The 144179-nt window shown below is 39.9% G+C and overlaps 2 protein-coding genes across 4 annotated transcripts in view; both read left to right on the forward strand.

The window, feature by feature from the left end:
* The first annotated feature begins 3307 nt into the window (after positions 1-3307).
* LOC135213534 (peroxisomal targeting signal 2 receptor-like) lies at positions 3308-72378 on the forward strand. Of its 2 annotated transcripts, none has more exons than XM_064247460.1 (8): positions 3308-3439; positions 11305-11449; positions 20631-20803; positions 21738-21851; positions 44741-44849; positions 49181-49371; positions 50157-50242; positions 68975-72378. In XM_064247460.1, the coding sequence occupies exons 2-8, from the start codon at positions 11329-11331 to the stop codon at positions 69147-69149; spliced, it is 969 nt and encodes a 322-aa protein (XP_064103530.1). In that variant the 5' UTR covers positions 3308-3439; positions 11305-11328; the 3' UTR covers positions 69150-72378. The 2 variants fall into 2 exon arrangements, with proteins under 2 accessions (XP_064103530.1, XP_064103531.1); XM_064247461.1 differs by having other exon boundaries at positions 3379-3444.
* Positions 72379-99416: 27038 nt separating this feature from the next.
* The window catches only part of LOC135213535 (kinesin-like protein KIF2A), a 132344-nt gene continuing 87581 nt past the window's right edge, over positions 99417-144179 (forward strand). The window contains exon 1 of one of the 2 annotated variants that reach the window (XM_064247462.1): positions 99417-100542. In XM_064247462.1, the coding sequence (XP_064103532.1) occupies positions 100128-100542 (415 nt within the window). In that variant the 5' untranslated portion in view covers positions 99417-100127. The remainder of the gene's footprint in view (positions 100543-144179) is intronic. The other variant, XM_064247463.1, reaches the window with a different exon arrangement.

Below are 144179 nucleotides of genomic sequence, written 5' to 3' on the forward strand. Positions count from 1 at the left end.
TGGAGTCCTTAATGGTTATTTGGTTACGACTCGGGACCTGCAGGGTTAAGGACGAGCATCAAGATGTTCAGCAGAGCCAGTTTTGTCTGGGTTAGCAGCTTTGTCTGCGTTATGTTGAGGACCACGGCTTCAGAGTTGCAGCTTCGTCTGTGTTCTCCTGAAGGGCAGTTTCGTCTGCGTTGTGTGTGCAGCTTCGTCTGTGTTCTCCTGAAGGGCAGCTTCGTCTGTTGGGTGTATAGCTTCGGCTGGATAAATTTCTTCAGGAGGTATTCTTAGTGGGTCCTCGGGTGTTACCTCTGCAAGTTGCCACGGTTTCCTGGGTGTGCAGTGTCCTGCAGCGTTTACTGTAGAAGGCTTTTGTGCCTTAAGGTTTCTCCAGGGTTTCAGTGTTAATGTTTTAAGTAATCAGGAAATTTATACTGTTTTTGTGGCATTATTTGTTAACCCTGCTTGTTGTATTTTTGTGGTCCATTATTAATTTGTTTCTATAGTTGTAACCTTATATTGCCTTGTTAACTATTTGCTAACTGCTCGTACTAAGGTTACTGTAATGATTGTAATGGCATATTACAGATCCTTTATGTAAAGTAATTATTTTTTCCCCTGCTTACATGGAATGTTTATTTTAGGTTGATTGATGTACTGTCTCATTCATTGTTTGTTAAAGATTGTTATAATGACTATTTATTTGCCTTATCTGATAACTTTCAGATTGAATTTTTTTTTGGCGTAAACCTTTTTGCTTTGCACTGATGCCTTTATGTAAATATTGTATTCAAACAATTGTACATTTTATATATAATAAAATAGTCTTAAGGTCTGTTTTGTATTACTTGGTTTTATCTTCCCTTGACAGTCTCAATTGCTGCCAGATCTTCAGTCCTGATTTTAACTTTTAGTTCTATATTTTAAAGAAGCTGATGAACCCAACAGTGGTTCATAACCATATATAATATATATATATATATATATATATATATATATATATATATATATATATATATATATATATATCGTGTAAAACTGTACTCCATGCACGAAGATATATATATATTTTCATCTGCGAAGAAACAATTGCAGCAGGGGGTCTAGTCCTTTTTGTGTGCGCGCGCGTGACGGACACTACATTTCCGTCCGCACTGCTGCCTCATATACAGCCATCTCTGTTCACTTCCCGTATACGGGCTGCTCTACGAGCAAGAGCCCGTGCTGGCACAAGGCCAGCTTAATCTTAAACAACAATTCACTTCCCCATACGGGCTGCTCTACGAGCAAGAGCCCGTGCTAACACAAGGTCAGCTTAATCAAAAACAACATTCACTTCCCAATTACGGGCTGCTCTGTGAGCAAGAGCCCGTGCTGACACAAGGTCAGCTTAATCAAAAACAACAACAATTCACTTCCTATACGGGCTGCTCTACGAGCAAGAGCCCGTGCTGGCACAAGGCCAGCTTAATCTCAAACAACATCACTTCCTAGAAGGGCTGTTCTACGAGCAAGAGCCCGTGCTGGCACAAGGCCAGCTTAATCTCAAACGACAACATCACTCCCTCCTACGGGCTGTTCTACGAGCAAGATCCCGTCCTGGCACAAGGCCAGCCTAATCTCAAACAACGACTATGTTCAATAAAGTTCCTACGGGCTGCTCTTGAGCAAGAGCCCGTGCTGGCATAAAGCCAGCATAATCTCAAACAACGACTATGTTCAATAAAGTTCCTACGGGCTGCTCTTGAGCAAGAGCCCGTGCTGGCATAAAGCCAGCATAATCTCAAACAACGACTATGTTCAATAAAGTTCCTACGGGCTGCTCTAGGAACAAGAGCCCGTGCTGGCATAAGGCCAGCTTAATCTCAAACAACTTAAATAAAGTTAGAGCTTTCTCCTTGTCTGATTCCAGTCCTCACATGTATATACTGAACGTGGCTGGTCTGTTTTAACTGCTTCTCTAATGTTTTCTAAGATAATCCCTGGAGTTCGCATGTGCTGAACACCACAGTCCTTTGAATTCCCGTGTGCTGGCCGACTGGATGTAGGAAAAGTACCTAAATATTCAACAACAATATAGGGCTGAATTGTCGTGTACGGATTCACACTGCATTTATTTATAAAAACAGTCAATAAGGTGGGCAATAAATTAACTAAAGATTTGGGCCAGACAACAATGGTTTTATTTGTTAATACACAATAATTAAACAAGTTTACAATTATAAAACAAACATATCTCACAGGGCCGTTTTGGTTGTCTCGTGGGCCGTTTCAGTTGTTTCGTGGCCATTTCGGTCTTTTCGGTCGTTCTGGTAAATAGTGAGACCCGACTAGAGAGAATGATAAATGAGTCTAAGCATAAACTGTGATCACTGTTTTCTGCATGATCCCGTGTGGCACGATGGTTTTGCTAAAAGCCTGTTTGTTCTACCAGATCTCCTATGTGTTCAAACCATCGTACACATGCTTGGCGCTTTGTTTACGAGTGTAATTACACCAATTACACTCATATTTCTAAACAACGTAAGATTGATGTTCTGGGGTACGATGTCTTTGTACTTAATTAGCTACCAGTGGTGTTCTTAGGTTTAAATACTACCCGGACATTAACTTGGGGATAAAATTCCTTTATAAGTTTTAACAGTATCTTTACATTAATAGGAGCATTCTTATTACCACAGGAAAAAACACAGTAAAATAACAAGGCTGTATTGGCTTTTGAAATATAAACAATAACTTTTCTAACTGATTGTCAACACATGTAGCCCATCTATGAAGGCAATAATAAAACCGTTTTTATGAAATATTTCTTATATAAACTGAAATTCTGAATGAAGACTTCAGTAACGTGAACAATGATAAATTTAGGGGTTACGAGTTTAGAGACTAAATTACGTTTACCTATAAACTATAAGGATGAATGAGGAAAATTAAGTTGAGCATAGAATTGTTATCCTTCTCTCGTATACGTTAGTGTAATTATATGACTGACACTGGTTTATATTGGTTATAAAGAGTCCTGAGCTTCACACCAGGCCCTATATTCTCTTTCAAAATTTTATCTTATCCAACCAATTAAGCTGAGACGTATTATGGACCCACACAGATTTCAACACATTTCCCTCATTTTTCAATGTTATGAAATGAATATAAACCTCTTGGACTGCATATATTATTATATCCTACGCATGTGGTTAATCTCAGTAGTGTTTATTATTATTATTATTATTATTATTATTATTATTATTATTATTATTATTATTATTATTATTATTATTATTATTATTATTATTATTATTATTATCATTTAATATTTGTGTGAGCCAGTCAGAAAACTTGTCGAATCCCATCTTCTGAGTTTTAGGTGTTTTAAAGAAATCAGTGGAGCAAAGGTTTGTTTACAAATATCGTACCCAGGCCAAGAGATTGACGACCTATGTTACGCACTACCTAGGTAAGGTGCAGGATGGCTTTCTTTAATAGGCTAGCAATGGCTGTTCAGGTTTAGTTCACAATTTTCGTAAATTCTCTGGAAATTTCATTTTCATAGAAATAATAGGTTAACTTTAATTCTTCGCTGCTACCTAGCCCTAGGCTAGTACCTACATAGGTAGGCTACACGAACCTTTCCCTACTTAATTTTTCGGACCTCTTAAATAATAGGTAGGGTAAAAAACCGCATGGTACAGGGGTGGACCATGTACGATCAATGTGTACAACCCCAAGAAAAGTACATTATAACGCGTCCTGACACCGGAGTAGAGGTCTTTAGCTCCGTTTCTCACCAACAAGTCGCGTCTGATGCCCATTTCCGATGTCAGGACGCGTTATAATGTACCTTTTTGGGGTTGTACACATTGATCGTACATGGTCCACCCCTGTACCATGCGGTTTTTTACCCTATTAAGCATTGTGATTATTATTGTTGGTGCAAACCACTTGTTTTTGTTACCTTACCCTCATATAATAAGAAATTTTGGTAGACCAGCAGGAAACTGGTTTTAAAAGGAGTGAAGCTGTCGAAAATAAGTAGTAGCCTTATACCTACCACCTAGTACCTGGGTAGGTAGGCTATAGGCTAGGCTACAGTCTTCATGACATTAATAAGTAGCCTATGAATAAAAAAAACTCATCAGTGATCTTGCTATAAGATCACTGCCTAAAGACAGTGATCTTATAGCAAGCTCTGTTACATCTAACCTGACCTGGAGCAGTTAGTCTTTGAGGAAAAATACAAGGATAGCTTACATCCTAACCATTCTCTCATTACTATCTGGCCCAGCCTAGAGTAGGATGCTAGGTCTGTACCTGGATGGAGATGTCAAGACCTCATCCTCCATCTTAACTTGACATGGGTACAGTGGCATATCTAGAAATCTTTCATGGCTGGGCACTTAGGATTATCATTTATTATAATATATAGTATATAATATAATATATAACTTAGGTATATGGTATAGTGGTAGTAATTGTTGTTGTAGAGTTGTTATTGTTGTTGAAATAATCATTAACTAAGCAAATGTTAGCTACTAATTATGGTTTATTGAAAGAAAACAATGCTCTATTATTCATATCCAAAGGTGCCCCATCCTTAAATCCACCACTGCATGGGTGCCATGTAAATAAACAGTTCAGTAAAGAAATTCATACCATCCTGACCTAGCATGCTAGCTACTTGTCCCAAACTGTCATTTGGCTAGCCATGATCTCCCCTCCCCTCAAGCATTGCACACAGCAAATTTCCTACTTCAAGACTGAGAGGTACCTCTTGCCTCAGTTATGGTAATTCTTTGTGCTTAGGAAAGGCATTTATGGGAGTTCCAGATGGGTAAAGATTGGTTTAAATTAATTTTGCAATGATGTTTAAGGATTGCTCTTGCCATTGGAAATACTTATACCCAAGGGAGCATTTAATATAGAATATATATGGTGTTGAAAACTGGGAAGTTAAGAAAATATCTTTGAATAACTTCAAGAGAAATCTTGAAATTTTAACTGGGCAAAAAGTTATTTAATAATATGTAAGAGGAAACAAGAGATTGCCTAAATGGCTTGGTTTGGCATAGGGTGTTACAGGTGTCAATCTCCTTCCAATGTCTAAGAACTTGGACCAGAAAATCTCCTAAACAGTGATGGTGGTCTCAGAGAGTGATGTAAGCCTTCATATTTACATTGATAAATATATAACTAGTTATTCACATGCCCTATATATTTCATATGGAAAAAAATTCCAAAATGACCATTTTGATTATTTCTATTATTAAATTTGGTGATGGTGAAGAATCAAGTTTTAGCATTCATATATATATATTTATATATACATATATATATATATATATACATATATATATATACTATATATATATATATATATATATCTATATATATATATTAATGAGCAGGATATAGAAATGATGGAATCGGCGTTGTGGTTGGAAATGAATCACTGTAGATGATTAGGCTGAAATGTGTGTTGTGATTGAAAAAGTTATCCGAGTTAGAAGAAAATGAGAGGTGGTTTAGTGGTATATAGTGAGTATGTAATATAATGTAATATATATTATTAGTGATAGTATTTAGTGATAGGTGATGATATAAGGGGTATATAGGTATATGTTATATAAGTATATCAAAGTGGAATTTTAGGACTTTTTTAGAGGAGGTAGGAAATACCGATTACTATAGTAGTAGTATAGTAGTTAGTATAGGTATAGTAGGGAATTATATATATATATTAGATATATTATAGTATATATAGTAGTATAAGTGGGAATTATAATAATGGAAAGGCTTAAACTTGTTAAAAATTTACCCCTTGGCAAATGGAATATTCCTGTTTTGATTATCCACAAAGGGTTAAGTGCGGTGTAATTAAGCTTGGAAGTCGCTTCACGGCGGGATGGCAAAGTGAGGACGAAGAGGTTTAATCAATTTTGAGGAATTTTTTTCCATTGAAAGGGCAAAATGGTCCGCAATGTTTGGAATGTTTTTTCCTATAAGGGGCATGGAAATAACTACTAGTTGATGATTGAAGCATAAGTATCGTTAATGTGATATATATACGTATGATATACTATAGACAGTGGGTCCCCCCCCCCCGTATGTTCGCGGGGGATGGGTACCAGACCCCCCCGTGAATAGTTAGAACCCGCGAATGTTTAGAACCCCTATAAAAACGCTAATAACAGCCTATTTTGTTTGTTAAAACAAGAAAAACCCACTAAAAATTATCATACTTGGTTTTTTTAATAGTTTTATCACAAAAAGTGCATTTTATGATGAAATGCATCTAAAAAAACAAGTTACTATAGAAAAATACCGCAAATGCGCGAATTTTTCCACAAATGATGCGGGGAAACGTTCCCGAGAGAAATCCTTGAATGTGTGATCCGCGAATCTGGAGAACACGAATAAGGGTGGTCCATGTATATATATACATCATATATATATATATAGATATATATATGATATATATATATACTATATATATATATATTATATATATATATATATATGTATATAAATATATATATATATAATAATATGAGGGCCTCAGAACCACAGAGTTGTAAACGCCACCCCCACCAATATTGAGTTAGGCATACCAGTAGATTTGGCAATGTTTCCTCTGTCTATTTTGTTGCATTTCTATGCTATTCAGGAGTTTCAAAAAGGTCGAAATCCCTACTTGAGCATTAGGAATTATCGATTTTGTCTACATGAAAGAACGTTGTGTCGCGCGGAGGTTACAGCCTCATAAGGGCTCAGTTAGAACCACAAGGAAGTTCGTGCGCAGCTCAAGAGTGAGCCAATGAGAGCGCGCGTCACTAAGCGGGTAGTCAGCTCTAAGCAAATCAGCACTTTTCCCCATAAGGCGGCCGTAAGTGTCGGCCAATCACCGCACATTTTACATTCCCCACCTCCCCTTGTTTTCAAGTTCTTTAGCTGATGTACAGTATTTTCATGGCGAGTACAGATTAAAATATTTGCTTTTTTTAGAGAAGTAGTAGTGAATGTAGTAGTATTATTTTCTATAATTTTTTTTTTATTATTATTATGATATTGGTGATGATTATTTTAATGGCTAAAACATTATGATGATGAAATGTTATCATGGTCAACATCATCAATACTAATATTACCGTATTATCATTATTATTTGCTATTATCATTAATAATATTATTATAAATTTCTCCTATTATTATTATTATTATTATTATTATTATTATTATTATTATCTTATTATTATCAGTATAACATCCATGATTGCTATACCACGAAAGTATTTTCATGGTGAGTACACATTTTATTATTAATTATTATTATTGTCAATATTATTAACCAATATTACTGTATTACCATTATTATTGATATTATTATATATATTATTATTATTATTATTATTATTATTATTATTATTATTATTATTATTATTATTACATCTATTGCTGTTATAACACGAATATAATAACACTTTATTATCCTTTTACACATTTAATTATGGTTTTAAGTGCTGGTTATGAATAAAATATACACAAATGTGGGGGCTTAGGCGTACATTTTGAATGCTAGCGCACAAGCGCACCCCACAATTTTTTTAAATTTTCACCAAAAATTTATAAAGGGTAGGGCTATCATATGAAACTTAGTTTAAATCAATATCTTTCTTAGAAGCAGAGTAATGAATGCTAGACTTTGAGGGCAATTTACTCATTTTTTAAAAGTGGCATTTACCACCTTGTGGTTCTGAGGCCCTCTCATATATAGTATATATATATATATTATATATATATATATATATATATATATATATATATATATATATATATATATATATATATATATATGCACTCACCAATACTAGAAGAAGTAAGTTAATGGTATTGGTTAAGGTACAGGTAATAAAGTTCATTTAAAGCAGTGAATCAAATAAATTAGTGCTAATGCATGATTAATGATTGTAGTGTTTTTTTATAACTATGGGATCCATCAACCTTGTGCCCCTATGCCAGTTTGTATAGGAGTTACTAATCCCTTGCGCATTGTCATAACCAGAAACATAACATTTGCTAGTCAGATGTGAGTGTTCTTCCACCTCAGGAGTTAGCCTCATATATAAAAGGTGATAATTCTATTTCTGTAGAAACAAGTCCAAAATGTTCCATGCACAGTAATTTGTATTTTTCATAGTTATACAGACCAGGGCCTTTTATCATAATCTTATTTCAACCCTTGGAGGAATAATGGTTTGGAGGCGCCTTGCTGCGGGATAAGTGAAGCCACTCAGGTCACTGGCCACCATATTGGGACTGGCAACTTAATCCCTGGGTCAACCGTAGGTGCGCGATCTCGCGATGACTAAGGTGTCACTCAATTGTTTTTAGTTTAATTGAAGACTGCATTGTATCATATGGTTGGCCTTTACATCTTTTTATGACCTACAAATTCAGTCAGGATCATATTGAACTATTCTTTGGTCAAGTAAGAAGTATGGGAGGCCATAATGACAATCCAACTGCGAGACAATTCTCTGCTGCTTACAAAAGGCTACTTGTATGTACATAATGACTTTATGGTTACCATTCGTGGTAACTACTTGCCATTAGAGTCGGTGCCCATATTAACTGCTTCAAGCAGCATAAAGAGTAGTTTGCAGTAAGGCATGTAAATGCTTCTGCTTGAAGACGTCAAATTTTAGATGTTCAAGAAGCATATTCAGATGACAAGGAAGATGATTATGATTATATATTCCAAACCATTACCACTTGTCAAAATGTTCAAATAAAATAGTAGCTTATATTGCAGGCTTTGTTGTTTTTAAGTTAAAAAAGACTACAGTATGAGATCGTCATTGATGCATTAACATTAATTTTTGTCACACCCTCATCAAATTAAAACCAAAGGAAAATTGGTCTATCCATCAAATGATGTTACTGATATATGCAATACATGTGAAAAAAATATGAGGGAAATGTTGTCCTGCAACAAAACACTGGGGAGAGTTAACTTCCATAAATTAGTTAGTTCCGTATTGGCAGCTTACAGAGGTAAAACAATATTTTCATAGTTAGATTATCACATGTATGATACACAACCATTAGACAGTCACTTGCACTTATTGATTAAAGCAATAACTGAAAAATATAATTATATGTACTGGTAAGCAGATTACTGCTAAACTTCATTCGCAGGTCTCAGGAAAGTCACCAGATATATACTAAACGAATTCATTTTAGCGGTCAGTAACTCCTAATAGTAGGCGATAACAAACAGTAAGGACTAAGGAATTAGCAGACATAAAGTGAATAGCTTTAATTGGGCCAGTAATAGGCTATATATAATATATATAAGGTGATGAAAAAGTTTGTATTGCATTTCTGAGTAATAAAGTAAGGTATTATGTATGATGAAATAATTAACTATGTTCTTTAAAAGAATGATAAAATGTATTATCACTTCCGCCTCCATTTATGCCATGAAAAGACACATTATGAAAATAAAAGATGGGAAAAATAACTGAAGCATTTCTATTAATCCTTATGGTTTGGCTCTCTTTTGTCATTCCTGGGTGTGGCTGCCACGTGGTAGACTGGCTTCACTTTACTGAACGGTCTGACCCATGCAGGGCGTCTCCTAACCATTATTCCTCCAAGTTTCAACCACACCACGTAGTACCTGAAGTGAAGGGAAGAAATGTTAGTTCCTGATGCTAAAGGTGAATTCACCACCTACCATCGTTTAACTGTAGTATATCTTATTACTGAGCTTCAACAACCATTTTGAGATAAAACATATACTGTAACTAAAAAACTAAAATTGTTTAGCTTAACTAACACTGAGACTTCTGAAAGTAAATTAATAACACCTACTCCTACATTATTCCTTAGGATTAGCTAATACTGTACGTTTTTTACCTGTATTGTAGTTTTGGCAGAATACCTGATATTAGATAAAGAGAAATCATATGATGTGGCAAAGAAATTGGAAATTATGAAATGACCTTTTTGACTGTGCAATATTTTTTATTGCTTCACTGTTAATTATTGCTGGAGAAGCCAGCCATCCTTTATTTCATAGTATTGTAGGGTGTTACTTTGAAATTAATTAGGACATTCTCATTATGGCCAGTACTAGTTAAGTGTAAGCAGGTAAACTAATTATCGAGATACCAATATCATCATTGCCTTTTATTTCCATGGTCTCGAAAGGCATAATACGTCCTATAGAATTTTTTGACAAGTGTTCACGTTGCATACTGTAGTGACTAGACTTGGTGTAACATCATTATCTTTAATATATTCCATGCTAGAATTTACTATATTGTTTATAACTTTAAATAAAGTACAGGTACTATCCTACTTACAACCAAGTTGGGTTCCGACCCACTGGTTGTAAGTCGGAATGGATGTAAGTCGAACCTTAGAAAGTGGCCAACATACTGGGTAGGGTATACTATCAAACCTTTGCTATATAAGTGCCTACTTAGTACTGTAATGTAATTTACAATCATTATTTCAATCTTTTTACCATAATGTACTTCTACTAATACATTTTAATCATTTATGTAATAGTATATATTATGTACAATCAGGCATTGAGTTACAATGGGGTTAGGTTCTTGCATGCATGTCAGAAGTCGATTCTTACGTAAATTGGTTTGCAATTCAGTCTACAGTACAGTTAATACCAAATGATGCTGCAGATAGGGCAGGGTAACTCAAACTGATGCTGCCTGAGTGATGAGAGTTCTCATGCCTGAGTGATGAAAGTTCTCATGAGATGGCGCAGTGCCAAGTAACTCAATGGTCAACTGTCTGAAGTAAGGTTGTAAGTACGAGTGGTCGTATGTCGAGCAGGTTGTAAGTCGGATAGTAGTTGTAGTATTGTATAGAGCATACTCTAGATCAAGGTTAACCAAACAATTAAAGACATACACCTTAGTATTAGATTTTACCAGAACTGCAGTGTTGTGAATAGAGTTCATTAAATCTAGATTGAATCACTGATGCTGATTATCAGTGTGATTATCTAAAATCAGGTGAAATAAAAGCTGAAGGATTTAGGTTTGATTCATCTCTATCCAAAGCATGTCTCCAGCTTATGGAAGTGATAGGTCATCTGTGGTCTGCAGCTCAGTTCATGCAGCAATTCAAAGTAGTTCTTCTGGGTTGCCTTTCATACGCAAGGGTTACTTTCCTTGCCCTGGAACCTCCAATAGTTTCATCATTTGAAATTTCTTGGCTCCCCAACCAGTTTCAGATTAATTATATTGATATAAGCAGTATGATTGTCAACCTCAACATTTTCTCTGGTTTCAGGTACATGTGATAAGTACAACTGGAATGTCTGAATCACTGGTTCGCTTGGTACCGACCCCAAATTATCATGGATACAGTGTGAAATTCTGTCCTTTTAATCAAAATGTTGTGGCTGTTGCAACTGGACAGAACTTTGGACTTTCAGGTTTGATTTTTTTTTTTTTTAAGTATGTATGCAGAAATGTATTTGATTGGCTTGTACTTATGAAACATAGTCTTGGAAGACTTGAGTAAATAAGTGAAGCAGAGGATACATTAAATTTGTTTAAATTACGTATTGTAGTATTTTTCAAACAGTTATTAAATACGTAAGCCATGCTAATCATGGCATATGGGATGGTCCTAAGTCGACGTGCAATCATAAACTGTATAAAAAGCCATAACAATATTTATTTATACATAAAATCATAATTCACAGGATAACACTCTTTAAGCATTTTGTAAATAAACATTAACAGACATGAAAATTGTTCCGACACGGCATACAAACCTTCGGTCCTTTTACAATAGGAAGGTACTAGCGGCAGCTGGATAGGTCGTAAGCTTTCGAACAAGGGGTTCGGTAGTTAACTGCTTGTCCGACAGGCGCGCACGAGCGACTGGGAGGTAAACAAATCACTTTTGCTTTCGGCCTCACAGCGAGTGGACGTGTGTGTTCGACGCTCTCTGCCCGCTTCTCGTCGTTTGCTTTCCTTGAGTATTTGGTTGTGTTTGTGTATGAATCATCATTGTAAGTACAATCATTTCCTCTTTTTTCATCCATTGTGAATTATTGATCAATCATGGAATCTCCACGCCTCGCTACCCCCCGGAGATTGTGCCCGGGTACCGAAGGGCGTAAATGCGGTAAGTTCCGCTCGTTCCCTGAAATTGATCCACATATTTTGTGCGCTCGGTGTCGGGGACGCGAATGCACCCGAGCCGAGCCCTGTGAAGTGTGTTGTAATTGGTCGGAGGCGCAGTGGGGCTTGTACGAAGGTAGGAAGAAGCGAAGGCCTGCAAAGGAGTCGTCGGAAAGCTCTCCCGCGACTCCTTTGGTTACGGACACTTCGTCTTCTTTCCTGCCGCCCGCTCAGCTCCCACGTTTGGCGCCTTCCCCTTCGGGGGGGGTTTCTAGGTCCTTCTCCTCACCCGACCTGTCGAGTGTGGAGGAGGGCGCTAGATACCCCGATGTCGAGTTGTACTCTGGGTCCTCTATCCGTTCGTCTTCATCGCACGAGCGGGGTTTAGAGGATCCTGCTAATCGACCCACCTTTGCTTCCTCAGGTGCGGTTGCCGCGAAGGACGACCTCGGACATGTGTGGGCATCGTTGGGTCTGCAGGGCGTGCCGAGTGTCCAGGGGCTGCTCTACCATCTCGCTGGCTCTGTGGCGGTCACGCATGCTACGGTAACGACCACCACCACGACCCTTTCAAACGCCTGGCTATGCTTCACCTCCTCACCTGGTGTACCACCCCGCACGCGGTCTCTGTCACACCAACTACATCGGTGCAGGGGCCAGTCGCCGTACCACGGGGGAGTGTGATGCCGCCGCCTGGGTTTGCCGTGCTGCCGCGACCGGACTTCGTGTGCCCGAAGAGCTCGCCCCTAGACCTCCCACCAGTACCTAGGATGTCTGTGCCGCTGGTCCTTCCACCTGGACCGCCTGTACAGCCTGCCGTACCTGCCGTGCCTGCCCAGCCGCTGTTCACGGACGTGATGTTGCCGACCACTGCTGCCGTTCCTGTACCTGCTCCTGCCGTCTCCACTGCTGTTCCTGTGATGCCTGCACCTGCTGACGTTGTTCCTGTTCGTGGCGCCGCTGCTCCCGATGCCGATCTGTCGGACAGGTGCGTCGGGCCCTGTTGCTTCGGCAACAGCAGCCCCGGCTCCGCCCTGGATGACAGATCTGACATCGGTCCTGAGGAGGTTGACGAAGAAGAAGAAGAAAGAGGAGGAAGTGTCGTCGTCGTCTTCATCGTCTTCTTCGTCGTCGTCGTCGTCTGCCGCCTCTTCCCCTTCTTCTTCTAAGGCTCCCCCCGCCTAAGAAGAAGAAGGTCGCCTCCCCCCCCCCCCCTAAGAAGTCTCCTTCGGAGCTTCTAAGGGCCCGTCTCGCTCCGGTGAGACGGGGGGTTCTTCCGCTGGTCACCCTGCTCCTCCCGGGGCAGGACCCGTCTCTTCTTCCGCAAGGAAGAAGACTACGGGGACCAGAGGAGTGCCGGCTAACACCGGCACTTCCTCGCCTGCTGTTAGTGGTTCGACCACGGCAGCAGGGTCCGTCTCGGCCTCTCGTTCGCGAGAGGTACCGAGTGTACGGTCGCCTACCAGCGACCGTGCACTAGGAACCAGACCTCTGAGCCAGCTCAGCGTCAGGTTCACGGCACGGAGCTGAAGACTGGTGACAGCCGCTCACAAGCGACTCTCACCAGACCAGCTCTCGCTCTCAGCGGCGAGCAGCTGGCTAAACTCCGGGCGGACGTGGGGGACGGTTCCACGACCGGGCCACGGGCTGAGGCTGGGAAGAGGTCCCCTACCGGTTCGCCGGCACCGAGCCACGGCTTGGTACCAGCGACGTGACGCGCCGTGAGGATACGCACGTCTCACCGTGACAGTGGAGCTCGCTTCCGGTCGCCTGACCGTCACTACTTCACCAGAGAGCGATCGGGTACGGCGACCAGCACCAGCTCTTCTGACACACGAGACCGGGGCTGCTGTTCTCAGTCCAGCCGTTCTCCACAGCGAGACGGCTCGACTAGGCCTGCAGCTCGATCGCCACCGCGGGTTGACGACGCCTGCTGCAGTCTTCCAAGCCCACTGGTTCTGCCAGCGAGCAGGAGGGAGCGTTAGGTCTGCTCTCCCATACCTTCAACCTCCTCGGGTTACACCGGGAGGGGCGAGGTATTGAGGAGTGATCGTGAGGGGTGCGCCCCTCAGGATCCCCCACGACGTCCTACGTACCAGGCACGGTTCTCGGACCGGCCAGGTCATATGCACAAGTGGCTGGAGGAGACCGAGAGGGGTCTGTCGCTGTTCCCCCCTCGAGGGGGGAGGGTCTCGGGAGATGCTCCTGTTCGAGGGACTGATGTCCTACTCCGCAGGATGCAGTCACTCCTGAGATTCAGAGGAACTTTGCCGAGGTAATTGCGCTGATTCGTCAGCACAACGACCTCGCGGAAGGATCGCCGCTCCCACCATCCGAGCCCACGTCCCGGCTCGAGTCGTTCTGGGGCCCGAAGAGGGAACCCAGACCAACGGTGGGTTTGCCGCGTTCCAAGCTTGCCGACTCAGTGCTGGACCAGGTAGAATCTCTTGTCTCCGGGCAAGACGGTTCTCTCAAGTCTGGCAGGTCGAGCAAGCTGCTTCCATCCTCTGCTGCGACAGCGGCGTTTTACGTGCCATCTGAGGACCCGATGCCGCCCAAACAGGTGAACCCGGAGTTAGCCAGGCTGACTCCGGGTGTGTCTGCAGCAGCTCCTGTCCGAGAACCTATGGTTCTCGCAGCAAGAGGCACTCGGCCTGGAATCTACTGCCATGGCAGCTTTCCAGGCCGTCTCCTGGTTAGATCTGTGGTCCCTCACAGTATCTAAGGTCGCAGCCAACTCCGGGGGAATTTCTCCCGAAGATGACTCGGCCTTTAGGAGACTTTGCCAGTCTGGGGGAAGAGCCATCTCCTTCCTTGCCCACCAGACGGTGAACCTGTGGGCCAACCTGGTTCTCCGACGTAGGGACGCTGTCCTTACTCGAGTTTCCAGGGCGGCTGGGCGTGAAGCGGCATTGGGACTCCGCAACGGACCTTTACGGAGTTCCACGTCTCTCTTCCCAGGAGAGATGGTGGACGCTGCGATGGACAGACGGCGCACTGACGACAGTGACCGTCTGGTTCACCAGGCAGTCTCGAAGGCTTCTGGGCAGCCTCGGACTGCGGCCAAGCCAAAGAGCTCGGCTAGCGCTTCCTCGGTGGCTAAGACGGTAGTCGCGTCGAAGCCCCGGGGAAAGACTCTGTCTTCTTCGACTTCTACAAAGGGGAGCCGTAACCAGCCCTCCTCCCAGCCCTCCTTCTCCCGAGGAGGCTCTGGGAAGAAGTCGAAGAAAGGGGGGAAACGCTAGGGACGGCGTTCCCCCTCACCTGCTGCCGGAAGTGGGGGGGTGCCTGGCCAGCCATTGGGCAACTTGGCAGCGCTACGGCGCCGAGACCTGGATTGTAGATGTCCTTCGGGAGGGATATCTATTACCCTTCGAATCTCGGCCACCCCTCACCTCCAACCCGGTCCAAAACAAAAGCAGTCGTACGTTCCAGGGTTTATCGAAGGACGTAGCATTGAGACAGGAGATCAAGACCATGCTGAGCAAGAGAGCTGTAGAAATCGTCACGGATCAGTCACCGGGCTTTTACAGTCGACTCTTCCTGGTGGAAAAGTCTACGGGAGGCTGGCGCCCGGTGATAGATCTCTCTCCTCTGAACCGGTTTGTTCGCCAGACCCGGTTCACGATGGAGACGGCACGTTCCGTGCTCGACTCCATCAGGGAGAACGATTTCATGCTTTCAGTGGACTTGAAGGATGCGTATTTCCAAATACCCATTCATCAGTCCTCCAGAAAGTACCTCCGCTTCATCCTCGACGGGACGGTGTACCAGTTCAGGGCACTTTGCTTCGGTCTCTCAACCGCCCCACAGGTGTTCACGCGAGTGTTCACTCTGGTGTCTGCTTGGGCCCATTCGCACGGGATACGTCTGATGAGGTATCTCGACGTTGTTAGTCCTGGCGAGCTCCCGCTCGCAGTTGCTACAGGACAGGGATCGACTGCTCGAGTTCTGTCGCGATCTGGGGATCGTTGTGAACTTCGAAAAGTCCGATCTCGAGCCCAAGCAGAGGATGAAGTACCTGGGTATGCTGATCGACACGGTAGCAGGGCGAGTCTTCCCCGCAGACTCGCGGATCAGCAGATTCAGGGAGGCAGCCAACCAGTTCCTGTCTCGGCAGGAACAGGTAGCTCAGCGATGGCAAGTCGTGATCGGACACCTGTCGTCACTCGAGAAGTTAGTCCCTCACGGGCGTCTTCACCTGCGGTCTCTTCAGTGGAGACTAAAAGAGAGTTGGTCACAAGGTCGACGGGGATCCCCCAAGCTTCCAGTGTCACCTGACACCGGAGGCCGGAGGTGGGCAGGACCTAGCCTGGTGGCTGGACGACAGGAACCTCTAAGAGGAGTGCCTCTGCGCACTCCCCCCCCGACATGCAGCTGTCTCAGACGCATCGGACCGAGGGGATCGGGGCGCAACCACCTGGAGGAGTTGCTGACTTCAGGAGTGTGGGACGAGAACGACAAGCACCTTCACATCAATGTACTGGAACTCAAGGCAGCGTTTCTCGCTCTCCAAGAGTTCCAGGACCGCTTGATGGGACCAACTCCCAGTTGGTGTTGATGTTGCGGACAACACCACGGGTTAGTGGCCTACGTCAACAAACAGGGGGGCCTAGTGTCTCTCCCGTTGTACCAGTTGACCTCGGCAGGTGCACGAGTGGGCCGAGGCACACTCAATAGAGCTATCGGCACGCTACATTCCAGGGAAGAGGAATGTAGTAGCAGACACGCTCAGCCGTCGGGATCAGGTGATAGGGACCGAGTGGTCTCTACACCAGGACGTGGCGGAAAGGCTCTTCGACCTGTGGGGGCGGGGGGCGACCAGTCGTGGATCTGTTCGCCACCCGGCACAACAGAAAGCTTCAGGTTTTCTTCTCAGCCGTGCCGGACCCATGGGCAGCTGCAGAGGACGCTCTTCAACACCCGTGGGACAACCTCTTCGTCTATGCCTTTCCCCCGTTCAGCCTGATTCGCAAGGTGATCAGTCGAGCACTGGTCACCCCGAATCCTCAGGATGATCCTGGTGGCTCCCAAATGGCCACAGGCCATTTGGTATCCGGACCTGCTGGCTCTTCTCGCAGGAGAACCGAGAGAGATTCCCCCTTGGCACAACCTTCTCGCCCAGCCACACGTCGAGCGGTACCACGAGCAGTCCAGTCCCTACGACTTCACGGCTGGCTGTTATCCACCATCTCTTGCGAACGAGAGGCTTTTCTCGTAGCGCAGCAACAGAGATGGCTGGAAACGTCCGTCAGTCCTCTGCAGCTGTGTACCAGGGGAAGTGGGCCGTCTTCTGTGGTTGGTGTCGTAGACGGGGTCTATCTCCTCTCAGAGCCACTCTTCAGCAGGTAGCGGATTTCCTCGTGTTTCTTCGCCGAGAGAAGCTCCTCTCAGTCCCCCACAGTCAAAGGATACAGAGCCGCCCTGGCTCTCGTCCTGAAACTGAGGGGATTGGACATCTCGAACTCGTTCCAGATCTCCTTGCTTATGAGGAGCTTTCGAAAGGTCTTGCCCACCCAGGGAACTCAGGCCCCCTGCGTGGGAGTGACTCTCGTCCTTAGGAGTTTGACTCGAACGCCGTTCGAGCCACTCCGAGAGTCGTCAGACAGGGATCTGACCCTCAAGACCCTCTTCTTGCTGGCCCTGGCATCGGCGAAGAGAGTAGGGGAACTTCATGGTCTTTCCTATGATGTACGACACTCCAGGGGATGGGGATCTGTGACGCTCGATTTCGTCCCGAACTTTGTTGCGAAGACTCAGAAACCGTCGGTCCCTGACGACAGGTTCGAGTCCTTCACGATTCCCTCCCTAATGGACTTCACCGATAATGATGCGGATGAGATGCTGCTTTGTCCTGTGAGGGCGCTACGGCGCTATCTGAAGAAAACTCGACACCTCCCTGAGTGTCGACGCCTCTTCGTTAGCACCGGGTAACCAAGAAAGAAGTATCCAAGAACACTCTTTCATTCTGGCTGCGTGAGGTCATCAGGAGGGCGTATGAGGCTGATGGTAGTGACGACATCCGTACGTCCCGTCCAGAGAGCACGAAGTCAGAAGTATTGGCCCCTCGTTGGCGTTTCGTAAGAACTTCTCCGTGGCGCAGGTCCTGAAGGCAGGGGTTCTGGTCTAACCAGACTACCTTTACATCTTTACCTTCGGGATATTGCCCACAGGTCCTTGGATACCTTTTCCTTGGGACCCCGTGGTGGCTGCTCAACAAGTTGTGTAGCTAACCCAGACCCTCGCAGGCTGAAACAGCATCGAGTCCTGGTGTGACTGTGTGGATGGATGTGTGAGTGAGTGAGTGACTGGCTCCCTCCCCCCTCTTTTCCTCCTTCTCTACCTGTGGGCAGAGGGCCACGGTCGTCACTACGCTGGATGAGGACGAGATGCAGGTGAGCTGTATGACAGAGCCCCATCCTATCCCTTTCACTAGGGATAGGAGCAGAATATCCACCACTTCCTCCTACAAGGGGGGGGAAGTGGATGCCTACAAGAGTCAAACCCATGACTTTATATTTGCTCCTGTACAGGAACAAGTTCTTACATTGCTGGTACGAAGAGATACGCTTGCCTCTCTCTTCGTACTCGGTCCAGAGGTCTGACCATTGATCCTGCGGTGCACACCCCGATCAATCGAACAGAGGCTTGGATCCCTCCCTCGCTCTTACGACCAGGGAGACTTCCAAGGTTGAGCGAACACCAGTCTGTTCACAAAAGACTCAGATTCCTCCCACCAAGAAGTGAGTCTTCCTATTGTAAAAGGACCGAAGGTTTGTATGCCGTGTCGGAACAAATGACAATTTGTCCAAAATTGCATTTTTCCTAACTATACAAAACCTGATCCTTTTACACATAGCCCCACCTCATGCCACCCCTCACTCTGCGTTTTTGCTTGGGCCAAAAGCAAAAGTGATTTGTTTACCTCCAGTCGCGCAGCGCGCGCCCCTTGGTCGGAAACAAGCAGATTAACTACCGAACCCCTTGTTCGAAAGCTTACGACCTATCCAGCTGCCGCTAGTACCTTCCTATTGTAAAAGGACCTCAGGTTTGTATAGTTAGGAAAAATGCAATTTTGGACAAATTGTCATTTTAACTTTTAAACCACAACTTCAAAATAAATCCTTTGGAGAGGACCTCTACTCCAGACGCTGAAAACAAAAACAAAAGCCATATATAAACAAAATGTACATACATTTAACACAACACTAATTTTCAATGAGTGGCTATAACAAATTAACAATGTACAATAATATAAATGGCTTCAAAACACTATATTTTTGAAACAACATAAAATAAACAAATACAAAGACCACCCTCACCTCCATCCTGTGCAAGTCTCAGCCGTGAACTAAGGCAGCGGCTACGAAAAGAAAGATGGTGAATGAGGAGACGACGACAAATGAACATTGGAACTAAACCATTATTGGAACATCTTAAAACTAAAAAAGAAAATGTAAATTTTTACACCTATGTTATACAATGGCTCAGAATGTAAAATACTCTTCTACGTATTTCTTTTACGCATTCTTTCCCTGCTCTGGTCTGATATTGTTGTGGTGCTATATGTTTTTGTATGCATGATTGAAAAATTTGAATAATGGTTATGGTAGTTGAAATAGTGTGGTTAAAACTGCATATGTTACTCCCACTGATAGTTTGGTTATATGTACATATATATAGTATAAGTTAGAAGTACTGAAATGAGCTTCCTTACAACTTGTTCTTCATTTTATAAGTTTTAAATGTAAATGTAGTTATATTTTGCGTGTTTTTCTGTTCAGTGATTTTTAAGAGGAAGATAACTAATTTTTCCTCTCTTTTAGAATTTATGGTTAGTAAGTGAATATAGTATGCACAGGCTTGAGTAATTTGTAGTGTGTGCCGAAAATAAAGTGCACTTACAGATTTATAGGGTTACATGATAAGCCTGGCATTTTTTTTAGTTTCATTGCAGAGAACAGTTTGAGCAGTAAATTTAGTGATGACTGTGAATAAGTATCAAAGCAGTTAAAGAAATCTTTTAAATAAGAACTTCCAGATGGTATGAAAGGTTTCACATGAGCTAGGAATTACATGTATAATTACATAATGCTGAAGTGAATATAGGAAGACTAGCTATTGATTAAGAAGCAGTAGTTGGAGGTTATGGAAACTGAGGGAGTGAGGATACTTGATACTGGGTTATTGATTTACTGATTGCCAGTACCAAATATACGTAGAAGAGAGGAACAGATATAACTGTGGTGAGATGTGTAGTCAGATAGCCTTCATCTTAACAAGGATAAGGAAAAGCAAGGCTTAAGGAATTGAAGCTTATTTTGTGGTGAATTATGTACGTATTGTAGATTATAAATTACAAATTAAATAATACTGATAGAGGAGAAAAGCATGGAAGATGAAGAGAGACCTATTTTTAATTAATTTATTTCTCAACTATGCATACTGTACAGTTTGTTAATTGCTTAAGGGGTGTATTTTCAGGTAACGGTAAATTGATAATAACTGACCTTACTGGACCTGGAAATGGAATTGCTTGTGACTGTACATGGAAAGATGGGTTGTTTGATGTTACATGGAGTGAGGACTTGCCTTCACATGCTGTCACAGCATCAGGTGATGGTTCATTGCAGCTGTGGAATACTACCAGGTCAGAGGTAATATTAACAGACATATTTACTAAAATTCCTTTTTCTTGTAGATTCTAGGTTCTAGTACAACCTTTTTAGTGTAAGAGTTTTGAAAAGTTTATAAAATTACTCAGCACCTCTGTATACTGTATATAATTTATTAAAAATGGAGTTTATTTGACACAGAATGAAAGACTACTCAGTAGATTAAATGGAATAATTAAAATTACACTATTCTCTACCAAGATGGTCAGTTATAACACAACAGTCCTCGTCCACAAAGATCATTTGTGCTTTTCATTGTCACAGAAGCATTTACCAATGTTTATAGTGTCATTAGTATATCTGACAGTATCTGTGATGAAAGCCACTGCAGTTGAAATGTGCCTTGATTGCTGTCCCCTGATAGAACAACATGGCACACTAACTTTACTGTTAATTCACAATCCTATAACTCACTGTTAAGAAACCCAAGCTTATTGATTTCTGCTAACAAAATCATATAAAATTAACTCATGTTATGATAATTATAAACATATTCAGTACAGTATCTCTAGATAATCACAGATATGAAATGATAAAACAGACCTCAGACTAGATGGCTCCCAATTTGAAGTGTAATGTTTAGGGTGCAGCATTCTCATTGTCTCTATTGAACAAACCTGAAATAAACAGACAGGTTATGAATGGTGAAAAATCATTCATAACATTTCTCACAACCTGTTTGAGGGGCAGACACTGACAATGAATAGATTGGTACCTTTCGTAGACAACTTATACTATTCACAAGGCCAGTAAGAAATGATTGTATGCTAAGAAATACCAGTCATGATTTTCATATCATATTAGCTGAACATTTATGCCTCATTAAGTAATTAGATTCTCTCAATTAATTGAGGTATCCAGGACTTGGAAATGAGATGCTTCACATGATTTTGATGTGATTCACTTTTTTTTATAGGCTCCAGTGACAGTGTACTCAGAACATAAAAGGGAAGCATATAGTGTTGACTGGTGTCAAACCCGTGAACAACAAATATTTGTGTCAGCATCGTGGGATGCAACTTTGAAAGTTGTAAGTATACCATCTCATTGTTATAAAAATTAGATTTCCTAAAATACAGTGATATAGTATTAGAAAATACCTCAAAACTAATTAGGCCTCTTCCACTATTAATTTGAAATATTTTCATGGTTCTCATTTTATTGATTTTTCTTTGCTGTCATTCTCCAAGTTCCTTCTTTCAAATTGCTGGGTTAGTATCCTTTGAGCTGTTATAATCCATACTTGGGTGCAAATTCCAAACATTTTTTTTATGCCTAGACACCAGGGGTAGAGTAACAAACCTAGAGGTTAAATGCTAGCTAAACTTTTGAAGTTATGGTTTATAGTGGATGAAAGCTCTCTCCTGTAAGGAGAGCCAGCCATACATATTGCACAAATGTGGCTATTTCTTGATTTGCTTTCATGGAAAGTGAATTGGTGGATAAATACTCTTATGACTATTTTTCCAGTAGTAGTCTATTAAACACATCTATTTCTCTTAATTGTATTTCAGGGTTGTAACTTCAGGTATTTGGTTAGTGATTACCTTGATGATAGCTCCTGTTGTTGTCTATAGACATGTAGACCATTAATCTTGTGTCTTCTGTTGTCATCTTTTATTTTGCCATCCATTTGATGTCATTCAGACAGTTCACATTCTCAGTTGATGTTAATAAATAATGAGTGCATATTATTTTATGCTATATCTTTCAAAGACCTGTAGAGTAAGAAGACCATTAGGATCTTGAAATGCCAATTGACGGTAGTAAAATAATGGCCCAGGCACTAACCACCAATTGAGGTACTATCAGGACAGTTTCCAAATCTTCTGTTTTATACATTCAACTTACCTGTCAGATATATACTTAGCTATTTGACTCCGTCGTCCGACAGAAATTCGAATTTCGCACACACGCTACCGGTAGGTCAGGTGATCTACTTACCTGTTGCTGGGTGGCAGGACTAGGAACCATTCCCATGTTCCATCATATTTTTTCTGTCGGCCATACTGGCAACATCGTTGTGGGTATCTCCGGCTGGATTCGTATTTTGCATCGCAATTGATCTTCGTTTGGACTTCTCGGTGACGTATTTGCATTGATTGTACTGACATACGCGACTGTGGACCGTTTTTGGAATTTGATTTGGATTGTTCAACATGATGTCTGATTCTGGAAGTGTGGTGAGAATGTGTGTGAATGTGGGGTGTAAAGTTAGGATGCCGAAGGCATCGCTTGATCCTCATACTATTTGCAAGAAATGTAGATGTATGAATGTTCTTTTGGATAATACTTGTAATGAATGCAAGGATTTGAGTGCGGAAGAATGGAAATCTCTAACTTCATACTTGAAGAAAGTTGGAAAGAGACAGGGTGGGGAGGAGGTTCTTCCAAACCAAACTTTGCCTAGTTCTGTATCTAGCGGGGTTATAAAAAGTCAGTATATTATACCCTCTTCTCCTTTTACTGCCCCATCTAATGTACCTGCTCCTTTATTAGATCCCACAGATTCGGCATCTGAGATTGCGAATCTTAAAGCCGCCTTCGGAAAATGGAAACCAAAATGGCGGCCATTGAAGGTAAGCAGTGTGATTATAGTGCTGTGGATAGTGATATAAGTGTCCCCAGTGCTGTGGAGGGGGTGTTTGATTGTCTCCACAACGCTCCCAGGCCTAGACCTCTTTCAAGCTCCCAAGCCCAGAGGAGAAGGAATGTCGAAAGCCATAAGGAGGTTGTGGAGGATCCCCAACAGTCAGACGTCCCTTCGGCATTTTCTGTATCGCCACAGAATGCCAGAGAACGCTACAGAAAAAGCGTTCTCCGCGAGTGTCTCCTCTTCGGAGAATTCTTCAACCTAAAAGAGGTTGGACGACATCCGGCGGATCTTTCTCGCCCCCTGAAAAGACGTTTGGATGAACCCAGGATTACTTCGAGTCCTGAGCGTTTTCAAGAGGAGGACCATTCAGTAATTAAACAAGCAAAGAAGGTTATTCCTTCCCACACGGACTTGTGGGAATTGGTTAAAGACCGATCTTCTACTCCTAGGGTAGACGATAATGAAGAAACTAACAGAATCCTTCGCACTATGCAGGATTCCATCACTTCTCTGGTGGGAGTTCTGTCAAGAGACCCTCCCAGAAGGAAAGACGCTTTCCTGCCTATTAAGAAGTCAAGGCTGTCGAGGGTTCAGACTCGCCATCAAGATTTGTCATCCTCGGATTTGGAATCGGATTCATCAGCCTTGCATAGGCCGAGCAAGATCCGTTCTCCTGTCAAGCGCAAGGCGCCAGACAGGAAAGTATTTCCTGTTTATCATGAAGCGCCAACCAAACGCGTAGAGCCTTCCAGGCGCGAGACGCCAGACAAGAGCGTCGAGTTTTCTAGACACGAAGCGTCAGCCAAGCGTGAAGCACCAGCCAGATGCGAAGCGCTTTCCAGACGCGAGTCGCCAGTCAGGCGCGTCGAGCATTCCAAGCGCGAGACGTCAACCAGACGCGTGACGCCAGTTTGGATCGAGGCGCCAAGAAGACGTGAGATTCCAGATAGGCGCGTGACGCCAGCCAGAAGCATGACGCCTCCCAGGAGCGAGGCGCCAGGCATGCGCCAGGACGCTGCGAGGCGCGAGACGTCAACCAGAAGCGTGACGCCTCTCAAGCGCGAGGACGCTCCGAGGCGCGTGACGTCAACCAGAAGCGTGACGCCTCCCAGGAGAGAGGCGCCAGGCAAGCGCGAGGACGCTGCAAGGCGCGAGACGCCAGCCAGAAGCACGACGCCTCCCAGACGCGAGGCGTCATCAAGATGCGAGGATCCTGACAGGCGCGAGACGCCAACCAGACGCGTGGCGCCGCCAAGGTTTAAAGCGCCAGCCAGGCGCGAGCAGCCTACCAAGCGCGAGGCGCCGACTAGGCATGACCCAGTCAGACGCGAGGCTTCTACTAGTTGTGGGGACGTTATTGTTCATAGTCCTTCCCCTACTAGAAGCATTTCTCCTAGAGCGACTTCTCTTGATAGAGAATCGATCAGGAAAGAGCGATCCCCTTCTAACCTTGACCTTGAAGAGGTTTCTGAAGAAGAAGTTTCGACCAACGAGGGACTTTCCAATTATAAAGTTTTAGCCTCGTTACTTCTTAAGGAGTTTGGGGACTTTCTTAGTCCTGCGGCTCCTCCTTCTCCGAGATCGCTGTTCTCGAGCACAAAAACCCCGAAATCCTCGGCTTTCTTAAAGATGAAGCCTGCGATCTCAATGAGAAAAGCCCTCCAGTCTTTGGATTCTTGGCTTTTTTCTAAGAAGGAAACACTTAGAACTGTTTATTGCTCTCCTCCCTCCAAGCTGACAGGGAATGAGAGGCATATGGTATAAGACGGAAGAGGCTATGGGCTTGATGCTCCCCTCGTCTGCAGATTCAGATTTCTCGAGCCTTGTAGAGTCAGTGAGTATGTCGGAATTAGATCAGCACCTTAAGGGAATTTTTCACGTCTTAGAGGTGTTTAACTTCTTGGATTGGTCACTTGGGGTGCTGGCTAAGAAGACGAGTGAGCCAGATTTTCTTGATCCAGAAACTTTGCACAGTGTCCTATCTTGCATGGATAAGGTTGTGCAAGATGGTTCTGGTGAGTTAGCGGCACTGTTTGGATCTGGAGTTTGTTCCGACACGGCATACAAACCTTCGGTCCTTTTACAATAGGAAGGTACTAGCGGCAGCTGGATAGGTCGTAAGCTTTCGAACAAGGGGTTCGGTAGTTAACTGCTTGTCCGACAGGCGCGCGCGCGACTGGGAGGTAAACAAATCACTTTTGCTTTCGGCCTGCTGGCGTGTAGACGTGTATCGTCGCTCTCTGCCCGCTTCATCGTCGTTGCTTTCGCATGGTTGTGTTTTTCTTTTTCTATTTATCTAGTGAAACTGAATTGTAAGTACAATCATTTCATATTTATTTCCATTGAATTCAATTGCGAATTAAAGGATCTTGGTTTCTACCACGCCCTCCGTTACCCGAGTGCCGGGTCTGAAGGGCGTAAGTGCGGGAATTCATTTTCCCCTGACAAATGATGCCTCGTATTGTGGTATTGCTCGGTGCCGAGGGCGGGAGAGCGCTCGCTCCGAGCTTATATTTTGGTTGGAAATGTGTAGATGAAAATCGTAAGTAAGTGCCCTTTTCATTTATATTTTTTTGACCTGTATGCTCGTTGCCGAGCGAATGCGCTCGGCACGAAAACTTATTCTGTATGGAAGTGGAATCGCAAGTACAGTATTCTTTTTCATTTTCATATATTATTTTGATTGTAGCAATACTCATTTTGGATCAATTTCCGATCTTACCCGGAAATTGATCCTTTCCCCTTTTTATTTGAATGAAGTGAAATCGCAAGTGCAGTTCTTTTTCATTTTCATATTTTATTGAGATTGCATTATTTACTTGGATCAATGTTTCCGCTATTTCCCGGGAATTGATCCTTCCCCTTTTTATTTGTATGAAGTGAAATCGCAAGCGCAGTATTCTTTTTCATTTTCATATATATTTTGATTGCATCAATTCATTATGGATCAAGGTTTCCGTTCATAATCGGGAATGGATCCTTTTACCCTTGCGCTCGGTCCGAGGGCGCAAATGCGCTCGATCCGAGCCCTTATTCATTGTGAAGTGAATCGTAATGCAAGATTCTTTTTCATTTTATTCCTTTTAAATTATTGATTGCATCAATATTTATTTGGTTCAAGTTCCGCTCAGTCAGGGAATTGATCCTTATGCCCTTGCATTCGGGCCGAGGGCACGATTGCTCTCGGGCTCTTTTTAATTATTGTTGGGTACATGGGTGCTGTTGCGGGGGTGGGGAACGAGAACCCCCCCCCCCCCCCCAAAACGTCAGCTCCCACAGATGGCCCTTCCCCTTCGGGGGGGGGAGGTTATCTGCGTTCTTCTCCTCGCCCGATCCGTCGAGCGCGGGGGAGGGCGCTCGGTGCCCGATGTACAATTGTATTCGGGGTCTTCCACTCGTTCGGTGTGGGGCTCACCCCCCCCGCGCGAGGGGACTTCCCCCCACTAATCACTACTACTGTTATTTCCGCAGGTGCTACTGCCACGAGGGTGGACCTTGGTGAGGTATGGGCGTCCTTCCATTTGCAGGGCGTGCTAGTGTCCAGGGGCTGCGGTTCTATGTCTGGGCCTACTGCGGTCACCCATGGAGTGGTGACCACGCTCCAGGTGACGACGTCCCTCCTCACCTGGTGTACTCGCCTCACGTGGTAACAGTCTTGCCTACAGCCGCTGTGAAGTGCCGTTCGCCGTACCGAGAGGGGGGCGTGCTGCCGCCGCTCGTGTTTGCCGCGCTGCCGCGACCACACTTCCGCTGCCCTAGAGCTCGCCCCTGGACCTGCCGCCGGTACCAGGATGTTGCTGGCTGCTGCTCCACTTCCTGTGTTTCCGGTGCTGCCTGCCGTACCTGCCGATTCTGGGCTGACTGTCCATGCAGTTGCTGCGCTGGCTGTCCTGCCGTTGCTGCGCTGGCTGTCCCTGCCGTGCTGCGCTGGCTGTCCCTACCGATGCTGTGCTGGCTGTGCCTGCTGTTCCTGAGATGCCCATACCTGCTGACGTCGTCCCTGTTCGTGGTGGTACTACCCCAGACTATGGTCTGTCTGTACAGGTGCGTATCCGGGCCTGTGGCTTCGGCTACAGCAGCCACGGCTCCGCCTGGATGGCAGATCTTACGTCTGTCCTGAGGAAGCTGACGAAAAAGAGGAGAAGGTGTCGTCGTCGTCGTCTTCATCTTCTTCATCGTCGTCGGCTGCCGCCTCTTCCCCTTCGACTTCTAAGGCTTCACAGCCGAGGAAGAGAAGTTGCCTCCCTCCTCCTAAGAAGTCTCCCTCGGGAGTTCTCGGGGACCCGTCTCACCTCGGTGGGACGGGAGGGTTCCTTCCGCTGGTCCTCCTGCTCCTTCGGGAGCGGGGGCCGTCTCTTCTTCCGCAAGGAAGAAGACTACAGGGACCAGAGGGGTACCAGCTAACACCGGTACTTCCTCGCCTGGGGTCAGTGGTTCTGCCACTGCATCAGGTCCGTCTCGGCCTCTCGTTCGCGGGAGGTACCGAGTGTACGGCGCCTAGCCAGCGACCGTGCAGCCAGGAACCAGACCTCTGAGCTCGCTCAGCGTCAGGTTCACGGCACGGGGGCGGAAGACTGGTGACAGCCGCTCACGCGACTCTCACCAGACCAGCTCTCGCTCCTCGCGGCGACCAGCTGGCTCACCCGGGGACGTGAACGGTCCACGACCGGCCACGGGCTGAGTCTGGGGAAGAGGGTCCTCCGTTCGCGCCGGTGCCAGCCACGGCTGGAACCAGCGACGTGACGTGCCGTGAGGACAAGCACCGGTCTCACTGTGACAGTGGAGTCTGCAGGTCGCCTGACCGTCGCTCTCACAGAGAGCGATCGGGTACGGCAACCAGCACCAGCTCTTCTGACACTCGAGATCGGGGCCGCTGTGCTCAGTCCAGCCGTTCTCCACAGCGAGACGGTTCGACCAGGCCTGCAGCTCGATCGCCACCGCGGGTTGACGATCGCCTGCAGACCTCCAAGCCTGCTGGTTCTGCCAGCGAGCGAGGAGGGAGCGTCAGGTCTGCCTCTCCCGTACCTTTAACCTCCTCGGGTTACACCGGGAGGAGCTAGGTATTGAGGAGTGATCGTGAGGGGTGCGCCCCTCATGATCCCACCACGACGCCCTACGTGCCAGGCACGGTTCTTGGACCGGCCAGGACGATGCGCAAGTGGATGGAGAAGACGAGAGGGCTGTCGCTGTTCCCCCTTCTTAGGAGGAAGGTTCTCGGAATATGCTCTTGTTCGAAGGGCTTAACGGTCCACTCTGCAAGATGCTGTGACTTCCGAGATCCAGAGGAACTTTGCCGAGGTTATGGCGCTGATTCGTCAGCACAACGACCTCGGGGAAGGATCGCCGCTCCCACCAGCAGAGCCACGTCTCGGCTCGAGTCGTTTTGGGGCCCGAGAGGGAACCCAAATCGACGGTGGGTCTGCCGCGATCGGAGCTTGCCGACTGTGTTGAACCAGGTAGTCTCTCGTCTCCGGACAAGAAGGCTCTCTCGGTTCTGGCCGGTCGAACAAGCTACTTCACCTCCTCTACTGCGACAGAGGCGTTTCTACGTGTCTTCGGACACCGTATTTGAATACCCCTTCGGTCCTCCTGAGAGGTTTCGACCTCGACGAGGACTGGAATGAGTCGGAGGACGGTATCGGCTCTCTCCTGTCAGGTGTCGATCAGCCCCACCCAGACGACGTTCACAGTGGCGGCAGACCCTTACCTACAGTATGAGTTCGTAACCCTCCTCGGGGAAAACGTTTTCTCCTGACGATACGTTTTCCCAGGCTCTGAGAGGCCATCGCCGTAAGGCGATGGCTGCTCCTTTTCTTCTCCAACGGCTAGTTCCGCTGGGAAGGCGAGCCAGTATCCAATTCCTCCCCCATTCCCTCTCTCCTTACGGCTACGAGGGAAAGGGGAGGGATCCTACCAGAGATGTCTCTGTAAGATCCCACGTTAGGGGCTGCGCTACCGGGGGACCTTCGGGTCCTACCTGACGTAAGCCCCGGTCGTTGAGGAGGGATCCTGCCCCTTTCTCGATTTCTACGGGAATCGAGAGGACCACCAGCCGATATCGTTTGACGAATTCGGTGGGGGGTTTCGCAGTGCTTAGAATTCTACGGAATTTCTAGCGCACTCAGAGTGTTCGAGTTTTTTAAGATCTCCAAACACTTAGGCGAGACCACGGTCCAAAGTGAGCGAGAATCCCCGATAATTGTTACACGATAATCGGGAACCTCGCTTATGCTCGAATTCCTGTAATTTCTAGCATTTGGAAGAAGACTGCTGCTGAAAGAAGAGTATCTCACATTAGGCGATTACCTGGAATAGAGAAGAACGGACGGGAACTTCCAGTTTGGCTTGAACTATCGTCTTCGGTATTCTGTTCACCATTGAAGCTTTCCTTTGGAAAGACTTCTCCGTCACTCTCTTGACTAGAGAACGAAGGCGGTCGATCTCCAATCCTTATTCTCATTCCTCGAGAGGAAAAGAATTTAGGATGGAGGTTGTGGTACAGAACCTACAAATATACTACGTATATTACCCTCGCGACATGATTCTTTTAACAGTTGAATTGTCCGGGGGGTAGGCGCATACCGTAGTTAACTCTACGGTTTGTGACCGAGACGAATTGTTATCTTATTGAACTGCAACTCGGGGTTGCCTGCAACCTCCCAGCAATTATCAGTTTCGATTTTAGATACTTGGTATTGTCACGACAACACCAAATCAGCTTTTGTATTTACCGAATCCGTTTCGGTTAAATATAATTGCTCGAGCGTATTCTTTATGCTCGATGGTTCTAGCCGAACGCATTCCTTCATGGAATAATGGATTACCTGGCAACTCAGGATGACGAGTCACCGAGAGCTACTGCGTATTGAACTGCCTGATAGCAGCTCAGTATCAGCTAGGTCTCGGAGATGCACGGTCGTTACGGTCTCTCTTGCTCCCATTGTTTGGATTGACTACCGAACCCGTATCTCTGCCCGAACAACTCCATGGACTTAGCGGTCCTCTGATTAAACGGGGATTCTCGCAATAACTGAAGGACCAATCTTACTGCTGTGACGCTCGATTTCATCGCCTTCGACATTGCGAGAATTTTCAACAGAGATATCTCTTGGACTCTCTCATCTTTCTGTTTACCGCACGGTAACGGAAGTCTTACTAGTCTTCCGCTGCATCGCACAGCGATAATGCGAATGATTTTTGCAGACATCCGAGTTTGTCTTCAAAATATCTCGTATTCGTAGGTGTGCAATTATTCATTGCTCGCCCCGAATTAACAGATATGTCAGAAGACATCGCCTACTCTCCGACCTGACAGCTCTACTTCCAAATGTTCAGCCCATGAGAAGCAGTTCTTCAGGCAGTATTTCCCTGTCTTCATTACTGAAAAGCGCTCCGCTTTTATTGCAACTACAATCTCACCGGACAGCAATGAATAGCGTTAGCGTTCTCAGTCTTTGTAGCACAGGTTCAGAATCTTGAGAAACCTTCTCTCGGTTCAGCCGTGAAGACGTAGGTTGCTTTTTTCTGTACACCTTCGTCTTCAACGACACATAGTGTTGTTTCTCCTTAGCTGAGAATCAACTATACTATGAGTATCTTGCCATCAGGGACCTCGTCTCTAGAAGGCAATTGACTTTCGCCTGTTGGGCACATGCCTTAAGAGAATCATCACCTCGCCTTCTGGCATCGGTGACGAACAAATTATTTGTTTAGTCTCTTGGCATAACCCTTTTAAGGCGAAGGTCACGTGACTTGCTCGGGTGCTTGGACAACTTGCCTCCGTACTCGAACCAGTCAGTCGGCAGCTGTCAGAGCGCCCAAGTCTGTTACGAACTTCGCTGTGGACTTAGTTCGGTTGTTCCATAACAGTCTGTTCTTCGTCCTAACGGCTTGTCACAGTACCCATACCATCGACACCCACCATTGAGTGTCGGTGTCCTATCCACTACCGAGAAGAACAACTTCGCTGCAGACGGATAGACCAGTATGGGTACAGGACTCACAGAAGCGAGAAGAGGGATAGGTCATACGACCATTCCCTTCTTTTCCTCTGAGGTAATTGCATGACTTTTCCTGCGAAGTCAAGCATCCAGGGGATGGGGATTCGTGACGCTCGATTTCGTACCGAATTCGTAGCGAAGACTCTGAACCCTTCGGTTCCTGACGATCGGTTAGAGTCCTTCACAATCCCCTCCCTAATGGACTTCACCGCCTTCGATGCGAAGGAGATGCTGCTTTGTCCTGTGAAAGCGCGACCGTGCTTTCTGAAGAAACTCGACATCCCAGCTGAGTGTTGAAGACTCTTCGTCAGCACCAAGATGACCTAGAAGTACACTCCCTCGAGTTACACAAGAACTTTTCCGTGGCGCAGTACTGAAGGCAGGGGTCTGTACAACCAGACCACTGGCACCACCTTCTACCTTTTGGATATTTCCCACAGGTCCTTGGATCGTTTTCCTTGGGACCCGTGGTGGCTGCTCAACACGTTGTGTAGTAACCCAGACCCTAGCAGGCTGAACAGCATCGAGTCCTGGTGTGACTGTAAGAATAGATAAGTGAATGAGAGAGTGACTGGCTTCTCTTCCTATCTTTTTCTCCCCCTCTACCTGTGGGTAGAGGGATACGGTCATCACCTTGCTGGATAAGACGAGATGCCGGTGAGCTACTCGACAGAGCCCCATCCTATCCCTTTCACTAGGGATGGGAGCGAATATCCACCACTTCCTCCTACAAGGGGGGGGAAGTGGATGCCAACAAGAGACAAACCATAACTTTATGTTGCCTCTTGCAAATAGGAACTTGTTCTTGTTTGCTGGTACGAAGAGATACGCTTGCCTCTCTCTTAGTACTTGGTCCAGAGGTCTGACCATTGATCCTGCGGTGCACACCCCGATCAATCGGACAGAGGCTTGGATCCCTCCCTCGCTCTTACGACCAGGGAGGCATTCCAAGGTTGGGCGAACACCAGTCTGTTCACAAAAGACTCAGATTCCTCCCACCAAGAAGTGAGTCTTCCTATTGTAAAAGGACCGAAGGTTTGTATGCCGTGCCGGAACAAATGACAATTTGTCCAAAATTGCATTTTTCCTAACTATACAAACTGAGGTCCTTTTACACATAGGTCCCACCTCATGCCACCCCTCACTCTGCAGTTTTTGCTTGGGCCAAAAGCAAAAGTGATTTGTTTACCTCCCAGTCGCGCGCGCGCGCCTGTCGGACAAGCAGTTAACTACCGAACCCCTTGTTCGAAAGCTTACGACCTATCCAGCTGCCGCTAGTACCTTCCTATTGTAAAAGGACCTCAGGTTTGTATAGTTAGGAAAAATGCAATTTTGGACAAATTGTCATTTTAAAGAAAAGATCTCTTTACAGTTCCTTTCTGACGAAAGGAGTTTCTCCTTCTCAGAGGTCCGCTCTACTTTTCGCACCTCTGTCAGAACATCTGTTTCCTTCATCGTTAGTGAAGGATTATTTCGAGATCTGTCAGAAAAGGCTACGCAGGACCTTCTAGTGCAATCTACAAAGAAGATTAGACCTGCAGTTCCGGCTCAGAAGAAGGTGGCTCGTACTCCAGTGGTGCCCTTTCGTGGAGCCCCCTCGACTCGATCAAATTCGAAGAGAAAGCCCTTCGACAAGCGAGGGAGGTCTTCCTTCCGCTCTTTTAAAAAGAGCAAGTAGCAGTCATGTCCTCCAAGCACAGGTAGGGGCCAGACTTCAAAACTTTGTGGAGGCCTGGTCCTTAAGAGAAGCAGATCCCTGGACTCTGTCTGTCCTACAGAAGGGTTACATCATTCCCTTCGTAGACAGACCTCCTTTAGCAACATCTCCGAAGGATTTGTCGACGAGTTACAAGGACCCTGGACTGAGAGAGACTCTCCTTCAGACGGTGGTGTCGATGAGGGACAAGAATGCAATAGAGCTAGTGCAGGATCCATTCTCCCCGAGGTTTTACAACCGCCTTTTCTTGGTTCCAAAGGCTTCGGGGGGATGGAGACCCGTTCTGGATGTAAGCATCCTGAACCGGTACGTGGAGAAAAAGAAGTTCTCCATGGAGACTTCAGCTTCGGTTCTGTCATCCCTACGCCAGGGAGATTGGATGGTCTCCCTGGACCTTCAGGATGCTTACTTTCATGTTCCGATTCACCCATCGTCAAGAAAATACCTAAGATTTGTTGTACAAGGACAAATCTTCCAGTTCAGGGCCTTGTGCTTCGGCCTATCAACCGCTCCTCAGGTATTTACGTATCTGATGAGGAACGTGGCCAAATGGCTTCATTTAGAAGGGATCAACATCTCAATGTATCTCGACAATTGGCTAATCCTGGCCAAGTCGGAGAAACTATGTTTGGAGGACCTACAGACTACTTTGAACCTAACAAGGACTTTAGGATTACTCGTGAACCTCGAGAAATCTCAGATGATCCCCAGTCAGAACTTAGTCTATTTGGGGATTCGGATGGATTCTCGGGGTTTTCGGGCTTTTCCATCCCAGGAAAGGATTGCTCGGGGATTACAGAAAATCTCGAGCTTCCTAGAGAAAGAACGGAGTTCGGTGAGGGAATGGTTAAGTCTTCTGGGAACCCTCTCCTCACTAGAACAGTTCATTTCTCTAGGAAGACTCCACCTACGCCCTCTTCAGTTCTTCCTTAGAAGAATTTGGAGTTGGAAGAACGGGCAACTTTCAGACACTTTCAGAATCCCTCTGGAAGTAAAGAATCATCTGAAGTGGTGGATTTTTCCCTTGGAAAAGAACGAGGGCTCGTCTCTAGAGGTTCGGAACCAAACCTAATCTTGTTCTCAGATGCTTCAGAGAAGGGATGGGGAGCGACTCTAGGGACAAAAGAAGTATCAGGCCAATGGAGGAAGGATCAGCAAGACTGGCATATAAACTCCAAAGAACTTTATGCTGTTCTTCTAGCCCTAAAAGCCTTCGAGACAGAAGTTTTAGGTCAAGTGGTACAGGTCAACTCGGACAACACCACAGCGTTGGCCTATATCAAGAAACAAGGGGGAACTCACTCTTTTTCTCTGTTCTAGATAACAAAAGAGCTGTTGTATTGGACAAAAGAAAAGAATGTGACTCCTCACAAGATTCGTGAAAGGAGAGAAGAACATCAGAGCAGACAGGCTAAACAGGTTAAACCAAGTTCTCCCCACAGAGCGGACCCTTCACATTCAGGTGTGTCAAGCTCTGTGGTCCCTGTGGGGCAGTCTGCATATAGACCTATTTGCGACCTACCTATCCAGAAGGATAGAGAACTTTTGCTCCTTAGTGGAAGACCTGAGAGCGATAGCGGTGGACTGCCATGCTGCTGGACTGGTCAGGCCTAGATGCCTACGCCTTTCCCCTTCAAAATGTTAGGAGTGGTTTTTTTTTTAAGAAAATTTGTGGCGTCAAGAGGGACGAGACTAACACTCATCGCTCCCCCTTTTGGCCGTCTCAAGATTGGTTCACAGAGGTACAGGAATGGACGGTGGACTTCCCAAGATCTCTTCCACACGGAGAGATCTCAAACAACCCCATTTCGAGAGTACCATCAAAACCTCCCCGCTCTCGCTCTGACTGCCTTTCGACTATCGAAAGACTTGTCAGAGCGAGAGGCTTTTCAAGCAAAGCTTCAAAAGCAATTGCTAGGGCCCGGAGATCTTCAACTATTCGGGTCTACCAATCAAAATGGGATGTTTTTAGAATATGGTGTAAGAAGAATAAACTGTCCTCCTCCGATACCTCTGTGACCAACATTGCTGATTTCTTTATTTTCCTTAGGGAAGAATCAAAATTATCAGTTTCTACCATTAAAGGTTATCGGAGTAGCTTTCTGCTGTGTTTCGAAACAGAGGTTTGAAAGATAGCAGAAGATAAAGATCTCCATGACCTTATAGATCTTTTGAAACCTCTAAAACCTTTTCTCTCTGTACTCCGTACTGGAACTTAGATGTGGTTTTGAAATTTCTATCATCAAATAGATTTGAACCTCCTCACAACGCGTCGTTTAGAGATCTAACGAGAAAATGTATTTTCTTGTTGTCGTTAGCGACTGCGAAGAGAATTAGTGAAATACATGCTCTAGATTCTCGAGTAGGATTTAAGAGTGATGCGGCAATTTGTTCTTTCCAGACTCCGTTTCTGGCCAAGAACGAGAACCCTTCAAAACCCTGGCCAAAGAGTTTGGAAGTTAAAGGACTTTCAAATCTAGTAGGAGAGGAATTAGAAAGATCATTATGTCCGGTTAGAGCTCTGAAGTTCTATTTAAAGAAGAAGAATGAACTAAACGGATGTAAACAAAGCCTGTGGTGCGCAGTTCGGGATCCTAGTAGACCCATGTCACAAAAAAATGCATTAGTATTTTTGTTAGGAGCATTATTACGGATGCTCATAGTAACTGCACTGAAGACTCTTTTCAGGACTCTCCGAGTGGAAGGCTCATGAGGTTAGAGCGGTGGCCACTTTATTAGCTTTTCAGAAGAACATGTCTTTAAAAGACATTGTGGATGCGACTTACTGGAGGTGTAATTCAGTGTTCGCATCGCACTACCTTAAGGACGTTAAAGTGACATATGAAAAGTGTTTCTCTCTGGGTCCTTTTGTATCAGCCGATACAGTGCTGGGGCTGGGAACACATAACGATCCTTAGAAAAATTTGTATTTGTTCTAATTTTTGATAGTACATAGAACTACCTTGTGAGACGAGTTGTTGTTTTTTCTGCTGATTAGTATGCTTGGTGGCGCACGGGCGTCCTGGCTTGGATCAGTGGGGAATCAAGAGACGTCTTACTGGCTAGATTGTACAAAATTTTTTTTTAAATTTATTTTAATTTTTTGTACTTTAAGTGTACGAATGTTTGTGATTTGAGTTTGTGGTTGTTTGCAAGGAGTTAGGGGATAACTTCTTGCAATCTTAGAACTAACATGGATAGGTTGAGGTGATCGGGATCGATGTTGTGCTCCTTGTATAGGTCTTGTCAAGTAAGTGGATAAGCACCCATTGACATAGTCCTTCCAGGATCTGCCAAGGAAGCGATAAGACCCTTTGGCAGAACCACAAGAACTCCTTAGCCATAGATCAATTATCTCGCTTGAGGCTCTTGAGACTGACTAGACTCCTGGATTGTTTTCATGAAGTCTTCAGTCTAAACAGGTAGGAACCAAGGTTTTATTTATTTATTACCTACAACGATAGTTGTGATTCCTGTTTGATTCTATATTTAGCAGTCTCTGTCCCACCTCCAATGGTGTGAATCAGCTAAGTATATATCTGACAGGTAAGTTGAATGTATAAAAATGATATTGTTATGATACAATAAAGTTTTATACATACTTACCTGGCAGATATATACTTAGCTATTTGACTCCGTCGACCGACAGAAATTCGAATTTCGCGCACACGCTACCGGTAGGTCAGGTGATCTACTTACCTGCCGCTGGGTGGCAGGACTAGGAACCATTCCCATGTTCTATCATATTTTTTCTATACCGCCTGTCTCCTGAGGGGAGGTAGGGTGGGTATAAATTGTATATATCTGCCAGGTAAGTATGTATAAAACTTTATTGTATCATAACAATATCATTTTCCATGAAATCACCGTATCTTCCTTCGGCCCCCTTGTCGGCTGCCAGAGCATCAGTCTCTTTGCCACCGCCTCAGCTGTCATCATCTGTGCCGCCAGCCAGTAGTTGCCTTCAGCTTTCACATCTGTTCCTTCTGACTCTCATCCAGAACATTGTCGATAAAGTCTGCTGAAAGTAATCATGTTCCCCGGTCTGCAGTCTGGCTTTCACAAGTGCTTGGGTGCTTGTGTTGCTCTTCTCTGTTTCCAGCTTTGTTCTGAAATCCATAGATTCTGGTTGTGACTGAGTTAATCATGGAATCTCAGACTTAGATGGGAGTTAGTGGACCATTTCACAATAAAGTCGATTGCAAAGAAGAGTTGCTGATGGGCATTATAGTGACTGCAGGGATTTAACCCAGTATTCCTTTCAGTGTTGTTCTTTTCTCTTACTCATTACATTATAACCATGCATTAAGTTATTTAGGCTTGAAAACAAGCTTATTGCTTATTCAGATGATGCTACTGTCTTTGCTTAGATTCCATTTCCTCCTTTCAGACCTGTGGTTATTGAATCACTTGACTAAAATCAGCATATGACATATTGAGGGGAATGAAGTTAAACCCTGAAGTAACTCAGAGATGATTGTTAGGAGATCTAGGACACTGGATTTCCTCTACACAGACCTTGTCATTGATATTGTCTTTATCTGCATCAACTGATTTGAAAGTTTAGATGCCAGTCTTAATTGCAAATTCACTTTTGAGAAACTTCTTCAATTGCACAAACAGTTGGTATATTAAGAAACTCTCAAGATTTGTGAAGAAACTTCTGAGGAATGTTTTGATTCTTTCATTCTTCCATGTTTTGAATATCAATCCTCTTTGTGCTTTTCAGTGGCTGACCAGTATCATAAATTGTTGGATGAGAACTTGAGTTCCGTTAAATTTTTAACCCCAATCTTGATATTCATTTCTTGAACTATTATTTATTTAGGTCATCATGAATGCTATATTCAGATCTTCCCTGACTACATATGGAGTTAATTCTACCTGTCTTGTACTTTATTCTGTGATTTAATACCACACAGTTTTCTAGAAGTTTTATTTCTTTTGCGACAAAATTCCCTAACCTGTAGATGAATCACTAGATCTTAAGGGGGCCGGCCGGCTAATGCCCTTTGTTAAGGACAGGACTTTGATATTCATACCACTTAATAAGGTGACTTGGGACATCTCCAAACCGCATATGATTTTCGCCTCTGACCTTTGGTTTTGTGACGCCAGGGCGATTTATCACGAAAATAACCATTTTTCAAATTCTATCTCCTCCCTTGATATTTAATATTAAGACCTGGGATTACTACCATATATAGACCTGATGTAGACCTCCAATCGAATTAAGAGTTTTTTTCTAAAAGTCATTTTTTTTGCTTAATATGAATTTTTCAATATGGTAAAAAATAAACCCTATAAATCAGGAGAAAAAAATTATAAAAAAAATACGAAACAAAAATTGGAAAAAAGGCTCTATTTGATTGTTTCTATAATGTCTTTCTGAGTTATATACCAATTCCAATGTTATAGCTTTAAAACTAAGTGAGAAGATAGATTTTGAAGGTCAATAAGTATAGTTTTGAGATACGGGCGTTCAAAGTTTTCCTTCGTATTTCTATAAAGACAGTGTTAATAAATAATGATTTTTATGAATGTATATTTCTTTTTTGTGTATTAATAAACCAAAACTATTTTATTTATCATAATTTAATCATAAATGATGATCCCTTTGCTCATATATCGGCAGCCTGGGCACTGCTTGAGGCAAGATGGGGGCACTCCTTTTCTACGCAATTCTCTCCTTCTCTCTCTCCCCTTCACTAACTCGGCTTATTACAGCGAATTTTCTTCTTCTGTATGTTAGCGAGATGTTTTCCTTGTATTTTCCTTTTTGGCATGATGAAAAATTCTTGCCCGAAACAAAGATAAAACAAACAGTAAAATGGAAGAGAATGTTTCAAGAAGAGGTGAAACTCGAAGGCGTACTCTTTTTTTTACAAAGACAATTTAATTTAATAAATCATGATTATTATGGAATTTCATATTCCATTTCGGGTATTGAAAAACCAAAACTTTGTTATTTATCATAAATGAAGATCTCTTTGCTCAAAGATCGTAGCCTTGGGCATAGTGTGACGTGTGCTGTCAAGCAAGACGGGGGCGTTACTAAGCAACCCTCCCCTCTCTCTTCACTAACTACGCATATGTTATGATATTCTGTAATAATACTTGAGCGATTTTTCTTCGTCTGTATGTTAGCGAGATGTTTTCCTTGTCTTTTCTTCATTGGCATGATGAAATTCTTGCCGAAACATACATAAACTTACGTAAAAGCGGGCGAATGGCAGAGGTGAAATGGAACGTGTAGACTACTTGAAGTCTGTGATCGCACTAAATCAGGACTGGACTTGGTAGTTGAGCCTGAAGTCTCCTTCTCGACTCGGGGAATGTCTACAGATGCCATTTCTCCCAATTTCTTTGACAATAATTATCAAAATTTACGATAATAGAAGAAATATTGCATTTTCTTGTACGGATCAATGTTTTAGGCTTACACTACGATAACTAATTACCCTGTAACTACGAAAGTAAGAGGAATTTTGACGAAATATTTCGTATACGTATTCTCAATTGCCATATGAAGCTCCATGAATTTTTACACGACTTTGCATTTTTCGCCCTATACCACCATATATAGGGGTTCCGGCCGGCCCCCTTAAGAAGTTCAGACTTAGTGCAAATAACTTTTTGTGAGTGGGCTGAATCAGTCTTACTTCATAGCTACTTTGTTATTCTTTCTATTCATTTTGCTTAGACTCCTCTTATTTGTTGTTATTTATACAATTGTTTCATATTTTTCTTTCATTATTTATTCTTTACACCCTAATTTTGTTTCTTGAATAATAATAATAAAAATAATAATGTGGCGCCGTGGCAGAGTGGGTTAGGTCGTCATTGGACTGGTTAAGCAACATTGGGGCTGGTCGGTCAGTTGTTGGATGGGTGACCGCTTTCCTCGGCGTTGATTCCTTGGGAAAGGATCTTTACCATAATTTCTTCAGTCTGCTCAGCTGTAAATGAGTACCTATTTCTGATGAGGTAGGGTCCAGCTATGGGTTAAATAGCAAAACTCAGCAATGATGGAAAGAAATGAAGGATTAAACGACAACAAAGTAAATGGAACCTCTTTGCAACAGAGGAGCTTCGTCTGGCAGCCAGGTATTCAGCCCAATTGAAGGGGAAGACGGTCAGGTACTTGGAGGTCGTCATCCAGCAACTGACCACCACAACAACACTAACCAACAACCAGAGACTGGAGCTGCAGAAGCAAACCAGAGAAAGAAATGGACAAGAGAAGAAAATAAGGAAATAATGGAGATGCTACATCAGAAGCAACCTGACGGAGAGAGAGGATGTAGAAGAAAGTTGGTCAATATCTGGAATGAGAGGAATAACACCCCCCAAACAGAGCAGAGGCTGGCAGACCAAGTAAGGAACATAAAGAAAAAGAACTACTATGAGATTCAGGGCCTCTGTAACACGGTTTTTTCGCAATAACATTTTATCTATGCATTTCATAAATATAACGCTTATTCAGAATACATATTATATCAACACATAAATTTTGAGTGTATTCTGCACTACGTAGGTTGAATAAATTTGGTACTTACAATGTAAAAGTGACCTTTTTTTAAGACGGGCCAACTTACTCAGAGAAAAGGTTCGAACAACGCACTCGTTACGTAACTTATGACATCATTTCTTCCCTCTTTCTCGATGGATGATTGGCTATACGTAACGAAGGCTAAACCTCTGGCAACAATGACATACAAATTTAAATACAAGCAAAGCAGTACACCTTTATGAACTCTGGAACCTCTACACTGATAATTGTCATAATGAACAAACCAACAAAATATGTTAATAAATACAAAAACACTTCGATTATTAATCTAACTCCCAAAATAAGTTTCCAAAGAAATTACAGTCTACTTTATAGGTCACAATCAGATTGACAAGATGTACGGAATAGTTGGTAATTACCAAAAACATAGTTGACAAGCTTGATTTGATAACTGCTATATCCAATGTCAAGCAATTTTTATTTATTGGCTATCTACCTATTTACTGAAAAAAAATAGCCGGTACCGTATATTGGCTTTAAACCTTCACCAATAATTATCGTCAGAATGATGACTTCATGAGGCTCCACCCACTTTCGCCTCGTTATAATTCAGGATAACACTGAAGGCTACCATGGGCATTGTTGGATTAGAAAATTTAACTTCTGGCTATAAAAACTAATTTCTCGAGTAGTTGTAGGAAGTGCTAAATGATCCTCAAGGATCCCAGCAGTTGGTCTAAACGTTTAATTCATATATATTACTGCTATACTGTTGCGGCACTACTGCTACAGTATACTATTACTACGCTAGCACTGATACCCCACCCACATCTATGTATCGCTCCGCCATTCATAAAGTCTTTGGGTTTCAGAGCCGATGGAATTTCTGTCTGGTGGATGGGCGGGGCAACATTTAGTCAAAAGGTGTTTGTTTACCTTGCTTACTTAATGAATGTTTTTCGACTCTTGGCTCGTAATCATTGGTCATGGCGTCGGCTAGAGCATTTTTACTCTATAAAAATTAAAACTATCGGGTTTAGGTTATTGATAATGCTGACCAAATTTGTGTGTGGTTGTAAAATATACATATGTAAACTTTCAGCTACATCCGATGCTTTGACAAGGAGCAAAGTCCAAAAAACCGTGTTACAGAGACCCTGAATCTCATAGTAGCTCTCCCCAACAGAAAGAGAAGAACTGGAAAGGGAAATAACACACGGCAATTAATTACAAGAAGACGAATTGAGAGATGATGCCACAGAACAAGACATGGATGATGAGGTTTCAAACGACACATGAAGAAACACCGACGAAGTAACAGAGATGACAAAATGGGTTGAAAAGATCAGACAATGGATGGAGCCAGATACAAAGAGAACAAAGATCCCCTCCGTGAAAGCATACAACACCAAGAAATTAAGGGAGAAAACAAATGAGGTCAATGAAATAATGAGAATAATACACACCACCAGTATCACAGATACAAATAACTTGGCATATGCAGGAGCAAGATTAGTAGCAGAACTGATGGAGATACGAATACCAACGCCACCAGCACAACCAACCCAACAGAAACCAAAACAGCAACCACCTTGGGAAAGGCTCCTGGAAAAGCAAATCATGGTGATGAGATCTGTCTTGAGTAAACTGAAAGAGATGGCAGAAAAAAGGCTAAGAAGCAAGTAAACAAGGGAGGAACTGAACTAGAAATACAAAGTACACGATAGGGGACTAAACAACATAATAGAAAATGTAAAACAGAGGCTTAAGGCCAAAGCACATAAGATCCAACAGTCCATGAACAGGAGTAAGGGATACCAACAGAACAAACTATTCGGAAGCAACCAAAAAAGACTATACAGCCAACTAAGAGGCGAAGACAACCGCCAAGAAATTCCTGAAGCCGAACCAAGTAAGAGACTCTGGGAAAACATATGGAGCAATCCGGTATCACACAACAAACATGCAACATGACTCCAGGAAGTCAAGGCAGAAGAAACAGGGAGAGCAAAACAAAGATTCACTGAGATCACAACAGACACAGTCAGACACCAACTAAAGAAAATGCCCAACTGGAAAGCCCCAGGTCCCGATGAAGTCAACATCGAGAACAGAGCACTGGGGCAATATCTGAAAACCAGTGAAGACGAGTGGCTCAAGAGTGCATGGGAAGAAGGACTGATAAAAGTAGACGAAGACCCAGAAATATACAGAGACAGGAGAATGACAAATAGAACAGAGGAATGGCACAACAAACCAATGCACGGACAATACATGAGACAGACTAAAGAACTAGCCAGCGATGACACATGGCAATGGCTACAGAGGGGAGAGGTAAAGAAGGGAACTGAAGGAATGATAACAGCAGCACAAGATCAGGCCCTAAGAACCAGACATGTTCAAAGAACGATAGATGGAAATAACATCTCTCCCATATGTAGGAAGTGCAATACGAAAAATGAAACCATAAACCACATAGCAAGTGAATGTCTGGCACTTGCACAGAACCAGTACAAAAAGAGGCATGATTCAGTGGCAAAAGCCCTCCACTGGAGCCTGTGCAAGAAACACCAGCTACCTTGCAGTAATAAGTGGTACGAGCACCAACCTGAAGGAGTAATAGAAAACGATCAGGCAAAGATCCTCTGGGACTATGGTATCAGAACAGATAGGGTGATACGTGCAAATAGACCAGACATGACGTTGATTGACAAAATCAAGAATAAAGTATCACTCATTGATGTCGCAATACCATGGGATACCAGAGTTGAAGAGAAAGAGAGGGAAAAAATGGATAAGTATCAAGACCTGAAAATAGAAATAAGGATATGGGATATGCCAGTGGAAATTGTACCCATAATTATAGGAACACTAGGCACGATCCCAAGATCCCTGAAAAGGAATCTGGAAAAACTAGATGCTGAAGTAGCTCCAGGACTCATGCAGAAGAGTGTGATCCTAGAAACGGCGCACATAGTAAGAAAAGTGATGGACTCCTAAGGAGGCAGGATGCAACCCGGAACCCCACACTATAAATACATACCACCAAGTCGAATTGGAGGACTGTGATAGACCAAAACCAAAAAAAAAATAATAATAATAATAATCATGATAATAATTATAATATAATAATAATAATAGTTGGTTTAATAGTTGGTAAGTAGACCTTCTTTTAAACAACAACTGTTGAAAATAATGGCTGATTCACCTGCATAAAATTAACCCAGCTGAATCAGCCATGATTTTCAACAGAAATAATAATAATAATAACAACAATGAAAATAATAATAAAAATAAAACCAGTATGTTATGCATCATTTTACCAAATAGTACGATATGGACGGTGAATGCTAGACAGGAAGGTCTAATGCTAAAGAAGCCTTAAAGAGTCCTATCATCCTGTTTTTTCCCTTGTTTATTCCAATCTGGCATATGTTGAAGAGAAATAATTTTAGTTTCCTTATGATGATAAAAAGTAGCAAAGAATTTTTATATTTTCTAGCTACAAACTGATGATTTAACAGAAGACTGTCCCCCAACCCCTATTATTGGATCAATTTTTGTTGGTTCCAGAGGTAGAGCAGAGAATTGACAATGCAGAAGTTCAGAATGTCACTTCCACCATTTAACTGTTGCTGCTATCACTATCATATTGGTTTGTTGGGTTTTCCATGGATGGTATCAGGTGTACTATAAGAGTTCTTTGCATTCTCTATCTTCTTATACACTTTCAGCCTGCACACCCATGTGTACTTCAACAACCTAACCATCTATACTTTTGACATTATAGTAACTATACACTGCATATTTGCCAGTAGTACAGGTATTGGCATTTTTTTTTCTACTGCTTTGTTCCCATCTCTTCCATTATCATGATTTCATTTATTTGGGTCAGCTCATAAAAAAATATAGTGAATGGCTTCATGCAATTTCCATGGAATTATCACTTCAATAGCATTTCAGTACATCTCTCTGTGTTTTGGTCATCAACATAATCATCTGGCAAATAACATATTTTTGTATCTATGAAGCTTGATGTATACAGTATTTGAAACATATTTGAGAAGAATTAAACTTAGGTCAAAATTTTCAGTGGGATCCAAAACGTGAGAGGTCTCTAATAACATTATCAGGGCACGAAGCATTAGTATATCAAGCCATGTGGTCTCCTCATATCCCAGGGTGTATTGCATCTGTTTCAGGTTAGTTTGTTACTGAGCAAATTTTTAGTGTGTTCTTTTAAGTTGACAAATCCTGTATTAATGTAACACTATATTTATGGAAGGAGATTGATGCTTAAGAAAATCTACATCTTTGCATGACTGAGCAAGATATGAGGGGTTTTAAAGATGGATATTGATGAAGTTAGATTTAAAATTAGTTTATGTAGACCACCAAGGTAAAGTCTTAGTCCTTTAGGGCTGTGCCACACAGATAAAAATGTAAAATGTTTTGGAAAGAACAGATTCCTAAGGGACAGTTTCACAACCAATTAGTAAAGCTAGAAAAAATTAGTTGTTCCATTACCGTACCTGCAAGACAAATTCGCTGTCTTGTCCAATATTTTTATCTCCCAAAAAACAATTGGGTTCATCAGTTTCTTTAAATAAAAAAAAATAAAAAAGAACGGGACTGAGAAACTCTGGCAGCAATTGAAGCAGACAAAGTAGGAAGGAGATAAACAATACCTAAACTGAGACCTTAAACTAATTCATTATTTACAAAAAATTACAATTGCCTTTATACATTTTTTATAAAATCAGGATCAGTTAAAACCAAAGCAAACATCAATATAATTGTTTGAGGAAAAGTAGCATTACAGAGTCAGTACACTAATAAAATCAAACATTTTAAATAAACAAGTGAACAAGAATTACATAAAACTGAGTCAGTAAATCAGAGGCAATCACAAAATCACAAAAATTGACAGTTGACAAAAATTATTGCTATATTACAGAGATCTCAAAACCAAGTAAAAATTATACAAAACGACTATAAGTAGTACCAATACGTAATAATAACAGTCAACACAACAAACAGTTTACAATTACAAAAACCTGTCAAAGAACAATACACGGACACAATAGGACTGTAAATTTTAATAAACATAATCAAAACAAGGTTATGATGAGCTAAAGCCACAAAAACACAAAACGTTATCCTCCTGAGTGCAAGAAACATTAATAGAAAAATAACTGCAGAAACCCTAAGTTTGAAAACCCACTGTTCAGGACACTCCAACACTCGGGAAAACATGACACAGCAAATGCAAATGCGATCACCTCCTGTAATTATGCACACAGCTGGAGCTACACATGCATCTGCAGACAAAGCTGGCTCTGCTGGACACCATACTCAAGCTTCACCCCACATGTTCTGAATTCCAAAAATATATTGCCATTACACCCTGACTCAACAGAAGTCCCCCATGCTCTATAGCAGTGTTGTCCAAACTGGGGTCTGTGTACCCTTGGGGGTACGCAACATCGATCATGAGGATACGTGAACAAACAAGAAACACACACACACACACAACAGAAACATCCCGTCAGTGAACATCAGCCTCACATCTCGCATTAAGTTGTGTAAGTAATTTTCAAGCATTATTTAGTTATTAAATCATCATTTTTATTTGTGTAATAAATTTGAATTTATTGACCAACACTCCTATAATGCAGTCTTTTCATAATTACTATACTATTTGCATGATATTATCCTAAATAAAACTGAGTTTGGTCAGCCATGGTGGGCGAAGGGGGGTTACGCAACAGTAGGAGAAGGTAATACGTAAAGGGTACAATAGAGTAGGAGAAGGTAATACGTAAAGGGTACAATAGGCGAAAATGTTTGGACAACACTGCTCTATAGGACTACTCAGGTCTCCAAACCAATACTGTAGGCTGTCCCGGGTTACGACGGGGTTTCCGTTCTTGAGACGCGTCGTAAGCTGAAAATCGTCGTAAGCCGGAACATTGTAAAAAATCCTAAGAAAACCTTACTTTTAATACTTTAGGTGCATTCAAAACTATGTAAACTGCATTCTTATTGCATTTTTCATCAAACAAACCTTTAAATATTGATTATTTTGCATTTTTAGTGTCATATTTCATCTGCCAGACCAGCGTTTGTAGGCGTCGTAACTCTGGAACATGCGTCGTAACCCTGGAAATAATTTCTGATGAATATAATTGAAAAGCAATGTAACCTCGTAACGTCGTAAGCCGAGACCGTCGTAACCCGGGGACTGCCTGTACTGACTTGACAAATCCATTCTGCTTAATGCTGATCAGGTTTCTATACCTTACTGACTGAAGCAGTTAGACACAGGCTGTCAGCCATCACCTCACCTGCACAACTTTAAACAGAAAACAAAAACAAGAGATGAAACGACCTTCACTGGGAACAATCAGTTGTTAAATCAACCATTCCAATCAGCCCAGCAAAGAACTAAATGAGGTGGTAAAATTCCTTACAGTACATACACTGTGGACATTGCACAATTAGAACTTCAATAGTTCAAGCAAAGATCCAGTGCATTGTCATCTCTATGCATTTTAATAACGTACTTAAATATTTATCTGTTTATTAATTCATTTACAGTTGACCCCCATATTTGTGGACTCACGATTCACGGATTTTTCTATAGCCATTATTCGTGGAAAATTTGCCTATTAGCTGTATTTTTTACTGAAAAATATTCACAAATTACTCTATTTTCATATCATTTTTGTGACAAAATGCACTTTTTGTGATAAAACTATTAAAACACTTAGGTATATAAGCATTTTTAGAGGAGTTTTGAGTATTCCCAGATTTTAGCTATTGGGTGGGGGGTAACCATCCCCTGCGAATACGGGGGGTCTACTGTATTAAATTTTTTCTAATAACTAATCTCTTCTTTCTGGATTTCCAATTGCCTTCTGTTACTTTTTTCAAATGAACACCATATTATTCGTTTGAAGCTTGGAATTCAAGTCGGTGGCCCTTGTGGGCTTGTTGCATATGAATAGGGTTCATTCTTCTGAATAATAATGTTAATGGACCAATTAATGTTTATATAAATCCATTTAATTTTACTATGCAGTCAAAGTAATACAGGCAGTCCCTGGGTTACGACGGGGTTCCGTTCTTGAGACGCGTCATAAGCCAAAAATCTTCGTAAGCCAGAACATTGTCAAAAATCCTAAGAAAACCTTACTTTTAATGCTTTAGGTGCATTCAAAACTATGTAAACTGCATTCTTATTGCATTTTTCATCAAGAAAACCTTTAAATATTGATTATTTTGCATTTTTGGTGTCATTTTTCATCTGCCAGATCAGCGTTTGTAGGCGTCGTAACCCTGGAACATACGTCGTAACCCTGGAAAAAATTTCTGATGAATATAATTGAAAAGCGTTGTAACCTCAGAACGTCGTAAGCCGAGACCGTCATAACCCAGGGACTGCCTGTAAAGTCAAAATTATTTATTCCATTAAAAATTGGTATTACCACATATATTTCATTGCAAGAGATCTCCTCTGGCCAATGAGCTTTTCTGCACATGAATACAAGTCTCTTGGACCCTCCATTTCTTTTTGTTCACAGAAGCTCATTTACATGGATCCTAAAGCTACCACTCATCAGTCTAAAGCAAATAGCAGCTCAGCAACCACCTAGATTGGGATTTGGGTTAAACATAAATAATAAATTAGGGATGAAACATTGATTTTTTTTTTCTTGGGGGGTGGTTGTAGAAACCCATCATTCCTACAATAGTTTCCCTCCTAAACTCGCACTGTATTTCAAGACTGCACAGGAATTAAGGCATGTGGTTGATAGGTACCAGGGCTTCTTGTTTTCTTGATATACTACATGCACAGTGGGTTTACTAGTATTCTTATCTCTTTCCAACTAAAGTCCAATTTCTATGATATTCAGACAATGAATGCTAGCCTGAATGAGTGATGGGTATGTACTGAAAAATGTGCTTTTGCCTCGAAATAAAAAAAAAAATTTCTATCCTAGTTTGTTCCATGATATTTTCGTGAAGGCCTACACTGCAGTAACTTTTAAATCAAACTTTTACTGTACTGTAGTACTGAATTAGCATGCAAGCCTAGGGTTTTAAATATTATTAGAATAATTTGAATACTGTATTAATATTTGCTGTTTATAGGCAAGTGCTTTTAGCTAGCAATTTTTACCTATTATGTAAGTGTTTTACCTCATTTTTAAAATACTTTAACCTTAATACTAAGTTAGCCTAGGTTTTGTATATTAGTGAAATTTTTACCATTAAGAATTTACAATTTGTTTACTTAAATTTTACTTAAAAGCATAGCAATCAGATTTTACACATAATTGTTTAATCAAATTTGTCCTCATATGCAGTATTTGTTTTTATGTTTATCCATCTATTTTTTATTTTAGTTATTGGTTTATAAATAAGGAAACACAAAGTCTTTTGACCTTCTAAGTTTATTGTGGTGTTGTGGTTAATAGAGTGATACTATTTAGAACCAAAGGAAATCTTAGGTCATTTTTGTTAACAGGTGACAGAACTCTCAAAATATGGAATGTCCGAAATGGGAAATCCTCAATTACTATCAGTGCCTGTGGAGGAGAGGTTTTAACTTGTGACTGGTGTAAATATAACAAAAACATCATTGCCACTGCTGGTACAGATAATGCCATAAGTGTCTGGGATCTTCGAAATACTGTTCAGCCTGTTTGCAGACTTGCGGTAAGACATAAATTTAAATGTCATTTGTATGTGTATAAATGTTTTGATTATTAGAGTATTTGCAAGTTACATCATTTTGAACCCTTTTCCCTCTTGTTTCACATTTACTGTATGAGCAAACAGGATTGTTTATGGCTTGTACCTCCATAAAGAATAATTTCACACACATATATATATATATATATATATATATATATATATATATATATATATATATATATATATATATATATATATATATTATATATATGTATATATATGATATCTATATCTATATATATATATATATCATATATATATATATATAATATATATATATATATATATATATATATATGTGTGTGAAATTATATATATATATATATATCTATATATAGATATAGATATAGATATATATATATATATATATATATATATATATATATATATATATATATATATATAGATATATATATATATAATATATATATATATGTTGAATCACAATAGTTTGGAATATGATAAATGCATAAATAAGGTATATGCCATGAAGGAAAGATACACAATGCAATAGCTGCAAGATCTTTCAACTAAATGTCCTTTACTTAGCAGACAGTTTGTCTGCTAAGTAAAGGATGTTAAATCGAAAGATCTTGCAGCTACTCCGTTGTTTATCTTTCCTTCGTGGCTTAAACTTTATTTATATATATATATATATATATATATATATATATATATATATATATATATATATATATATATACACAAACACACTTTACCTTTGTAATTTTTTCATATATTTGCAGGGCCATGAGTATCCATTGAGAAGAATAAAGTATTCACCATTTGTGGAATCACAGCTTGCTAGTGTTTCTTATGATTTCACCACAAGGTATAGTACAACAATATTTCAAAATTTCAAATAGATGAAGTTAGCCCTTATATGATCAAATCATACAGGCTATTTCCTTAGGTAACCTATAATTCAGATTTCCAGTAAACTAATTCTCCAAATTTACCCTGTAGATCTTATTGTTACTCTTGGTCATGATGTTATATAATTTTTCTATCAGTAGCTAAAAAATTATAAGATTTGTGTAATATATTCTGTGAATTTTAAAAAGTACTTGCATCATTCATTTACAGTTTCAGCATTTCTTAGAAAAATCAAGGCTCACGAGGGTGTTGCTTTTTTTATCTTTACTAACCTTACGGTCAGTCCAGTTCTATGCCATTCTAAGAGGATGTACTTGGTGTTGTTATAACACATTTTTGAGATTTTATGTGTGTCATGTGACCCCTAAGTCTTTGATGCATACCCAGAGGGACTGCTTATATTAGTTGAGAAGGATGAGGGCCATTCTTCCTCATCATCTTTATGATGCTTATTTCTCATGTCTCCGGTACTTATGGAAGGGCTGCTTCCCTACACTAGTATGTATTCACATGCCTCAGGCAATAGGCGATTGTCTTGCCTGGAGCTGTGGACCACTGTTTACAACCCATTGCTTTATGGAAGCTTCCAATCTGTCATGGATGATATTGGTTTTAGTTCTTATCTTTTGCCATAGTATTGCAGCTATAATTGTAATTTTGCAAACTATAGTACAACGAAATATTACTAGAAGATACTGCAGTTCTAGAGAGAGAGGCTTCAGCCTTTCAGACCCACTGGTTTTGCTATGACACACCCCTGGCTCCTCCCCCAGACAGTCGTAAGAGAGCACAAACCACGCCCATCGGGGCGGAGCAACCAGAGAAGTGCGAGTTGACAGGAATCAAACCGACATATTTGAAGTTGACAGGACACAGGCAACCCCTGTTACACCTCACCATTACTACAACCCTCCCCTAATTATTGTTACGAGGAACAACGACTTAATCAACCAATTAAAATGTCCAAAAAAGTCGTAGTATCAGCAGATGTGCATAATCTCAGCGAAACTAGCGATGATGACAATATTCCACCGGCACAACCCAAAAAGAGTAGAGGCTATATAAATTTAAGTATGGGATATTAGTGAGAGGATGCCGATTGACCTGAATTAACCGATGAAGGCCATTTGAGCCTAGAACCCGATTGCCTGGCTTCAGCCTTCTAGGTCTGCTGCTGTCCAACCTGATTTGTAAATTCATGAGCCATATTATAGACATCAGTTAAACTTTTATTATCAAATTTAAGTCTAGGTTTTCACTCCTATTGCAGAAGTGGTTCGACTGCAAAAAGGAATGACAATACTCCTCCTAAGCGCCCTCGCCGTAAAGTAGATTTACCTGAGAATGCAAATGAAGAATTATTTACAACTTATAAGGAAGATAGTAGTGACTATGAAGAATTTAACCCGCTTACCTTTAACAAACCTATTCCTACTTATATATCTAACAATTTTAATGCTGTGCCCTCCATTCATAGAGATGGGAAAATACAATTAAATGACTCCCTAATTGCATTAACATTAAGTGAAGGAGACAAAAACTCTCATGATCAATTCTTTGTTTGTAATCATAATAAAGAACTTGCAGACCTTTTCAAATTGATAAATTTGCCAAAGTTGAACTTTTGGCCAAGTGGCAGGTTGTTTAATGAAGATTTCAAGAAGAAATTTCACTTTGATATTGAAAACATTAAAATGGCTATATCTTCTTTTCAAGGGCATGCAGCTCTGGCACAATTAGCTTACCCCTCTAAGATTAACGATATTGATTTCATTACTAAAGTGATAATTGGGCCTTTCAGGAAACACATTGATCTAATTAAAAGTTTGTTCATGAAACTTACTTGGCAGATATATATATAGCTGTATTCTCCGAAGTCCGACAGAATTTCAAAACTCGCGGCACACGCAGTGGGCGGCCAGGGTGGTAGTACCCATTCCCCGCCGCTGGAGGCGGATATCAGGAACCATTCCCATTTTCTATTCATATTTTTTCTGTCGCCGGTCGGTAAACACCTGTTTACAGACCTCCGCCCAGGATTTTTGGATTTGACCGTCGTTATCAAGTCATCTGGATTGACTTTTGGTTTTGACTCTGGATTGTTGGATTGGCATACGCGATAGTGGACTGTTTTTGGATTTTGGATTGGCTTTTCTATGAACGTGATGTCGGGATCAAGTTCAGTGAGCTTCAGAGTGTGTGTGAGGAGTGATTGCAAGGTGAGGCTACCGAAATCATCGGTAGACCCCCACACAGTATGTATGGGGTGTAGGGGGCATGTTTGTTTGCTGGTTGATCGTTGCATTGAATGCAAAAGTTTGACTGAGGATGAATGGAAGGTGTATGAATCCTATCGGCGTAAGTTGGAGCGCGATAGGATCAGGAGGTCTTCCTCTAAGAGCGGTTCTACGAAAGGTAAGGGAAGTAACATTTCGCCTATATTAACACCAGTAGAATTTGCTTCACCTAATCCTGTGTTGTTGCCTGAGGGCCCTAGTTCTGTGTCTGGAGAAGGTAATGCCCTTTCTCTGATTCTAGAGTCATTGCGCACTCTAGAGTCCAAAGTGTTGGCCCTTGAAAACGGCCCGAGTAAAGTGTGGTGATCGTGCCCCTAGTGGTTGTGGAGGGGGCGTCAGATCGGCCCCATAATGCCTCTAGGTCTAGACCTCTGTCGGACTCCCAGACCTCAGGGAGTGGGCATGTCGAAAGCCGCAAGAGGGTTACGGGGGCTCCCCACCGATCTGGCGTCCCTTCGGCAGGACCTGTTGCTGCTTCCCAGGCTGCCAAGGAGCGTGCTCAGGCTCGCATCCTTAAGGACTGTTTTTCGTCCTCCGAGGCGCCCTCCCCGCGCAAGGGGTGGAGCTCTCGGAGTGACTCGCGTCCGTTGAAAAGGACTTTTCCTAGAGAGGACTCTTTACGTCCCCTCTCTCCGCTCTCGTTGCGGTCTTCGCCTGCGTCGTATGACGCGTTTCCTCCTCAGAAGAGAGGTAGGACGTCGTCCGAGGACGACGCTGAGAAGCGCTTCTCTCGCGCCTCGGAGAGGCAGGTTGCTGTTCCTGTGAGAAGGAAGGAGGCGTCCCCCCGCCCCTCGTCTTCTCGCAGGCGCAGCCCTTCACCTCCTCTCGGTTCTTCACCTACGAATAAGAGTATTCTTGCGTCGCTTCAAGACCAATTGTCGACCTTAATGGCTCGGAAGACTCGCCCAGCAGCAGTTGAGCCTAAGCGAAGGAAGGACGCTAGACTGCCTGTCAAGAGGACGAGGCAGTCTCCTTCTCTGTCTCCGCGTTCGTCGCTGTCTCCGCCCGCACGTCAGGACGCCTTTGAGGACGCTCGACAGGACGCCTTGGAGGACGCTTTTGAAGACGCTCGGCAGGACGCTTTTGAAGACGCTCGTCGAGATGCTTTGTTTGACGCTTTGCCTGTGGAGAAGGCTTTTGAGAGCGCTCAGAAGGACGCTTTGAAAGCGAAAGCTGGACGCTTGAGCGTCAAACGTAAGGACGCTCCTCGAGAAAGACTAAGAGTTTCCTCTCTTGACGCGCAGCGCGGTCAGGACGCTCTTCGTGGTTCGAGCTCTAAAGATCGACAGAAGGTCGGTCGCTTTGAAGAGGCTGATGTTAGTCTTCCTCGAAAGCCTTTGTTGAAGGCTAGACTCGTTGGGCGCACGCCCCTCTCCAGAGGTTTCTATCTCCTTTGCCTCTTCGGGAGGAAGGAGAACATAGTAGTCCGGCTGACTCAGTGGAGGAGAACAGCCGTTCAGTTTCGTCGGTTTCCGACTACAAGGTGCTGGTACGACTTTTACGTTCTTTGTTTGGGGAGAAAGTTCCAGCCTGCAGCTCCTAAGTCTCCGCCCTCTCAGTTTTCGTCTTCGAAGTCGGGCAAGGTTTCGGAAGTGGTGGAGATGAAGACTTCCTTGTCCACTAAGAGAGCATTCAAGAAATTGCAGGACTGGATGGAACGTCGGAAGGATCAGGGCAAGTCGACTTTCGCCCTTCCTCCTCAAGACTTAGTGGGAAAGGCGGCATTTGGTATGAGACCAAATCTGAAGTAGGAGTTAAGATCCCGTCTTCTTCCCAAGGGGACTTTGCTAGTCTGGTAGACGCCCAGAAGAGATCCCTTTTAGCGTCCGCGAAGATTTCTTGGACACCAACGGAGATCGACCATCACATGAAAGGTCTGTTAAAGACTCTGGAAGTCTTTAACTTTCCTAGACTGGTGCCTAGGAGTCCTGGCAATCTTCAATCTAGGTCTGATTCTTTGAGTCTGGGGGGAGCTGTCCAATGTGTTTTGTCATGCATGGACAAGGCCGTCAGGGATGGTTCGGAAGAGTTAGTGTCTCATTTCGGCACTGCTTTTCCTCAAGAAGAGAGCGCTCTTATGCAATTTTACAGCGAGGTCTGTTTCTCTGCATCGCAGAAAGCAGAGCTTCTCTTTGCACCTCTTTCGAGCCATCTCTTACCAGGCTATGGTAAGGGACCTGGCAGTGAGGCCTACAAGAGAAGGCTACCCAGGATCTCTTGGCCCAGTCTTCTAGACGTCCCGCAGTCCCTATACGTCGTCGTCCTGGACGACCTCCTAGGAAGGTTAAACCCTTTCGTAGCGCTCCTCCCTCGAGAGCTGCTCCTCGAGGGAGAGGATTGCAAGAGGAAGAGGTTCCTTCAAACCTAAATCCTCTAAATGAGAAGAAAGTTCCTTCAGATGCCTGTCGGAGCCAGCTAAAGTTCTTTGCGGGGTGCGTGGAGAGAGAGAGATACAGATGCGTGGTCCCTCAAGATAGTGGAACAGGGGTACAAGATCCCCTTTGTAGACCCTCCTCCTCTTTCAACGACCCCCAGAGATCTTTCTTTCCCCCGTCGTATCAAGGGGAGAAACAGCAGGTTCTTTTAGATCTTATTTTGGAACAATGATCATGAAAGAGCGGTGGAGCAGGTCTTAGACCTGGGGTCACCAGGAGGATACTACAACAGACTTTTCCTGGTACCAAAGCAGTCGTCGGGGCGGTGGCGTCCAGTCTTGGACGTAAGCAGCCTGAATCTTTTCGTAGAAAGAAAAAATTCAAGATGGAAACACCTCAGTCGTTCTAGGAGCCTTAAGACCGGGCGACTGGATGGTGTCCCTTGACCTACAGGACGCATACTTTCACGTGCCTATCCACCCTCTTTCAAGAAAGTTTCTGAAAGGTTTATGCTAAGGACAAAGTTTGGCAATTCCGAGCCCGTTTGTTTCGGTTTAAGCACGGCTCCGATGGTATTTACCATGCTTCATGAAGAACGTAGCGAGATGGTTACATTCTGCAGGAATAAGAGTGTCCCTGTATCTCGACGATTGGCTTATCAGAGCATCGTCAGAAGAAAGGTGTCTGAAGGACCTTCACTTCACGTTGGGGCCTTGGCGAAGTCCCTGGGGACTTCTAGTCAACCTCGAAAACGTCGCATCTGACCCCAACACAGTCCATCGTGTATCTGGGGATTCAGATGGATTCAGTGGCTTTTCGAGCGATTTCCGTCCCATGGAACGACAGCTGCAAGGCTTAGAGGAGAGTTTCGGCCTTCCTGGGGAAGGAAGCTTGCTCGGCGAGGGAATGGATGAGTCTGCTGGGAACCATTTCATCGCTGGAAAAGTTTGTTTCCCTGGGGAAGACTTTCACCTCAGACCTCTCCAGTTTTCTTAGCAGACGAATGGAGATCAGAGAGGATCTGAATGCGACCCTTTTCATCACCAAATCGGTGAAGAACCATCTAAGATGGTGGTTAGATCCTCGAAGTTTCGAGAGCGTCCCTAAAGCTTCTGAGCCCAGACCTAGTGTTGTTTCCCGACGCCTCGGTGTCGGGATGGGGAGCAACACTGGGAGGGGAGGAAGTGTCAGGCACCTGGAGGGGGGAACAGGTGTCCTGGCACATCAATGTAAAGAACTAGCAGGCGGTTTTTTCTGGCGCTAAAGTTCTTCCAACGGAAAGTTGCAGAGAAAGTAGTCCAAGTCAACTCGGACAACACCACAGCCCTGGCGTACCTAAAGAAGCAGGGAGGTACACACTCACGTCCTCTGTTTTTATTTAGCGAGGGAGATTCTGCTGTGGGCAGATGCGAGACGGATAAGGATCCTGACGTAGATTTATCGCGGGAGTCCAGAACGTTCAGAGCAGACCTTCTCAGCCGACCAAGATCGAATCCTGACCGACGGAATGGACGTTGCACCAGGACGTCTGTCGAGAGCTCTGGAGGCTGTGGGGGTTGTCCGCTAGTCGACCTTTTTTTTTGCGACGTCGAGAACAAAGAGGTTGCCTCTTTATTGCTCCCCTGTGCTGGATCCGGGAGCAGTCGCGATAGACGCTCTGCTCTGGGACTGGACGAACCTAGACTGTATGCCTTCCCGCCATTCAAGATCATGGGGGAAGTAGTAAGGAAGTTCGCGGCATCGGAGGGGACGAGGTTGACCCTGATCGCCCCGATGTGGCCCGCGAAGGAATGGTTCACGGAGGTAATGTCTTTCATCATAGACTTTCCGAGGACCTTGCCCTGGAGGAAAGATCTACTCAGACAGCCCCACTTCGCAAGATATCACCGAAACCTCTCCGCTCTGGGTCTGACTGCGTTCAGACTATCGAAAAGCTGGCCAGAAGCGAGAGGTTTTTCTAGAGCAGCTGCAAAGGCGATCGGGGCAAGCCAATGCTAGGAGAACGTCCTCGAGAGCTGTTTACCAGTCGAAGTGGGCTTCCTTCAGGGCATGGTGTAGAAAGGAGGGAATTTCCTCTTCCACTACCTCTGTGAGCCAGATAGCCGATTTCCTGCTATTTTAAGAAATGTACAGAAGCTGCTGTCCCGACCATCAAGGGATGGGGATAGGAGTATGCTGTCGGCAAGTTCCGACACAGAGGACTTGACCTGTCTGATAATAGGGATCTTCACGATCTCCTGAGATCATTTGAGACATCCAAGATACCTCAGACGAGGCCTCCTTCTTGGAACTTGGATTTAGTCCTTAGACTTTTAATGTCGAGTCCTTTCAAACCTCTACATGAAGCGTCTCTTAGGAACTTGACTAAGAAGGCTCTTTTCCTAACTGCTCTGGCGACGGCGAAGAGAGTTAGCGAAATTCAGGCCATTTGTAAGAGAGTGGGCTTCAAAGGGGACAACGCTGTCTGCTCTTTGAGTCCCCCTTTCTTAGCAAAGAATGAAAACCCGTCGAACCCCTTGCCAAAGGAGCTTCGAAATCAAGGGTATGACAAGCCTTGTGGGCCAAGAACCTGAGAGAGTCCTGTGCCCTGTCAGGACTCTAAAGTTTTATGTCCACAAGACTAAAGAGGTACGAGGTCCCTCAGATAATCTCTGGTGTTCGGTTAAACGACCCGATATACCATTGTCCAAGAACGCTTTGGCGTTCTTTCTGAGGGACGTCATTAAAGAGGCTCATTCGTCTTCCACACAGATCGATTTGAGCCTCTGCGAGTGAAGCTCACGAGGTCAGAGCTGTCGCAACCTCGCTTGCCTTCCAAAGGAACATGTCGATCAAGGACATCCTTGACGCCACCTTTTGGAGGAGCAATTCAGTATTCGCCTCACACTACTTGAAAGATGTGAGAACGATATACGAGGGACTGTTGTTCTCTTGGGCCATACGTTTCTGCAGACACAGTCTTGGGGGCTGAAGGTAGCTCTCTCCCTATCCTTTAGTTAGGTTTTAGGTTAGGTTTTAGTTGTTGTGTTTTTTGGTTGTGGTGAGGCTTTGGTGAAGACCTCCATCTCTTAGCTTAGTGTTCAGGGGTCTTGATAGTTGGTCAGGTGTGGTCAGTTGCTTCGTTGCCCTCATTTGTATGGCTCTATGCTCTTGTCACATTGAGGTCACGTCCCCGTTGACAGAGCATCCAGAGCGCACCAGCACTTACAGGTCTCCACCTGGCTGGCAACTCTGGTTAAGCACAAGCAGGCTGAAGTGACAGTAATCACAGAGTCTACTTTGCTAACAGGTGAGGAACCAAGTGTATATCATCTACTTAATTTAAGTTTCCTACAAATCCTATTCTGTCTCTTCCCACCATCCGAAGGTGGGATTCAGCTATATATATCTGCCAAGTAAGTTTTTCATGAACAAAATGTTATTGTTATAATACAATTAAGTTTGTTCATACTTACCTGGGCAGTATATATTATAATTAAGTGCCCACCCACCTCCCCTCAGGAGACAGTGGCACTGAGTAAAAATATGAATAGAAAATGGGAATGGTTCCTGATATCCGCCTCCCAGCGGGCGGGAATGGGTACTACACCTGGCCGCCCACTGCGTGTGCCGCGAGGTTTTGAATTCTGTCGGACTTCGGAGAATACAGCTATATATATATCTGCCAGGTAAGTATGAACAAACTTAATTGTATTATAACAATAACATTTTAATCCGCTCATTCAGAAGTAGATCTTTACCCAGGAACCTCAATTTAGATACCAGAGATGCTATTATTAAGCTGAAACTATGATATATGGGTCTTATCAGATGATCAAAGGAAAGCTATTGCTTCGTGCTTTCGAGGCGTCCCCTTCCTAGAGGAGGGGACATTATCTCTAGAGGTGGGAAGTTCAACTTTGGCAAGCATCAGGGCTACCCCAGAGGGAAATTTAATTTAAATTTTACAGAGGATTCAGGGGAAGCTTTGGGTTCAGGAATAGGTTCAATCCCTACAGGCGAGGTATCAAGAGAGGTGGCCGAGAGAGGGGAAGGAGTACAGGGGGACAGACAGCAATTAATTCAGACGTCAAAGATAAGAAACAAAACTAATTATGCTTTGATTCTTAATACCATCGAGCCCTGCTCGGACCAAGAGGAAAATAACCTGGAGCTACACAGTAAAGATAAAAATTTGGCAAATGTACCCACTAACAAATTCAATGATATTGGAAGAATTAAATTTCCCTACAGAAGCCTCTAGCTCCAAGGAAACCTTTCACGCCCCTCCAGTAAGTGGGATAGGTAGGTCATTGACAAATAAATTTAAAAATTGGCAAAAACTCCATAATTCTTCTTTTGCATGCAACTTGATCAGTAACGGGTGTGAGACTCCCATTTCCACCAATAAAAAATAAGGCTCAAAAGACTTTGAAAATATTAGGGGTTTGATAGATATTATTCTTCTAGCAAGAGAATAATACTAGAGAGAGAATGTAACAGATTACTAGACCTAGGGGTAATAGAACAAATTAACAGAAATTCTTTTTACTACTCTAACCACATATTTTACCAGCTTAAACCCAATGGGAGCATTCGCCTAATCTTCGATATGAAATGCCTTAATACTATGATCAAGAAACCTTTCTCTATGCTGAAACCTAAAACTATATTCCCTTATTTGCATTTAAACAACTGGGCATGTAGACTTGATTTAAAGGACGCTTATTGGCACGTCTCTCTTCATTCAAGTGCTCAAAGATTCTTAACGTTCAAATTAGGAAAGCGTAAATTCAAATGGATGGTTGTTCCCTTCGGGTTAAAGACAGCTCCCTTCATCTTTTCCAAACTAATGTATACAGTAGTTAAATACATTAGGAAGAAATATAATATACTCATCTTTAACTACTTAGATGATATACTCATATTGGCAGATGACTTTCACAAATGCGAGGCTCACATCCAAATAGTCATTGAAGTGCTCACGGAGCTGGGTTGGCAAATATCTATTAAAAAAGTCTGTTTTATTCATAACCAGTGCAAAAGATAGAGTTCCTGGAGTTCATTATAACTTGGAGAACAAAACAATGAGACCAATGCAGAAAAACATTGATAAATGTATCAGGCTTGCCAATACAGGCAGTCCCCGGGTTACGACGGGGGTTCTGTTCTTGAGACGCGTCGTAACCCGAAAATCGTCGTAAGCCAGAACGACGTTTGGAAATATGTCTTAAACTAATAAAAAGTTATAAAAACCTTACTTGTAATCCTTTGGTTACACTACATGTTGTTTCCTGTGGTTTTATGTACAACCTGGAGTTATTTTCATTAAAAAATGCTGGTTCTTGAAGGTAAAAACTATTGTAATCCTCTGGTGACGCTACATTCTTGAAGTTTTATGTACAACCTGGAGTGATTTTGCCAAATCTTGAGGGCTACAAGAACAGTTGATTACTATTTATGTATCATATAGACTAATTAAAGTAAACGTATCTTTAAATAGGCTTATAAATTAGTATCAACAAAACATTTCCTGGCATGAGTCAGAGGCTGTTTAATGAAACGAACACTTCTCTGTCGTATCTGTTCAGAAAATAAACGTTACGTCAATCCCCGAGACCATTGTTGCCGAGACGTCTCTCTCTCTCTCTCTCTCTCTCTCTCTCTCTCTCTCTCTCTCTCTCTCTCTCTCTCTCTCTCTCTCTCTCTCTCTCTCTCTCTCTCTCTCTGATCAAATTACACTGGAACCTTGACATACGATTGCCCTAATATACGAATGTTTTGAGATACAACAGAAAATTTGCGAAAATATATGCTTTGATATACAACGAAATATTTGAGATGCGATTTTACGATGTGATAGTTGTTTAGGCGACCAATAAATGGTGTTCAGTCTGTTTGTTGGTGCTGCATCGTTAATACGTCGTCGTTTAGTTCGTTGTATTTGTGCCTATTTTTCGTGTTATTTTGTCTATTTTATTATTAACCATGGGTCCCAAAGATAAGGACAAAGCAGGTGATAAGAAAAACCCAAGAGAATTATTTTCGATGGAAGCAAAACATGAAATTATAGCAAAGCATGAACGTGGCGTTCGTATCGTCGATTTGGCAAACGAGTATGGTCGAAATCCTTCTGCAATATCCACAATCATCAAGCAGAAGGAAGCTATAAAAACCTTCCAAAGGCATCACCATTATTTCTAACTACGAAACTGATTAAAAAAAATAATAAAAGAAAAATTAGTTTAGCAATGTTATTTCATTTGTGTTTATTACGTAGTTAATAGTGTACATATGTAAATAAAAAGAGAACAAATCGTTCCCTGCCACCCTTCCCTACCTCCTCCCCCTGCTGGCCTCACGTCATCTTTCGTTGTGGTAAGTAAAACTCCTTTCTTTTTTTTTATTGATTTTATTAACATGTATTATCATTTATCACATTGCTATGTTATTTTATCATTATGTGTGTTATTACTCGTTTGTGTATAAATTGTGTATATTATATGTAATTTTAGCTGTGTTTTAGGTGTGGTTTCATAGCGCTAGAACGGATTAATACATATTACATTATTTTAAATGGGAAAAAATGCTTTGAGATACAACTGTTTTGATATACGACGATGGTAACAGAACAAATTAAATTCGTATGTCAAGGTTCCAGTGTACTGGATAATGTGTCTCTTTGGATACTTCGATTTTGCCAAATCTTGAGGACTACAAGAACAGTTGATTACTATTTACGTATCATATAGACTAATTAAAGTAAACGTATCTTTAAATAGGCTTATTATTATTATTAGTATCAACAAAACATTTACTGGCATGAGTCAGAGGCCGTTTAACGAAACTAACACTTCTCTGTCCTTAACTCGGAGCGTCGGAAGACGCCTCTCTCTCTCTCTCTCTCAAAATACAATAGCTCTCTCTCTCTCTCTCTCTCTCTCTCTCTCTCTCTCTCTCTCTCTCCTCTCTCTCTCTCTCTCTCTCGTCTCTCTCTCTCATCTCTCCTCTCTCTCACTCTCTCTCTCTCTCTCTGATCAAATTACTGGATAATGTCTCTCTTTGGATACTTGGAATTTGCGTTGTAATCTAACCAGAAACTTCGTTTTGTTATTATTACTGGAAACAAGCAATTATTTTTTCATTATTTGTGTTTTTGGACTGTTATATGTAAACTTTGCGCACCGCAAGCTAGTATGTATTTATTCGCTCGGAAACTAGTCTGCAGATGACCGCGTCACTAAAAAAACATAGAAAAATTACGATATAAAAAGTGGTGCAAAATTCCTCATCATAAACCCTCAAAATTTTTGTTGTAATCTAACCAGAAACTTAATTTTATATTTAATATACTGTGCTAAACTATAAAGGATTTTTATCATAGTATGCGTTTTTAAAAGCGTCGTTAACGTCGGAGCGTCGAAGCGTCAGCGTCGTAACCTCGGCACAAGCGTCGTAACCCAGGACGATTTTTCCATTGAATATTTAAGAAAAAGCGTCGTAACCTCGGAACGTCGTAAGTCGGAACCGTCGTAACCCGGGGACCGCCTGTACAGTATCCAACTTGAACAGATCTGACCTCAAATTATATCAAAGATTGATAGGATCACTTAACTTCTGTTCCTACTACACCTTTTATGGTAGATACCATCTTAAATTCCTTCACAGGTTTCATAGATATTTTGCTAAAGGATATAGAATCATTTCCTCCTTCTTTCAAATCCTTTCTAGAAGAATGGAAACAGACTAACATGTATAGTGATATAAACATTCCTAATAATCAAGTAGATCTAGAACTATTCACAGATGCATCCAACTTTGGCTGGGGTGGAGCATTAGTAGGAGAACATGGCATACTCTCAACTAATAATACATGCCTACAAAATGAGAATACTTTCTGCCCACATTTAACATTAGAGAACTACTTGCATGCATTTACTGTATAAAACACTTCAGAGACAAACTAAGAAACAAAGTAGTACTAATTCACATAGATTCACAAGTAACAAACTGTTGGGTCAAAAAACATGGTAGCATTAGGAACAAATCGGCCCAGGAGGCCATCAAAGTGTTACTAAACATCAAAGGAAAATACAACATAGACATTCAAACTAAATGGATTAAAGGGAAAAGCAATGTGATGGCTGATTCCCTATCGAGAGACTTTGGTTCCATACATCCAGAAGCCACTCTTGACGATAATCTATTCAATTTAATTTGCACAGATATGAATTTCTTTCCTGAAATAGACCTTTTCACCAATGGCTTTAATTCTAAATGTAAAAGATTTTGTTCTTCCGTACCCAACACAAAAGCAGTCAGTAATAATGCTCTTCACATTAGCTGGGAAGGTTCTTCTCCTCTTTATGCTTTTCCCCCAGGCTTCTTACTGCATAAAGTTGCTTTTAAGATATATAACGAATGTAATAACAACATGCTCTTCTGCACTATTTCCCAGGAAACGGAACCATTTCCCAGGAAACGGAACCATGGATTCCCCTAGTCAAGACAGTCTCCAAGGAATACCGGAAGTACAAAGTCAAAGCAGAAGGCTGCCAGATACTTCATATGGACTGTACCTTACCCTTAGCGCAACACCACTTAAATTTGATCGCCTTCAGAATATAAAAGATCAACTACCTTCCATATTTCCTCCAGAGATACGCAACAAAATTACTTCCAATTTACAAGACAGCTCCATGGCCAAGTACCAAAATCTCTTCAGTAGCTTTAAAGAGTTCATACACAATAAATATGGAAGTAACAACAAGTTCCCTCTTTTATCAGTGCTACTCTATTTTAACGAATTAATAGACAGGACCTAGCATACAACACACTAAAAGGATACCGACTGCTCTTGGACCAGTTTTGAAGGGATACTTTCCCAATTATTGTCTAGCAGAAGACAAGTATATTAAAGCTATGCTTGATGGAAATGTAAATAGAAGAAGACCCAGCAATTCTCATCAATTTCCAGGCTGGGATCTTGATAAAGTGGTTTCCTTTCTCAACACTACAAGAGATGATTCTACGCTGCTCATGATTCAGAAGACCTTATTCCTCGTAGCTTTGGCTTGCCCATTGAGAGCTAACCAATTTAATCATCTATGTATCTTCAAGGGGGTTTTCACGCCAGAAACCATTGTGTTAAGGAACCACCCTTCCTTCATGGCCAAGAATCAGAGAAACAATTACACTCCTATTGAATTCAGCTTTAGGTGTCACCCTACCAAGCCAAAAATTTGTCCAGTTAGACAATTAAACTTTTATCTGAAGTACACAAATAAAATCTGTGCAGAAAGGAACATAGATAGGGAAGACCATATTTGGCTGGATGAAAACTTCAAGATCATGTCCCTTCCAAAGATGAGGCAGCTATTCAGGGACTGTATTTTCAGAGCTGATCCCAATGCCAGAAAACACTCCACCAATTTCCACTCTATCAGAGGTCAAGCAGCTTCAAGGATGATGTATAATGGAGTTACGCTGCAAGAGATAATGACTAGAATGAATTGGAAAAGCAATTCTGTATTTGGGTCATTTTATGCTCTCCTCGGTCTACAGGAAGCTTTCGATGCAGTCGTTGCAGGACTTCATCTTCATCCCCCGCCCCCCTGAAGTATCGGGTGAGCAAAACCAGTGGGTCTGAAAGGCTGAAGCCTCTCTCTCTAGAACTGACAGTTTACTTGTGAACCTAAGTTCTGGAGAGAAGAGGCAAGGCCTTTCAGACCCAGGTTCTAGTTCACCCTCCGACCCTACCCCCGTAACCGAGGAGACCATTCTGGAAGAAATAAAGGATTTGTAAAGTAATTACATACAAAAGTCAGCAGCTTACATGTTTCTGAAGGCCAACCATAACATTTTTCAATTATTCATAAATTTCTTTAAGGTATACTTAGACTCTTATCTTTGCATTTAGAGGAGATGCAACTTTTAGGTAACAAGATAGGAATATCTTGGAAAGGGGAGGTGAACTACTGTCACATTATATTATCTTAGAATATATAGAGGAATGGAAAATGTTAAAATTCACAAATTGGAACTTTAAGTTACTACTTGTAGTAATTTGCAATCTCAAATAAATCTCACAACAAGAAAATGGAATGGTAAGTACAGATATACTTCATAGCAACTTGCAACTTCAAATATGGAGGTTTGATTCCTGTCAACTCGCACTTCTCTGGTTGCTCCGCCCCGATGGGCGTGGTTTGTGCTCTCTTACGACTGTCTGGGGGAGGAGCCAGGGGTGTGTCATAGCAAAACCAGTGGGTCTGAAAGGCCTTGCCTCTTCTCTCCAGAACTTAGATTCACAAGTAAACTGTCAGCTCATAAATGTTCGACCATAAATATGCTCATAGATTGGTACTAATTTTAGTTCTTATCTGTTATATTATGTGAGCTGTAATTGTAATTTTACAAAATAAAATAAAAAATTATTTAAAAACTTGCTTTACCTGCTAAAATTAGCATATTTTTACAAGTGTCTTGGAAAATTGGCCCCATACAGGGTTGGAATTATTCACATTTGCATACAGTACGGTCCCTAATTATGCAAGAATTTGGTCGATCCATGGCCTTGCAGAATTGATAATTCACATATTTCGAAACACATACATTATGGGAATAATTCCATTAGGGCCAAGGCAAACAGCAACTTACCCAGTCAAACTTTTTTATACTACCCATTTTCAGTACTTTCTATGTACTATACTACCGTAATTTTTTCTAATATGAAATTGTTCTTATGGATAAATAAAACCTTAAAAGGTTTTAAATAACATGAAAAATTAAAATTACACACAGATGTGAACCTCCCAACGTAAACAATGCCACCATTGGGTGCAAGTGTACTGCACGATATAGTCATTTCCTTTAAAAAACCTATTGGGAGGCTTTGTGAACCATTTGAGGTTTTGGGGACTAGCGGATCATGCGTGTCTTCACTCCTGTTAGGCCTAACAAACTTGGTTACGAGCGCCTGTCTCAGCTTCTTTGTCTGGCACATTCACTTTGTAATCGTTTTCATTTTCATATAAATTTATTCTACGATAAAAAAAAAGAATCTCTCTCTCTCTCTCTCTCTCTCTCTCTCTCTCTCTCTCTCTCTCTCTCTCTCTCTCTCTCTCTCTCTCTCTCTCTCTCTCTCTCTCTCTCTCTCTCTCTCAAAAATTCAAAATTTGATATGAAATTACAATTTCTTAAAAAGAAATTATAAAAATTCAAAATTCAACACGAAATGACATTTTTTTGAAAAGTTTAGATCCAACAATCTCTCTCTCTCTCTCTCTCTCTCTCTCTCTCTCTCTCTCTCTCTCTCTCTCTCCTTCTCTCCTCTCTCTCTCTCTCTCTCTCAAAAACTTTAAAATTGATATGAAATTATAATTTCTTAAAAAGAAATTATAAAAATTCAGAATTCAACATGAACAGTCAGTTTCTTGAAAAATTTAGATCAAACAATCTCTCTCTCTCTCTCTCTCTCTCTCTCTCTCTCTATCCGTAACACATCTGCTTCTCTGTTAATTACTTTTACTAGTCATTTTCATCAAAACCTATTTCAACAATAGAAAAAAGTAAATAATCAAATCTGCATGATGCACATGATCAGAATACACTGTGAAACCTTATTTATAAGTAATGTTTGACACTAAACTGACGTAACATTCATGCGTAATTGAAGACGGATCTTAAACAATGAGAGAAAGTGTTTTTTAAAAATTTGGTCCTTAGTACTTGTGCGGAAAATCGTGCAGGAACAATACAGTAAAGAATGAAATATTCTGACGATAGAGAGAGAGCGCACGTAAGCATACGCCTATCGATAGAGATACTTAATTCATTATATATATTTACTTTGAGAGATTAAGTGACAATATTTTTTTCAAATGTTTCAAAAGTGAGAGAGAGAGAGAGAGAGAGAGAAACTTGGAAGTGAAGAAGAGAGAGAGAGAGAGAGAGAAACTTGGAAGTGAAGAAGAGAGAGAGAGAGAGAGAGAGAAACTTGGAAGTGAAGAAGAGAGAGAGAGCACAAGCATAGGCCTATCTATAGAGATACTTAATTCATTATATTTACTTTGAAAGATTGAGTGATAATATTTTTTCAAATGTGTTTTAAAAGAGAGAGAGATAGAGAGAGAGCAGCATAGGCCTATCTGTAGAGATACTTAATTCATTAGATTTACTTTGAAAGATTGAGTGATATTTTTTCAAATGTGTTTTAAAAGAGAGAGAAAGAACAAAATCTGCTTACGCAAAAGCTTAGGCCTATTTATAACTACTTAATTTCATTATATTTTCTTGGGGAGATTGAGTGGTAATATATATTTTTAAAGTATATTTTAGAAGTGGAGGAGAGAGAGAGAGAGAGAAAATTATAGATTGTGACGGACTTTTGCGGGGAAAGGCAGAAGAAAGAGAGAGAGAAATTATAGTATTGGTGACGGACTTGTGACGGGGAAAGGCAGAAGAAAGAGCGGTGAGTCGGTGCACAGATACCTGGGAAACTGGGTGATATGACTGCCAAGATCGTGCTGCACTATGCTAGATAAAATTTGAAGGATCAGAATATTCAAGTCAATTCTCTAAGAAATTCATACCCTAATCTTGATTTCATTCGACAGTTGCCATAACATTCAAAGATTGTATAGACACATGCTGCGGTCATTCTTGCTCTCTTGATATAATCTGTACTTTTGAAAATCGGGTTTCATCCACAAATCATTCCCGAAAAAAGCTGTGTTAAGTAAAAATAGTTATTACCACAAATAACTCAATATGTATTGCACAGGCAATTAAAGTTTTATATCGTGCAAATAATGCTGATGTGTTGGGAGATCTTTCAGCCTCGCAGCAAAGAAATGCAGTTGTGTAGGGCTGTAGGCTACTACGAACTGCATTGTAATGGGAGCATATAGCCAGAAAATCTTTGAGCTGACATGCTACTTTAACCTTGATAAAGATTTATGTTTAATGACGGTAGCTTTGTAAACAGCAACTAGCATTAGATCCATGTCAACGTCAAAGTAATCAGTGTGAAATCCGTTACGTAAGCCAGTATCCAGTGACTTTCGCTTTCCCGCTATAAGTTCTAGGGCTCCTCCACATCATAGAAAACGCTCTTGCGGATGCAACTAGATTTGCTCAATCTACCTTAGCCTTAGCAACATTGGCTGCCATTGACGTCAGCTAACATTAAACACTTTGGAATACAAACATGAGTTTGTAGAAGCTAAAAATAATTGCATTCACCATTTACAATGATACAATAATATCCCCGTTCATGAAGGAAAACGAGTATATATTGTCATTGTGATACATAGTACTACAATCAGAAATTCACATTCTATCTACCAGATCTCTATGAACGAATTCATCTGAGAAATTCCAATTACTTCGGACATATATCGTGTTTTTAAGTATCTGAACGGTTTTGTTTTGCAGTTTTAACTAATATGATATAATTTGCAGTGTATTTTCATATTCTAGATTAAATTTAGCGTTATTATGTCTTTTCAGTAAAAACAAATGGGAAATTCGATGAACGAAAGCTAATGAAAACTGTATCTTCAGTTTTCTTGTCGAGTGTACATATAGATCAGTGATTTTTTATCACTCATGAAATTTAGAAGGCTATTACAGTATTTATAGTAATAATTGTTTATTTTAGAGCTGTTACTGCTGAAAGGAAAATGAATGCCTTTTGAAGAACTGCTGTGCTGTGCTTCACAAAGATGTATTGTGTGTTTTTCTTTTGTAAATGAAATTTGTAATATGTATGAATGTACATCATAAGTAAGTGATCAAAGGTAGACAATTCCCCTTTTTATGACTAGCTTACCTATAATCCAAGAGATGAGAAGTAAGTCAGCAGTGTCCTAATTAAAAATTACTATATATTAGAATACAGAGGGTTTTGCTTACCAGTGTGGTTCAACTTTTAGGAGGCAGTATGATCATTTGTAATATTCTTGAAACCTTTAAATTGAGTGATTGAAGGATTTCTTTGTCATTCTAACTGCATTATTGTACTTTTTTTTTCAGAGTGTGGGACTACAAGCTACCTGCTCCTTGCTTAGCAGTTCATCAAAAGCACACAGAATTTGTTTATGGCTTAGATTTTTCAAACCATGAAGAAGGCCTCATGGCAGACTGTGCATGGGATCAAACTGTTGGAATATATAAATTTCCACCTGCGTCACCGACTTTATCCAACTAACGTTTTCATCATTTTACATTTTTAAAACCAGCCCATAATTTCTAACTGAAAATTAAAGTTGTTTATTCCAGAATGTTACACTGGTCTTTTCAGTGACATGAGCAATCATTTAGTTTATAGGGTTCTATCCTGTAAATAAAATGGTAGCTGAAATGTGAATGAGAATGAGACATTCCCTCTAGAAAGACTCCCCTTTCCTCAGCCAAAATCATTCGCCCTTTTTCTTTCTAGTATTTTATATTAGTCAATTTTCAGAGATGTGCTTCTCATCAGAACTTCAGTAATCATATTTATAAACTTTTTTCAGTTAGCATTCCATAGTCATGAAATTGTTATGGAACTATTGTAATATTCATCTACAGTTGATCCCCAATATTCGCAGGGGTTAGGGACCACAGCCCCCACGATTATTGAAAATCCGCAATATATTGGAGCCCCCCTCTTAAAATGCATATATGTAACTGCCAGTTTCAAGCCAATGAGCATTAAGGAAAGCTGGTACCCTGTTGTGTGGTTGGCTCCTTCCAGCTAATAGTTGTCATCATGGAGAAAGAGAGAGAGAGAGAGAGAAGGGGTGAACTGAGTAAATATCTTAAACTAAAATGTATATTACCTGATTATTTTAATAGTTAAAACAAAAATATACCTTGAACTATTATCCTAAAACACTTTGACATCATTTCAAGGTCATCTTACAATTTTACCATTAAAAATATATGGCTCACAGTATCTTGTGAAAAGTTACCCCAAGTAAAAATAAATATATTTAATACACTATTAACAGCACGTACACAAAGGTAAATAAAGATTAATTCACAAAACTAGGTTATAAGAATATACAGTATCAGTAAAAAAAGAAAAAAAAAAAAAAAAAGAGGAGGTGAAGCATAGTAGCACTAAATCCTGCTCTTCTAATCCTTAAAACCAATAGCATGTCATGCTACTAGCCAATCAGCATTGAGGTAACATCCATTATTTATATCCTGCTGTGTGATTCGCTACTTCCCACCCTCCCAGCCAAGAGAGACGGGCTGAACTAGTTGCTTACATGGGTTAAACAATTAAAAATGTTAATACAGTTGAGCCTCACTATTCGCTGACTTGCCAATTCGTAGATTTCTCTATGAACCGTATACATATACCAATTTTTTGCAGTTTTTTCACTAAAATATTCACAAGTTACTGTATTTTCATATCATTTTTGTGATTAAATGCACATTTTGTAATAAAACTACCAAAATTCTCAGGTATAAGCATTTTTAAAGTTTTTTGTGTTTCAACTATTAAAATAGGAGTTCTAAGCATTTTTAGATGAATTTTAAGTATTCACGGATTTTAGCTATTCGTGGGGGTCTAGTACCCCATCATGGGAGGTCTACTGTAATACAGTATATACTTCACATTGATACTTTGATGTTTACATTAATATTAATATTTGAAAATTAGTAAATCACTTATTTATCTTACAAAACAAACACATATTAGTACATATGCATAAAAATTCTCTCTCCTATCTCAGTGATAGAGAGAGAGAAGGAGCTCCATAGCTCTGCATGAGGTACTATACGCTGCCGATAGATATGGAGTGGTTCCAAGGCTGAGAGGGACATGCTGTCAATTGAGCAGGAGCGGAAGCAAGAGGAAAAAATACAACTCACACACTAGTGACAGATACCAAAGCATCATGGTACAAGTTTTGTCATTGGCTACTTACAACTCTTTTAGCCAACAGCATGCAGTCATGAAAAGAGAGAGAGAGGGAGAGGTGAAGGTGCTTTTTCATACAATTAATAGATCGATATTAAGGGATTTTCATTTAACATTTGATGATATTTTTAATAATATTTGAAAATTAAAATTATTAATCATACAAAAAAAGATAAATGTTACATGTGCATAAAAAATTCTCTTTTATCTCAGTGAGAGAGAGGAGAGAGAGAGAGAGAGAGAGAGAGAGAGAGAGAGAGAGAGAGAGAGAGAAACAAAAATACACTATTGACAGTATATAAAAAGCATTGAGAGCAACAAGATTGATTGTCATTGGCTACTTCCCACTCCTTCAACAAATAGTGTCGTCATGGAAAAAGAGAGAGAGAGAAATAGGGGTGAACATTGTTTTTTTATATAGCACATGTTACGATGATAATAAATCAAGGGATTTTACATTGATATTTGGCTGTTTACATTAATACTAGTATATTAGTATTTATAAATTAGTAAATTCATTCTTTTATCTTAAAAAATGCAGTCATGAAAATAAAATGAAAATATAGTAATTAGTGAATATTGCTCTTTGAAAAGTGAAGTTTTCATGATAAAACTAATAGTATTGTAATATGAACTTACCTGAACACCTGAATTAGCCCTAATCCCAGCTACCCCGAACAGCTCTCAATTACCCATCCCACTAGAGGGAACTTTAACAGCCAGCTTTACCAACGCTTCAGGTAAAACTTTCCCTTTAGTTACCATCACTGACGGTTGGCAAAGCTGATGCAGGTGTGTGTCATTACTCTTATCTTCCTCAACTGCTTATATAGCTTCAAATTGATGTGGGGAAAGGAGGGTGGCAGGCATTCAGGTGTTCAGGTAAGTATTACAATATTAGTTTTATTATGAAAACTTCATATTGCAATACACCACCAGAACACCTGAATTAGCCCAGTTAACAACACTTAGAGGAGGAGGGATCAATTCTATAGCCTGCCTCCTCATATACTGTAGAGATGGTAACTCAGTAAACTAATCTATCTAATATCATTATTTAGCTTTACGCTCACTTTATATGTCATTCTTTTCGGTGGAGATACGTGTTGGAGAGTACTTTGATTGTCTGTCGGGTCAGTATTGTCTATGTCTACTCCTTCCCAGATGGATCTTCTAAAGCTCTTGGATGTGAAGGAGTGTGATGAGCCTCCCATGTGGCTATTCATAGCCTCTCATGTATGGAGGAGCAAGAACCAGCATGCAGAGCCGTTGTCCCTCTTGGTAACCCCTCTAGGTTTGCTGAGGGTTTACGACCAGGTTACAATGATATTTCCGCGCCAACACGATAGCCTAGACTACGAGAGCACCCCCTCGGAATCTCGTAGGGAGACTATGACTACCTACAACGTACCTAGCTATGTATCCTATTCTAGTATCCCTTTTGTCTAGGCATCTAGAGACCCAAAGGAGTTTCCTATCTTGGTATCATAAAGACCTTAAAACTAATCATATATCACCTTCACCAACCTAACCTAGATAATAGAATTTGCCGCTACACACGGGCGAAGAGAATAGCCTTCTGACGAAGCAAATTGAACATCTCTTAAATAGAAAGAAGTTAAGACTGAGACGGACTTCCAAGAAGCCACCTTCAGAATGGAAGACACTGAATAATTCCTTAGAAAGGAAGATGAAGTGGCCATGCCGAATACTGTACGCTCAGTGTAGTACTGGGTTTGACGTTACCAAAGGCAAACCCACAGAAGCCTGAGATATTACCTCCCATAAGAAAAAGCTAATCGCATTCTTCGAAAGCAAACGAGAAGGATTCCGAGGAGATAGGATTTCTCTACCTTGGACAAAAATACTTTTAGTGCTCACAGCGGGCATAACATCATCTCCTCTGGATCTCCGTCGACAAACTCTCCTAAGGCAAGACCCTGAACGACCTTGGGAGGGTTTGCCTCCAACTCTGTTTTTGCCATGAATTCCAGTAGAAAGGACTTTTTGCCACGAATTCCGGTAGAAAGGACAAGTTTGTACAAGACGAACCTAGAGACTACTTTTAGCTCACTCACCCTTTTAGCTGTCGCTAGCGCCGTAAGGAAGAGCACTCTTTTAGATAGCTGTCTTAATGTTAGACTTTCGATTGGTTCGAAATTTGGGGAGCGCAGAAAACAGATCCCACGGAGGGGCCCAATTCGGTAATACCGATCGTTCTATCTTAAAGGATCGTAGTGATCATGGATACACCTGCTATTCAAGATCTCAGGGAGGTGAAACCTAAAAGTATTGCTGAGCATTGAGTAGTAACCTGCTATCGCCGAATACGAAAGCCCTTTGACTTTTCTGAGGAATAAAAGGAAATTTGCTATCTTAGGTTTTGACGGCCTAGAGATAGAATGACCCTCTTTTCAACACCAACCCCCGTACAATGTCCATCTGACTTGGTAGAGCTTGCACATTGACTTCCTCAAGCTGAAAGAGAGCTGTCTAGCCACCTCTTTAGATAGTCCGGCTTGTCTCACTGCTCACTCGACAGTCGCCATGCAGCTAGGTTTAGCTTGCGAGGGTTCTGATGGTAGTGGTGAAAATGTGGTTGTTTGAGCAGATCTTTCCAAATGGGGAGGAACATTGGAACATCTGTAATGAGCTCCAGGAGTTCCAGAAACCATGGGCGTTGTGTCCAACAAGCTATCAGCATCATGCACACCTTGACGCTCTCCCTCAGTTTCTTGATTACCTGATGGATGAGGCCAAAAGTTGGAAAGGCATATACCTGCATGTGGTCCCAACTTTGTAGCATTGCATCGGTGCCTATCAACATAGAATCCACTACTGGTGAGAAATATATTGGAAGACGGTGGTTTAGTCTTTTCGCGAATAGATCTACCACTGCTGGCCACTTCCGGAGTACGTGATGTACTACGTCTTGAGTCAACATCCATTCTCCTCCCAGTACCTGGCGCAAGCGACCTAATGAGGTCTTCGCACCATCTCAGAATTCTTTGAGTTTCTGAATTGAGTTCTGTTGATCTTGTTCCTCCTGAATTCTTCAGATACGAGATTGCTGTTACATTGTCGTAAAACAGTGCTACTACTTTGTTGTGTACTAGGCTTGAGAAACACCTGAGTGCTTCTTCTATCGACCTGAGTTCCCAAAGATTTATTGACTCTCTCGTTTCTGATCCCTCCAAAGGCCTGAAGCCTGAATTTCCTCCAAGGTTGCTCCCCAACCTTCACTCGAGGCATCTGTATACAGATGGACATCGGGAATGAGGGAGACTAAGGATCTTCTGAGTGTCAGATGCCCTTCTTCTGACCACCACAGAAGATCCGACAGCCAAGAATCGCTCCAGCCTTAACTGCATTCTCGTTGAGGAAGTCCCAGCAATTCCTGAGACATCTCTGTAGCGAATGCATCCGGAGACGAGACCATGATATCAAAAGGGATAGAGACGACATTCTCCCTAAGAGACTTCTCCAAGCTGACATTGGCTGCTCCCTGTTGGGCATAAACAACTCCACTTGTTGGAGAACCGCCTGTATTCTCTCCTGAGAAGGGAAAACCTTCAAAGGAAGAGAGGGAATCCTCATCCCAAAATATGTCATAGATTTTCCTAAAGTCTCGCATAAACTCAAAAGTCCCTCGCCCTTAAAATTTCCTCTAGGGAGGAGGCGAGAATCAGCCAGTCGTCTAGGTCCACCGATACCATCCAATCCCCCCTTCTGACTGACTGCAGCACCGACTGTGCAGTCTCCATATGAAACCTCGCAGTTACCACCCAACTGTTGAGGCCCGAAAGATCTATAATTGGCCTCCAGTGGCCCCCAACTTTCGATGCAACGAAGATCCTGTTGTAAAACCCAAGAGAGGGAGGGGCTGTTTCTAGTGCCCCCTTCTCCGAAAGGGCCTGACCCTCCTTCACCAGAGCTATCCCCCTGATGGAAGTTTGGGAATAACTCGGAAGGTTGACGGGATAAGATGATAGAGGAGGAAGAGAGTGAAAAGGGATCTGATAACACATCCTCAGAACTTCCACCACCCAATCCTCCGCTCCCCACTCCTTCCATACTTGCCAGAAAGGGGCTAGACAGCCTCCCACCCTCGCAGACGAGGGACATGTCTCCTTTGTAAAATCCCGGGACGATGAAGGCTTAGCGAATGGAGAGAAAGAGCCCTGTCTGCAAAGCACTCCCTCTTAGGTGTTCTAGGGGAATACTTAGAAAACGTTCTCTTCGATGGGGAAGACTTCCGCGCTCCTCTAGGTGAACGGGAGCCCTGACCTGCTACCCTAATCATGGCCTGTTGTGATTCAACTGCCGAGTTGGAAGCAACGAAGCTTGTCATACTGGCTACGTCTTCCTCCTTAAACAGAGCTCTAAGTAAGGCCCTCTTGTGCACGTTCGGATAATGAGGGGGAAGGTGGCTCAAATAGAAGTTCCTTCTCTTCTTACCTACAAACGTCATAGAGGAAGCCAGAACATTTGCCTGATATGCTAGACCCATAGAGATGGAAGTTATTAAGTTGTCGAAAAGCCCTGGATATGATGGATCATAGCCATCATTCTTCAGAAAACCCATCAGGCTTCATAATATTCTAGTTACGCAAAACATCGTCTAAACCTCCCGCTTCTCTTAGCAAAATCCCTACGAGCCTAAACGCTGCTGGAGACCTACACAGGATTGCCTCGACTGATTTGTTGAGAGGCAACCTGGCCCCTGCCGAAGGGTTACCCCAGACTGCATAGATCGCCTTATGCGGAGAGAGAAGAGAAATGTCCTAACACTACAGCTATTTCTATCAGCAAATTGTTTGAAAAGACTAGTAATTAGGCTTGTCATGCTACTTGCTATCCTATCTTCTATCTGCTTTACTACCTCTACACTGGCTAACTCTTTTGGTTGCTCTGTAGGAGCTTGTGATCCTAGCGGTAACGAGGAATCTACTTTGCGTTTGCTTCCCTTACTGGCCAACGACTTGTGATGCCGAATGTAGGCCTCTATCTCTTCAACTGTCCAGTTTGAGCATTCATCGCACCGTGTCTGCACGTCACATTTAATTTTCCTACATACCTGGCAAATCGAATGTCTATCGTGTCTCAAAGTACTTATACGTCTCTTGCAGGAAGAGCAGGAGCGATGTGCAGTGGCCTCTACAGATATCAGGGCGATTAGAGATGAAGTCGAAGGGTGGAAGAGAGGCCTTATCCATTCTAGTGACTTTGTATCAATACTAATTCACAAATCTAGATGAAAATCCAGCAGTCTTTTACGTTCTTCACTGATAACTCATGCAAGAGAGTCGGGCAAAGGATCAACCTCGCACTGCGGAAGGTCAGCGCCCTTCCCACGGTGCAAACAAAAAGCAATTGAGGAAGATAGGAGTAACGACACATACCATCGTCAGCGTTGCCAACCGTCAGTGATGGTAACTCAAGGGAAAGTTTTACCTGCAACGTTGGTAACGCTGGCTGTTAAATTTCCCACTAGTGGGATGGGTAATTGAGAGCTGTTCGGGCTAATTGGGATTAGGGCTAATTCAGGTTTTCATGTGGTGTATTGCAATAATTCAAGTAAATACTGAATTTCCCCGCGATATATTTGGGGATATGTTTCACAGGAAAAACTATGAAGTATTCAATCCACAATCCCTGAACTGTGATTTATGTGGGTCCACTGGACTTTAACCAAAATACAGTGTGTTTTGTGTGGTTTGAATAGATGCCTATTTTGGTAGTACTCTATATACATATTTAGAGCAAATAGCTGTGCTCTGTATATTACATATGCTATTCCGATGTTTGCACTCAATTATAATTGACAGATTGTCGGCAAACAATCAAGGGGCTGAAAACATTCTCCTAATTTGGTGATATTTCAGAGGCAATGATTATGCACACCTGAAGTTGCAAGGCTTGTCAAATGAGGGAGCTGACATGAGAAACATGTCACACTAAGAGGTAGCATTTCAACAGGTTGGAAATTATTGCAGCCAGTAAACAGATTAAAGGGCATGAAGCCCATAGGAAGCTTATATCTACCATTAACATAAGGAAATTAGTACAGTACAAATATGGTAACTTGAGACTTTAGGAGTTATCTTCCCCAAGTTAGTAAAGCTTGTGAATGTGAGAAATATAGTTTCAGTATTTAGAATGAATCTTACCTACTATTGAAGATAACTTATATCTCCATGGCGATAGGCAAGGAGATACGTATATGGTATGTTATCTTTAACAGTAGTTAAGTTTTATTATTTAGATTTATATTCTATATAGCATACAAACTCACCAGTTTTACTCAGGGAGCCCTCTTCTTTTCTCTGACTGGCATACAGAAAAGTTCCAGGTATCCATTGCCCCACTGCCAAGCTGTGCAAAAATATATGTCAACCAAACTTGCAATAAATAAGAATTAGGAAAGTAATTTTGATTTCTGCCACACCATGCATCACCTGTTTACCTTTCATGTGTAAATGCATGGAGTTGTCCACAACCGAAGAAGGGTATTGTGTATGAATTAAAGAGTGGTTTATGTGAACATTGTTGAAGCTCATTGATGAGATGCTCAACTGCTGCAAATTCCCATGTACTCTGTGCCATCTTGCAGCAAGTAATTACTATACTACTAAATGGTCATTAAAATGGAGTCATATTTGTTAGAAATTAAGGGCTAGTATTGTATAACACTTGTAAGTATTGTGTATATATTGTATGCCTGTGTGTATTATGTAGGTTATTTTTGTATTTCAGGCTTTGAGATTGTAAAGTGTTCCTTTAATGTAATGCATCATTTAAAGAAGTTTGCCAGATTTTTAAAAAATATGTACAATACTATACGTAAGTATGTATCTTTGGCTCTCTGTCAGCCTCCAGAGTGGAGAAGCAGTTAGGTCGAGATTTCCTGCTGGAAACTAATAATCTTGACATCACAGTTGAAGAAAGATATGAAATTTGTCTTCATCCTGATGCTCTAATAAATCCAGAGCTATCATGCTTCCTGTTTTGAGCTGTCATCTTGACCCCTTACCTAGGCCTTATCTACAAGGTGTTTGTTTTCTTTCTTGTTTAATAGAAGTCCATGTGACAATGTCCGACATATTTTTTTATCAATTTTAGCTTTAGCTTTTCCTTCAAGATTTTTTTTCTTTCAGATTTTGTATTTTCACCTTGCCATCTAAGCTTTCATAAAGACCCTTTTTCATTAGTTCTTAGTTTGGTTTAGTTTGGTTTATGAAGTCATTTATTCAGAGCCACCCTAAGCCCCTTCCCTGTTTTTAAACTTGCTCTCTTTATGTATACATTGAATTGAGTATCTTTTACATTTGAAATTTGCTTCAGTAATTCTATCATCTGATCTAGTTGGTTTGTACCGCACATTATTTTGACTGTAGACAGTATACCTCTTGGTGTAACCAACTTATGTTTAGGGCTTTAGGCTGTTTAGAACTTTATTCCATTGTGAATTTTTCTTCATGTCCTTGATCTTTATTATGGTGTTTGAATCTTATTTTTTTTCTAATTATATTGTTAATTAATAGTTCAGTGCTTCCATGAGTGAGGCCTGTTTATCAGGATTCTTGCATTTTGCCTATGTATGGCTTTGAGATTGTTGCCTTGCAGACCTGTTTTAATATGTACATTTGTTTTTCATATAAAACAACATTACTGGTAACCCAAGATTGAGTTTTATAATGAGTGAATTCATCAGAAGGAGCATCACCCTTTTACAGAGTACACTTTTATGGAGAGTGAAGGAAGAAATCATCCTCTTCTTCACAGTTTTTACATAATCTTTATTCACTCGGCTTCTAACTGTCACTGTATTTTGTCTACCATATGTGAGTGGAATTTAATTATATTTTGCCTTCAATTACTCAATCAGGACTCCATGGTTGGCTTGTCATTTAACTATATTTTGAATTACATTGCATTAATCCAATTCCTTATTAAGCATTTGTGTCTGATGTGTTGTAATGATTTCTGTAATTTCCACATCTGCAGTAAGGCCAGTTGTCATGATTATCAGAAATATTCCTCAAGATTGTAATTACTTGTGGTTGTAAGTATCATAAACAAATTCTTGAAAGGAACTTTGTCAGAACCTTCAACATTTTCCAAATGTCCAGTTATTAAAGTCTTAATAGTTGCAATATAATGAAAAAAATCCAATAATTTCATTAAAAACAATTCCTTTTGAGTATAGATAGATGTGCCATTTGCATTCTGGTTTTGTTTACAGTTCACATTCTTAAAATCATTAGTGATTGTGTTTTACCAACATCATCACTGTCTTTAGTTGCTGAATGAAACTTATTCAGAGACGTCAGTTCGTAAATTATCAAATCCGAGTTTAAAAATTGCAACTATTTTATTGATAAATAAAGTAAATTAAATGAAGTACATGTGATTTTATCAGTTTCAGACGTTGCTTTTGCCTCCAAAACGTTTTGGAGTTTGCTTATTATTCGTTTTTTTAGACACAACTATAATAACTGTGATTGTATACCTACTAGGTGGGTGGGAGTCCAACCCGTAGTCGGTAGTTAATGACCTACTTTACCACCTTGTTTAAAATTAAATGGCTGGTTTCAGCTGCGCTCAAAAGTAATTGCTATACATAAAGACCAAAGGTTTGTATTTTCAAAACATATAAAGTTTATTAGCTAATCCAAGGAGTGGGTGTTATTAATTTACTTTCAGAAGTCTCAAAGTGTTAGTAATGCTAAACAAATGCAAGTTTTTTTAGTTACTGTATATGCTGAAGCTCAGTAACGAGGTATATGGCAGTTAAATGATGGTAGGTGGTGAATTCACTTTTACATTAAGCATCAGGTCTAGTTGTCCTCAGGGACTATGTGGTGTGGTTGAAATGAGATTATGATGAAAAGCTCTGGTCTGTATAAATATGAAAAATACAAATGACTGTGCTTTGAACATTTTAGACTTGTTTTTACAGAAATAAAACCATCACCTTTTATATACGAGACTAACTTCTGAGATGGGAGAACACTCGCACTAGTCAAACATCATGTTTCTGGTTATGAGAATGCATATGGGACCAGTAGCTCCTATAAACTCCTATACAGACTGGCATAGGGATGCAAGGTGGTTGATAAACCCATAGTTATTAAAAAAAAAGAAAAAAAACAATTAAAGCCATGCATTAGCACTAATTTATTTGATTCAGTGCTATAAAGAATTTTATCACTTATACCTTAACCTACTTCTTTTGGAAAAGCTGAGCATATTTTGTGCGTCCAAATACTATATAAGGCAGTCCCCGGGTTACAACGGGTTCGGCTTACGACGTTCCGAGGTTAAGGCGCTTTTCAATTATATTCATCAGAAATTATTTCCTGGGTTACGACGCCTACAACGCTCATCTGGCAGAAGAAATATGACACCAAAAATGCAAAAAAATAAATATTTGAAGGTTTATTTGATGAAAAAGGCAGTAAGAATGCAGTTTACATAGTTTTGAATGCACCCAAAGCATTAAAAGTAAGGTTTTCTTTGGATTTTTCACGTTGTTCCGGCTTACGACGATTTTTGTCTTATGACGCGTCTCAAGAACGGAACCCCCCGTCGTAACCCGGGGACTGCCCGTATCGGAAAGCTTTGCCAATATCACACCCCATCAATATAATTTTTGTTTTTATAAATTCTTCAAGGGTAGTGCTATAATTTAATTCTTCCCCATCACCAAATTTAATAAGAGAAATAATTAAATTGGTCATTTTGGAGTTTCTTCCACAAGAAGTATAAAGGGCATGTGAATAAAATATAATTTATACTATTTACCAATGTAAATATGAGGGGTCACTGTTTTGAAGATTTTCCGGTCCAAGTTCTTGGACACTGGAAGGAGACTTACCCTTCTAACACGTGTACTAATGCCAGCCATTTAGGCAGTGTCTTATGTTTTCTCTTAGATAATACAGTAAATAACTTTTTGCCCAGTAAATACCTATACGTATTCCAAGATATTTTCTGAACTGCCCAGTTTTCAACACCATATATTAAATGGGCGCCTTGGGTATAAGAATTTCCATAGCAAGGCCTATATGTATTAGTAAACATCATTACAAAATTATTCAAAATCAATCCTTACCAATCTGGAACTGCCATAAATGCCTTTCCTAAGTATTTTTTTATCATTCCTACTCGCGTATCTACTATAGTTGATTCACATCAAACTGCATTTGATGTCTAGGCCCGTCCCTTACGAAGCTCCTGATTGGCTGTTGATGAGCCAATCACAGGGCTGGAAACTCTCGGTCTCTCAACAGAGTTCACACAGCCAGGATGTATGTTCCACCTCTCCTGAGGGATCTTTCAAAGGTATCCCTCAGGAGAGGTGGAACATACATCCTGCCTATGTGAACCCTCTCGAGAGACAGAGTTGCCAGCCTGTGATTGGCTTATCAACAGCCAATCAGGAGCGTTGTAAGGAACTGGCCTAGACATCATGTGAATCTACTATAGGTAGGTAGTGGCTTTTTTTTTTTTTTTTTTTTTTTTTTTTTTTTTTTGGCACCCTTTTTAAACCAGTTTACCACTGGTCCACCAAAAATTATTTTATACAGGCTATAAGAGGCTAAGGTAATAAACACAAGTGGTTTACAGAAAAAAGTAATAATCAGAATGCTTAAAATGCCAACGAAATTTCAAGAAACTAGTACGTACCAAGCCTATCTCTGGACAAACGAATTTTGCTGTGAACTTAAAAAACATTACGAACTAAACCCGAACAGCCGAAATTAAGGATACTTATCCTCTACATAAGTAGCGTAACCCTGGTCGTAACCCTCAATCTCTTTGGTACGATAAACTAACGATTAATGCACTTCAAAATTATACAAATTTAACAAATCAAATTAATTGAATGTCAGTGAAGAGAGTGAAGATGATGAGTGAAAGAATTCCACATCACTTATTAATTTCACACTGTTGACACTTTGCTATCTGATTCTATGGTAATGAGGATAAAGGATAAAATTACTTCCCAAATTGTATATACCGTATTCCTTGCCAGTACTGCCAAATGACGTGAGTTATGCAGTTAATTGATTTTCTTGATAAATAAACTATTTGCTTTTGAGATATAGAAAGTTAATATTCCGTAAATACTCCATTATTATCAACGCATAATATGATGCTTTCAGGTACGTTGATGTGTTTAAACTTAATAAAGATTATGAAGTTTAGCCATAATTCAATATAAACATATTTGGATAACGATATCGAATAGTACTGTTATTTTAAGGGAATGGTGGTCAAATTTAATCATACCTAATCCCGACTAGTGCAAATGCCTTTATTTCATAGAAACTTTTGTGGTAGATCTATATTACTATTCCGCGGCGGCCTAGACTATGCCAGTTGTGGTTTTGTATGCAGTTTTACCTCCTGAACAAGAATTTTAAGTAATATTTATTCGGACGACTGTAATTAACCCCCAGGGGTCAGTACTAAACACGGCGAAATACATTGGACGCCCCAATCTCTAGTGGATGTCGTATCCGTGGTTACGTTCCTTGCAGTCCGTGCGGAACTATTCTTTAGAATTACCATTTTTTGTTTCCCGTTTATTATGAACTGAGGTAGGTACCAATAAACTCAAGTCCTAAGGGGTGTGCAAAGAAATCCCCCATCTAGGTGACGGACTATAATGGGAAATACAGAAAGAAGAGATTAATAAATTACCAAATTAATAAATGAATAGATAAAAATGTAGGTAAATTACCAAAATACAAGGAGAATTGTATCAGGGTAATAATGCATTGCATCTTCGCTGGAACTAATTGCGCGACATCTAGAAATTTTTGATAAGTATAGACTTATCATCAACTACGATGAAAAGCTCATTAAACTTCTTACTTTTTTCAGTGACCAGTAACTCCGTTTCGAATTCTTTATCATAAAGTTGTAAATAATAACTGTAGAGAACGGGGATTATATTTTCCTTTCAAAATAATTCTGTTTCCTTTTAACTACAATAATAACGATTAACTTCCAGCAGATACAATGCTTAATCTTCAAACGGATGCGGTTCCCTTTCAAAAGGTTGTGCTTTGCATTTTATAGTCCTCTCGTAACGTAATGTCATTTGAACTTAATTTGTAACAAATGATAAAAAGGAGGATTATAGCATATATTCATATGCGAAAATAAAAAGTTGCAGATACATACTACTTACAACTACTAACTACTAAAGAAATTATGAAAGTAAAAGGTCATCTTCGTAAATGGTGTAAGAAACTCCTTATAACTAGAGCTAATGACAAATCTAAAGAAACAAGTCTCAGTAAGGGGTTAGTGCCGTCAGTGCACCTCATACGGTGCACTGTAGGTATTACTCAAGGTTCTTTGCAGCGTGCCTTCGGCCCCTAACTGCAACCCCTTTCGTTCTTTTTACTGTACCTCCAGTCATATTCACTTTCTTCCATCTTACTTTCCACCCTCTCCTAGCACTTGATTTATAGTGCAACTGCTTTGAGGTTTTCCTCCAGTTACACCTTTCAAACCTTTCACTGTCAATTTCTGTTTCACCGCTGATATGACCTCATAGGTCCCATGCTTGTCCTTTGGCCTAGATTCCATATTCATTTCAATTCAACAAAGAAAAAAAAGTTTTGAATAAATATCTTTGATGTTATTGACGAAACCATCATTTAATCTAGATTCATGATAACGATGATGACAGCGACTATACCTTCAAGTGCAACAGATACAACGAAAGTAATTGTTGATTATAAGATATCACCCCTTAGTAACTGATATGACGGGGAGGTTGGGGGGGGGGGAAGGAAGGATAAAATGTAATTTCAGAAATCATTTAATGAGTCACCGATAATTTCAGAATAACCACAAGTGTAATATAATCTCTGTTCCTTGAATGTTATCTTGAAACTTTCTTATGTTGTTATTGGAAAATAATAAGATGTATCAGTTGATCAAAAAATAAAGAATTTTCAAAATTCTCAGTACGTGGATACCTAAACGTCCTGAAAATTTATAGAAAATTTAATTGTATGTCTTCCATGTTAATTTTCGCTTACTCCGGGAGTAAGCCTATAAACTAATTTGTTGTTATTGTAGTTCTTGTTCTCGTTTTGGGGGTAGGAAAAGTCTATAGAAGAGCCTAAAAGGTCTGAAAAAGGTGTTTTGCATTTAGTTAAAGATACAGGAATTTTAGGATAGGAGATTTGATTTATTTATTAGAATGAAAATGTAAAAAAAAAAATAACGTGCATGTTAAACAGTACAGAAAAATTATCTCTAATAAAAAATAGTGTATTTATTTTTATTTTCGTTGGTGAAACAAGGCTCTATTTGAGCATAGATTTTAGCACGTTTTAATTTATTTGGTGTACTGAATTTAGGCTATGTTTCTGTTCAATTATTTTGTGTTTCCACTTTTAACTAAAAATATATGAATGTGTTTAATTTGTGTCCTTTTTATTTGATACTTGTTGTCAGCATGAGTAGTGCTAAGTATGAGTATTAATTACGAAGACCACTTCACGTTAAGCTGGGAATATAATGTTTACAACATGCACGAGGGGAAAATCTTGCACGCGTTCCAAGTAAGCTGCAGGTCAGATCACGCCTTGCTCACTTCGACCAACCACACATCTAGTATACTGTTGGTCATAAATAGTCAATGTTTACGAAAGGAGTTTTGATAGAGTAAAATCAATTAACAGTCTCTCCTCCAAAGAAGAATTTACTTAAAGCCTACCGATCATAAAACCCTTGTTATTTGAAACATCACAGTTTTGTCATTTCAGAAGGAAAACAGAATTTGTAATTATTTTCTGTATACAGGTTAAAGTTATAAAATTTCAGTTTTCTGTAAAAGAAAACTATTGTGCCTGCTTTGTCTGTCCGTCCGCCCTCGGATCTTAAAAACTAATGAGCCTAGAGGACTGCAAATTACTATGTTGATCATACAACCTCCAATCATCAAACATGCCAAATTGCAGTCGTCTAGCCTCAGTAGTTTTTATTGTATTTAAGGTTAAAGTTAGCCATGATCATACTTCTGGCCGCGTTATAGGTACCAACAACATAAGGCCACCACGGAACGTGGCTGAGTTTCGTGGGTCGCGGCTAAGAGTTGAGGCCACCACCGGACGAAAATCTCGATCGCGCCGAAGAAACTTTGGCGCATTTTTTACTTGTTTAGTGTTGAATCGGAAGATTAACAGGTAAAAATCCGTGTGTATTTGAAAAAGCATGGTACAGCAGCTGGAATAACCCATAAAAAGAGAGAGAGAGAGTTATAAGAATTGTTTTCTTTTATAGTGAATGAATAAAGTTACTACCGCCGTTCAATATATTCCTGTATTATGTATCATGTCATTTTCGCTGGAATGTTTTAAGGGTTACATGACAGACGTTATGGCTCACGCTTTATGTTATCAAATAAAATCTACTGTTTATACGACTGTTCACTTGGACTTGAGAACTGGCTGTAACAATTTGCCTTTTTTATTGGATGAGCAGATTGGCAGAAGACTATATAGTCTAGCTATAGATAAAATTATTATTGTTATTTATAAAAAGTGTCAATGTATATGTATATATATATATATAGATATATATATATATATATATATATATATATATATATATAATATTATATATATATATATCTAATAAAAGGAGCCATAAAAACACCAAAATGTATAGAGAAAAGTACTATATTTCAGAGACTGCTGTCTCTCTCTTCAGGTATATGAATGAGAAAAGTTTACAGAAAAGGTGGTATTATACCAAGAGATTCCTCCACAAGTAAGCCAATTTAGGTCACCCCCGCTGATAATCTTCCTTTAATCTTCTTAAGCGTTGGTTGAATGAACACTACGTCGACGATATCTGATATCCAATTCCCTTTTGAGATGTTCATTACCTGCTTCTCTTTATTAAGGCCGATTCCATCATTTGACTCTTGTACGGCAGTTGCTGCTATAAATTACATGTGACATATTCCAGTTTATTCTATGGTTATGTTCATTTATATGGTTGAAAATAGCCGAGTTCTGTTGTCCATACCTAACTGACCGTTTGTGTTGTATTAATCTCTGGGGAAGTGATTTACCTGTAAATCCAATGTAAGATTGGTCACAGTCCTGGCATGGGATCTCATATACCCCAGAGTCTTTGGGAGATGTCTTTTGTTGGACGTTAATCAGGGATTTGGCTAAGGTATTTGGGTAGGTAAATGCAAAAGGGTTGGATTTCCCAAGGGTGTGAGTTACTCTCTTAATCGTCTCCAGGTGGGGAATTTTTATTTTATTGTTGGGTGTGTCTCTGGTCTTGTCTTTAGGGGGTCGGTAGAAAATTACGTTTGCTTTTTGAATTGCTTTCTCAATTATATGGTCAGGATACTTTAAAGATAAAAGTTGCTTGCGAATTAGTTCAAATTCTTTTTCCAGGAAATCTGGGGAACAAATTCGTAAGGCTCTTAAGAATAGGTTGCTAGCTACACCTATCTTGATAGTATTGTCATGATAGCTAAAGTAGTGAATATATGAAAGTGAGAACGTTGGTTTTCTGTATATGGTAAATTTGTATTCTGTCGTGTCTCTGATTATTAAAACATCAAGAAAAGGAATTTTGTTGTCTGTTTCCCATTCAACTTTAAATTTGATGCTGGGCACTAATGCGTTTAATTTTGAGAGGAATTCATTAAAATTACCCCACTTATTATCCCAAAATGTTAGTATGTCATCCACGTATCTCATCCACAGCATGTTTTTGGGTTTTATTGCATTTATTACTGTAGTTTCAAAGTATTCCATGTACAGATTGGCTAAAATAGGACTTAAAGGACTACCATACTACACCGAATTTTTGCTTGTAGAATGATTCCCCGAATGAAAATACGTTATTAGATGCACATAATTTAACTAACTTTATTATTTTGTCAAGTGCCAAAGGGAAATGATCTGAATAGGGGGATAATTTTTCCCTTAAAAACTGAAGAACGTCCTGTACTGGTACTTTTGTGAATAGGGAGTCTACGTCAAGGCTTAAAAGTTTTATGTTGTGAAGTGGTATATGTGCTTCTCTGAATTTGTGACAAAAGTCTTCCGAATGTTTGATGTGACTGGAGAAAAAGTGCCTAAAAAAGGAGAAAGGAGGCCAGCTAACCATTTAGAAATTTTGTAATTGAAAGCTCCGGCGCATGAAACGATGGGTCTGAATGGAAGATTGTCTTTGTGAGTTTTGGGAAGACCATAAAAGTAGGGTAATTTAGGATTAATTACTTTAAATTTCTCTAATAGTTCAATACTCTTTTTGTCTTGGCCAATTAATCTTACTTTCCGAAAAAATTCTGAGGGAACGTTCTGGAGGGGATTTTTCGTCAGTTTTTCGTAAGTATTTGTGTCGCTAAGGAGCTGGTTGATTTTGTCGAGGTAGAAGTCTTTGTCCATTATTACAATTTTGCCGTCTTTGTCGGATCTACTTATTATAACATCTAACTTTTTTAGCGAGTGGATGGCTATCATGAATCTGCGGGGAACAGGATATTTCTTATGAAGGTCAGTTAAAGCATTTAGTAACACTCCTTTTAAACATATCTCTTCACGGCTGTAATTTTTGTCAGATATGAATTTATCAAAAGCCACTATGAAGTCTAGGTTGTTTTTGCGGTCTGGCATAAGGGCAAAGGATAAGCCTAAATTTAAAACTAAATGTTGATTTACAGGTAAATCACTTCCCCAGAGATTAATACAACACAAACGGTCAGTTAGGTATGGACAACAGAACTCGGCTATTTTCAACCATATAAATGAACATAACCATAGAATAAACTGGAATATGTCACGTGTAATTTATAGCAGCAACTGCCGGTACAAGAGTCAAATGATGGAATCGGCCTTAATAAAAGAGAAGCAGGTAATGAACATCTCAAAAAGGAATTGGATATCAGATATCGTCGACGCAGTGTTCATTCAACCAACGCTTAAGAAGATTAAAGGAAGATTATCAGCGGGGGTGACCTAAATTGGCTTACTTGTGGACGAATCTCTTGGTATAAATACCACCTTTTCTGTAAACTTTTCTCATTCATATACCTGAAGAGAGAGACAGCAGTCTCTGAAATATAGTACTTTTCTCTCTACATTTTGGTGTTTTTATGGGCTCCTTTTATTAGATGGAATTCTGTTGTTACAGAACATTTTTACCAGTCATATATATATATATATATATATATATATATATATATATTATATATATATATATATATATATGTATATATATATATATGCAAAATCCACGAAGAAAAAGAAAAGTAAAACAATGGTGCATTAGTACCACGGTCTAGGAATATACCTAGACCGTGATTAGTACTAGCATACATCTCTGGAGTTGGCATCCGGGAGATGTACGTGTAACTTTCCACAAGAAATTAACTTGAGAAATGTATTCTTCAGGACTTCAAATCATGGGATTCACGTAATTTATTTCAGAGTTATATGGTACTGGAACAATGTTTAGATCTGGAAGAATTTCGTGGACACTTCTTGCTGGAACTCTGGTCCCATTCTGGAATTATAATGCTATCTATAAATTTTCATCTTTGCATCGTCAGTCCTAACCAAGTTTTTTCTTTTTCATTCCTCTTTTATTCTTATGATATATATATATATATATATATATATATATATATTATATATATATGTGTGTGTGTGTGTGTGTGTGTGTGTGTGTATGCGTGCGCGCGCTAGGGAACTAAAGCAACAAAGTCGATCGACAGAGGGTATCCAAAAGGTGAAGACAGAAGCGGCATTGAAGGATGAATCATCAACTGCAGAGAGCGTGGGAGATGCTGATGACGGCATCATCGCATTCATCATTTAGAAATATCAATGAGATTCTGTATGAAATCTATTAATATTATTATGATGATGAGTTATATCAGTTCAGAAGCAGCTTTGTAATTGCTTTTCCTGATAATATTTAAGCTGAACCAGTTGTCAAAAGTTGCGTGTTGGAACAAACAGCAGAGCTTTTTTTTTTTTTTACCCAGAACCCTGTTTTTTCAATGACGCATGAAATTTCTTGCAGGTATCTGTATATTCACACACACACACACACACACACACGCACCACACACACACACATATATATATATATATATATATATATATATATATATATATATATATATATCACCTGCTGCAGTAACCTACGAGTTGATCCAACGTAAGAGCCCGGACATCCAGGGCATGTGAATTTGTAAACAACGTTCGATCTCATGAAGGCCTGCAGGCGATTTTTAATGTTAAAAAAAAGCCTATTATGCATGGATTGTTTGAAATAAGTTTGAGATGAAGACGTGGAGTTTCCTGTTCAATGATTTGCGTGAGTCTGCGTGAGAACTTCGTATAAAAAAACATATGGGATGGATGCAAAATTTCGGAACATCGAAATTGGCTATAGGTGGCTGGAGAATTCTCAAATATTAAAAATCATGCAGCAAACTGTAAAATAGAAGTCTTGAAACAGCACTTCATTATTGGTTATACGAGGGACCCAGATCACTCAACTACCTTAGAGTCATTACTCATTAAAAGGCTGGTTCCTTCATTGAACAGTAACTCTACGGCTTCACCTTTGTATCTGGCATAGTTGACGTCTTGTTTGGGACGCCAGATTTTGCCATTCCTTCTCTGTCTCTTACCCTGGATGGTTGGTGTTTCAGTTCTCTCTCTCTTGGTTCCTTTGCATTGTTTTTAAATCTTTAACTTTTAACTTTTACAGTATTTCAATTTTGTAATATTTTTAGTATTTATTGTGAAATTGAATTCTTTTATAATTTAATTCATTTTATTTTCACAGACTGATGATGCACCGTGTTTTTTGTGTGCGAAACGTTTCTTAAATAAACTATGATATTCTACTAAGATGTATCATGAAACCCTCTGAAATACTGTGATATTGCTGACTGGAAACCCTATATGTACACACACAACACACACACACACACACATATATATATTATATATATAGATATAGATATATATATATATACCCACATATATATACATATATATACATATATACTATATATATATATATATATATATGTGTGTGTGTGTGTGTATATATATATATGTGTGTGTGTGTGTGTGTGTGTACATATAGGGTTTCCAGTCAGCAATATCACAGTATTTCAGAGTTTCATGATACATCTTAGTAGAATATCATAGTTTATTTAAGAAACGTTTTACACACAAAAAAAACACTGTGCATCATCGGTCTGTGAAGATAAAATGAATTAAATTATAAAAGAATTCACAATAAATACTAAAAATATTACAAAATTAAAATACTGTAAAAGTTAAAAGTTTAAAAACAATGCAAAGGAACCAAGAGAGAGAGAGAACTGAAACACCAACTATCCAGGGTAAGAGACAGAGAAGGAATGGCAAAATCTGGCGTCCCAAACAAGACGACAACTATGCCAGATACAAAGGTGAAGCCGTGGAGTTACTGTTCAACGAAGGAACCAGCCTTCTAATGAGTAATGACTAAGGTAGTTGAGTGATCTGGGTCCATCGTATAACCAATAATGGAGAAGTGCTGTTTCAAGACTTTTATTTTACAAATTGCTGCATGATTTTTAATATTTGAGAATTCTGGTTACTTAAGTCTCTGACCTGTGCGAAAACTGCAACCCATCTGACTGCAATATCTCACCTGCAGTAACCTACGAGTTGATCCAACGTAAGAGCCCGGACATCCAAGGCATGTGAATTTGTAAACAACGTTCGATCTCATGAAGGCCTGCAGGCTATCTTTAATGTTAAAAAAGAGCCTATTCGGCATGGATTATTTGAAATAAGTTTAAGTTGAAGGTATGGAGTTTCCTGTTCAATGATTTGCGTGAGTCTGCGTGAGAACTTCGTATCAAAAACATATGGGATGAATGCAAAAACCAGCTTTTTCGGAACATCGAAATTGGCTATAGGTGGCTGGAGAATTCTCAAATATTAAAAATCTTGCAGCAATTTGTAAAATAGAGAAACAACACTTCTCCATTATTGGTTATACGAGGTACCCAGATCACTTAACTACCTTAGAGTCATTACTCATTAAAAGGCTGGTTCCTTCATTGAACAGTAACTCTAGGGCTTCACCTTTGTATCTGGCATAGTTGACGTCTTGTTTGGGACGCCAGATTTTGCCATTTCTTCTCTGTCTCTTACCCTGGATGGTTGGTGTTTCAGTTCTCTCTCGCTTGGTTATTTTGCATTGTTTTTAAATCTTTAACTTTTAACTTTTACAGAATTTTAATTTAGTAATATTTTTAGTAGTTATTGTGAATTCTTTTATAATTTAATTCTTTTTATTTTCACAGACTGATGATGCACCGTGTTTTTTTGTGTGCGAAACGTTTCTTAAATAAACTATGATATTCTACTAAGATGTATCATGAAACCCTCTGGTATATATCAAGTATAAAAGGCCCATTAAATCACTCTGGTTTAAAGCTAACGACTATATTTCGGTGGACTGATTCCCACCCTTATCAAGTAGTGAATGAGAGTAGAAGTTACATTGGCGAAATATATAGTGGGAGATATGCCCTTATATATTTCACCAATGTCACTTCTGTCATTCACTACTTGATAAGGGTGGGAGTCAGTCCACCGAAATATAGTCCTTAACACTCTAACCAGAGTGTTTCAATGGGTCTTTTATACTTGAGACGTATCCTGCGTTAACAGAATAATTTATTTACACACACACACACCACACACACACACACACACACACACACACACACACACACACACACATATATATATATATAATATTAGATATATATATATATTAATACACCATTGTTTGCCTTCACCCTGACATTTATGCCCATACCTTTCTCTTCTGCTTTATCCAAGTATTTGAGACTATGTGTAACAATTCTATTCGTAAATCAATTAAGTTTTTTTTTCTTTTCTTTTTCAAAACTTCCACCTAACTGTGCTTCATTCAGTACAAAGTCCGTGCAGTAGCCCTGTTGTGTTTCACTTTGCTTCTAGGAACCATTAAAAAAAATTATCTTTTTTCAATGCCCAGGTTCAGTAAGCTTCCTACCTACTTCGATATTAATTCATCGCTATGAAATAAATGAGACGAATGCTATTCAGGGCTACTAGCCTGACGAGCTAAGTATTTTACTTACAAATCTATACACAGATTTATTTATATAACTTCCCCACATTTATAATGAAATCAAGTCATCGTCACGCATTTTGGTTCGTCAGCCAAACATCTTATGCTTTTAATATTCTATGGAAAGAAGTATGTCATTCAGTATTACATATGTTAACATTTACTGTGTATTGGAATGTTCGATTGACAAATTGTTTACTAGTTTAACATGGACTTCTATCGATGGATTTATCTCTTATAATACTGTTCCTTTTAGTCTTAGTCTTTAGTGCAAGTACTAATTCAATCCTGATTTCACTTGCGTCTCTGATTAAACTCACTCAGAAGTAACAGTGGCTGTTATAAGACACTTCCGGTCTCACAGAATAACCCTATTAAATGCAACATTTAACGAGGTATGTGCTCTCGAAGCACTTTATGCCAAAAGAAAATTATATTAGATAACACGAGCACACATCTATCATCTGTCTCGTGTTTCAGTAACCGTTCTTGGGAGTCAGATGTGATTCGAAATACGTAATATGTAATGGGATACTGACCTGTGTTTAACGTTCCTTCGCATAAGCAAAGGGGATCTACTAGATTACACTAGACTACGTTTCAATTACAAGTGCCATCACCTCATATTATTATTATATTATTTTTCACATTTGCTCTATATATCATCGCACGTATTCTTCACATTTCATTATACAATTATATTATTGCTAAATTTCATCTGGGTCGGGATCAATACCAACAAGTCATGTTTCATTTTGTGCACTAATTATCCAAGATAAATAGCGTATCCAATCCTGCGTTTAGCTTTCTCTGCGCTGAAAACAACAAATTTAGGAAACAAATTCATACGATGTGCTGACATTTCAGATAAGTACGGGAAAGGGAAGAACGTTAGGAAATCGAGAATAATTATTATCAATCACAGATAGATTCTAATTGGCGACGTCGAATCTGTTATTCTATATTTTGTATATAGCAATTTAACATTATGAGTTGATGCAAATCCAAATTCGAATATAAGTCTGCGATTAACAACCCGCTTCGTTAACTAGAGATCTCTCTTTGGCAATAAGAAATATATATAGAAAATTAAAAGCCATTAGATCTGTGTCATTTAGGAGTACATGGAGTACTATGTGCTCAAAAGAAAACAAATATTTGTTGTTAAAAAGAAAAGTTCTAAATGACCGGATGAGTGAATGGATACGCCGTTATGTAATATGAACTTATGGTTTTCTTATTAACTTCGTTTACGTAACATAGGCTTGCGAAGAGCAGAATAAATGGCTGAAAATGTACAATAAACAGTTATTATATGTAAACGTCAGTTATGCAGCATATCCCATCATCTGATCACATAAAGTTACGGGAGCAGTGTGGAAGGAGGTTATAATAGCATTTAAATACTCCCGCCATTTAGGTGGTATTTATGAAATAGATGCTACGAATAACAGCACTTTTAAACTACTGGGTTTCAGAAGAGACGAGCCGATTAATCCAATGCCACTTCCTCGTCCATAAATGCCGGGGAAACTTTGTCTGGCATTTGTTTTCTCCCCAGTGAGTCGCTGGAGAGTCTGGCGCCTATAGTTCTTCTCGAGCCCTGTGGTTGGTCCGTTTCGGCGAACCCGTTTTCAGTTCGGGAGGAGCGTGATGAAAATTGTAGTCGATAAACACGAGCCACCTGCGACCATTTGAAATCAAAACGTCTGCGAGGATATCCTTAATCAAGTTGGCGATAGTTTAGACAAACGTTATGTGATATTAATGGTGTTGCGATGTGAGATATTGCAAAATATTGCGAGTTATTGGCAAGTTTACCCTTCGAAGGATCGCTGCGCCAAGTCAGATTTGAATAAGTGCTGTTGTGGTCCGGACGGTTGGTAGATGGTGGTGAAGTGCATCTGTAGAAAATAGACAATTATTAGGATTCTTTACTCTTAAAAAATGAAAATGGACGAGGTTAACGTTGGTGGATTAGGTGTCGGAGTCTCGGTGGATATTCAAAGGACAGATGGTGAGTAGAACGAAGTCGACTCCCAATTCTTTGTTCGTGTTCGGAACCTCCCGATGATCTCTTCGCTGAGACCGGACCCTTTTTTATATCACTCGTATAGGGATTTGCTCGTTATTGTTTAGTTTTAGACATTATTTAGGTAGAAATAGGTTATGATAATTTTGCATGGGGGAGTGGATAATTTGAAATAGCATGCCGGATACAGTTTGTGGGCGTTCTCTTATATCGAGGTTTCGGTAACGGTAATCAAATATATCAGTTTGAGGGCTTGACCCTATAGGCCTTAGGCGCATAAGTAGACCAAATTAAGCTCTTTCAGTGAGAACTATATTTGATTTAGACAGCTTTAACCGAGATTTCAGATAGGCTTATAGAATATAAGGGTTAATATACCCAAGTTTGGTTAAACTTTGAGTCTGGCACCCACAACCAGTTAGGTTAAACTAGTAACTTGACTCATGTTACCCAAATTTGAATTGTAGACGTAGATTATAACGCTGTACTTTGTGTACTCTAGCACAGGTGGCAGTTGTAAAACCAGATGGGTATTGGTTTTTATTATTTGCTTTATAGTTTGACTAATCTGCCTTCAAAAGACAGGCTACAGCATGGCTGCTCATGTTGGCTAGTATGCTTCCACTGTTGCATTGATTTAGCTTTACATTATCCTACGTTTAATAGGAAACGTAGCATTAAGGAGCATCGTGCCCAAAAGCCCATAATCCTTAAATAGCTTTTGTCCTAAGGTAATGGTGGTTAGTTTGATAACAAAACCCAGTACAGGAAACAAAGTTGATAAGTACTAAAGAATAAACTGTCAAAATAACAATAAAAATAATTAGGTAGTAATAACATATACTTGTTTAAAATTCAACTTGACTAACAGAAAGTAATTTGCAGTAATTTTAAACTTTGGAAATTCCAGCTAATAGAGTAGTACAATATTATAAAGATCATTCAGCAATTTGGTCACAAAAGGGATTTTTAGAAAACTGTTATGGGAATTTCCATTAGAAAAGGAGAGATTGGTAGAAGTAATTGCATTTAAGAGTAGCCTACCTGTGATGGATGTTATACTTTAGTTCTAAAAGATACTTTGAGGTAATTGAACGATATACCCGAGATTCATATAAAGATCAGGGTGAGAAAAATAATGTACATTGTTTCCAGCGGCCTAAGATGCACTTCAGCTGCCGAAGACCAAACTGGAACAGTATTCTGAACAGGTCTCCACAAATCATAACTTAATACTTACAGGCTCCAGTTGTTTTGTGCTATTAATTTACAGGCTACAGAGTTTTCGTGCAATTTATTGACTAACCATAGATTTTTGTGCAATTGAAGACGTGTTAGACCTGATGTTTCTCGTAAGTGATTTTCCATTAGGATTGTTTTTGGTTTACCCTGTATTCAGTTAGCCTAGGCTAGATTTCACGAACCTGTATCATTTGGACCTGCTCTTCCTATTTTCTTCTAGTCATGACATTCAGTAGCCTATGCAGTGTGGTGTTCCAGTTTGATATACTTTTACATCCACAGGATGAACTATTAATATATATCCATTTTTATCAGTTAATTTATTTTTTCGTTTTTATTAAGTGAGATTTTTTTCTTTCTGTATGTATTTTCCCTTACCTCCTCTTACTTCCTAAAGAACACCATATTCCTTGGAAGTTTGAATTAAAGTCAAAGGCCCCTGTGGACTTGTTCCATATGAATAGGGTTCATCTTCTGAATTATATAATGATAATTTTGCATTAAGGTTTCATGCAAGTTTAATGTTTGAATTTGTATGAGTTTGTGAAGGTGGTATTGAAATAAAATTATTGGAGTTTTGTTTTAATGGTCCAATGCTGAGTACAATCAAGTTTATAAGTTTTTGTTATTAACAATGTGTTATTTGCTGTTCGGATAAAATGTGCACAGGTATTTCCTTAACATTAGTATTCTTGCCAATTTGGCTGTTACTAAATCTTTGGGGCAAGTTTTCTTTTCATGTGTGCTGTTTCATCTCATAAAACTTCTTATCTTATAGGCAAGGCTGTTTGGCTTATCATAATTGATTAGTTTACACTCACATTTTTGTCCAAACCTTCATACAGGTAGTGTCATTTCTAGATTTGTTATGACTGAGTGGCTTTCTTAGTTACTTTGCCAAGCTTTGACTGAATAGCCAACCAAACTTATATTCCTCCCACTCACATAGCCTACACAATAATTTTGAAAGATTTAGATATAGATAATTCTTAATTAGCGGCTTATGCTTGCTATAACTTATTTACACCTTTATACTTAATAGTTTTGAAATAAAAATAACAAAAAGACTTCGTGGGTTTCCTTGTTAGTGTGAATTTTGCTTGTTTCCAAGTATGTACGGTATTAAGTTCCTGATTGGGATTATGTTTGTGTTTTATACTATTTTGTTGTCCAAGCAAAGGGGGGTTATCACCACTTTGGGAACTTGTCTCAAGAAGTACAGTGTAAGCCATTGTAGTAATTTGTTTCATCGACTTCAGATATTGGTAGTTTTTGGCAATATTTCCAGCAGAGAATATGGCTAAGAAATATATCATGTACCTATGTTGAGGCAAATCTGGTGCCATTACGTATTTTTTTTTAGGGAAAACAGTTATACCTGGATTTATGGTTTCTTCTGGAATTTTCATTATTAGTATAGTACTTTTTAGTGAATGATAGACTTCAAACCAGATTTTCAACCAACGGATAATTATAGTACGTACTTTATTGGATGACCTTGAAAGTTACGAATTTTACAGTTAGCCTTAAATAATATTTTAAGCAACTGTGAACACTGCTGTATTTATGTTAATAGCTAATAATTAAATGTGGCATAAAACTTGCATTTCCGGTATTTGTATGACAAGGTTCTCTTGAAGTATTTCATAACGATTTTCGACCTTAAATACGCTATTTGTAAGTACTAGTGAAACACTTATAATACGAAATTACGTTAATCTTTGGGCCCTTTCCCACCAAGCTGTCCAGCTTCATTGATTATTTATGGGCTGCAACAATAATCGAGAGCTACCAAAGAACAGGTACCAGAAATAGAAATAATCACAGACAAAATGCGAAAGCTAACAAGAGAGAACTGATTTAGTACGCGGTTGCAGTATGTAACAGCATTGAAGTAAGCATTTTTTAGGGATGTCAAATTTCGTAATTAGCGTTGGTTTGCTTTCATAATAGGCCAAGCTTGTTTTCTGTAATTTTAATGAGGAAGGTATCTCGAAATTTATGGTACCGAAGAGATCAATGTATTTCAAAATTTCGGCGGCTGAGTTAGTTTGACAGTTGTGGGCGATGCAATATTGGAGTATAAGCAAGCGGCTTAGTTATAGAGTATCATCTAAAAATAGCAGTCACAGATTTCTGCATGTTGTTTGCAGCCAGAATGCCAAGCTATTGATATTATCTTTAATAGATGCAGTTTTATAATTAATCTCGAATTATGACTTTTCTGATAATTTAGTTATTGAGGTTATAAGAAAATTGCGTTGTTAGTAGGATATTCAAATATTGTTATTCAGTAGTCATTGGAAGAAGTTTAGCGCGACCTTGTTTTGTAAGTTATGACGTACAAGAGAATTTTTTTTTTGTATTCTGTTTTTTTAAAACCATCGGATTCAGTGGAAGAAATCGGCCTAATCCTTGTGGCCTCGCGTGGCTAGGAAGTTGAACGCTCCAAGTTAATGTAGGTTGAAATTGTGCTTATGGGCTGAGACAAGGATTTAGTCATTGCAAACAGGGTAGTCAGTCACATGGCCATTTTTGGAACTTTGCAGATGCCGAAGGTAGTAGAGCACCTGTTGGTATAAGCTGACTAGACTTGTTGGGATAAGATGCCGAAAGGTTTTAGATTTGATTGGTCAAATTAACTTTTATTTGAAACTGGTGTGACATGTGAACAAACACCTGGTCATCTTGTTATTCTTGGTGTGTGTTTTTGGGCTAAGAAAACTGCAGCGCCAATACATAAGGATTTATTTTGCAATGCTGTAGATGATTTTCAGTATACAGTAACCTCGTGATGATCGCGAAGCAAGCCGCGTGTTCTGTTGGGTCCTGGAATCCAGGTCTCCCATTTATTTATAAGTGTGATGTCATTTTATTTGGGCATCGCCAGTGGTGAAGGCTCCTCCGTCCCACACGTGGCATTGGATGGACATACAAGGTTCGCGCGGGCGGATGAATCGGTGTTTAGGTCCTTTTTCCGTGGCAAGAGGAGGCGAGGGAGAGGGGATGGGGCCCATTGCAAGGGGTTGCCGAGGGAGGGAAGGGGCGTTTGAGCGGTGGGTAAGTCTGGCTGTTTCTCAAGGGCGCTCATAGACAGAACTACCTAGTTTAGTTTTCCATGCCGTCCAACCTCTGCGGTGTGAAAATGAAAGTTGTCCATCCTTTTAAAGTGTGGATGGATGTCATGTTGGGTTTATGGCAGCAAATATCCATACTGCTCTGTTGTTTAACTTTCCTTTGACATTTTGCACGTTATCTGCAGCCTGCAAATTGATCGATCGGATACCAGCAGAGCTGAAAATTTATTTGCTTAAATGTTTTTAATAGAGTAAAGATTTTTGGTAGCTGTCGTTGCAAGGAACCAGATGCATGTTAGATTAATGTTTTTGGCTTTCCTTGGCGTGCCTACAGGCCATATTTTATTTAAAGGTAATAATTGCTGGCCTGGTTAAGCTTGCATTTTCTTATTATTATTATTATTACTGCACTGTATTCCAAGGGTGCTTATTTTAAGGTCGCTGGAAAGGCATTTGTTGTTTCTGTTAGATTAAGTGTTGTGGTTTGTTGGTAAGTGGTAAGATTCCTGGTGGTGAGTCACAAGACACCATCCTTGCCAACGCCCCCCCCCCCCCCCCCCCCCACCACCTACCCCATTCGCCAAACTCCTGGATCGTTGTCAAAGAGTATAAGTTGCAGCAGCAGCAGCAGGGTCAAGTCGCGTTGGTGTCTTGTGGGATGGAGTGACAGGGAAAAGTTACTTGTTTGGTGGCAATGAGTTTCGCCTTTGTTTTCTCCCTTTTGTTAAGATTGACGATTGCTTTAAAGTAGGAGGCACCTTTTATGTATTTCCATTAGATCTTTGCATCAATGTCATGTTCTTGAAAGTCAGCTAGAGCCGAGTAATGAGGCTGTGATGTGGATGGGATATTTTGCGTGACTCACCACCGGCCGGCCTTAGGTCCGCTCTCATCACCCCCCCCCCTCTCCACCTCCACGGTTCCAGCCGCCTCCGTCACCATCGTCGCCACTTCCCATTCCCCTTCTCCTTTTCCTTCCCTCTCACTCCTCAAGGCTCCTCCTCCAGCAGGTTCCAAAGCCACCTGGAGACACGCCGAATGGAACTCATTCCTCCCTTGCTAGTTTTGGTGTGTCACCTCTGAGTACAGACAGAAGTTGCCATAGGCACCGCGAGCCCGCTAACGACCGTCTAACGGCACCTAATGGTTCTGCTTGACCACATGTCATTACGCCCCCCCTCCATCCCCATCAGTTCCCAAGGAGTCTTCTTTTAATGACTTGAGAAAAGATCTTGTTCCAATCTCTTTTAAAAGTCGTCATACGCGCTTTATAAGTTTATAATATACCGTGTAATTTCTATCGAGTCGAATCTAGAAGTTAACGGTATACAGTTGACGGCTTTGTTATTGCATAACATTTCTTCGAGTAAACGACGACAAAGTCTGGATCGCATATGCCAGTGAATTGCTTCTGGTTTCTCTCTCTCTCTCTCGTCCTCCACCGCCTGGCTAGTCAAGTCAGCTACAGCCTTACCAGTACTACTGCCGCAGTCACGGATTATACGACAGTGCCGTTGGAGTCGTTCGTATATTCTCTGTTTTCCGTCTCTCCCTACTTCTCCCTGTCCCTTTTACGCCTCGTTTGAAACTTCTCGGAACGTCAGAAGGATGTCTTGTGTGAGATGGTGACCTTCAAGCTGTCTTGAGTCAGTTCTGCTTCCGAATCGAACGCGGGATTCCATTGTGAAGTTTTCCTCCTCTCCGGCCGGAGATATTATGGGCCACGCTGGAAGCAAGGAGAAGAAGAAAGGAAACCGAAATGGAAACCTGGTGGAGGCGTGTAGCAACCCGCAGAATGCAGCTCTGTCGAAGCAGGGGCTGCAGCCCCCGGTCCTGTCGCAGTTACAGGATGACCTCACGCCTTTCTGCACTCCGAAATCGAGTCCACACGTGAAGTCCAAGGATCAGTCCAGCCGCCCACACTCGAAGGCCACGCCCACCTTAGAAGAGAAGTATGAGCACAGGAACGAGCACGAGGATGTTGGTCTTGCGACGCCCAAGGCGACGCCCACAACTGAGAACAAGTCTGCGTCGTATGCGGCAGATCCGCCCACGATCGAGGCTCCAGAGAAGGAACAGCTACAGTGGTATATACCAATGGGTGCCCCCAGCTGTCATAAAAACAAGCCAGGTAAATGCTGTTGACTGCCTTTTTATTTCTCTCTCTCTCTCTCTCTCTCTCTCTCTCTCTCTCTCTCTCTCTCTCTCCAGCGCGCGCGGAACAGGCCTATGTACATGCTCATATTTGTACAGTAATCGTTTGTGTGAAAGTTGTCTGTGGCATTAATTATTGGCAGGAATGAGATCGCTCATGTTACATTGCGGCCTCAGCGTTTGTGAATTGAAGTTTCCGTGTTGTTTTTGTTATGGATGTAGGTGAAAGGGCGTTTTAATCAGATGGTTGATGGGCGATGCACTTCCGTCTATTATTATAAAAGATTACCCTTTCTTATGCGGATGTGGTGGTAAGAATTTTGTCCAAGAAGAATGGATGTCGTATCGATCGATCACTGAGGTTGACTGTATGTTGTATCGTTATTGTTTGGTATATAAAGATCTCCATAGGGTCGTTTCTGTGTGAGAGTGTCAGCTGGTGTTCACTCTAGGGAACAAACACCCTTTTATGGGGGTTAATGGTCCTCAAGTCTGACTCACCGGCCTCCTGAACGAGGTCATGGTCTCGTGATGCTGCCCCTGGCAAGGTGGAGGTTAGGAATGAGCCCTCGACCACTTTTGCCCCTTAACACAACAGGTTTCTGTGACGACGATAATTTAAGATGCCAGCACTCGCCGAATGTGTCTATCTATATTTCGTAACGTGCTTCTTACTCCTTAGCCTTTTGAGATTTTGTAATGCGTGGCGCAAAATTCATTCGATTTTCATGTCGCTTCGGGGTAGGATTGTTTCGCTCATGTCTTAATTATCTCGAGAAAAGTAGAACGTAGGCTAATTGCGTAGGCGATGCCAAATAGAGAGCACTGAAGGTGATGCAGGGAGTTTAAAGCAGAAAGGGAAGGCGTGTTTTCAGCGAAAGCGGATGTCATGCCGGGAGGGTAAACAGTAGCAGGAGGAAATGGGGAGGGAGACTAGTCATAAATTACTCCCTGAATCAACATTCGGTATTGTCTTCGTTACATGATTTGAATAACCTCCTATTTAAAAAAAAAAAAAGGGGGGAAGGGGTTGACTTGTGGCGCTGGTCAGTTCACTTACTGGAGTACTATTTTTTTTCAGTCGTTCAAAGGAGTTTAATATGTTTTTAGGCGTGCTTCAGAGGAATCTGGATTCCATCAAAGCAAATAACTCCACCCAAATAAATCTCTTGTCGTTCGGTCTTATGGTATATATACACAACTTTCTCTAGTCGTAAGGAACTTGATTAATTGTTAGTTAGAAAATGTGTCAGGGAGATTTAGTGAAGTGTAAAGGACACGCTAGCATAAAAGATATCAACGAATATGTCAAACGTTGTAAACAATATATAAGAGCTTTGATCGCTTGTAAGAATTAAAAGGAATTTTGGAACGTTACGTGCCGGTTAGATAATTGTTTAAGTGATCACTGCCTTAGTCAGGCATACCTATTTGACCTTTAGGAAGTTGTAGAATGTTATGCAAACGGTAAGTTTGAAGGATTTCACGCTTGTATCGCTATTTAACTTATCAAGCTTGATAGAGGCAACACCTCTCAGCTGTTCATGACTCATGAACACTCACCTTGCAAATGAGATGGGCAAAGATCTTGGGAAAAGATAAGGAAGTAGGGCTTTAGTGTGTGTGTGTGTTTGTGTTGATGACTGGATTACTTAACGTGTGAGTTTAACTTGTGCATTGTTTTTTGCAATATGATAATGTGTGAATGCTTTACAGTAGCCATTAGTAGCGTTATCTATATACCTATTAGATGGTACATATCTATTTAGCTGTTTGTTTGGTGAGGGGATTAGTCCTTTGGCTACTTGAGTAGCCAACTTCAGTAACGCGCTGTGGTCAAGGTGATGCGTAGACTAATGAATTTATATAAATAGTTAAAGGCTACTTAGGAAGTCTTCAAAGATGAGACAATAGTTTTACCTCATACAGTGAAAGTTGTTAGGGTAAAGAATAAGATTCTGATGAATAACGATTATCTGAAGGAGACAAGATGGGCACAACACACAACTATATTACAGAAATATTAAAGAGAACGTTAAAAATTGCGGGTGGTATTTGTTACTTTCAACTTTTGTTTGAACACGATTCATCGAAGATTTGAGGTGTAAAGTTACTACACAAAAGAACAGTGAAACGATTTAGGCGTGGAATGGAACATTCGGTTAGGTATTATGGTATTTGTTACATCAGGTTTTTTTCCTGTTTGGGTTTTTAATGGAATCTTATGGCAGCCTGTGAAAGTGGTTTATTTGTTCAAGTTTGTTGGGTAAACTTCTAAGATATCCGGAACTCGAGTGTATATTTTAAGACGTCTCTTCTATCAGGACTTGCTTTGGATACACACTTTTTTTTATCCTTCTCCTTTGTGTTGACATTGGTCAGGTGTTCTTTCGACTCTCCACTGAAAGTTTATCATTCCTTTTGGAAACCGAATTCCTGTGACGAATAGCAATATTTATAACTTAGAGACGAAGCCGATTTGATTTCAGTGTGGACCTTGAGTTTTACATTGTATTACTCATTGAAACCTCCGTGAAACGTCATTGTCAAATGGTTGTGGTGAGGACAGTAAACTAATGGTTTTTGTCTATATTTATTTATAAATAACTCTCTCTCTCTCTCTCTCTCTCTCTCTCTCTCTCTCTCTCGTCAAAGGATCCTTCTCCCCAATATTTTTTAAATAATGAATATTTTGGTGACCTGAATTTCGTTGCCCCACACATAACTATATTCCGTAACATGTTTACCCTCGGAGAAATGTAATCATGTGTGATACATCACCTAGATTACGTGGGGTTTAGCGGTTTCATGGGTGTGCCTTTTAGTGTTCTCTTTAAAGATTAATGTAATTATAGTTGGTCTTGAATTATTTTTCTCACTCAAGTCAAGCGCGTTAGACTACTATATAAGAACACCTGGCCTAATGCTTTACTTTCGTAAAGATTACGTGCAAGTGGAACTTCCTAACAGTATGAGTAACTGCCGATGACTGGCCTTGTAATTACACTCAGGCACACACTGCGGTCTACGTAAGATGCCATTAAGTATCGTATATACACTACGCAGTGCGAGGTATCCAATCGCACCATCCCTCGCATCATGTTACCTAGTATTTAAATCTTTCGTGTCGGTATCTCATTCTGTGATGAAATAAGTACTGTTTCATTTCATGCAAATTGAAGTGATGACCACGTTATCTTCTACTAGGCAATCTAACAGTGTGTGTGTATTAATAATCGTGCAGGCCTCTTCTATTCGAGAAGGTTTGAATAAAATGTATACCTGAACATGATCTCATCGTGAATATGATGTCGCGGGTTCGTTTCCCGCTATCGGACATCGTGAATTCTTCAAAATAAAATCTTTGAAGATGGAGCTCAAGTTTTTTTTATAGTAACAAGCATGTCAAAAAAGAGAGAGAGGGCAAAGAATTTGAGGAGTTAAGAGAGCATTGTGGCTATTACAATTTCATATGTATCTGGTAAAAATGACCAGTAGATTCTATGTACATGTTAGGTAATGGTCAGTCGTTTCTGCATTTTTTATGAATATATATTACATCGAAAACTTAAAACGTCGACTGATGATTCTTCCCCTTTGACCCGAGAGTAAGAATGTCTGAGGTTCTTGGCGTTCTGTTGGAGGCCCGTCTTAGGTAACCGGGATGGAAATAGCAAGTGTCAGTGGGTCGAGTTATGAAGATAACTTCGTCCCTAGAGGGCCATGCGCGGCACTAAATGGTAATGCAGCTGGATCACTGGCACACTTTTACGAGTGTTGAACATGTCCCCTGCATAGATGCCTTGTGTATATAGTTAGATATAATAATACTCATGTCTTAAAATTACCCTTGACGTTTTGGGGCTCCATGTAATTTGGCAGGCGCAGTAGGAGCTTGAAAGTTCATCAGTTAAATGTTCACAGTCTTGTCAAAGTCCCTTCAACACATTTAGGCAATACTGTTGCTAATTAAATTCAAAAGCCCTTTAACACAGGCAATTCTGTTGCGAATTCAAGTCAAAATCCCTTCAACACAGTCAGGTAAATTTATTATTAGTTCAAGTCAAAATCCCTTTAACACAGTCAGGTAAATTTATTATTAGTTCAAGTCAAAATCCCTTTAACACAGTCAGGTAATTTTGTTGCTAATTGTCAAAATCCCCTTAACACAGTTAAGTAGTTATGTAGCTAATTATTGGTAAAATACCTTTATCACAATTACGCTATTCTGTTGCTAATTTTTGTCAAAAAAAAAATAGATCATTGTTTTACTAAGGACTTCTGCGTTTGAGGAGAGCACGAAAATCCTTTCCTGTTTAACTCTTACCACACTTCGGTTTAGCTAATCTTGTCAAACTAAGCGATCGCCTTTTGATAGTGTTGTGATGTGGCATTTTGACGTGATTCACATCACTTTGACAGATAGCTCGCGGTCGCAGGGGTAATTTGGTGTCTTTGGACTGATCTCATAGGTATCTGGCATCGTTTGTTCTTCCTCCCCTCCTTTCTCCCCCCTTCCCATGGGATTTGTGGTGTGAGTCAGCTGATTATACCCGAGAGTTAGTTTTGGAGAAACAGATTTCTCGCCCTTCGACGCGAGCGATCACTGACCTCTTATTTTTGTTTGTCGAGATGTTTTTCCGTATTTATTTATAGAAGACAATGCAGTGGTGATTGACGCTCGCTTAGAGGAAGTCAGAACTAGTACATGTACATATTGTTTATATACTGGTATTGATGTAATGGAATGCTTTTAATTAGTTTTTTTTTCATTTAAAAAATACACTGTAAAGTTCATTTTACAATTCAATACCAATACAATATATGTAATTTGTGTACAAAATAGTCATAATATTTTTTATAGATAAATATACCCACATACTTTATATACATACCCATTTTACATACATATACCTAGTATATCTGTATATATATTAAAATTCTTTTAATTAGTTCGGGTTCTCTACCCGCTTTATGCACGGTATATATAGCGTTTGTAAGTATACACAGTAGGTGTGTGTGTGGGATGAATGGTATCATGGGGTGAGTGGAACCTTTGGAGAAATGCCATCACCCCTCAGGCCTCGCCAAGTACAGTATCAGGTTGTAAGTGAAAGGAGGCTCTGTAGGCAGACAATAAGAGGGTTCCTTATGATTGGCTGTTATCGTTTGGCGATGTTTAATAAAAAAAATGAAAATTGTATAATTTGATAACCTGATGTTTGCAAGCTGGTGAATTGTTATATTTTCAAAGCAGCGTTTCACATGGCACCTTCTTCGAGTGTTAAAAAGAATGGCAATGCAGGATGTACTTGCAAATCACGTTAGTCGGTTTTAACTATAAACAAAACAACCCTGCAATATTATACACAGCTCCCCATAGCCAGTATGATAGGCAGTCCAGTATAATGGAAGTTACTCGATAAACGGAGAACATTTAATGCTACGTTTTTCTCGAAAGATAGAACAAAAGGCGGTGCTGCTCCCATGCGAATCCCATGACCCGAAAAAGTAGAAATGGTTGTAATCCAGTTGGACTTCATATGCAATGAGTGCGTGTTGAAATTCGACATTTTCCAGGGCTTGCAGGAGCGGTTTAGATTACAAAATCTTGTGTAATATACCCCATATAACTTGTATTGCCAAGGGTATGTCATGAGTCTGCAAACGTAAATTTTTTTTTTTGTTTATGCCACAAAGCCGTCCTCTTTGCTTTAGTTTATTTTCAACTCTAAATGAAGTGTAGCCATGATGTTATATTGCAGAATATTGGTGCTGGAAAACCTGGCAACTTGATGCTGCTTGGGACAGTATAGGAATGTAAGGATGAGTAGTATTTATTATTTTCCAGCCGTCAGAAAGAAAGGTGGTTTCAAGGCCGTATCCACGCTGGGTTCGGGTAGGGTAAATCCAGTTCAGGAAGCGTACATGTAAACCTTATTGAATGTGTGTGTATGTATTATGTATGTGTGTGTGTGTATATATATATATATATATATATATATATATATATATATATAAAATACAAGTAGTCAACATGTAAAATCAATCTATAGATAAAAAAAGAAAAACTGCTGTGAAACTTGATATATGTGAAGTATCACCAAAGCTAGTTTTAGATATATTCATTATGTAAGTAGTTTATTGTATCGGTCTATTGATGAAGGCCATCGTCCCCATACCATATGGATTTGACTCATCCACTTAAGAGTAGTTGTCGTGAATTGGGCCATAAAACAGATTGCTTACGTTGATAAGCTCTTGAATATGCTGCGTAATGTTGATCGGTGTATGAAAATCCAATCAGGGAAACAGAATCCATATCGGCGTTCTCGAATTTAAAAAGATCGAATCGGCTAAGTTTTGATTCGGTATTTAATCATGATGTTCACCCAGGCTCCTCAGAAAGATGACTTCCTGTTTCCTGAGTATTACCACTATTTTGGTTGGTAAAAACACATTCAAGGCCTTTAGATGCATGTCATATCTGGCGATAAATAAATCTTCCCCCCCCCCCTCCCTCCCCCCGTATGTGTTCAGATGATTCAACTGATGTCGTAATACTAACGAATGTAGAGTTCTTTGAATATACAAATACTTTGAAAACGCCTAACAGCAACAAACAATTGCTTCTGTTTAGTGAGAAGATACGGACATTTGATTGCGAGGGACCGAACGGTAAGTGAAACGTAACGGGCGCATTTTTTAGTGTGCTTTCGTTTATTTTTGAATGGTCCGTTACATGGATGGCGCTTAGATAATAAAAGCTGGTTCAAACCGTGGTCGAGGTTGACGGAATGGGATGCAGGCAGAGTGAGAGTGACTCATCGAATGGCATGGGGGTGTTCCCGCGGGCGGGAAGACACACCCACCCACCCTCTCTCCCTGTCTGTTTGCATATCTCACTGCTGTAATACGAATTATATCTGCTGTAGTCGCCACTTCTTTGATATAAAGCCTATGTGTGTGACAGCCTTGAACCGAACATTTTGTGCGATAACCGTTGGACAGACCCGTCCACGAATCCCCACACTAAAACTTTGTTGAGTTGCCAACGTCTCTGTTGTTTCTGAAATACCGGCGGAGAGGGTAGGGAGGGAGGGAGGGAGTCGCTGCTGTTCGCGACGACGGGAGCCCGAGAGATTTGAATTAGAACAGCTGTGGGATGATGACATGTGGCCGTGACTGTCATTTGAACTCGGTTGGGTTTTTGGGTGCCGTGCCATCACTTCCGACTTGTCAGTTCAGGTTGCTCGCGACCGTACATCACCACCTTGGGGGGCCATTGCATTTATCAGGACATGAGGACTGCATCTAAAAATGTCTTTTGATACCGACGTAGCTATATGCCAGGGGTAACTTTCATGCAATCTGGTGTTAAAAAGGAGTTTCATTTTTTTCTTTTGTGCATGAAAATAACTTACTGAGGCTTAGATATAAGAATTGCCCGACACTGTATACCTTATCGCGTGAACATATTTTTGTAGCACATCCGTTTATGCCGTAGAAGCTGGTGGAATGAATTATTGTAGAAATCCAACCGACATTGTTAAGGGAATTCTGTCATTAATTTCGGGTAATAGTCCTTAACTGAACCAGATTAGCCAGCGTAATTGTACCATAAGACCGCCTCTGCGTTTATTTCCCCTCAAATATTGACGTACAACATCCTGTATTTATTTTTCATCTGATTGGTCGCGCTTACCTGACAAGTAGTCCAATAACCTCCCAGGAAAGGGTTTTTATTACACATCATCAGTGCTTTATTATACCATAACCAGCGATACATCATTCCTTCCTGTTCTGCAAGTTGACTGCATACCGTCTTCGTAGCCTTCCCTCTCATTTCTTCCTCGTTTTCTGCTTCCTCGGTCACCTTGGATGTCGCGAGAGAGAGAGAGAGAGAGAGAGATTGGTCTCGATGATGTGCTCACGTGGTTCTTTCCTGAACACGTGGGCTTTCTGGTTCCTTGCAGTTCGAGGCAGAATATCTCAAGCGTCTGGATTTTCCTTAGCCAGTGATGCTTTTCCTCCTTTGGCTATTCACGTATGACTCCTATTTTTACTCAGGAAAACCATTTCTCTCAAGATGACTAAAGTGATACAGAAGGGGACTGCTGCCGTGTGGGAGTCTGCTTTTATGAGAGAGAGAGAGAGAGAGAGAGAGAGAGAGAGAGAGAGAGAGAGAGAGAGCACCCACTTCTCGAATTGATTGGGATAGCGAGTGGCAAGAGATGCGGTTGCAACCAATATCTGCATTATTGAAAAAAAAATGACCATCGCATGCATCAGTTGGCCGTGACGTATTTTGAGTTGTGGCGTTAGCGTACTTTTTATTTAGAAATTAAACGTTTTGAGGATTTTACATTTTATAACATTTAATAAACTTTTGTAGGGGTCGTACATTTTACGTAGTTTCAGACTTGATATGAAAAACTCTTGTACGTTATTTATTATGAGTTTCAAGGAAGCGTTTTGATATTTCATTTTGTTAGGAATGTTTAGAGTAGATTTTATTTTTAAACCTCGGACTAAAGACTTCCCAGCGGCATTATCTACAGTGACCATGGTAGTTAAAGTACGCCGTTATGAGCGAGCGAGCGGTTAGTGGCATTGGTTGCAGGGAGCACAGTTTGAACATACCGGAAGTAACGGATCTCTCTCTCTCTCTCTCTCTCTTCTCTCTCTCTCATGTCTTTGTGGTTGTAGTTGACGAGTGAATAAATCTACGTAGTCGAATAATATCTCTCCCAGCGTAGATATATCGAAATAAGTTCCATTAACAAACTAGATATCTGTGGACTATCAGACCGGTATAATACTCTTCAAGCAGCGCAAAAGCACAGACATGACGGACACAGTAATTTAGTACCTATGACGATAAACATAAAGATGAATTTTGTGCCTCCAGTCCGCCACCCTTTTCTCTGCAGTTCTAGAGCCTCAAACCCTCATAAGTCAGAGCGTCCAATTATGTGCTTAACCTTCGCTTCAATAGTACTACTGCCTCTTGGATTCTGCTCTCGAGTTAAGTTATCTTTGGTACTAATGGCGTTTTCGTGCACGGATGTCTGGGTCACTTGGACCACGGGAGAAGTGAATGTGATTATTTTGCTTTGAAATACGAAAAATTGAGTAAGGGGTTATTTATTCTGTAATAAAATTACTTTCAAAACCAGGAATACTGTAGGGTATGTACTGTAATTATTTTGTTAATGAAACGTTATTTCGTATATAGTATACCAACCAGCTAAGTAAAGATTTAAAATTTCCTTTTTAGTACGAAGGGTTGAGTAAGGGGTATATTAATTCTGTAAGGTTCTATTAATAATAGGAATACTGCGGGGAATCGACTGGAATGATTTTATTTATATAACTTTATGGCTAAAACAAAGATTTGAAGTGGGAAAGTTTGTGAAATCAGGATATTTTTTTTACTTTTATTAGAAAAAATATTACATATTTACATAAGTAAGTTATTAGAAAAATATTACATATTTACATAAGGAATATGTTACAAAATATTAGAGATACATCTACACTATTTACAAATGACCATGGATATTTTTTTGTTTTACTAGGCTAAAAATCATTTTTTTAAACACTAGGTAAATCAGGATTAGGTTTTATGGGAGACGGTGCAGCAGCAGTGACGATTATCCATAATTCTTAGTATTGATATTCCTCCCTCGGCGCTGACTGCATTCCTTCCTTGCCTCCCGTGAGTGACTCAGAGACTCAGAGAGACCACCATGGCCCTCCCATTTACTTCACAGCAGAGTGTTGTTGTCCCACTCAGTCATTGATCCTGCGCCTAGATTCTAGAATGGGTTCTTTCAGGCTGGGAGGTGATAGAGCAACGAACATTAGCACGGTCTCTCTCTCTCTCTCTCTCTCTCTCTCTCTCTCTCTCTCTCTCTCTCTCTCTCTCTCTCTCTGTAAGTGATGTAGTAAACTAGTGTTTTCAAAAGATTAACTTTTAACTTAAGAATTTTAATGATCAGATTTTACAGATTTATTGAGCTAATTCATATTAAAAAGAATACATATTTATTGGTACATTTTATAACTTTATAGTTTTCATGAATTTAGTTGATGAATGATTGATTTTAAGCGCTGAATTTCCATGGTTGCCCCAGTGCTTGGCATGTATGCCTAAAATCCATACATTCATCCATAATAAAGGGTTGCCGTATGTTTAGATGGTATATATACGAGTACTCTGACAGAGTAATTGTTTACCTTTTTACAAAGTTTGACAGAAATTCCCTTAAACATAAGAGGAGCTTTATTGACCAGATAAAGCCCGGAACGCATAATCAGACAGACGGACAAAGATAAAGGTAACTACACTAACAAATCATATGTTCTTTGTCCTTCTGTCTGATCGCGTTTCTTGCTTTATCCTGTCAGTGAAACTCCTAAACATTTCAAGGAACTTCTGCCAAACTGTGCAAAGGTAAACCATTTAATGTAGATGTACAAGAAAGTAGTGTGTCTGAATGTCCCTATGTCAGTGAATGTTTGTTACACTTGTCATCACAGTTTGTCCCACACAGTTGAATTGGATTCCCGTCAAGCTTCCTACAGGGTAGACCAACTTACATTGATGAGTGTGAAGGTAATACACATAATCCAACTATATTATTTTGACAGGCGGTCCTTCCGTTGTTTTTTGTAAGTACTGGAGTCAAATAATAAGTTTTCCACTTTTTTCACATAACTAGTTTTATCAATTACCACAAAATTGGAGTTGTGAGCTTTAGTAATATGTAAACTTTCATCTTTCTTCGTTTCTTGAATTGCGTCTGTTATAGGGGATTTACACCAACCGTGCATTTGATGTCTAGGCTAGTCCCCCACGACGCTCCTGATTGGCTGTTGATAAGCCAATCACAGGGCTGGAGAGACTCTCCCTCTCAAGAGTTCACATAGGCAGGATATATGTTCCACCTCTCCTGAGGGATTCTTCTGAAAGACTTAGCCCTCAAGAGAGGTGGAACAAAGATCCTACCCATGTGAACTCTCTCTCTCTCTCGAGAGTGTTTCCAGCCTTGTGATCGACTTATCAATAGCCAATCAGGAGCGTCGTAAAAGGACTGGCCTAGACATCAATTGCACGGTTGGTGTGAATTTACTATAGTATATATCATACTTATTACGTCCCGGTTTTTCGTACACTATTGAATGGGGTTTAGCTTCAAGTGTCACAGAATTAGACCATCGTGCTTTGACGTGCAAGGAGGGAGATCGTTCCGTCCGTCTTTCCTGATTGTCTCGTTACGCGTTCCTTGTGTCTCTGCAACTCGAACCTACTATATGGTTGAAGTGAGCTTATCCGCCCGTCTTGTCTCTCCGTCAGTGCGAGTGTCACACTTAAGTCGTCATCTCGGCTCTACACGGTTGGGGGGAATTGAGTTCCAAAGATCCTTATAGGGTTTAGTCGGGATGGTTAGGAAGGAGGAAGGGTTCTGGGTACAATTGGAAGAAAATGGAAGTTGATGTCGTCTCACTGGCAATGTCTTTCCTGCAGGGAGGAAGAGAAGTGGAATAGAAATTGACAAGGAAATATTGAAGAAAGTTATAAGATTTTTCATGTGACTAATGGAAAAGCAAAAACTGTTATTTTAAGTGATCAAGTTATGTAAGTCACGACGAATCTTTGACATTCTGAAAACTATTTAATTATACTTATTTCCGGTATGCTGGATGATAATATTTCTCCCTTATACAATAAATTAAATCGGGGAGTTAAAAAAGGTAAATAAATAAATTGTCATAACAAAGGCATCAGTATTCTTGAATTAATGGTTGTATTAAAAAAAAGCGTAAGAAATAAAGAAATTGATAATTTACCATGAAAAATTGAAGCATTGATAACATGAACCATAACGTATTTTCCCTAAATTGAACACACAATATGGCAACAAACTCGCCACCAGTCTCTTCAGACGATATGATTACGTAATTGAAGGGCAAGATGATTGCGTAGTCGCGGGTAGGAGCTCACATGTCATTGCTGGGGCACTTTAGAACTAAGATACCCTTAGAGTTGAAGGAAACGGTTACCGTACTTAAGTTCACCAAGTGTTTTTTTGAAAGAAATCGTGAGGTACTCAATGAAGATGATTAAAATTAATTCCCGTAAGTGGCGGGTAGTGCCGTCAGTGCACCTCATGCAGTGTACTGTAGGCAGTACTTCAGGTTCTTTGCAGCGTCCCTTCGGCCCTTAACGCTTTCATTCTTTTTAATGTAACTCTGTTCATATTCTAGTTCATCCTACTTTCCCACTCTGTTAACAATTGTTTGATAGTGCAACTGTGAGGTTTTTACTCCTGTTAAACCTTTTCAAACTTTTCAGTGTCAATTTCAGTTTAGGCGCCAAATGACTTGTTTAGGTCGTAGCGCTTGGCCCGTGGGTCTACATTCTGTACTCCACTGTTAAAATTCATGGCTGCTCATCGCGTGTACAGTAATTGCCCTGCGGACGCAGCTTGATTAATATCAGTCGTTATTGTTAGATAGGTAGACATATCTCCGATGTGAAGAGCACGATCATTTCTCCTGGCATTTGCCCACATTGCGTTGTTCATTTGAAAGAGTGGATAGAAGGTTGACCTTTATGTTGTTGTCTAGTGCGAGTTTTGTTTGACAAATTAGCCGGATCACGAGGCCGCTTAGGGAAAATCCCTTTCAATTAGCGGGTGTTGCAGTTAGTTTAGTTGTCCATCGTAGTGAGTTTATTTAGGAAGTGCAGGTAAAGTGGTTCGTCACATGTAACTTTAACGTCAGTTACACACTGCACACATGCTCGGTTTATCATATTTGGTATCATCCTTCTGTAATTACGTTTTGTTATCAGTATTTGTTATCAGTAAAGAAAAGATGGATAAGACATACTTTGCTACCTTTGAATGACTCTCTCTCTCTCTCTCTCTCTCTCTCTCTCTCTCTCTCTCTCTCGCTCTCTCTCTCTCTATATATTATATAATATATATATATATATATATAGATATATATATATATATATATATGGTATATATGATATTCAATGTAGCATGAGTCCACGTGCTTGAGGATACCATAAAATCCACGTAAAAAAGCGAGTGAAAACCGGGACTTGGAATAAGTACTTTCGTAATTTATTCTACATTTTCAGGATCAGACACTGTGAGCTTGAAAATGTAGAATAAACTACGAAAGGAGTTGTTCCAAGCCCCAATTTTCATAATTCACCACTAAATAGAAAGAACTTATTTGATGTTGGTCTGTAGTATAAGGGCGTTTCTGATCTTGTATAAGGGTTACCGAGGTTCAGCAAGAATTCCAGCAGCGCAGATGACGAGAGAGGAAGTTGCCGTTTGAAGGAGCATGCACACGGGGGCTGAGAATATAAAGTAGACGGTATGCAATCGAAAGCGTAGTTATTGTTATGACGAAACTACCGCAAAAGACGAAGTCTTGGATGGGATTCTGATGACATCCAGTCATGAGAATATTGTTCCAGTGTTAGTAGAATGAATTTCTTAGTGTTTTGATACTAATATATTATCCTTACAGAGTAATTCCAATGTTTGGATAGTAGATGATGAGGTGATGTATTTTATTTTTTAAAAATGCTCTGAAAGTTAGAGGCCAATTTAAGTTAGATATTAGTAAACATTGCACGTTTTTACCTGTGAACTTTGGAAGGTTAGAACACGCTGAGGAAAGCTAGGACTGTCGTTTGTATTGATTATATTAGAGTTGAGATAACTACAAGAATTGTATATTGGTTTAGAGTTAGTCATTTAATAGAGTGACTCGAATTATTAAGGCAGTGAGCCTCGTGTGCATTACACCCAGCAACCAAATTCAGAAGTCCGGAAACGTTTTAGGGTTAAGTAAGTCTACAGTAGCATGAAAATGAGCTTGTCCCATTCAAGGTTATATGTTTAACTTGAACGATGCATGGTGTCATGCATTGTGTAATTCCTCTCTTAAGCTGTGTAGCTGTATAGTAAAGCTTCATACCTTTTTGGAAAAATTATGAAACTGAAAAGAATTATGAAGCTTGAATGTTGGAGATAAGTTGGGAATATGTGAAAGAGAAAGCTAAGCACAGGACAGACTTGAGTGGAGGAATTTCACAGAGGCCTACTCTGGCTATCAGCATGTCTATATACGTGTTATATATATAGTATATAGGTGTGTGTGTGGTGTTATATTATATAAATACTTACTATTATCTATATATATATATATATGTGTGGTGTTGTGTGTGGTTATACTATATTTAATTATATATAGATTATATATATATATACATAATATATCAATTCAAGCTACAAATGTCCTTAATATCTAAATTCAACGTTACCTTACCAAATGATATATTTTCATATATGTACCGAAGGGGAATTTTTTAATTGATAATAATTTCGCCCCCCATGGGATCGAAACCACCGTCCAAGTGGACGGGGACGAAATCAGAGTCAGTGACGCTATCCAATCAGCAACATATATTACACATGCATACATAGAATTTTTACCTATTTCTCCTGTGGTATTCTCTTGTATATGTATTGTCGGTATGAATAATTCACATACATATAAATTTCTAACATTACGAGCAGTAAGCCAGTGAGCGCCTACGAGCATGTGAGGTCGCAGTGACTGTGTGTATTTTCAGCATTTTCTCCCTTCCTAAAAGACAGCCTGTCGTTTCCCCTTCATTCTTTTGCTGCTGAGTCAAGGGTAGAGCCGGCCGAGAAGAAATGGAGAATTGTTTCCTGGTTATCTTCAAGACAGTTTTAAAACTCCCTTAAGCCTCCTCACCAGTTTTATATTGCCCGCAGCCCTCCTGAGACTAAATAAAATAACAGTTGTTTATTTTTCCCGCCTTCCCCCACCGCGCTATTCCAAGGCCTTTTTATTTTGCGTTGTCCACTCCGTTTCCTATTAAGTCCAAATGGAAACCAAGGTTTCCAGGAGGTGATTGCATCAGAAAACCATTATATTGTGATGGATGGGTCTAAGAAATAGGAAATATGCAAGGTGAGCTCGTTCCCTCACTAGTACTATGATGATATGGCTTCGTTATCGCAAAGGGACTTTGAAATTTGATAGAACTTTTGGTAGAGGTGTGTTAATGAGACGTATAATGGAACAAGTTACGTGTGTGAATAGGAATCAATTAAGGTAATGCGTCTGATATGAAGAAGTGTGAAAGCAGCACCTCCCGTGATGCGGCGGAAGGACCGTGGATACCGTTAAAACCAGTAGGAATCTCGAGTGAACTCGTCCGCTCTTCCCAACATGGGGGCGCCACCCACCCCCACACTTCCCACCCGCTCTTCCCACAGCTGTAGTAGCTGTAGTGCATTGGCAACTACCAGAGAAGTCCAGCTCCAAACCTCTTATACTTGATGCAACGCACGAAATTATCCTAATTGAGATTCTGTAGCTACCATAAAAGTGTGTTGTAACTGGAAAATGTATTGATAAAGGACTTTTGGTCTTCTGTTTATATATGGCGTGTGTTAAGGGTACGGTAATTGAATGATTGTCACCGATTTATGCTCTGGTTGACGTTCATGGGAGTTGACCTACGAATGCATTTCCTGTTTCGTGGCCGTCTGTGGTGGCTTGGCCTAGGGATAATAGATAAGTAGTTATATGGATGGGTGTTTCATTAGTCTAAGCCACACAGACGTCTTGGCTTTTATAGCTTCATTGTATAATTTTACGCGTACACTTCTCTTACACGAAACTTTAAGGACACGCACACTCCCCTGAGACTTAGCATTTATACTACTATTCCTCCAAAGTTTCATCGAATAAGTTTTCTTTTCAATTTCTGAACGTGCACGACTCGACACACTCGCTCCCGAACCACACTCGGTGAGGAGGTCCACTTGACCTTTTTGGTCAGGACCGAAGGTAGGTAGGTAACTACCTCCCAGCCCAAACTCCCCAATTGCCTTACCTGGTATTTAGTTGGCCTTCGTGGCAGCAACCCCCCTTTATTATGGTCGTGTGATGCAGATGGTGAGGCGTGTGGGCGGAAGGGACATTGATCCTGACTCTTCCTCACCCAACCTTTACGTGCATTTCTTCGTACTTGAGAGTTCGACTCTTTACTTCTATTTTTATTTGCTCAGTCTTGTCAGTGTCGTCGTTTTCTTTGTCCCATTATTCAGCCAAAGAAAGTAGGTTTTATTTTTATTTTATTTATATTATTTTTTCGGCATTTTGTCTCTTCCATTATGACATCGGTGCCGAGTTCAGGCCTCCACCTGCAACTTTCCCTGCCGACCCAATTTGCATTTGCATTTGCATTGCTCGCTCGGGTGTCTGTTTGTGTGTACCTATTCGTCTCCCACAAGGAAGTGTAGAGAACTCTGACATTTCATGAATCATACGCAGCAACATACACTGTTGTCGCAGTTTGAATTTTCTCCTTGTCTCAAATTGAATCTGGAGAGAGAGAGAGAGAGAGAGAGAGAGAGAGAGACCTCTAGTCGTTCAGATTTTTATTCTGATAGGTAAGATGGTAGGGAATATTTTAGAAAGTTAAGTATTAGTAAGAGTAATATAAAGTGTGGTTTATATTTAATATTCATAAAACGTTCACTACTTAAATAAATCTTTGAACTATTCATGCCATAGCTTTTCATTATAGTACTTCAGAAAGAAAGTCAGGATTCTTACTGCGCTCGTAAGCGAACATCAACCAATCGGCGGGTCGCAACTGTTGCTTGGGTTCGCTGGTTGCGAAGGTAAACAAATGCTCGTTTTTCGTGTTTTTTTATTGGTAGCTTTTCTATATTGAAATTAGGTTCCTTCTTACCATCGTCCGTGGAATCTGTGTCCGTTGCTGGTCTAGTGATTGGTCAACCCGTTTCCATATTCCGTCGAAATTGAAGTATGGTTAGGAATGGTAAACTATTTATATACTGAGGTTTGAAGTTGTAGACCATTTTATAAAAGGTTTGGAGTGGTAGACTATGTAAATGGTTGACTATATAGTAAAAGGTTTTGGAATGGTTGACTATTTAGCAAAAGGGTTTGGAATGGTAGACTATTACCAAGGTTTTTGGAATGGTAGACTAGTTTAGCAATAGGTTTGGGAATGGGCAATTATTGAGTAAAAGGTTTTGGAATGGTAAACTATTGAGTAAAAGGTTTTGGAATGGTCGACTTATTTAGTGAAAGGTGTTGGAATAGTAGGCTATTCAGTAAAAGATTACTTAGCAATTGTAATGCGCACAGATTTTCCACATTCGCTTTATGTTCAATTGTCACATTATAACCCTCATTGACAGTGGACCATCGATAACTCATCATTCCTGGATAAGAAAACATTAAATTGTAAAAGTTTCTTTTTCTGTAGAGGTGGAATGATTCATGGCGGCATTGGTCTATGGCTCTGTCCAGGCTGGCTGGAGTTCATCGTAACGGGAATACACGGCGTGATTCTCCGTCATTACACTTGCCATTCGCGTGTACTACTTCGGGGTTTGTGGGTGGTAGTCATTGAAATGGTTTTTAATGGAACCTTTGTAATAAAAGTGAAGGGCGTCCTGTCAAACTCTGGTCTCGTGTTCTCTGTTGTTTCTGCAAACAACGATTGTGCCTTTTAAATTCATTATTAAATATGTTTAAACAGAATTCCTACTAATAAAGGGAACCCATAAAGACACCAAATAGATAGAAATTAGCCTTATATTCCGAAGACAACTGCCTTCCCCAATTTCAACTTTTTGGTGTTTTTATGGACTCGTATGTGTGTGTGTGTATATATACATACATACATACATACATACATGCATACATACATACATGGTTGGGTTTGGCGCCAGGAATTTGGTCTCTACTTCACCATAGCAGACCATATTACATATCTATATACATGAATGGCCTAGTGTTATTAAGTTTGGAGTGTGTCACCATTTATAGACCACCCCCTCACAATTGAACAGTTAGTTAATTGCCTTATCCAAAGTAACGGGAGGAGGAAATGCTTCCTGAATGGTGAGCTCTCTCTCTTTCAAGGCCAGTGGCAACCGCAAACATGAGCTAGTTATTGAGAACTTGCACTACAGTGGTAGTAAGCGGCAAAAACTGGTTATTGTGTGCACTAAGAAGTACTATCAGTGATTTGGGGAGTGTATGGTTTCCAATTAAAGATTACACTCGAAAGTTAACTCGAGGAACAGAAAATCTATCTGAAAATAGTTTGCAAGAGCTAGAAAAGGAGAGGTTAGAATGTATCTGATCATTATTTGTTGATTGAAAGTGGAGGAATTGGTTTAGATTGAGAAATTGAGATAGGATTGAAAAATTGATAGGTGAACAATATTATGGGGGATAGATAAGAAAAAGGATAGATGGATTCAGTGAGCCTTTGGAAGTAAAGAGAAATAACCTACAAAAAGTACACGATAGAATCGATAGGAAGGCAATGTGGAGGGTGTTGAGGGAAAATAGGAATGCAAGAGAAGTTGCTCAGAGCAATTACAGGTTTATATTGTAAACAAAGTCCGTTGGAATTTGTTGTGAGGCAAAGGGTTTTAACGGCTCTTTGTTATGACTGGATTGCTGTCAGAAATCATCAAGAACTCTGTAATGAAGTGCAAGTGTGAATACAGTAATAAATTGCGAGTGGATTGTGGATTGGGTGATAGTGTAAGATGATGCAGTATTGATTGGGGAAACTGATTAAACCTGTAAAAGTTGGAAGTATTTTCGAAAGGAAATACATAGAACATATGTGAACAAAAGTAATATTATTATGAGGGTAAATGGGAACCAGAAAGAGAATCCGTGGAAGTTATGGAAAGTAGGTTCGTCATTAGTGTTTGTGAGTTAATGTTTTGGACAGTGGTGTTATCGATGATACAGTCGTTCAAGCGTGAATGTGGTAATGACTTGTGCTTTCTCTGGAACCTTCCTTAGTGATAGGGTACTGATTTTATATGTACTAGCAGGAATAACGCCCATTATAAGGGTACTGATTTTATATGTACTAGCAGACATAACGCCCATTATAGTTAGATTGTCCGTTTTAACGCTAGGAGTCTCTTCGTCGGTTGCTGTGCAGGCTAGATTATAGTTTGAATTTGCGGGACGGATACGTGACGGCAAGGGGGGGGGGGGAGTGAAACTCCATTATAAACCATCTTGGGGGTCCTCACTATAACCCTGCCAAGTTTCATGCCCATCGAGCCAGCAGTTTTGCCGTGATTGGATGACAGACAGACAGACGGACGGACATAACGCCCATTATAGTAACACAAACATATATACGTATGTATATATATATATATATATATATCTATATATATATATAATATATATAATTATATATATATATATATATAGATATAATATAAATATATTATATATTAGTATATATATATATATATAAACTCTTAACAGAAATATGAAGTCTTGAACGAAAACATCTGGTTTTACATAGAGATGGCTTGACTTTTAAACTTTCTGTAAAGAATGTAATAGTTTTTCTTTTAAGGGAAGCTTGGTTAACATTTTATAACTTCCGTTAGTGTGCGAAAGTTGCACGATTTTCTTTCTTAATTATTAACCCATATAATTAAGGTTACTTCACACAAGTAGATTAATTTTCTTTTTACTTGTTTATTGCTATCAGAATTCATCTATGATTTTTTTTTCATTTTATCGTTACATTTGGATAGAAATGTTTATCGTAGTATCCGGCATCTGACATGTTGTGCCTATCACGACAGGTTTACGAATCCAGGATGTTCATTTGTTATTTTGGGCCATTCTTTATCCGATGCGGGTGTACGTGTTACTCAAGGTTCCCTTGTGTATGTTTATTTATTTTTTTATTCAATCTAGAATAAGTTTGTCTCAATAGTACTATGAATGTGTTCACGAGGTATCTAAATTTTGTATTTTTCGTTTTCTTTGCAGGTGAGTCACTGATGAGGATAAATGGAGCCTTACAGGTAGTGTTATTAATCCTTGTGTCTAGGAGAAGCTTCTCTTGCCTTCTACTGATCTCTTGAGTCGTTAGGCATGATTCTTCTTAACCACACCCTCCCTTGTTATGGTAATGACCGAAGTTGTCAGGTGTTTTCGGGCTGGGAATTAAGTTTGATTTATCACCCGAGAGCAGACTGGTTCCAATTAGAGGATAGTCGATGTTTTTGTTTGATTTTTTTTTTTAAGCCCAAAGGTTTGCGTTTTTTTCGTTTTGCAAAATTGATTTTTCTCCTCCATGTGAAATGTACTTTTAACTTGCAAATGCTACTTTTTCAGTTCTGTGCCTAGTTACAGTATCACGGGAATAACATTTATTTTCAAGTATTATAGGTTCTAAACCAATTGGTACTTGTGGAATTAAATTTTGAATCTAGTTGCTGTCTATACTCTGTTTTTTTTCATCTGTCCATCCGCCAGTGGTGTTTTTGTATGGTAACACTGCGTCCCGGGCTTGAAATAGTTACGCTGTGTAAGTTTGAGGTAAATAAAGGATATCTGGTTGTACATTTGCAACTGAAAAGTGTTTTAATAATTTACTGTATGCGAATTACACCGTTAATATTCGAAATAGAATATTGTTATTATTGTCGAATGTAAGCTGCCTTTTCGGGGTGGCGAATGGAACAGCCAGACGCAAATTCCATCAAACAGATGCTAAACCAAGTTACGTCATATCGTATCTGGCTGAAACGCACTTTATAAAAATTAACAGTACATACTGATATACTTACGTATAATGAAGTAATACGTTGACATCTTGCCGTAGTGAACAGCGAGAGAAGCAATTTTCCCGCCACTGCGTCTGGCTGTTCCATTCGCCACCCCGAAAAGGGAGCTTACATTCAACAATAATAACAATAACCTATTTCGAATATTAATGGTGTAATTCGCATACAGTAAATTATTAAAACACTTTTCAGTTGCAAATGTACACCCAAATATCCTTTTATTTACCTAAAACTTACACGTAGCGTAACTATTTAAAGCCCGGGACGCAGTGTTACCATACAAAAACCCCACAGCCGGATGGACAGATGAAAAAAAACAGAGTATAGTCATGCATCTTTATCGTGAATGAAGAATTGTCATCGTGACCAGCAAATATTTCTTTTATTTAGTAACGAATTCTGACAGTTTCCCCTTAAATTCTACATATATGTTTTGTTCGGTGTTCAGAATATCTCCACAGGTTTTTTGTTAAGTAATATGCGGTTGCAGAAAGAAAGTGAAAGCTATGACTTCAGAAATTCAATTTTGTTCCTGTTAAGTCTTATTTGAAACTTGCGCGCTCGCGCGTGTGTGTACACGAATAAGTATGTTTCTAATCGCAAATACTAGGCTTAAGTCTTGCCATTCATTTAGCGTTCTTCATATTTGTCTCGTCACAATAATTAGCTTAAGAATTTTAATTAATGTTATCACTGGTTTATTTTCATTGAAAACTGGCTGATTAGTATCGTGATATGCTGTTCATTATATAAAAAGGTACAAGTCTGAAACTCTCTCTCTCTCTCTCTCTCTCTCTCTCTCTCTCTCTCTCTCTCTCTCTCTCTCTCTCTCTCTCTCTCGAAGGGAAATGGCCCTTGTTCAAGTTCCGCCTAGGGCAATAGAATTGATTGGGAGGCTGGTGGCGGTGGCTGCTGTCTGTCCTCAGTCCGGATGAGATAACCTTGTGAGTTGTGACGCCTTCCTGGTGCCGGAGTTTCTAGGCGAGATGAGTTCACGGTGGGTGCAGCACGGATGTGGTGTGCGCGGTGTCACGATGCTAATTGCTCTTCTTTAAAAAAAAAAAATAGATTCGGTTGGCTTTCTTGATGGCCGAGTAGCTTTTGTCGAACGTTTTTTTTGATATGGTGTTAGGTCTAGGTTCTTGAAGATTGTTGGTCTGTCTAGGTTCTTGATATGCCGTTGGTAGGTCTAGGTTCTTGAAGATTGTTGGTATGTCTAGATACTTGGTATGCTGTTGGTATGTCTAGGTTCTTGATACGTCGTTGGTATGTCTAGATTCTTGATATGTTGTTGGTATGTCTAGGTTCTTGGTGATAAAGGTTTTAGTACGTAAGTTATATTTGGCGAGATTGTAAAAGTAGATTTAGCTTGAAAGTATGTGTTGACCTTTGTATCTTCAGACTATTTTATTTTATGATTATCGTATCTTGATGCTCATGCCGAACTAACAATTATGCATGAAAGCTTGTAATAAGGTTTTCAGATGAAACTTACATAGGCTTTATACAACGTTGATGCATTCAAGGTCACCGTTGATTGTTAGTATTCGCTTGGAGCGTGTTGCTTCATTTTTTCCTACGGATGGTATGTAGCTTACGTCAGGTTACAGAATGGATGAACTTGCTGTGTATTAATCGTCAACATTCTCTCTCTCTCTCTCTCTCTCTCTCTCTCTCTCTCTCTCTCTCTCTCTCTCTCTCTCTCTGGTGTATTAGTCCTAGATAGAATGTGTCAGTTGGTCGTCGTATAATAATAATAATAATAAAACTACCCAGTTCCTCTCGTGGTAGGCGGTTTGATGAGTCTCGTTCATGAAAGGAATTAATGATTAGAAGCATCCTTAGTGTCAGAGGTCCATGAACGGCACCTTTAAATGAAACATCGCGAAGCTCCAAGTTGTGTAAAGATGTTAAAGTTGCTGGCATTTGTCCTTTGGCTCTTGTGGCTTTTGTTACGATTGCATCAGTGACGTGGGTTCGTCATGTTTGTAACGTCCTCTTTTTTACATTTTATTGATTATTATAGCGTATCTTAAATAGTTAAAGATGCTTTAGATTAAGAACCTTGGATGTTTTTGTGTAAGCTTACAGAAAGGTTTTTGTAAATGACTTGATATTGTACTTTAGGATTTATGGTATATTGAACACACCGTAGAATACAACTTTAGTTATTTGGAAAAGCAACCATTAAATGTCCTGGTTTGTGGAAGAAATAAGAAAAAAATTACGGGTATTAAAACCAAGTAAGTGATGTTTACTTAAATGTTTCTGCGGTATTTCGTATACTTACGAGAGCTCTCGTAAATGTATTTTTTTTTGTTTTTTTTTTTTTAACTTATTGAGACTGGGGTTAGTTTAAAGCTTTCTATTGAGACTGGGATGGTTAGTGGATAATTGCAGTAGCTCAGTTTTTAAAGCTTTCCCTGGTGGAATCCAGCATGAAATGGAATTTTGAATGATCTGTTGGAACTTGAGAGTCCTGCCCTTTAAAAAGGTAAAAAAAAAAAAAAAAAAAAAAAAAAAAAAAAAAAAAAAAAAAAAATGTATGCCAAATAAAAAGGAAGCATAAATGCCGTGAAAGGCGTGAAGATGTAGGTAGTCTGAAAGGATAAGTGGAGGAGACTTCTTACAGCAGCATCTTGAAAACAACTTTAAAACGCGTGTGGTTCTGAGCGTAACGAATACCATTTTTCACGAATCTTTGACCTGTTTGAATATTTAACCATTTTTTCCTCTCCCAGTTTATGGTCCTTGCTCTTATCAAAAGAAGCCTTTAATATGTCTCTTTTTAGATTGTTGACTCCCCCCTCTTCGGCTGTGAGCTCTCTTTTTGAGGGAAGGAAAGGCGAGGTCGTCAATTAGGCACTTTTAGCGAGATTTAACCCTTTACCTCCCTCTACTTGCATGTTTCGCTTCGTGTATTTTTTTTTAAAGTTGTTTTTATTTATATTTATTTATTTATTTTTATTTATTTTTACACTGTATGTTTAAACAAAATAGCGTAGAATTGAGAAAGTAATTCAAAAGAAATGAAATGTATCCCGTAGGGGTAGTGCCGTCTGTGGACCTCATGCGGTGCACTGTAGGCATGACTTAAGGTTCTTTGCAGCGTGCCTTCGGCTCCTAGCAGCCACCACTTTCGTTCCTTTTACCGTACCTCCTTTCATATTCTCTTTCTTCATCTTGCTTTCCATCCTTCCTAACAATTGATTCCTAGTGCAATTGCGAGGCTTTCCTCGTGTTAATCCTTTCAAACCTTTTACTGTCGATTTCTATTTCAGCGCTGAATGACCTCATAGGTGCCATTGCCTGGCCATTGGCCTAAAATCTATATTAAGTTTAACTCGATACCGCCTTGCTTTAAATATCCACGTGTATTTTTACTATATTTTGGAGTGAATAACTTTGGAATTTTAATTATCCGTGTATAATGTGTTATATTTGAGAGTAAACATTATGGAACATTTTGACATTGTAAATATCCACGTATATTGGGCCATAGTTGTAAATATCCACATATATTGTGCCATACTTGTAAATATCCACGTATATTGGGCCATACTTGTAAATATCCACACATATTGTGCCATACTTGTAAATATCCGCTTATATTGTGCCCTACTTGTAAATATCCGCTTATATTGTGCCCTACTTGTAAATATCCGCTTATATTGTGCCCTACTTGTAAATATCCGCTTTATGTGCCCTACTTGTTAAATATCCGCTTATATTGTGCCCTACTTGTAAATATCCGCTTATATTGTGCCCTACTTGTAAATATCCGCTTATATTGTGCCCTACTTGTAAATATCCGCTTATATTGTGCCATACTTGTAAATATCCGCTTATATTGTGCCATACTTGTAAATATCCACGTATATTGTGCCATACTTAAGAGTGAGTGAGTATGGAACATTGTGGAATTTTAGCAGTTGGAAACATCTAAAGACTATTCACTGAATTATAATGAAATGAGACTCGGATTGATCTTGGAATCAACGTTTGGGGTTGTGGCTTTGTCCGGTCGTTTCTGCATATCGTCGTTTATGAGTGACATATTCCCGAGTTGAAAAGAAAAAAAAAAAAAAATTTATCCCACGCTCTTAATATCTCGCGACCTTCACTTTAGACTCGGAATTTTCGAGGGAAAGCGAACAACGTTGGCGGTTTGAACTCTGGCCCACATCCACTCTTTAATGAGAGTCTTGAAGCTCGAGACGAGGGAGATGGCAAGGCTGAATTCCGTTTTTTGTTTATTTTTTTGTCCGTTATCTGGGGATTTTACATGAGGATGTCAACAGCTTCACTGAATGGGAGTGATTGACCGAGAGAGTGTATAGAGAAGCGTGCTTCTCTCTCTCTCTCTCTCTCTCTCTCTCTCTCTCTCTCTCTCTCTCTCTCTCTCTCACACACACACACACACCAACATCGCATGGATAGCTGGATAGCTCATTTTCGAAATGTAAGATTATTTGGAAACATCTTGGGAGACTTACAATAATTAGTTTTTGTCGTTAATCGAAGATTTTACATTATAACTTTTATGAAAACTCCCTTTATTTGATGGGAGATTGCTTAAGTATAGCTGTTCCGATTTTCCATGTATTGTCAAGTGTGTCCGTTATATTATTTATCTTTGTGATACGGTTGTATTAATAAACATAATATACTCGTGAATCAGCGTTACGTTACTTTCGTTACGTGGCCGCAGTGGTTTCGTGTTGTTTGCAGTTGTGAAAATAGCTATGCATATGTGACTCTGGAAAATGTATAGAACTATATTTTTATTTGTTAATTGAAACAACGTCTGGTTTGGGAAGCTGATCAAATCTTGAATGAAACTATGTTGGAAGTTGATTCCTAATACCCTGTGAAAAAGGTTGAATGGGTGTGCATATGTATGTGAATTATACAAAGGCCTGCATATGTATGTGTATTATACAAAAAGGGTTGAATATGTATGTGTATTATACAAAGGCGTACATATTACGTGTATTATACAAAGGCGTGCATATGTACGTGTATTATACAAAAGGCGTGAATATGTACGTGTATTATACAACGGCCTGCATATGTACGTGAATTATACAAAGGCGTGCATATGTACGTGTATTATACAAAGGCGTACATATATATGTGTATTATACAAAGGCGTGCATATGTATGTGTATTATACAAAGGCGTTCACTTGTACGTGTATACAAAGTAATTTGAATGGCATAGTTTGCAAGAAGGATGAACTGTTGGACGTTTTGAGGCTGCGTTTTTACTTTGGTAGTTATTATCGTGACTACGACATAGTAGGTAAGTGGGCGTCTCTTCCCTCGTACACAGATTTTTCCCTGGGAAGGTTACGACATGAACTTTCACACGTGTTTTGATCTCCGAAGTATGTAGCATTGATGGTCTACGGAGATGTTAAAATTCTTTTGACTGCTTTATTATAGTGAATAAAGGTAACGAGGCATGAAGGATAATTCCGCTGTGTAGACTATTTTTAAGGAGATAAAAGGAATAGAGAATCAGAAGACATCAAGCGTCACTGTTGTCACAAGGTGAATTGAATTAATGAGAACGTTATTGACTGTCAGTGCAGGGCAGAGTTGCTTAGAAGACACGCCCCGTAATCTCTCCTCTCTCTCTCTCTCTCTCTCTCTCTCTCTCTCTCTCTGAAGTTCTTGTCCAAAATTTCTATTGAACTAATTAGCCTCGAAACTGTGATCGCTACAAGATACCCACCCAGAAGAATTTACTGACAAACTTGTCAGAGCCCTCTCTCTCTCTCTCTCTCTCTCTCTCTCTCTCTCTCTCTCTCTCTCTCTCTCTCTCTCTTCCAACGCTTATTTTTTTTCCTCCAACGCTTTTGTAGCAGAAGAGGCCAGAATGCCCTTGGTATTGATTTTCCTTAGAATCTCTGCTTTTAAGAACTCGGGTTTTTTTTATGTATTCCTCCTCCTCCTCTATCAACACGCTGTCTCTTCATAGCAGTATTTTATCTTAATATCTACTATGCCCATAATTTCTTCGGTCTCTTCGTCAAGTTACGATCTTCTTGTCAATTGCAACTTTATGTACAACCCAGTATATCCTCTGCTTAGTAAAAGGGCACCCCTTTCTGTATAATGCTTATTTTGTCGTTACCGATAGTATCTCGGATGTTATTACATAATGTAATAAAATTTCAAACAATTAGGACGTTTATAACATTCATGAACCTTGCGTAAATCAAAATAATACAATTATCTAAGAATAACCTCACGTGATGTAAGTTTTATTAGTAAGGAAATATACTGTATATGAAGAAACTGAATTTGGAAACATAAGCAGGAATTGAATTTGTAAGATTCTATCAGTTTCGTAGATTGAGCAATTATGCTTCAACATGGTATAATTTTAACTTTTTGTTTGTTAAACATGTAAAGGGGGGGGGGGGGGGGGTATTGCTAGTAAGGCCATGTTTAAATGGCCATATTTTGTTCACATTGAGATGAAAATATATCAAGTTTCCCTGGAAAGGGAATTGGAAGCTGTAATTGCGACGGTGGCAGATTGGGTTTTAAAACGGACAACTGCATTTAATGCGGGAATTCTTTTTTTTTTTTTTTTTTTCCGTGGTAATATAAAAAAAAAACTTATGTTAGTGTCGAATCATATTAAATATGAGTTTTAGAATGTAAACAGTCTCTCGTTAATTCTTTGTTTTCTGTGGACTTTTGTACACTTCAACTTCAACTGCAGTGTTATTATTTTTGCTTAGTTTAAACTCCTTTTACACGGTCCATATAGATTTGTTGATTTGTGGAAGTGAACTCCGGTGCAACCTGACCTCTTCATTATTTATAAGTTATATTGTTTTTCAAGAAAGTGTTTATGTACAATTGTAGCAAATGCAAGTCGTTGGTATGTAGGCAGTCATTGTTAGTTTATTTAGTCAGGTTTTGACAGTATTCAGTTTTAAATCTTGGATATACGAGACTTCACTTGAATCATAATCATAAATGGCAGTATTATGCAATTGAATATGAACAACTGTTGTAGAGCAGGTACCATTTAATTGGAATGTAATATCAGAAATTTATCTTTCACTGTTTGATGATAACGTAGCAGATTTTCATCTTTGTTGTGTACAAAGGTTTTCATCTTAAGTTGTAGCGGAGCATTATTTTGCCAAGCACGTGTTCATCATCTGGTTAATTTTGTTTTTCATGGTCATTAATTTAATGCTTCTTGGAAAGTAGTACTTTGGGGATAGATTATGAAATTTTTTTTTTAACTATCTCTGTTAAGGACTATACAGTAGTTTAGTTATTAAAAAATTGTATGTTAGGGATATCCTTTAGGTTAAATATATTCATACGAAGAGGAGATTGCATTGAATTAAAGCTTGGTTTGATTGCCAGCCAATTTGGTTGTAAATGTTTGTTTTACATATATCCTATTAGGTTATACAGCATTGTGTATTGTACTCTTGATGCAGTTTGGCGAAATCTTGGTTGAGAATGAACTCAGAAGAGTTCCTATGTATTATAGCCATTACCAGCCTCCATGCTATGGTGAAGAATTTAAAAAATGAGAGGTTTTCATCTGAAGAAAAAGAATTTTAGAAACCCGAAAGCAGGTTTTCACACCTAAGTAGCTGGTTACCTTTCCGGCTTGTGTTCTTATACTCGTATAGTATTCGAGATTACATCGAGTCCATTCGATCATAAAATCTGGTAACGACTAAGACAGGGGAAGGAAAACCTCGAGGAAAACCGTGTAAAGCAGCGACATCTATATATACGCAGTGCGATCTGTATCAAACGAGGCCAGGGACCATAGGCTAGTTCAAAGGGCGACACGAATGAATTCTTTTGGTAATTGTAGTTTGTTTTATTATGTATGAGGGCAGGAGTTGGTTGATTTTGTATGAAGGCAGGAATGATGGTAATGGAACTTTCTGATAGTATTTATTTACAAAGGATAGCAAAGGGTATCTGCTACTGTTCCCCCCGGCGATTGCGTCATACAAATGGAGATTATTTTGTTGCTTATATGCCACGAACGTAAAAATTAAATAGTCTGTTGTCTCATATAATTTGATCGGACATTCAAAAGCCAGGTATTTAACCCCATACCGTTAAATATTAACATGTGCTTTTCGAATTAGCCATCTACCCGTCAGTATAATCTTGAGGTATCGTATGTTCCAAATTCTTGTGACTTGATTTTGATAAACTGTATATGGTAATTATAATTAACCTTTTTGTAAGTTGATTTTGATAGTGTATATTATAGTTAAGCTACTTGTTAAGAGAGAGGTTGGTCTTCATATCCCTGGTAAACTTATTCAAGTGCAGTGTGATTTTATTTCCTCGTGTAAATGCAGTCGTAATGCGGAAGTTTGTAAATAATTAGCTAATTTAACGATTAAGGAAAATATGCACATACTGATTATCGTTAATTGTAAAATGTGCAGTTACTGCTTAAAGTTGATTGTAAGTAAAATGTGCACATACTGCTCCTCGTTAATTGTAAAGAAAATATGCGCGTAGTGCTTATCGGTAATTGTAAGGAAAATGTGCACATACTGCTTATCGGTAAATGTATACCAGCATTCGTGATATTCCAATAACTGTCTCAAAATAAACCTTAAGGAACTTTCCGAATGGTTCTTAATACTCTCTAAATTTTTATTGAAGGCCTCTCTCTCTCTCTCTCTTCTGTTAACTTTAGTATGAAACGACTTTCTTGGGTGATCTAGAAAATGCGCACGGCTATGTTCGTGCATGTCATCTGTAGCCTACGCAGGCTCTAGGCGTAAATCGAAGCCGCAAACATAGCTATAAATACTATAGCTAACCTTCAGCTGACGTTTAACCGTCACCATCCCTATAGAGAGAGAGAGAGAGAGAGAGAGAGAGAGAGAGAGAGAGAGAGAAGATAAGACATGACATTCGCCCTACAAGAAACACATTGCCGTAAGTGTGCCAGAGTTTAGCTCGATTTGTCGAGATAAGATCATGGCTCGCGTGCTCGTGGATGTAGTACGAAAAGAGAAAGAGGGGCTGTCAGCAAATGACTTTGTGGTAATGATAGTGTTCTTCTTCCCCTGAGTTGCTTTCGTGACAGCAGTTGACATTTACCTTCGTTCAGCAACTGTACAAGGCGAATGGATAAGACTGGACGGGTGATCAATATGTTGTGGTTGTACCCACTCCCTTCTCCGTCCAGGGCCTTTTCACGCTCTTCGTCCATGTTTTCGTTTGTTCCTTTTTTTGTATTTTTGTTGTATTAAAACACGCGAGTTTGGTATGACCTTGTCCCACTTACTGGAACGAAGAGACAATGACCTCCCGGGCGGAGAACAATGACTAGGACGAACCTTTGTATACAACTTTAGGCTGTTTCTGTCAGGGTGAAGTGTGTAGGTTGACAGTGTGTTCATAATGTGGTTTTCTGTAAATTCATCGATTGAGCTGCTCTTCTATTTCGTTTCTTCCCGTAGGTGCATTGTAGGCATTACTTGAGGGTCTTGGCAGCGTCCCTTCGGCCCTTAGGTGCAACCCCTCAATACTTTTACTGTACCTCCGGTCATATTCTCTTTCTTTCATCTTACTTTCCAACCCCTCTTACCAATTGATTCTCAAAGTGTAAACTGCGAGTTTTCCCTGTTACACCTTTCAGCCCTTTTTATTGTCAATTTCCATTTCGGCTCTGAATGACCTGATAGGTCCCAGCTCTTGGTCTTTCACCTAAATGTTATATTCTATTCTATTCTATTCTGTATTTCGTTTCTTATTGACGATCGTAGAATTGAAGGGATCTTAGCTATATTGTCATTTTTTTTCTGAAGAACGGTTGCTTCGAATCCAGTGATATTCAGCAGATACGTAGAATATAATATTTGTGGAGCTGAAGTCCAAGTTGATGTTGGAAACCAAACTTTCCGAAGACATAACGCCCCGGGCTGTCCATTAAACTGACCCCTGATTGAAAAAGTGGCAGAAGTTATGACATAAAAGAACCAGAGACGACGGGAGGAAATTACAAACTTTGCTGACAGTGAAAAGGGGGTCAGCCCCAATGGATCGAATGGGGGCTCCCGAAATGGATATGGACGACAATGAATGTCTGCTCACAGTATTTTACCCGATATATTTAGCAAGGGTTAATTGGCATGCTTATATTTGTCTTCAAAATATGAGATCGTATGCATATAGTGTGTGTATATATAAGTATGTATGTGTGTGTGTGTGTGTATATATATATATATATAGAGAGAGAGAGAGAGAGAGAGAGAGAGAGAGAAAGAGTATAAAAACTGTCTGTACGATATAGGTATGTGTATACATAATAATATATGAAGCTACTTTTTGTGTTTATTTAATTTTATTACTTGTCAATAACGTAGCTATATTGTATCACCAGTTACAGTAGCAATAAAACAGTGAGCTTCTTATTATTATTGACAAGATCATCGCATCTTATTATAGAAGTTCTTAACAATAAAACAGCGATTTCTTATCATCAGTGACAAGATCGTCGAATCTTGATTTATTCTTATATTTAAGAAGTTATGCTTTCTGGTGCTAGTTAGTCATTCTCAAAGCTGTTTTATAGTGTGACAGTCTAGTCAGCGTGCTAGAAATTGACGTAACGTCTCTCTCTCTCTCTCTCTCTCTCTCTCTCTCTCTCTCTCTCTCTCTCTCTCATATGCAATCGAAACTCGGTATATTTGTTACAGATCCATGTAAAATCTCGTGTCTAACTTGGACTTCATATCGACCAGTTTTTGTAGATTCGCAATTCTAGAGTAAGTCAAGAAATTGACAGACAACGTTCCCGTGTGACCTTGGTTCTCAGCACTTCAGTGCGTTGTATATAATCACAGGGCAACCGCTATCTCCAGTATCACAAACGTTGAATGACCTCATTGGTCCCAGTGCTTGGCCTTTAGCCTAAACCTCATAATTCCATTCCACATAGTATTTTGTCATGCCACACGGGCATGTGTCATATAAATACACTGACCAACTGTCCACATTCATCAGTGATCACGATTCCAGAAGATTGTTAGTTGATCTTCATATGTTTTTTGTCGTGTATGTTGATTCATCTTGATATGTGGTTTTGTCGTTTATGTAAATCTTAATATGTGGTTTTGTCGTTTATGTTAATCTTATATGTGGTTTTGTCGTTTATGTTAATCTTAATATGTGGGTTTGTCGTTTATGTTGATTAAGCTTATGTGGTTTTGTTGCGTGTGTTAATTAAGCATAGTATGTGGTTTTGTCTGTATGTTGATTAATCTTATGCGGTTTTGTCGTGTAAGTTAATTAATCTTAATATGTGGTTTTGTCGTGTCAATAGCGTTTTTATGAAACTCAAACTTCGTAATAAAACCCTGTTTGTGACAGGAAAAGAAGTTCTTGCTGTATAATAATAATAATAGTTCGCTGTGATTGTTCAACGGTCAGTGGTGTAGCCTTTTTCACAGAGCCATCTCTCTCTCTCTCTCTCTCTCTCTCTCTCTCTCTCTCTCTCTCTCTCTCTCTCTCCAGTTCATAATTTTTTGTTTGTTTTGATTACCGAATCATAACTATAAGTAGCCAAAGGAAAAAACTAGGAGCTCTCTCTCTCTCTCTCTCTCTCTCTCTCTCTCTCTCTCTCTCTCTCTCTTCCTCTCTCTCTCTCTCTCTCTCTCTCTAGTTCAAAAATTTTTTGTTTTGATTACCGAATTATAATTATAAATTGATAAATTGCCAAAGGGAAAAAACTAGTAAGAACCGTAGGAATTATAAAGCAGGTTATTCTTCCATTTTCCGTTGCAGATTTAGCTCTGAAGATATACAGATGTTCAAGTTTTCTTACTATGCAAGTAAGCAGCTGTCATAAGGTGAACAAATGTTCTCGCCACATTAGCCATCCACTTTTACCATGGGATTTGTATGGTCTTCCTTAATATGTATGTAGTCGACGGGCAATTTCCACGTAAGGCTTCAGGCTTAGTACTACATTTGTTTTGGGTCACACAGTCGTATCCGAGATCTTTTGAATTTGTACGGCTGGTATCGTCATACCTCGAGCGTCCAGCGATATTGTTCATTATTTGAGGGATGGCGATAGTGTATTTCCTATTTATTTTAATAGATGCTGAAGTGGAATGGAATTGAATTGTCTGTTGAGGTACCCACCAATTAAGTACATTTCAATGGTAATTTAATCGTCAAAATCCACCAATAGGAAGCTATTACGTAAATTGAAACTGAACGGAGATTTACATTGTAGGGTCTCTTGAATTTACGTGGATAGACATGTATATATGTATCTATATACATACTGTGGCTATTACAGTTTCGTATGTATCTGGTAAAAGGGGACCAGTAGATTCTTACATTATATTATATATATATATATATATATATATATATATATATATATATATATATATATATATAGAGGTGATTTGAGGACAAATTTCTTTTCATTTATTGAATGCCTGAGGTATTCTGAGTAATCCTTATTACAGTTGACGTTAAGATTTTGTTTAAAACAAAAGACATATTGAGTTCTTCATACCCTCGCTATCGATAGAAAAAGTAACTTACAATTGTGACTATGAGGCTGTATTTTCTAACATAATAACTCGCCACGATCAACAACTATTGGGTTCCGGATTCAGCTTTCCTTATGTCGGTCAGGCACATGCTCGTGGGCAGCCCTTAGGGGAGTCTTCTTCTATGAGAATCAGTCTGACCTTCAAACAGGCCTTGGGCAGTACCGGTAGCCAAGGCCGACTTTGGGAATGTGAGGTATCGGGCGACTATACTTTGGTGTCTCAAGATCGTTCCGGTTGATATGGTTCTTTAACGCTGAAAGGATGGTCTTGGGTATCTTTTAAGCTTTTGGAGGATTGGGAATTGGTTCGTGCGTAGTTGTCAAAATTTATTGCGGAAGCTTGTTGAAAATTTAATGACAGCGGGTTTAGAGTAAGACTTACAAACTATTTTTATCTTGTGCAAGGCATCTCCATGCGTAGAATGTCGTTCCTGGAATAACGATCGATGGCATTGATCTTGAAAGCTTCAGTACGAAGGAATGTGCGAAATATTTTAGGAGATCTTGGTAACAAGTGCCTTTGGGTTAGCTTCAATAATGCCCATCAAGGAAAGGATTTGCGAAGTGTATTAGAAAAGTCTTGCTAACGAGTGGATTTACGTTGTTAAAGATATTCATCAAGGATGGAATGTGCGGAGTATCTTAGAAAATCTTAACAGGTGGAGTAGGCTAACGTTAATGATATTCATGTAAGACTAGCGTATGATGTGAATACATTATAATCGCACGTTCGCGCGTGAGCACAACGATAAATTTAGAGGGTGCAAATTGACGATAGAATTCATTTTTCTAGAAACAGTAGCTGTCGATTAAACTAGATTTGAAAGGTGAACGATATAATTTGCAAAATGCGATTAGTACCTCACAAAGTAAAACCGAGCGAGGCAGGAATTTAAGCCACGCATTTGATTATATACCCTTTTTCGACTCGAGTCTTGTCGAATATGTTTAGTATTCGGTTACCGTTTCTCTGGGCATTTCCCAACCCGTATATTAACAAGAAGCCTACCCAAATTGGCTGTCAAACCTTTAGCTCGTATAAATAAGGCTGTCAGATAACGCGGAAGGTCGAACTTGCATATTTTTGCGGGGAACGGTTTAATGAGCGGGTGCCAGACACTTCAATCTTGGGAATTTGTGTATTAATATTAATATAAAAAAATAGAACTTGCCAGTTTGAGATGGGGTCTAAACATCAACTGCAAGTGTAATCATGGCCTTTTGGGGGGAAGGGGCTAGCGGACTATTATACTTATTAGTGATGTGGTGTGTTGTGTGTGTGTGTGTGTGTGTGGAAAAAGTAATCATTGCTAGAATTGAGAAAAGAAAATAGTAAGAACCAACACAGCTTACGTTCAGGCACTCCAAATAATGTGTAGCGGAAACTCTTGCATTCAAAGAAATTATATTAAAAACACAGACAGTGGCAGAAGAACTTGCTATTCAGGTAAACTATTAACTGTTATGACAAATGTAAGTTGCCCTGCACGGTTGACTGAACTGAGATGATACATATTTTCTTATTTTTTAGGTTTGGATGCTAAAGGTTGCGAATGCCATTCGTATAGACTACCGTTATAACGTCCATTTGTAGTGACCTAAGATGATCTTGGAAGTTTGCCCAACCACCTGTTCTCAGATAAAAAAGAAGGGGGGGTTGGGGAGATGGTTATGGACCGGGTTTGGGACCGGTAATTATCTGGTGTCTTCTGTCGACACTTTTAACAGTCTACTTAAGTAATCTTTCCTCTTACACAGAGTGCCATATTAACGTTACTTGGGGCAATCGGAAATCAATTGGTGAATTAATTAGAAGAATCGGTTCGTGGAAGATCTGAACGTTAATTTTCTTAGTTTTTTTTTTTTTAACTTGTTCTGTCCCCTCTCAGATCTTCAAAACTACAGAGGCTAGAGGGCTGCAAATTGTTATGTTGATCTTCCACCCTCCAGTCATCAAACATACCAAATTTCAGCCTTCTAGCTTAAGTAGTTTTTATATATTTTATATATATATAATATATATATATATATATATATATATATATATTATATATATAATTTTACTTAAAAGGTTAGCCCATGATTATGTGTCTGGCATTACAACAACACAGGCATCCACGGCCAGCTGAGAGTTTAATGACCCTTTGCCGAGATGGGGTTTCATACAGTATTTTACGCTGTACAGAAAACTCGATTGCTGCTGAAAAAAAAACTTCGGTTCATTTTTTTCGTATTTTTTGTGCTTTCCAGGAATATAGATGTTAATTAGATCATTGTTCCAGTTCTCGTAACCTTTTTCAATTTTTAGTAATTAATTCGCCGTTATGAGTCCGTCTCGCAGCCGCTGAATAATCAAGAGGTATTGCTGTACTTGGTTCCAGAAGTTTTGATTTGTTTTATTTCCTTTCCCTTTCTCAAGTGTTCTCTTGGACGTGGTTTTTTGGTTTTATTTGTCACGAGGAGCTGGTACTGGAGACCTATTTATTTGATTTATCTTGAAGTGTCCTCTCAGTCTCATTCTCTCCCCTTCCCATGAACATTACTGAAGGTTCTTTGCTACGTCCCTTAGGCCCTTAGCTGCAACCCCTTTCATTCATTTTACTCTACCTCCATTCCTATTTCTTCCATCTTGCTATCCACCATCCAAGATTGGAAGATGCAAAATATACCAGAGGGTAGATACCGGAAGATGCATTAGCAATTCTCTTGTAGACAAGAGGTGCCTCACACTGAGGGACCTGGGGCAACCCTTACGAACTAGCTGTAAGAACCCCTCCTAACGATTATTTCATAATGCAACTGCGACGTTTTCTTCCTGTTTCACCTTTCAAACCTACCTACTCTCAATTTCCTTTCCAGCTCTGAATGTCCACACACACACAGGTCCCAGTGCTTGGCCTTTGGAGAGACTAAACTCCATATTCTCCCTTCCATTCCCCCCTTCCCCTGAAGACTCGGTAATAGCTTGTGCTTGTTCGGCCGTTTCAATTTCCCTGTGTCAATTGAGGTGTCAGGGTTGAATCTGGAACTAGTTTGCCGGTGGAGGACGACATTATCGATTGGTGCGTCTTTCAGGGAGATTCTAGTTAGGATCTGACAAACCTCGTTGCCGTGACGTCGTAGTTAGTGGGGGCATTGGAGAAACACATCCAGAGTTGTGTGCGCGTACCTTTCGTTTATTTAAAGCGCTTTCGGGAATCTATTCAATTCCCATTTTCAGTCGACCAGATTCCCGAGATCTTTCTGTACAGATTTATCTTTAAATATATGTACATTTACATAACTGGGTTTTTTTCTCCATTTTAAGACTCATGCTACCTTCAGTATTTTTATTTTTTTTATTTTTTTAGTCATGCATTGTTATTGTTGAGGCAGATGTAGTTTTATCGTTTTGGCTTGTGGAATTTTCATATTGAGAAACAGTTGACGAATTAAAAATGTTTATTCTTCAGCTACCCAGAGATCTTCATTTATCATCAGTACTGATTTAATACATTATCAGAAACTTATTGCACGTTATATAACACCTTAGTGGAATTGACGTCATATCAAGTAAGCTTTCGATGTCTTTCTAGTGGGCCTTTGTTATATACTCTTCAGATTTTGTCGAAGAACGCATTTTGATGTAAACTTTCCTTTTGAAAGCAAATCCATTCGTATTGTTATTGTTAATAATCGTTTGAAAATATCTCGTCAGGAAAGCAAAGTATGACTAATGAAACTTCTTCGAAGCTAAACAAAAATATGTTCTCCGGTGCATTTAGCCAGCTCGGCGGAAGTGGATATGATACGTTCAACAGTTTCAAGGGGGTTGGGTTCTTGCTTTATGTAAAATGGCGGTCTTCGTACAGTATTATTTTTCTTTTGTGGTAGCTGAAAATGTAATCTGTCTACCTTCCGACGGTCAAGAAGTCTCTCTCTCTCTCTCTCTCTCTCTCTCTCTCTCTCTCTCTCTCTCTCTCTCTCTCAAACTTCAATAAAACTGACTAGTGTGCGACGTCGGGGGGCTGATCAATAGCTTGGTGGGGTTTTCCCATGCAGTGAAGGCTTGGTAATTTTCTGGTAGTTACATAACTGAAGTTGACACTAGGAAAGCTCGTTAAGTTCTTATTTCTGTTAGGAAATTTATATTATTATGCTAAAATCTGATATTTGTATCAGGTAGTTTCTCTCTCTCTCTCTCTCTCTCTCTCTCTCTCTCTCTCTCTCTCTCTCTCTCTCTCTCTCTCTCTCCCCAAGGGTGTATGGTAATTCATTGAGTTTGAAACCCTTCGTACCATTTACATGGTTTTCCCCCATCGGTTACTTGCATTTATACTTAAAATTTTAGAAAGTGATAAATACTTAAAATTTTAGAACGTTTAAAATACTAATAAAGTATCAATCTTATAAGAAGTGGTAGTACTGTATTTTGTTTAAAAACATATACTTCATCACTTTGAAGTAAAATACTAATAATCAGTGTATGGTGGTTTCGGTCACTTAAAAGAAATCTCTGTTTTCTCAGCGGCGTCTGTGACTGAATAGATTCTGTAATGATACTCATAACGTCTGGAGTCGGGTTTTGGTGGCCAGGGGTTGGACGGTCTTATCACAACAGCTTCCTTTCCACCAACAGCTGGCTGTCACCCTTCCGTCAAGATAGCAATGGGACCAGTTAGTGTTCGTTCCCCCAGTCAGCTGTCTTGGCCAGTAGGAGGAAGCTTCCTCGAGGCTCCTGATTTAGTTACAACTTTTTTTCCCCATACGAGATGGCTTGGCGCGATGTACGTTGAAGAAGGGGAACTTTCAAATTGAATGAAAACTGATACAATCTCGTCTTGGTTTGATGAAGTTTCGGTTAACTTTTACATAATTACAAACACACACACACACACACACACACACACACACACACACATATATATAATAATATATATATATATATATATATAGTATATGATATATATATATATATATATATATAAATTCCTCTGTTAAAAAAGGACATGTTTTATAATTGAGATTTATATATATGTATTATATATATTTATTTTTTTCAAGGTCAGTCAAAACATTCATATTATTAAGTGGCTTTCTTTTTCTGTTTGATTTTTCTCCTCGTAGTCTCATGAACATTTCGTCCTAATTGTTTAGTACAGAATTTCAAATGTGTCATTTTCATAAGATTAATCATCTTTCATGTTTTATTTCATTCTTTCGTCTCATACTCTAACATTTAATTTCTATTTTGGCGAGAAGGTTTATCTTAATGCAAAATACCAGTTTCAGCCAAGGGGACGTGAGGAAGATAAGTGTTACGTGTGAGTGTTTGCGCATGTGCTTGCTTTGTGTGTGTGTGTGTGTGTGCGTGCGTGTGTTTAGGAGACCATGCCGTGAAAGCCTGGTAACTGTGTCTGGCGTCTGCTTTGCTTGGCTGCTTTCGTGTGCCTCAGCTGAGAGCGGTTCTCTTTCGTTGCCTTTGCTTTTCTGGCTCTGCATAATAAACAGTTACGTTTGTTGAAGAGCCTCTGATGGAGATTAAAGATAGTATTATAATTGGTCAAGATTGTAATACACACACATACGCAAGCGCGCTCCAACTATCTCTCTCTCTCTCTCTCTCTCTCTCTCTCTCTCTCTCTCTCTCTCTCTCTCTGATACATATGATAATATTTATACATATATATATATATATATATATATATATACTATATATATATATATATATATATATATATATATATATATATATATATTTATATCTATATAGTATATATATATATATATATATATATATATATATATATTATATACTATATACTATGTGTGTGTGTGTGTAGAGAGAAAGAGATAAACATATAAAAAAAACATATATATATATATATACATATATATATATATATATATAATATATATATATAATCGCAAGTCGTTACAAGTTTAACCTGTTATTTAAACTCTTTAAGGAACCCAGGGGGGGCATGAATTTTTTAACTGTAACATCATCGTTTTATGGAGTCATGTTGATCCCCGTCTGATTCCTCCTCCTCATCCTCCTCCTCTAATTGGATGTTCTTACTGTAGTGAATGGGCTCCAGCAAAAGGAGTCTCGCGATTATTGATTTCGTTTTTGATGGCCTTGGGGGCTTTCCCGGCTGTCGTCGTCTTCACTATCTATCCCTCGTCATGTGGCTATGTTCAGTTCGGTTTGTAACTTTTTCACTGCAGAGGTGGTTTGTGTGTGTGTGTGTGCTGCTGCTGATAATGATGATGTTGATTTCGATTTGTATATTTCACTGCATGTTTTTCTTCTCTCTGAACCTGATTCCGTTTGTAACCTGTTTTCACTGCAGAGGGGTGTGTGTGTGTGTGTTATTGATGTTGATAATTTCCTTTTGTGTAACTTCACTGCAGAATTTTTATTTGATTCTACTGATGATGTAGTTTCGTCTTGAAACTTCGTTTTGTAACTCCCTGCAGTTTTTTTTTTTTTTTTTTTTTTTTTTTTTTTTTTTTTTTTTTTTTTGCTACTACTGTTGATTTCGTTGTGTAACTTTCACTAAAGGTATTATTATTATTATTATTATTATTATTATTATTATTATTATTATTATTATTATATTATTATTTTTCAACTGATATTCATGATTTAGTTCTAAGACTGATGTTGATTTCATTTTGTAACTTTTACACTACAGAGGAGTTATTTGTTTATTTATTTTTTCATTAATTTTTTCATTTTGCTATTGATGTTATTTGCTTCACTGCGTGCCGAAAATGACAAGGTCAACTGAAATCGACCACCAGGGGTGGTTGTTATATAGTACTCTACAATTATTCAACATTTATAGATCGTATCGATTAATCTCTTAACCCACTAACATTTGTAAGTGGCTTCACACCGTTGTGTGTGTTGGCAGGTCTGTAGTTTTATATAAACTCTGGTTATGAATGGGGCATATATAAACAGTTGAAGCTTTGAAATTTAATCATAATTGAAATATTTGTCAGTATCATACTCGGTCTAGAGTGATGTTGAATATTTTTTTCCATTATCACACTAGGTTCATTATGATGTTACTGCTCCTCTGTTACAGATTCCGTAGCGGAAGTAAACTGTAGTTCATATTTTTGGGTATCGAACAGTACGTTGTGTTCATTCAACAACCCTAATTCTTAGCAGCACTTTTCAGCATCAGATGCAGGTGACGTATTGTCAGTAAGGCTTCCCATAACCCTAGAGAATTTCTGGCTGGATGTCTTGTCAGCAGCTGTCTTCCTGAATCTTTATTTCCGCTAGAGAGGTGTCCATATTTTTTTCCTTCCAAGTGTCAGTTATGACTTGGCATTTTAAGATTATCGTTAGAAGGCATCTTGTTCGTATCTCTCTATTTTCCATGCGTGGTTTTTAACGGGGAAGTCCCTGTATTTGTATCCTGTGCCTTTGCTTCCTCAATTAGTGTGCTCTCTGCTTGTTGTGCCGAGTAGTCTGCATGCATATTCAGTTAGGGTGCCACGATATCACACAGCATACTACCAGGGGTGTTGAGGTCCCGAGGCTATGGAATAGTCTACCTGTTAGTAGTAGTAGTAGTAGTCATCGTCGTCACCGAGTGTTGTATAGTTCCTCGCTGGACCGAGTAATTTACGAGTCCCGAATTCGATTCCCCGCCCTGTCGACTCGGAATCAGTAATTTATTTCTGGTTTTTAGAAATTAATCTCCATATAGTGTGGTTCGGATCCTACAATAAGCTGTTAGGTCCCTTTGCTAGGTAACCAATTGGTTCCTAACCACGTAAAAGTATTTAATCCTTCGGGCCAGCCCTAGGAGAGCTGTTCATCAGCTCAGTGGTCGTTATACAATTTTATATAGTTGGTAACGAAAGAGACTTCCTCAGGCTGGAGGACAAGATTTGATAATGGAGAATTCATTACCTAAAACACTCAAGTTAAGTATATCTCAAGTGTTTATAGGTAACGAGTTCTTCGTTGGCACGTCTTGTCTTCCAACCTGAGGTAGTCTCTCTCGTTACCTAGTATATTAAATTGTATAATGGATTAACCTTGGCAGAACCTCGGTTTGGGTTTGCTGTTTCCACCCTCTGGTATATTGCTAGAGTTTTTTACTCGCCGACCATCTTTTATATCCCCGACATTCTGTGACGTTATGGCTAGGTTTATAATGCCATAAATGAAACTTCTCAGTTGTCATGGTCTTGAGTGGTCATTGGCGTTTATGAAGAGTTTCCTTTTCCCATTTCTCTTTTCACGTGTGAGCTTTATTATGGTCTTAACATATTCAGTGTCTTTAGGCATTTTTCACAAAGTATTAATAAGATTTTTTTTTTTTTTTATACTGTCGTCCTGTTAAAAAGAGTCGCTCTACAGGACCACACCTGCAGGGCCAGTTCTTAAAGCAATCGGGGGACAAGTATTTCAAAGGCTAAATTCAAGGATTTTTTTAAACATTGTACTGGGGTTTGTCTTACATTGCTTCCATGACCCCTCCCAATAATTTCCGTATTAATGTTTTGTATTTTTTTTAGAAGCAAAGTACAAGTCTAGGATTTTTCCCAACGTTTCCTTTACCCCTCCCAGTAATTTATTAATATTTTAAGTATAATACATTTAACATTTTGTAGTTTTATAAGTATAATACGTCTAAGATGTTTTCCATGGCTCCCGTGACCCCCATCCCCAGGAATTTATTCATTAGTAATTTGTATTTTATAAGTATAATGCAAATAAATCTAAGGTGTTTTCCAATGCTTCCACGACCCCTCCCAATAATTTATTAATGTTTTGCATTTTCTAAGTAGATTACAAGTCGTAAGATGTTTCACATTGCTTCCATGACCCCTTCTAATAATTACATTGCTTCCATGACCAGTTCTAATAATTACATTGCTTCCATGACCCCTTCTAATATAATTACATTGCTTCCATGACCAGTTCTAATAATTACATTGCTTCCATGACCAGTTCTAATAATTACATTGCTTCCGTGACCCTTTCTAATAATTACATTGCTTCCATGACCAGTTCTAATAATTACATTGCTTCCGTGACCCCTTCTAATAATTTATTATTGTGTTTTATAAGTATAATACAAAACTATTATATATCTCTTTGCAAGTTAAGAGTGCACATAAAGAAGCCGGGTGCGTGTTCCCGTGCAGAAAGCATTCTCCGAAGCAGAACAGTACAAGCTGCCATTCTTGACGCAAGCTGTCTGATTCATATCCTCTCGATCTACCATCATTCGCAACATTTACTCGCAGATACCTGTGTGAGTCAACAACCTCCTTTTTCTGTCTGTAGAATTCCATCATGCCTCGTTTCCTTCCGATTCTTCCCGTAGCGTTGGCTTTGTCAGTGTTTGCATTTTTCTACAACCCCGATAGAAATAGTTCTTCGGTTCATTCTTTACTTTCCGTAAACGACTTGGCTATTTTTTGAGTAATAATAAACGGCTACTGAGATGTCACGTATGTCCCCTTCTGCTCCCTCGTTTCTCCATACCACCCACTGATCAATCTGGCATCGTTTAGTGGTCATAACTTCAACAAACTGATCCCAATGCGCTTATGTACACTATGCATCCTATTGATTTTTTTTTATCCTTTCTATTGTAGGTTTTTTCTATATTGTTAAGTTTTTCCAGATCCATGTATTTCCTGCAAGCATTTTTTTGTCTCGTTACCTAAGCCAGTCGCGCAGCTGTTTCATAACATAGCACATGATCCATTTAATCCAAGGGCACTCTCTTCCTCCAGACCCACGTTGCTGTCGTATCACAAGGCACCTGACTGAAATCACTTCGTCGATCGAAGTATTTGCATGTGGGTTTTCAGTCACAGTATTCCTATAGTTATTTTTAGGCTTTCCTTTTGAAACTTATCTTTCAAACATTATTGCACACCTAGTCAGTATTCATTATCATCTCTCTCTCTCTCTCTCTCTCTCTCTCTCTCTCTCTCTCTCTCTCTCTCTCTCTCTCTCTATTATAAATACGATTCTCATACGTCAGTCCCTCTTATCTCGTGGTATATTGGTTACTAAGTCCTCGGTTGGTCGAATATCTTGTAAACTATCAGCATGAACAACGCAAGACCTTTTATCTTTTAAGATGCAGTTGTTTCTTCGAAACAAAACTATTCGCATTTTCACCAAAGTATTTACGTACTAACTTTTATGAACAATACATTATCCATATTTTTTTGTATTTCACTTTTTCTACATTAAAGGTGCAATGAATGTTCTTTCATAGAAATTTTGTAACTTATTTGC

The sequence above is a fragment of the Macrobrachium nipponense genome, chromosome 43 (genome assembly GCF_015104395.2).
Source record: "Macrobrachium nipponense isolate FS-2020 chromosome 43, ASM1510439v2, whole genome shotgun sequence".
NCBI lineage: Eukaryota > Metazoa > Arthropoda > Malacostraca > Decapoda > Palaemonidae > Macrobrachium > Macrobrachium nipponense.

Bases quoted from the DNA above. Each gene is read 5' to 3' on its own strand.
- LOC135213534 (XM_064247460.1), top strand. From the start codon at position 11,329: ATGTCTGAATCACTGGTTCGCTTGGTACCGACCCCAAATTATCATGGA. The intron at 11,450-20,630 runs GTTTGATTTTTT...GTGTATTTTCAG, and splicing joins ACAGAACTTTGGACTTTCAG to GTAACGGTAAATTGATAATA. The intron at 20,804-21,737 runs GTAATATTAACA...TTTTTTTTATAG, and splicing joins GGAATACTACCAGGTCAGAG to GCTCCAGTGACAGTGTACTC.